The following is a 101,133-nucleotide window of genomic DNA, read 5'->3' as shown; positions in this document are numbered from 1 at the left end:
AAAGGCCACTAATAGTGAGAAAGGGAATAGAAAGCCTGTTACAGACACCACTCAGAAAGCAGAAAAAGTTGGGGTCACTGGGCAAAGGAGCAAGCAAGCTTTCCCGTCTCAGGCTCCCCTCTGACCATGATGTGGCCCTGTATGATGGCTGATAGCCATGTGCTGACTTTATCATTAACGACAGGTTAATAGCTTCAGTATATATTTAATTAGGCTGGAAACTGTGTGATACATTTGAGAAATCTTTCTACTGAAATTAGTTTAAATAAAACCTTTTGGCATGCAAAAGGAATAAGCCTCAGTTATCAGGACAAATCACAGCAGAGACACCTCATTTCCCAATCATCCTGAATAAATGAAGACTGACTATCACTGAGCCTGCCATTGTGTGGCACAGACCATATTTTCTATATTATTATAAAATTATCATAAAATGTGATTTTTTGCAATATCACACCCTTTATGGTCATTCCTAAGAAGCAAGTCAGTTAAATTTCTTTTTTATTTTTTATTTTATTTTTATTTTTTTTAATTATTATTATTATACTCTAAGTTTTAGGGTACAAGTGCACAATGTGCAGATTTGTTACATATGTATCCATGTGCCATGTTGGTGTGCTGCACCCATTAACTCGTCATTTAGCATTAGGGATATCTCCCAATGCTGTCCCTCCCCTCTCCCCCGACCCCACAACAGTCCCCAGACTGTGATGTTCCCCTTCCTGTGTCCATGTGTTCTCATTCTTCAATTCCCACCTATGAGTGGGAACATGCGGTGTTTGGTTTTTTGTCCTTGCGACAGTTTACTGAGAATGATGGTTTCCAGTTTCATCCATGTCCCTACAAAGGACATGAACTCATCATTTTTTATGGCTGCATAGTATTCCATGGTGTATATGTGCCACATTTTCTTAATCCAGTCAATCGTTGGACATCTGGGTTGGTTCCAAGTCTTTGCTATTGTGAATAATGCCGCAATAAACATACGTGTGCATGTCTTTATAACAGCATGATTTATAATCCTTTGGGTATACACCCAGTAATGGGATGGCTGCGTCAAATGGTATTTCTAGTTCTAGATCCCTGAGGAATCGCCACACTGACTTCCACAATGGTTGAACTAGTTTACAGTCCCACCAACAGTGTAAAAGTGTTCCTATTTCTCCACATCCTCTCCAGCACCTGTTGTTTCCTGACTTTTTAATAATCGCCATTCTAACTGGTGTGAGATGGTATCTCATTGGGGTTTTGATTTGCATTTCTCTGATGGCCAGTGATGATGAGCATTTTTGCATGTGTTTTTTGGCTGCATAAATGTCTTCTTTTGAGAAGTGTCTGTTCATATCCTTCACCCACTTTTTGATGGGGTTGTTGGTTTGTTTTTTTTCTTATAAATTTGTTTGAGTTCATTGTAGATTCTGGATATTAGCCCTTTGTCAGATGAGTAGGTTGCGAAAATTTTCTCCCATTTTGTAAGTTGCCTGTTCACTCTGATGGTAGTTTCTTTTGCTGTGCAGAAGCTCTTTAGTTTAATTAGATCCCATTTGTCAATTTTGGCTTTTGTTGCCATTGCTTTTGGTGTTTTAGACATGAAGTACTTGCCCATGCCTATATCCTGAATGGTATTGCCTAGGTTTTCTTCTAGAGTTTTTATGGTTTTAGGTCTAACATGTAAGTCTTTAATCCATCTTGAATTAATTTTTGTATAAGGTGTAAGGAAGGGATCCAGTTTCAGCTTTCTACATATGGCTAGCCAGTTTTCCCATCACCATTTATTAAATAGGGAATCCTTATCCCATTGCTTGTTTTTGTCAGGTTTGTCAAAGATCAGATAGTTGTAGATATGCAGCATTATTTCTGAGGGCTCTGTTCTGTTCCATTGATCTATGTCTCTGTTTTGGAACCAGTACCATGCTGTTTTGGTTACGGTAGCCTTGTAGTATAGTTTGAAGTCAGGTAGCATGATGCCTCCAGCTTTGTTCTTTTGGCTTAGGATTGACTTGGTGATGTGGGCTCTTTTTTTGCTCCATATGAACTTTAGTTTTTTCCAATTCTGTGAAGAAAGTCATTGGTAGCTTGATGGGGATGGCATTGAATCTATAAATTACCTTGGGCAGTATGGCCATTTTCACGATATTGATTCTTCCTACCCATGAGCATGGAATGTTCTTCCATTTGTTTGTATCCTCTTTTATTTCATTGAGCAGTGGTTTGTAGTTCTCCTTGAAGAGGTCCTTCACATCCCTTGTAAGTTGGATTCCTAGGTATTTTATTCAGTTTGAAGCAATTGTGAATGGGAGTTCACTCATGATTTAGCTCTCTGTTTGTCTGTGATTGGTGTACAAGAATGCTTGTGATTTTTGTACATTGATTTTGTATCCTGAGACTCTGCTGAAGTTGCTTATCAGCTTAAGGAGATTTTGGGCTGAGACGATGGGATTTTCTAGATATACAATCATGTCATCTGCAAACAGGGACAATTTGACTTCCTCTTTTCCTAATTGAATACCCTTTATTTCCTTCTCCTGCCTGATTTCCCTGGCCAGAACTTCCAACACTACATTGAATAGGAGTGGTGAGAGAGGGCATCCCTGTCTTGTGCCAGTTTTCAAAGGGAATGCTTCCAGTTTTTGCCCATTCAGTATGATATTGGCTGTGGATTTGTCATAGATAGCTCTTATTATTTTGAGATACGTCCCATCAATACCTAATTTATTGAGAGTTTTTAGCATGAAGCGTTGTTGAATTTTGTCAAAGGCCTTTTCCGCGTCTATTGAGATAATCATGTGGTTTTTGTATTTGGTTCTGTTTGTATGCTGGATTACATTTATTGATTTGCGTATGTTGAACCAGCCTTGCATCCCAGCCCACTTGATCATGGTGGATAAGCTTGTTGATGTGCTGCTGGATTCGGTTTGCCAGTATTTTATTGAGGATTTTTGCATCAATGTTCATCAAGGATATTGGTCTGAAATTCTTTTTTTTGGTTGTGTCTCTGTCAGGCTTTGGTATCAGGATGATGCTGGCTTCGTAAAATGTGTTAGGGAGGATTCCCTCTTTTTCTGTTGATTGGAATAGTTTCAGAAGGAATGGTACCAGTTCCTCCTTTTACCTCTGGTAGAATTCGGCTGTGAATCCATCAGGTCCTGGACTCTTTTTGTTGGTAAGCTATTGATTATTGCCACAATTCCAGAACCTGTTATTGGTCTATTCAGAGATTCAACTTCTTCTTGGTTTAGTCTTGGGAGGGTGTATTTGTCGAGGAATTTATCCATTTCTTCTAGATTTTCTAGTTTATTTGCATAGAGGTGTTTGTAGTATTCTCTGATGGTAGATTGTATTTCTGTGGGATTGGTGGTGATATCCCCTTTTTCATTTTTTATTGTATCTATTTGATTCTTCTCTCTTTTCTTCTTTATTAGTCTTGCTAGTGGTCTATCAATTTTGTTGATCTTTTCAAAAAACCAGCTCCTGGATCCATTAATTTTTTGAAGGGTTTTTTATGTCTCTATTTCCTTCAGTTCTGCTCTGATTTTAGTTATTTCTAGCCTTCTGCTAGCTTTTGAATGTGTTTGCTCTTGCTTTTCTAGTTCTTTTAATTGTGATGTTAGGGTGTCAATTGTGGATCTTTCCTGCTTTCTCTTGTGGGCATTTAGTGCTATAAATTTCCCTCTACACACTGCTTTGAATGTGTCCCAGAGATTCTGGTATGTTGTGTCTTTGTTCTCATTGGTTTTGAAGAACATCTTTATTTCTGCCTTCATTTCGTTATGTACCCAGTAGTCATTCAGGAGCAGGTTGTTCAGTTTCCATGTAGTTGAGCGGTTTTGAGTGAGTTTCTTAATCCTGAGTTCTAGTTTGATTGCACTGTGGTCTGAGAGACAGTTTGTTATAATTTCTGTTCTTTTACATTTGCTGAGGAGAGCTTTACTTCCTACTGTGTGCTCAGTTTTGGAATAGGTGTGGTGTGGTGCTGAAAAAAATGTATACTCTGTAGATTTGGGGTGGAGAGTTCTGTAGATGTCTATTAGGTCCGCTTGGTGCAGAGCTGAGTTCAATTCCTGGGTATCCTTGTTAACTTTCTGTCTCGTTGATCTGTCTAATGTTGACAGTGGGGTGTTAAAATCTCCCATTATTATTGTATGGTAGTCTAAGTCTCTTTGTAGGTCACTCAGGACTTGCTTTATGAATCTGGGTGCTCCTGTATTGGATGCATATATATTTAGGATGGTTAGCTCTTCTTGTTGAATTGATCCCTTTACTATTATGTAATGGCCTTCTTTGTCTCTTTTGATCTTTGTTGGTTTAAAGTCTGTTTTATCAGAGACTAGGATTGCAACCCCTGCCTTTTTTTGTTTTCCATTTGCTTGGTAGATCTTCCTCCATCCCTTTATTTTGAATCTATGTGTGTCTCTGCACGTGAGATGGGTTTCCTGAATACAGCACCCTGATGGGTCCTGACTCCTTATCCAATTTGCCTGTCTGTGTCTTTTAATTGGAGCATTTAGCCCATTTACATTTAAAGTTAATATTGTTATGTGCGAATTTTATCCTGTCATTATGATGTTAGCTGGTTATTTTGCTCATTAGTTGATGCAGTTTCTTCCTAGCCTCGATGGTCTTTACAATTTGGCATGTTTTTGCAGGGGCTGGTACCGGTTGTTCCTTTCCATGTTTAGTGCTTCCTTCAGGAGCTCTTGTAGGGCAGGCCTGGTGGTGACAAAATCTCTCAGCATTTCCTTGTCTGTAAAGTATTTTATTTCTCCTTCACTTATGAAGCTTAGTTTGGCTGGATATGAAATTCTGGGTTGAAAATTCTTTTCTTTAAGAATGTTGAATATTGGCCCCCACTCTCTTCTGGCTTGTAGAGTTTCTGCCGAGAGATCAGCTGTTAGTCTGATGGGCTTCCCTTTGTGGGTAACCCGACCTTTCTCTCTGGCAGCCCTCAACATTTTTTCCTTCATTTCAACTTTGGTGAATCTGGCAATTATGTGTCTTGGGGTTGCTCTTCTCGAGGAGTATCTTTGTGGCATTCTCTGTATTTCCTGAATCTGAATGTTGGCCTGCCTTGCTAGATTGGGGAAGTTCTCCTGGATAATATCTTGTAGAGTGTTTTGCAACTTGTTTCCATTCTCCTCATCACTTTCAGGTACACCAATCAGATGTAGGTTTGGGCTTTTCACATAGTCCCATATTTCTTGGAGGCTTTGTTCGTTTCTTTTTATTCTTTTTTCTCTAAACTTCCCTTCTCACTTCATTTTGTTCATTTCATCTTCCATCACTGATACCCTTTCTTCCAGTTGATTGCATTGGCTACTGAGGCTTCTGTATTCTTCATGTAGTTCTCGAAACTTGGCTTTCAGCTCCATTAGCTCCTTTAAGCACTTCTCTACATTGGTCATTTTAGTTATACATTTGTCTAATTTTTTTTCAAAGTTTTTAACTTCTTTGCCGTTGGTTTGAATTTCCTCCCATAGCTTGGAGTAGTTTGATTGTCTGAAGCCTTCTTCTCTCAACTCGTCAAAGTCATTCTCCATCCAGCTTTGTTCTATTGCTGGTGAGGAACTGTGTTCCTTTGGAAGAGGAGAGGCGCTCTGCTTTTTAGAGTTTCCAGTTTCTCTGCTCCGTTTTCTCCCCATCTTTGTAGTTTTTTCTACTTTTGGTCTTTGATGATAGTGATGTGCAGATGGGTTTTTGGTGTGGGTGTCCTTTCTGTTTGTTAGTTTTCCTTCTAACAGACAGGACCCTCAGCTGCAGGTCTGTTGGAGTTTGCTAGAGGTCCACTCCAGACCCTGTTTGCCTGGGTGTCAGCAGTGGTGGCTGCAGAACAGCAGATTTTTGTGAATCGCAAATTCAGCTGTCTGATCGTTCCTCTGGAAGTTTTGTCTCAGAGGAGTACCCGGCCGAGTGAGGTGTCAGTCTGTCCCTACTGGGGGGTGCCTCCCAGTTAGGCTGCTCGGGCGTCAGGGACTCACTTTAGGAGGCAGTCTGCCTGTTCTCAGATCTCCAGCTGCGTGCTGGGAGAACCTCTACTGTCTTCAAAGCTGTCAGACAGGGACATTTAAGTCTGCAGAGGTTACTGCTGACTTTTTGTTTATCTGTGCCCTGCCCCCAGAGGTGGAGCCTACAGAGGCAGGCAGGCCCCCTTGAGCTGTGGTGGGCTCCACCCAGTTCGAGCTTCCTGGCTGCTTTGTTTACCTAAGCAAGCCTGGGCAATGGTGGGCGCCCCTTCCCCAGCCTCGCTGCCGCCTTGCAGTTTGATCTCAGACTGCTGTGCTAGTAATCAGTGAGACTCCGTGGGTGTAGGACCCTCCGAGCCAGGTACAGGACACAATCTCCTGGTGTGCCATTTTCCAAGCCCGTTGGAAACGCGTGGTATTAGGGTGGGACTGACCCGATTTTCCAGGTGCCATCTGTCACCCCTTTCTTTGACTAGGAAAGGGAACTCCCTGACCCCTTTCACTTCCTGAGTGAGACAATGCCTTGCCCTGCTTTGGCTTGGCTTGCGCAGGGTGCGCTGCACCGACTGTCCTGCACCCACTGTTTGGCACTCCCTAGTGAGATGAACCCAGTACCTGAGATGGCAATGCAGAAATCACCCGTCTTCTGCATCGCTCATGCTGGGAGCTGTAGACAGGAGCTGTTCCTATTTGGCCATGTTGGCTCCACCTAAAAGACCGTTATATTTCAAACACAGTAACAGAAAGAGGTTCTAGACCAAATGCCTTATTAAATAGATAAGCTCACATGAAAGTAAGTGCACATTTCATGCAGGTCTTCTGTTTTAATATTTGAATGTAGAATTTTCCAACGTTCTGGGATAGTGCACAGCACATGGGAAAGACCATAACAGAATATCATTGCCCACACATATTTGAATTATTTTTAAAAAACTGTGTGTGTGTATCTAGATTTTTAATCAAAACAGAACCATGATAGCAACACTGATTTTGGAAAAACTAGAAAGATGGAGGGAACAGGAACTCAGGCTTAAGCCATAGCACACTTTTCTTTTATTGATTCTCCATTTGTTTTGTAGGATTTCAACAGTGAAGGAGACCTTAGAAGCCATAAAATCAATCTCTCAAATTGAAGTTGAAAAAAGCAAATCATCTCTCACACCCACCCTGATTGGTAATAATTAACTTGGGAATACTTCAGTTACTTTTTCATTAAGCAGTTCTCTAGATATCGAACTTATGTTAGTTAGCATTCAAGGTACTTTTGAAGGATATGAGGCAAACTGTTAGCATCATTTAACATTTATTGAATTATAGCATCCACATAACTTAGAGAAGACACAAGACTTAATGAGAAAAGCAAGACATTATTCCTGTTTTATAGAGAGTAACCAAGGCAAACAGGTAGAAAGACTTGCGCAAAGTCAGACAGAAAATGTTGAGAGGAGATTAGGACCCACTTAGGTTATTTTTGGTAGATTGCTCTTTTCACTTATACATAGCTCAGTTTGCCAGAAAAATAAATCTGAGGAATAAAGAAAATGTACTGAATATGAACAGCTAATTGAGATGCTTAAGCGTAAACACATGGAGGGGTGGTAGGTAAGCACTTGTGTTGACTCAGCCATCATTCCGTTTGTATGTGCCAATCAGTCTCTGCCAGCTGGTATCAGTCATTATCCAATGAGAGAAATGAGAGCTAGGAAAAGGAGAGTGAGCCCCAATTATCTTTTATAAGTATATAAATTGATGGCTATGGTAGAATTTTTCTCAATGTGGAAACTCAAAGTTCTGTGCCTAAGTTTTATTTCAAGAAACATTTTGTTTGTGTCAATAGATCCAGAGCCAATGGGTTTATTTAAAACCCTCTTTTATGATGGCAATGAATAAAAGGGGATCCTGGACCGTCAGAAGATTTTACCCTTGGAGCTCCCCCGGCTCCTAACACACACAGATAGAGCTGGCTCCGACCTCTGCTGTTTCCATGGTCGTGGCTACCTACTACTCTGTTCCTACTTGATCTTCACTGTGATTTTTGTCCATATGTCAGACTGAAGCAGACTGCTTAGGGCCTTGGGTTGAGGTAGGGGGCATCTTTTTCTGGGCTAGGCATTTCAGCTGAAGAGGAAAAAAAAGTAGGAAGAGGAAATGATAAACACCAGAGGTCAATTGATCTATTAAAAGCAAAAATGATTATTTTTGACTCCTGAGTTCTGAAAATGTATTTGAGGGTTCTTCAACACAAGCAACAAAAGAACAAAGAGAAAGGGGAAATCTTTGTTGTTTTATTGATCTGCTTTAATTGTATTCTTTCATCTTAGAAATAAGACGAGCTTGCATAGAAGCCACTGTCTGTGATTCGGTTTCTGAACTAGAAAACAAATCTTTTTAAAAATCAAAATCTGAGCATTTAAGATTAAAACATGATAGGGGCCAATACTGCTTTTTTGGTGAAAGCCTTGAATGGGGTGATCCAGTGAAAGGACCCAATGATAAATTTAAAACAAGGAGAATAACAGTTCCCGTGCCCTGGCACAGGATGGGTAGTAAGCACTTCAATCATGATTATATGAATTCCAAGTAGGATTAGTTTCATAAGAGATTGGCATATATTTACTTTGGGTTCATGATGGAAGGGGAAAATCATAATAAATGTTTGGGGAATCAAGAAGACTTCATGGAAGAGAAGGCTTTTTAGAAGCATGTAAAGAATGTTGAAGAAGGAAATAGACCCAGGCAGTCCAAATATAGAGGTAGTATGGGTAAGTGTATCTTTGGAGAAAGTTGTCTATTTGGCTGTAGGATGCACAAGAACAAGAGAAAGACAAGATAATGAGAGCCTTATTGTGGGAGATCTACAGCATTTGTACTTGAATTGGCAGTCAACAGTGGAGCCATTAAAGGTTTTTAGAAATGAATGTAATAGATTAGAAATTTAAGAAAATTAGAGTACAGACCCAAGAAAGACTGGAATGGAAGTAACATGAGCAATCAGGAGAATTTTGTAGTAGAATTAAGTGAAAAATTGTGAGACTCTAAGCTAATAAAGGGAAAACCCAGATGTCACTAGCTGCATTTTCAGGGAGCTAACAAATCTAGTGATTGCATAAGCCATAGGTCCCTTAAAAATTTAATGAAAAATCTCTGGAAGTCCCCCAGAAAAATACCACATTTACACATACTCAGAATGTTGCTTATAATTTCAGGGAGCTTATAGAACCTTGGGAACCAGGAACCCTTTAGGACCCTGTGAACTACAAGGTAAACACATTTGATTCTGACTGATTTGATTGATGGTTAAAAATAAATCAGTTATAAAAGAAAAATTACTTACTATTTTGACATAAATGTAGACCAGCATTTCCCATCTTTTTTTTCCCCCTGAATGCTGCCTTAGAAAGAAACTTCTGGAATTAAGAACCAGAAACGGAAGTGTATGGTGGTCACGTGGCAACTTGGGCAGATTTGGAGCATTTCACTTTTTTGTTTTTATAACCTAATACAGTTTATGGTCAAAAAAATTTTAAATGCTATGTACCCTGTTATCCTCTAGAAGATTAATATTCCATATCCTCATATTAAATGTTTTTCAGTAAAGAACACTGGTTCAACTGTTTTTACTCTAGGACTTCCAACCATTAATCCAGTGGTCTTCAGAGCCTATTCCTGCAGTCTTCATCCAGAAATAACTGCCGTTTTCACAATCCATATTTTAAAAATGAGGCTTAGGCTCCAGGAACATAGTTTCCTTACATCTGCCTTTACTTCTCCCAGCCCTCCTTACTCTGAACCAGGAGGTACATATTCTGGTCTTTACTGACTAGCTGTGTGGTCATGGAAAAATTATGTCTGTCAGAATTCATATCTGGAGAATGAAGTTATACATTGTGAAGATCTATGCTCTACTCAGTGGTTCTCAAACTTGAGCATTCATCAGAATCATCCTGAGGGCTTCTTGTGACACAGTTTGTTGGGTCTCATATTAAAGTTTCTTATTTCAAAAATCTGGGTGGGTCCTGAGAGTTTACATTACTGTTGAGTTCCCAAGTGATGCCAGTGCTGATGGTCCATGGACTAAACTTAAAGAACTGCTGCTCTAACATTTTTGGAATCCTGTGAACTCTTTGTAAAATTTTTATTATTTTTATGTTTCTTCTTTCCAACTTTTATTTTAGGTCCAAGGAGTACGTGAGCAGGTTTGTTTCAAGGGTAAATTGCGTGTCTTGGGGTTTTGGTGTACAGATAATTTTGTCACCCAGGTAATAAGCATAGTACTCGATAGGTAGTTTTTAAATCCTCACCCTCCTCCTACCCTCCACCCTCAAGTAGGCCCCAGTGTCTGTTGTTCCCTCCCTTGTGTACATGTGTACTCAATGTTTAGCTCCCATGTGTCTAAGTCAGAGCATGCAATACTTGGTTTTCTGTTTCTGCATTAATTCGCTTAGGATAATGACCTCCAGCACCATCCATGTTGCTGAAGAAGATATGATTACATTCTTTTTTTGTGTGTGTGGCTGCATTCTATGGTTTATATGTACCAGATTTTCTTTATTCAGTCCACCATTGATGGGCATCTAGGTTGATTCCTTGTCTTTGCTACTGTGAACAGGGCTGTGATGAACATACATGTGCATGAGTCTTTATGGTAGAAAGATTTATATTCCTTTGGGTATATACCCAATAATGGGATTGCTGGGTTGAATGGTAGCTCTATTTTACTGTGAACTCTTATTCTCTTTCCCAGTTAAGTCCTTTTCTCTCTGGAGCTGGCAGTTCACTTCCTAGCTGCTCCTGTTTTGTGTCTGATGCTCAAGTTCTTGATTCATTATTCTGAGCAATGGTTGCTATTAGTATTTTCTGAGGAAGATTACTGCATCCATCATAAACAATTTTTAAAATTTCAAATATGTAGAGTCCACGCTGCTGCCATAGTATAAATACCAACTTTCTAGGATACTAAGTATTGGATGAGCCCAGCCAATGTGCAGATAGACTTGGTGGCACAAAGGACCTATTTACATGACATTTTTACTGGGGCAGCGCTGCCCTTTAGAATGTGACTGTTAGTATGGGTGCTGCTAGAAAGGATTCTCTCTACCCAAAATGCATGTGAACAACTTCTGCAGAGTTAATGCTAGGACAGAATTGTGACATTGATAAAGTTTGACTTTGGGGTCCCTTCACTTTGTATATAATCATTTAGTAAATATTTACTCATCATTGGCATATAAGGTATTAAGCTAGATACTTCAGGGGATACAAAGATAAATCCGATCAAATCCTTGCCTGCAATGGAATTTACAGTTCAGTACAAGATATAAGATGTGTACATCCATGGAGACAGTGTGTGGGGCTCCTGCAATATCAGCTGTGCTCAAACGACAGTAAATCTAATTACTACTTATGAGAACTCAGACAGTTTATGTAATCCCTTTCAGTCTCAGTTTCATAATGGCTGATAGGTAAAATAATAACCCATAGAATCAACTATGGCTGCATTGTGAAAACTCATATAAACCCATATTATTTAAGAAAACATATTCTGGGCTTTCCATAGTACTCGGAATATAGTATATGTTCAATAAACGCAGCAGTTTTAAAACTATCATTGTCAAAGTGGAGAGTGATACATGTAATAGATAATTGTTGAGTGCTTATTATGTGTTGGATATTGGACTAAATGTTTTTCACTTATTACCTAGTTTAATCCTTACAACAAGCCTAATAAAATTGATCATATAATTTTCTCAATTTTGTAGATAAGAAAGCAGAGCTCAGGGACCTTAAGTAATTCGCTCAAGATAATGCAGCTTGCAAATAGCGGGAGCTGGTATTCAAACAAATTCTGGTTCCTGGGTTTGTATCCTTAACATTGTGTATACTGTTTCCTAATAAATACTCTAAGAAGACTAAACAAAGCATTTGGGGGAGGTCATAGGTGTGAGCAAAAACTTCTAAGGGGAGCTTCTAAGAAGATGAAGGCTTAAAATTTGAGCTGGGATTTGAAGAATGAGGAATTTTGGCTCTGTACATTCTCATCTTCCTTTTTCCTGTTTAATACATTTATTTATTTAATAAATACTTGTCCAGCACTTATTTTGTGCCAGGCATTGTAGTAGGTGCTGGCAGCATGACACAAGGTCCCTGATTCAAAGTTCATCCCTTCATGGAACTTATGATCCAGAGATGGAGATGACAATTTAACAGGAAATTAATGAGTAATTACAGAGGAGAAATTTAGGATGCTATTCAATTCAGGAACTACGATGAGCTGAGAGCTTACTCTACCCCAGACTGTGCTACATTCCACAAGGATAGACCTTACCTGGAAAGTATTGTTTGTTCTTCCTTACCTGTCTTGTTGCAGTTAAAATTTCTGTGATGCTAAGTCTGTTCATGCAAAATCATTTATGACTCCATATTTTTCACACTTGATCTTAGCCAAAAGGGTGAGAAGCAATACCTCTTATGTTTTAAGTAAATGAATGTGATAGGACAACAGCTTTTTTAAGTTATTGACCAATTTTTTTCTCCAAAATTTATCTTTTATCCCTCTCTTCCACCTTCTGCTTCCAGTCATGCAGCTAAAGTTTTTTACATACATTACCTAAGGAAATGGCTATTATAGGGCAGAAAACTGGGGGAGAAATCAACCATTTTGGCTGTGGTTTTTAAAAGCCTATCCTCTCGAAGAAAGGGTGAAGACTCTGGGCATAACCCCAATTATAGAAAAAACTTATGAGAAATTAGGGACCTAATTTCTATATTCGGTAGGAAAAGGATTCCTGGACTGGGAATGCCTCCAGTAATGTCAGGAAACATAAAATGACTGAGATTAATTTTTTGCCACCTTAGATGTAAATGAAAAATTAAAAATAAAAATTAGATTCAATGATAGAAAAATAAAGAGAATTAATACGTCTTACCAGATTGTATTTGTGGATGAATATTGGAATCCATTGTATTGATTCATGCTAAGGTTCACAGTCTTTTCCAGATAAGTTTGAATCTCAACAGTGACTTTTAATATTATGTTAATTCATTCCACAAATATTTGTTGAACATCCATGATGTGCTAGGTAAATGGCAGAGGGTAGTATCACAGTGTCAAGCAAGAATAAACACAGTTCTTGCTTACTAAACTTTATTTTCAAGACAGAAAGTCAATAATCAAATAATTACACAAATGCTTGTGAAATTACAAGTGTGAAAACTGTCACCGAGGAAAGATACATGAATTTAGGTGGCAAGGGGATCATCTGGGGGATCTGAGAAGTCTCCCTGAGAAGTGGCATTTAAACTGAGACCTGAAAATGAACAGGAGCTAAGTACGTAAAACAGAAGGGAAAGAACAAGCATTCTAGGCCAACAGACTCAGGATTTTAGCCCTTCATGTGGTGGCAGAGATACTAGATAAAAATTTAGGTTGGAGGGAGTGTGGAGAGAGACTTTTGCTCACAGCATGAGGGCAGCTTTTGCCATAAAAGGCATTCCTGAGCATGAAGGCATGTTCTGCACGTGGATGTGGCTTTTGCACGTCTTTTGTTATCTTTGTGCCTATCTCCCTGAGGCCTCAAAGGCTGAACTCTTCACCTTTCCCCAACTCTACTCCTGCTTCTGCATGTCCCATCTCAACAAATGATAGCTTCGTCTTTGCATTCTGTGCAAGCTAAACCCCTCCACATCATCCTTTCTGCTTCCTTCTTCCTCATCTGATCTATGTCCAATCCATCTCCAAGCTGTGTCAATTCTGTCTCATTAATATCTCTCACATCTAAATCACTTCCCTCCATTCCCAATGCCACTCCCTTAGCTCAGAGTCCACACCACCCACCCTGACTTTATACATATATATATGGAGCTGCTTTAAATTGTTTTAAGAAGCTGCACCTTTCTCCCTCTTGAGGTTTTTATGCATATTTTCCCCTCTGTTCAAAATCGTCTTTCTCTCTATCCTCAACTAGGGAATTCCTGTTCTTCATGCTGGATGCCTTTCTATAAAAACTCTCCCTGACCACCAGCCATAACCGCCATGGATATAAGGTTGGCTTTTCCTCCTTCATGTTCACTCTAAATACTTCATGTTTATCCCTACCAATTGTGCATCTGTTTAGACCTGAGCTGTGTAACATGGTGGCCACTAACCACTGTGGTGGCTACTGAGCAGTTGAAATGTGACTGAGATGAATTGAATGGTGCTGTACATGTAAAACAAACATCAGATTTCAAAAACCTAGTATGTTGCCTAGTAATTTTTAAGTACTTGTTTACATGTACTTGTTTACGTGTACTTGTTGTTTTTTTTTTGAGACGGAGTCTCGCTCTGTCGCCCAGGCTGGAGTGCAGTGGTGCGATCTCTGCTCACTGCAAGCTCCGCCTCCCAGGTTCACGCCATTCTCCTGCCTCAGCCTCTCCGAGTAGCTGGGACTACAGGCGCCCGCCACCACGCCCGGCTAATTTTTTTGTATTTTTAGTAGAGACGGGGTTTCACCGTGGTCTCGATCTCCTGACCTCGTGATCCGCCCACCTCGGCCTCCCAAAGTGCTGGGATTACAAGCGTGAGCCACCACGCCCGGCCTATGTGTACTTGTTTACGTGATAATATTTGGGATATACCCAGTCAAATAAAACATCTTATTAAAATTAACCCCACTCATTGCTTTTTACTTTTCAAAGTGTGTCTAACTGAAAGTTTAAAAGTATATCTATGGCTCACATTTATGCCTTGCATTGTGTTCTTATTAGATGGTACTGCTCTAGACTCTAGGCAATTACAGCAGGGGTTGGAAAACTATGATGGATGGGCCACATCTAGTCTTGCCACCTGCTTTTTGAAATAAAGTTTTATTGGGACATAACCAGGCACATTTGTTTATATTCCTATGGCTACTTTCCCGTTACAATGGCACAGTTGCATAGCTGTGATAGAAACAATATGGTCCACAAGCCTAAAAGATTTACTACTTGGCTCTTTGCAGAAAAGTTAGTTGACCTCTTTTCTAGAGGGTTGATGTTGTATTTTGTTTTTCATTGTGTCTCCAAATCATGGCACAGAACCTGACACCTAATAAGCACACAATAAATATTTACAATATTGGCTGACGGAATAAATTTCTAATTGATATATGTTATTGAGTAAATATAAACTGAGAAAGATATTGCCAGGACCATCACTAAAATCAGTTTATGACCCACAGCTATGGTGACCATGGGATCAAAATTAAAAATTGAAGTACAACCTGACAAGTAGGTATATACTTGGATAATCTTCCTACACAACATTTAAAATGGAGACCATCCAAGCCAGAATGGGTGGTTCTCATTCTCATCACCATGGAATATCTTGATTTTGGAATAAAGAAAGATATTTTAATTATGCTTGAAACAGGATAGAGTGTTGTATGAATTAGGAAACTTATCTCGTAGGTTGGATATTTGGAGTAAGGGTTTATGTCATAATAACCTCCACCATCTTTCATGGTAGTAAATCCCATGGAAGTCTGGATCTGGTTGGTGTACATGAGAATGAATTCTTATATGTTAAAAATGGGGCTGAGAATGAGTGTTGGAATGGAATTAAGCACATCTTCACACTCTGATCCAAATATACTCCTGTCATTTGCTCTCTGCTCACAAATCTGCAGCTGTTAGAAGACACGAAATAATTTTCTTTTGCTTTTCTCTGTCAAATTGTTGATGAACATGATTTCACATAATTGAAACAGCCAGAGTTACCATAGATGAGAATTGAATTTCAGGTCTTGGTTATGCAACATTATCTTCTCTCATAAGAAGCAGTCATTTAAAAAAATATATAACATATCTCAGTATTGCATGGGATCTTTTCTTTTTTTAGTAATTAAAGCTGTAGAAGCAGCTAGATGTCCTTATTTCAACAGGTAGATTCCACAGGGCTTTTCTGAAGAAACCATGTGAGGCAGAGCGTTTTCCTTTATTGAAGTCAATCTGGGAAGCAAACAAGAAAAGGAAAAAAGTAATATTCATATGTGATCAATATAGAAAGAGAACAATTAAGTATCTGGTGATTTTTGCTTTAGGCTGGTTCAAAGAAATGGAGGATTATAAAGTTGATAAGATCACAGAGTGAGTGATCACCCACCCATCCACTGTCTATCCATTTCCCAACGGTTACTTATTAAATTTGTTAAATTACATTTCTTAAATTACTATTTGTCCAGCTCTGTGGTAGATGTTGTGAAAGACACAAGGGAAACAAAAGATAATCTTTACTCTTGAAGATTCACATAACGTTAAAACTGAAGGTAGTTTAAAAAATGATATTATTGTAATTCTATGTTCTCTTTTCAAGACACAGTGTTAGGTACTTTACTTAAGGTAATATTTAAAAATTTATATGGTGGGCCACAGGGCTCTAATTCCTAGTCCAATAAGTTTTCTACTACATTTATTGGGTAAGTCAGATATATTTGTCTGCCTAAAAGTTTGGAAAATAATTAATCCCAAGGTATTATGTAAGCAAGTGTGGGATCATCCTGTATGCCTGATCTGTGGGACATCCAAGAATATTCACCATTGAGCAAGAGAATTCAAGGAAGGTTTAAGGGCAGAGGTGAGCCTGGAGCTGTACTTTAAGGAAATACGGAGCCTGAGGTCGTAAATGCTGGAAAGAAGACATTTTAGTTGTGGCAAACAAAATAAATAAATGCAGGGCAACAGAACTAAGCAGACATTAGAGATACAGAAAAAGAGATACAATCAGGCTAAAAAAAAATCAACAAAAGTAGTGAAGATGGCCCTGAGTTGCACAGAGAGCCTCTGTGGAAGAGGTGGAGGAACTAGGTTGGGTCAGTAAGGTGAGAGCAGTTGATGTAAGAAAGCTGAATGCCTGCTGGAAATTTTTTTCTATGAGTAAGAGACTAAGTGTAAGCCAAGCTTTTGGAAGATTTATACATTGCACTCCCACTCTAGAGAAAGACAAAACATTCCTCAAGGACCCAGAAAGAAACCCAAAAGGAAAGAAAATCATCCTGGCAAATTAAATAGGGCAGTAAGTCTATCAGATTTCCTTTTCCATCTCTATATTGCACACCACTTCACAGTGTTTGACCAAAATTTACAAGTTTGGTGGGAAAATCTAAGTGGGAATATTTGGAGAAAACCCACAGAGAACTGATAATATTAAGGATATACACACACTTACTTTCAGAGATAGTCAATTTCGATTCCACTGGGGTTTGGATTTTTTTAAGGTTTTGATATATAGCTTAAATTATTGCTTATATAGGATGAAGTACATGCTTAAATGCTATGTTGTCACTGTAATATCTACAAATCACTCAGCACACCATCACTGACAGTAAATATTTTATATCTTATTGAAAAATAATAATATCCTTATAAAATATCAAAATCATAATCCTTTTAGGCTCTTCCCCAAATCCTCCCTTGAGAGGCTTAAAAAGTAATCATCCTTAATGCTTCGTCATACAAACTTGCCAGTGAAATTTCAGTGAATAGTTGTTTTGAGTTTGAATTTTAAGTTCCTTGAATTTGGGGTATGAAATTCTGTTCTCCACATCACCATTGCTGTGCATGTGGAATTAGTGTGAAAAAAGAATCTATAGACATCTACTTTCATTTATTTTGGTTTTTCTTATAATGTAAGTAGGAAACTTATATCTACATAAACGGTGCCAAATTACAGCTGTTTCTCTAACTCCATTTTTCTGCAAAAGATTACTGGTTTCTGCGACCAGGCTCTTTCAACTGCACAACAGTTGCTGCCTTTATTTGCATAATTAACTTGCCTGGTGGTGGAGGGAGATGATGTGAGCAGAGGCGAGTACAGGCACTCACTGTTTGTTGCAACTGACACAGTGAAACTGCAAGGTGTAAGCAGGGTTGTGATTCATCCCCTATCTCCTGCAGCTTGGCTTGAGTAACTGACAGCCTTAACACCTCTTTAAGCATTCTTCCTTGTTCTTTTTCAAGGACCTGATAGTCTATTGAGAAAAAGAGATGCAAACAAAGGGTACAGTGGAAGAAATGCTACAAAGTAGACAAAGTCATGCAGGATTTGCCCCTTTTCCCAAGTTGATAGAGAAGGTTGACTGCTCATTGTGGTTTGTGTTGTGCACTCTTCTGAGAATAAACAAATATCTTTTGGTTGGCCTGTGGTTGTGGGGTTACTATCATTCTTGTCATCTTCAAATATAGGTAAGACATTCTGGACAGATGATGTTATGGCTAACAAGAGAGACAATTTTTACATGCTCATAAGTAACGTGGCCAACAGTGTGGGAACGTGGGCATTCGCTTTTTTGGTAGTAGGGTGTATTAGAGGACATCAGTAGACTCTGAAAACAACTTGGAAATATGCTCTGTGAAGGCTTTGTACATCTTATTCATTACTATCCCTAATGCCTAGAATGAAACCTGAATAAATGAATAAATGTCAAATCTTTAAAATTTTGCATATGCTTAGATGCACAAATCCTAAGTATTGGAAGTCATCATGAATCTACTATTAAAATTTAGCTGTGGGAATACACATTATATTATTATTTATAGTACAAAATGCTTGAAATGTCTCATTTAGTTTTATCAATGTGGGATTGAGTAAAAATTATATAACATCTCTACTGTGGATTATTAGGCAGCCATGAATGCTGATGTTGCATAAAAATATATAAAGAATACAGAAAGATGCACGCGACTATTTTTATGAGTAGGTTGTAAAACAGTGCACAGAGTATTAATCCATTGTTATAAAATGATAAAATAAAAAATTTTTCAAAGGTTGTCAAAGAAGGAACTTTACCAGAGACTCAGGCACAGTCTCAAAGAACAAAAACTCTGAAATTTTAGTGACTTAAAATAACAATACTTGTGCTATATGGCTATTGTGAATCAGCAGGGAATCTTTGCTCATCAGTCGCTCAGGATCCCAGGCCGAACATAGTGTTGAAACAAATGGTGTTCACAATGTCATATAGAAAGGAGCCCTGGAAGGTTTCACACTGGGAATTAATGGCTCTTACCTGGAAGTAAAACGTTGCTTCTGCTCAAACTCATTGGTCAGATCCAGTCACATGGCCCATCCATGCAAAAGAGACCAAGACATTATAATCCTCCATGTAAGTGAGTATGAGAGAATTAGAAATATTTTGTGAGCAGTACTAAGGATACCACTTACGGTCATTGGTATTTAGCTCTCTCAGTGTGCGTCCCTATGGAAACAACCGAAAGTCTTATCCAGTCTTACAGAATAAACTTATCCAGTTTTATGGCATAAAACTCTTATGTCTGTGGTTTCTGGGTGGTAACCAAATGATCTCTTTATCAGGTCTGGATGTGGCTCCTTTTGGTTATAGAATCAACTGAAAAAAAAAAAAAAAAAAAGATTATCTCTTTCCCCTGACACTACAAAATAGCAGAATGGGGAGAAGTGTCTATAATATTGCCAAGGCTGGTTCGTATAAATTCTGATATTTTACTGCCAATCCCCATTCCCTGGGATGAGGAAAGCTCTTAATTAGGTTCTGATTTGGCTCCTGGGGAGGGGTTCTCCAGTCCATGGCCCTTAATTTTGTTCTTTGGAGGTTCTTCCTTTTCTATTGTTGCCTTGGCTACATCTGCAGAGTGCGTTATAGAATGTACACTCCTTCAAGGATGAGAAGCTTTCTTAGTCTGATACTTGCTCATAGAAGTTCACATACTTAACCATGTTAATGTTTTTGTCTTTGCACAAAAGTTTTAGAAGGTTCATTATTTCTTTGCTGTACAAGTTTCTCAAAAAAGTAATCAGCTTCTTTTTATAGTTGATTATGGTCAACTTTTTGTGCCAATAGCCCCATACACAGCTTTTTTGATACATGCTTCTATGTGTTTTCTCTGAACTGTAGATATCTTAAGCCAACGAAGCTTCAGTAGAAGAGCCACAGCTTCAGTCTTTACAAAAAAATTGGGTCATTTTGTCCATATGAAAGACTAACTGGGTTGTTATGTTAACCCATTCAGAAGTTTAAAAACTTGTGTGGAAACCATACCCTTGATTTATTCCTTGATGCAAGACTGTGTTCTTATCAGTCTGTCTCTAATTAGTGATAAGAAACAATTGCCTTGTCCAATTCTCCAAGTCTTCAAATTTTCTTGACCATCTCTGTTATCTTTCATACTTACTTGCTTGTTAATTCTGTTTTTAGCTCATTGTTTTATTGTAGTATTTTGTCAAATGAAGCCAACAGTGATTGACACTTGCTAGAAGTTCTATTTTTCAATCATTTCGCCTATAGCTACAAGTTCACAAAGGACATTACCTTCCTTTTAAGTTTTCACAGGTGACAATTTTACAAAATAGCTCATTTGTGCATAACATAGATTGCCGTCATTCCAGCTGAAACCGAAGATTCGTTGCTGCCCGCCACCTGATCACTGAGCCAATGCCACAGACTTTATGTTTTTAATATTGATGTATTACTCCAATTCTTTTTTTAAAAAGATGCTTTAAAAAATTGACCAGAATAAGAGAAATCTAGTTTTCAGTTTTGTAGACCCCTGAAACTTGATTGTTATGAAGTGATTTTGTCCCAGGCAACTGGAATACACATTCAAACTTCTAAGAGATTACAGAAAAAAGTGCTGATTTGTTTATTTAAAATTGAAAGTCCACCTAAATGACTAGAATATCTGTATTTTCTAACTAGAACACATTTCGTGGGTCAATGGATTCCAGAAACCAGTGTTTTAATCTGAATGTTTCTTCTTTTTGTTTTCTTATTTTTTCTTTTTGGAGATACAGTCTTGCTCTGTAACCTAGGCTGGAGTGCAGTGGTACAATAATGGCTTACTGAGACTGGAACTCCTGGGTTAAAGCAAATCTTCAGACTCAGCCTCCCAAGTAGCTAGGACTACAGGCATGCACCACCATGCCTAGCTAATTTTCTAATTTTTGTAAAGATGGAGTCTGACCAAGTTGCCCAGGCTGGTCTTGAATTCCTGGCCTGAAGCAATCCTCTTACCTCGGCCTCCCAAAGTGCTGGGATTTCAGATGTGAGTCACTGAACCCAGCCTGACTCCTTCTTGATGACTTTTAATGAATTCCTTGATCATGAGTGGATACTATTGTGGGATAATTCACTTAATCTTTGTAGAATCTTGACCTCCCTTTCGGTACCATAGAGCTCAGCTTTCATTGACCAGGAGACTTTTTTTTTTTTTTTTTTTTTGAGATGGAGTTTTGCTCTGACTCCCAGGCTGGAGGGCAGTGGCAGGATCTCGGCTCACTGCAACCTCTGCCTCCCGGGTTTAAGTGATTCTGTTGCCTCAGCCTTCTGAGAAGCTGGGACTACAGGTGCGTGCCACCACGCCCAGCTAATTTTTTGTATTTTTAGTAGAGATGGGGTTTCACCGTGTTAGCCAGCATAGTCTTGAACTCCTGACCTCGGGATCTGCCCACCTCGGCCTCCCAAAGTGTAAGACTTTCTTTTGGATAGGGTTGTCTTTTTGCATCTCATTTTCTAGGGGGGCAGAGAAAGATAACAAATGATGAACATGAAGAAATGCTTTTTGGGCTGGGTGCAGTGGTTTACACCTGTAATCCCAGCACTTGGGGAGGCTGAGGCAGGCGGATTACTTGAGGCCAGGAGTTTGAGGCCAGCGTAGGCAACATGGCGGAACCCAGTCTCTAGTAAAAATACAAAACTTAGCGAGGCATGATGGCGCATGCCTGTAGTTTCAGCTACTAGAAAAGCTGAGGCATGGGAATTGCTTGAATCTGAGAGGTGGAGGTTGCAGTGAGCCGAGATTGCACTACTGTGCTCCAGCCTGGATGACAGAGCAAGACGGTCTCAATTAAAAATAAAAAATGACAGTTTTCATATAATGTGTTTTTACAATAATAAAACTGGGTAATGGTATATAGTGAAAATTGGAGGAGAGAATGGAAGAAAATGTTTTTGCTGGAATGGCCAGTAAAACCATTCTAAGGTGGGGACCATTTGAGCTGAGACTCACAAGAGGGGAAGAGGCAATCATAGAAGATCTGAGGAAAGAGCATTCTATGCAGAAGGAACAGCAGGTGAAAAAGGCCAGAGATGTGAAGGAGCTCAGTGTATTGGAAGGCTAGAAAGAAGGCCAGGGAGTTGGGAGAATGGTAAGGAGAGAAGTATGTGGTCATGTCTGAGAGGCTGGCAAGGAGTACATTGTGTACAGTTTTGCTGCTCATGTTGGGAAGTTTCTGTTTTACTCGAAACCCAGTGGAACTATTGAAAGCTTTTAAGCAACGGATCAATTTGATCTGTTTTATTCTTTCAAAAGATCACTCTGGCTGGCTACTGCATGGAGAATGAATTCTGGCAGGGGAAGTGTGGAAGCAGCCCATTGCAGCCCAGCTGTGAGATACTAGTCATTTGGATCGGGGTTGTAGCAATAGAGATGGTGATAAGTGGTGGGATCGTGAATGTATTTTGGAAATAAGAGTAGACAAAATTTGCAGATAGATTAGATGAGAGATGTGAAGAAAAGTGAGAAAATAAGGGTTATTGCTAGTGTTTTGGCGCAAGAAACTTGATTGGTGGTAATACCAGCAACTGAGAGATGGGGAAGACGGCTGTGGGTAAATCAAGAATTTTATTTTGGAAACACTAAATTAGAGATGTCTATCAGACAGCTCAGAGGTGATGTCAAGTAGGCAGTTGGGTATATAAATCTCGAGCCCAGGGGAGTGGTAAGAGCTGGAGATAGAGATTTATGAGTCATCAGTACAAAAATGTTATTTTAAGCCATAGAAGACGATGAGATCACCTAGAGAAGGAATTTGGAGAGAAAAGAGGGTGGAGGACAGAGTTAAGGGTTAGCAGAGGAGGAGGAACCAGAAATGGAGTCCAAGAAGGCACAAGTTTCAGGTTAGAAGAAAATCAGGTGTGAGTAGTGTTGTGAACACCAAATGGAGATATTTTTGCAAGAAGAAAGCCATATGCTGTAAACTGACTAATGCTCTATCCCATTTCTGCTTTATATTTCTCCCAAACACCCACAATACCATGCCCCTCTCCTTAGCATTTGATTCTGCTGGAAAGGAGGTTAATTACAGAACAATAATTGTTTCTATTTTTTTTTTCTTTTTCGGTCTGCTATTTTAGGAAGTGGATAAAATGGCATTTTGACAGATCTGGAGGGTCTTGGATCTGCCTTTCAACATTGGCATTACTGATATTAGAGTACTACCACTCACTAGCTGTGGGGATGTAGGAAGATTACTTAACCACTCAGAACCTTGGTTTCCTCATTTGTTATGTGAAGATGACAATATCAGATGACAGATTTATTGTGGGGATTCATTAATATAATGCATACAAAGTGGTAGCTCAGTGTGTGGCAGAAGGTAAGTAGATCACAAATGGTAGCTTTTATTATTTTTTTCCCAGATGATGATTGGCTAACTATGGAAATGGATCGCTATCAAGTAATCCTGGAAAGATGAGTAGGCAAGATTTGCAGATAGATTGGATGAGCGATGTGAGGAAAAGCGAGAAAATAAGGGTTATTCCTAGTGTTTTGGCCCTAAACATAGTTAATTGTTTAGAACTATGTTGGAGAGATAATATCTACATATTATTGCTGCAGGATGGAAGTCAAACAATCTATAAACAAAACCCTGCTATTGCCCCTGTGCCCTCTCACAAACACCCTATATCTTTTCTCTTTCAGAGACAGGATGTGTGAAACTCAGATCAGTGATGTTTTAAAGATGGAGCATCAGTGATAGAAACATACTTCTGTGCTTCTCTGGTGAGGAATGATCCAGGCCTGTCTTTGAAACTGAAGTTTCAGGCTGCCAGTGAGCAGATATAGTGAAGATAGAAATCCTTGCACAGCTGAAATGGGTGATGACTGCTGTAAAAATAAGCAGGAATTTCCCCACCTTGGGGCAGCTCACAAGCCTATCTTTCCCTCTGAAGCACAAGAGAGTGGGTCAGGGATGTAATTGAGCAAGTATCTCGGACTCATTTTCCAGGAAATGAAGCCGTTAGCCCTAGCTGCTCTGTGAGAGTTCTTTCTTAAACATGATGAGTCCTCTGAAAACGTTACAGTTCTGCTATGGTGCCTCTGTGCCAGCCACTTCTTTGTCTGTGGAGGGAGTTGGGTGGCTGTGGCTGCTCTGGAGTAAGGTAGGGGGTCATTGATGATGGAAATATATCAATCCCCTTCCTTCAAGCTAATACCTCCATCTCTTCAAAGGCATCCATAAGGGTTTGGAAATTATACCCATATAACATCCCTCACCAAACACACATACCTATTTTTCAGTTTCAATGGAACCTTTAATTTAATTTTCCCTCGAGGAGAGTTATCGCTTTGGCCTAATTATCCAAAAAAAAAGTAGCAGATTGCATTATTGAATCCTGAATCTTGACTGCATTATTTACGATCTCTGTGCAATTGATAAAGTTGGTTTATCTCTCTAATCCTCAGTTTCCTCATCTATAAAATGGAACTAATAACTGTTGCATAGCATACTGTATAGACTAGTACATTAATTCATACAAAGGACTACTTAGCATTATCGACTTAGTACCATTAGCTCCTTAGTAAATATTTGTATTAGGGTTCTCTAGAGGGACAGAACTAATGGAATATATATATATATATATATAAACTCATATATATTTATATGAGTTTATTAAGTATTAACTCATATGATCACAAGCCCCACTATAGGCTATCTGAAGGCTGAGGAGCAAGGACAGCCAGCCCGAGTACCAAAACTGAAGAACTTCGAGTCTGGTCTTTGAGGGCAGGAAGAATCCAGCATAGGAGAAAGATGTAGGCTGGGAAGCTAGGCCAGTCTCTCTTTTCACATTTTTCTGCCTGCTTTTTATTCTAGATTCTATGGCAGGTGATTAGGTGGTGCCTGCCATTAAGGGTGGGTCTGCCCTTCCCAGCCCACTGACTCAAATGTTAATCTCCTTTGGCAACAGTCTCACAGACACACCCAGGAACAATATTTTGTATCCTTCAATCCAATCAAGTTGACACTCAGTGTTAACCATCACAATATTGTTGGATTGTTTGAGCTGAGGAGTTCGAGGTTGCAGCAAGCCATGGTTGTCCCACTGCACTCTAGCCTGGGAAACAGAGCAAGATCCTGAATCTAAAATAAACAAACAAGCAATAAGTAAGTAAATAAATAAAAGTTGAAATATTTTATCTGTTATGCAAGAACACAAAGAAGCTCATTTTTAGGAGGCATTTTCATATTGTTGTTTTCACCAGTGTTATTTTATAGATCATTGGTGGTTTTAAAACTCTATTCCATCCTCTCTGATGTTTTAAAAAAAGAAATACCATGTTAGGAGGATCTAGCAATCTAGCTGTATGATATAATAGAGGATAATGACACCTCCTCTAGTTTTATATTTATGAGAACATCTAACACATCAAACAAAGTGTCAACACAGAGCTGGAGTCATTTAACTGAGTATGTTTATCTTTAGGGTGTTTTCGGCTCTGTGTAATAGGAAACAGTGACAGAAACTGGCTTAAATAATAAGAAATTGTATCGCAGAACGCTCAAAGTCCAGAGGTAGGATTGCTCAGCCATATTCCAAAGTGCCCGTTGTTTCTTCATCTACACCATCCCTTCCTCAGAGGCTTGTCCTTGACTTTAGTCTTCTCCCTCTAGTCGCAAAATGAATATTAGAGCCCCAGGCATCATGTTCAGACATGATTTTATCTAGAGAAAGAAGAAGGGCCATGTTTTCCTTAGGTCTCTTTCCTATAGGAGCCTACTGATGACCAGAAGAAATTGCTGGCATTTGTCAACCTTCTGAACAATTCCTACAATTTTCATTCATAGGGCAGCTTCCTTAGGATGTAAATGGTCTCAAGGCTTCAGCACACAATCGTTTAACAACATGTCAGCCCAGCACACTGAGGCCCTCTCTCTCCTTTGTCCCTACTTTTTCCATATAGGTAATTAGACATTTCAAAATGTGTTACTTGCAGAACTTATCCCTGCTTCCATTTTTCTTTAATCAATTTTAGTGATCTGTCACAAGAAACAGAAAACAACTCTGGCTGATTTAAACAAGATATACATTTATTTCAAATGTACTAAACTAGTTCCAGAATGATCTTGAATTTTCTTCTGCTAGACAAGACATTATTGGGACAATTGGCAAATTCAGAATAAGGTCTGCAGATCAGATCATAGTGTTGTATGTAATCTGATTTTGAAAAGTAGGCTGTGATTGTGTAAGATAATTACTTTTTGGTAAAAACACAATGCCATTTTAGGGAAAAAGCATCATGTCTGCAATTTACTATTAAACAGTTTAGAAAAACTACACAGAGAGAAAGAGAGGGAGAGAGGAGAGGGAGAAGGAGGGGGAGAGGGAAGAAAGAGGAGGACAAGGAGGAGGTCAGTGTAGAAAAATATTAACATTAGAAATCTGGCCAAAGAGATATCCAGGAATTCTTTGAATTAGTCTTGCAACTTTTGTATAAGTTTAACTTATGTCCAAATTAAAAAAAAAGTTTAGTGATACAAGAAGATGAAAAGTAAGATTGCAGTGAGGCAAAAACTTGCTTTAACACACCTTTAATACACCTCTAAAGACAATGAGGAGGATACTTAGTGAACAGCTTAAGAGCAGACTAGATTGCAAGAGATCCTGGCTGAAAGATTCCAGAACAGGAAACCATGTTCCAATTCACACCACAGAGCTGAACTCCATGGGTAATACTGCCACCACTATGATGTGCCACACATTGCAGCTTACCCTGCTGCTGTAGCTGGCACTCCACACTTTATACCACCACCAGCACAGTTGCTGTGCCTGCTCTGGATGATTCATCTTTTTATAACCACCACCCATGCCATAGACTTATCTCTAGGACCTCTGCTTTTTAGATTCACATTAAATTCAAGGTCCAGGTGCAGAAATCAGATTGATAGAACCCAAGTTGTGGGGCTACCTCGAGGTGCAAGGGAAGGCTAGTAAAATGACTATCAGACATTTTCAGTCTCCACAGGGACACACAAACTGTGCTTTGCCCACAAAGGGAGGGATTCTCCAAGGAGGAATAGGTTTCAGATATTATGTAAGAATGACACATGAATGACAAGAATGACACAAGAATGACAAATGTTCGTTACAGCATAGTGTTTGCAGTTCTCTCCCTCAGGATGTCATAATACACTCTAGGCCTTGCTCTGTTGAAGGCAGAAGTGAAGGAAAATGCATTTCCCTCAATCTGAGAGGAATAAAGTATTTACAGATGTTGGGTCTTACTCTTACATATACTCATAGTGGGGTTAATGGAAGAAATTATTCCTGATGAGGTTTAACCACTTCTGACATTACATGGAAAATGGGAACCCTTTGTTTTCAATTGGATTAATTTTATTCAGAATATCCCTTATTCTGGACATTGATATCTTGTTTTGTTTTCTCCCACACTTTTAAAGGATTTTTCCTCTTGTATTTCTTTTTGTAAAAACCATTATTTTACATGAGGTTGACGTTTTTTGTTTCGGAAGATTTTCAACTCTTATTTTTCAAAAAGAAAACCCAGCCCTCAGCTCTGGTACAGTACCTAGTGCATAGCAGGGACTCACAAACTTTTGCTTTTTATTCAAATCTTATTTTGTTATATAATGTAAATATAATTATTTAACATTGAGGTCCTACTCTGGCCCAAAAGTAAAAATGCTGTTTGTGGTTAGGCATTAAGAATACTTTTTTTTTTTTTTTGCCCTTGGTATCTCATCAAAAAAGGAAGGCTCATACTTCAGCTAAGGAAAAAGCATCTGTGTCATAATTCTTAAGAACATAGTATTTTATTTTTATTAATGTTTGCCATAAAAATGATTAGAGGAAAAAAGCGAGGTATGAAAAATTGTATTCTGAAAGTATTTGACATCTGGTTGGAATTGTTATATTATTTGATTGTCAGAAGTTTCTTCTGAGAGGTTGAGGGAATTTTAACATTTCATTTGACAGTGAGATCTGAGATGAATTTAACTGCCTTCAGTAGTGCTGGCCTGCTCCTGAGAGAGAGATGATTGAGAGGGAGGAAGTAGAGAGGAGGAATAAGCCTTTACTCCCACTCCTTGAGGACTGATTCAGGTGGACAGCCTGAATTATGGGATTTATTGGCAGCAAGTAAGTATTGTCTGAGTGGATTACTGCAAAATACTCTAGCTGGGGATGGCTTTGAAAACCACTCATTAATTACAGATGGTACCCAGTATAGCAGCAGGAGTACCCTTGTGGGCTTTTGTCTAGGAGAAACCTGTTATCTCCGACCTCTTCCTTCATGGGTGACCCTTCTTACCCAAAGACCTCAACTGTTCATCAAAAACCTGCCACTCAGAACTGCATATCAATTATTAAACAATGTCCAATGCAGGACAGTGACTTTAAATTATCTTGGAAATGATAAAGACCAACATTCGTCTTTGTTAACATGCTGAGTGACTCTGTAGTCTCTAGTCACAGGTGAAAGGATCAGATTTGAGATTTCTAGACACCAGAATCACATTAGGGTTAAGCAAAACTCCATATTTTCCCAGAGAAAACTTAGCCAGAAATGTTGCTTATTTGAGATGAGAAGTAAGATGAAGTGTTCTAACATGGCGGAACTTGATAGGCAAATGAGCCCATCTAGGGACAGTGGGGATTGGTAATGTGGGTCTGTGGATGCCTGGAAGGCTCACAGAAAGACTTCAGGAATTCCTGAGTCTCTTCAAAGTGTAAGCAAAATTTTGTGTGTATTTTCTTATTTGCATGATATGGCTTGGCTGTGTCCCCACCCACATCTCATCTCGGATTGTAACTCTCACAATTCCCACATGTCGTGGAAGGAACCTAGTGGGAGGTGATCCGTTATGGGGGCAGGTCTTTCCAGTGCTGTTCTCATGATAGTGAATGAGTCTCACAATATCTGATGTTTTTAAAAGCAGGAGTTTCTTTGCACAAGCTCTCTTTTTACCTGCTGCCTCCATGTAAGATGTGACTTGTTCCTCCTTGGCTTCCACCATGATTGTGAGGCCTCCCCAGCTACATGGAACTGCGAGGCCAATTGAACTTCTTTCTTTTGTAAATTGTCCAGTCTCAGGTATGTCTTTATCAGCAGTGTGAAAATGGGCTAATACAGTGCATTTTTTTTTTTTTTTTGAAGCATGTCCATACTTTCCATTGGATTCTCAAAGGGATTCAGGACCTGGAAACTTTTTGAAATACTGCTCCTTAGTAAATGGCACAAATCTCTCTGAATCAAGGATGTCTCTAGCCTTAGGCAAAGCTAGGTTAAAGGACAGAACACAGAGTCAGCCTCTGGAGTGCCCTCTGTAAGGAAAAAGAAAACATTACTAGAGTAAGTTGATAAAGTATAAATTCATCTCACTCCTACTGGACATTGCCCTTGAGTGAAATTAAAAACTGAAAAATTTTTGACATATCTTTTGAGCATTTTTGTAAAATACCCATGTAGCTATGGCCAAAGTTCTGGAATAAAATGGGACATATAGCCTTAGGTATCTTGAAGACCTCATTGGCTCTGTTTCTTAAAGGAGTCATATTTACAGAATTGCCGTTGGCCAGGTGCAGTGGCTCACGCCTTTAATCCAAACAATTTGGGAGGCCCAAGCAGGTGGATCACTTGAAGTCAGGAGTTTGAGACCAGCCTGGTCAACATGGTGAAACCCTGTCTCTAGTAAAAAATACAAAAAAAAAAAAAAAAATAGCTGGGCATGGTGGCAGGCACCAGTAATCCCAGCTACTTGGGAGGCTGAGGCAGGACAATCGCTTGAACCCTGGAGGCAGAGGTTGGGAGGTTGCAGTGAGCCTAGATAGCACCATTGCACTCCAGCCTGTATGACAGAGCGAGATTCCATCTCAAAAAAAAAAAAAAAAATTACAGTTGATTAGCCACAAATAATTTCTAAAATGTTTTTGCCCACATCTCTCATAAAAGTAAAAGAATATCCATGTCCTATCTTATTTCTTGTACCTGCCAGTACACCCGCCAGTTTCCTCTTACAACTGTTTCATCCAGAATCCTTCATGTGGTTACACTTCACGTTGTTACCCTTCACTTTCTCTATTCCAGTCCAGGTTGCTTATTTTCTTTTCTCTGGCCTTCTCCCTGTTGCTTTGCTCTTTATCGTGTAGATTGATTTAGTTGTTTTGGCTCAGTCCTTCCTTCTGTCTTCTGTTTCTGGATCTACCCCTCTCCTCTTATTTTCCAGAGGCTGCATCACAATATTCTAGTGACAAAGACCGCCTTTAAGAAGCAGAAGAGGTGAAGAAACCAGGGAAACAGGAAACACACAATCCCAAATCTTGTTTTGGGGCTGGGTGTGGTGGTTTATGCCTGTAATCCCAACATTTTGGGAGATGGAGGCAGGTGGATCACCTGAGGTCAGGAGTTCGAGACCAGTCTGGCCAACATGGCCAAACGCCATCTCTTCTAAAAATACAAAAATTAGCCGGTGTGATGTACGTGCCTGTAGTCCCAGGTACTGCAGTGGCTGAGGGAGGAGAATCGCTTGAACCTGAAAGGCGGAGGTTGCAGTGGGCTGAGATGGCACCACTGCACTCCAGCCTGGCGACAGAGCAAGTTTCCATCTCAAAAAAAAGTGATTTATTTTATTTCTTAATTTTTAAACATATAATATGCCTTCTAGGTAGTTTTGTGATTTGGAAAACCACAAAAGAAAACTGAAATGTTTGATGCCTCCCAGAATTTTTTAGAAAAAGAATTCTGCTTCAAATAGTGGAAATACATTTATAAGTGAATCAGACTTTGGGTAGTTTTCATTAATAAAAAGTCAGTCTCCTCCCAGCTCCACTCACAGATGATAGGCTCGTATGAATCTTTCTACGTGCATCAGATAGTATGCTAGATGATGGTGAAATGGAGATGAAAAGGCTCATCCCAGCTCTCAGGAACTGACTGTCTAGTGGACAGAGAGGTAAACAGATGATTACAGTATGTGAAGATAAATGCACCGTGGTAGGTATGTATATTGGGCAATGGGAACTCATAGAAGTGTTAAATCAAGTTTAGCCTAAAGCTGCCTCCATATATATTTAAGTTCAGCCTAGTGGTTTTACTGTACATCGTGACCCATAACCAGTGGAAGTATAAACAGACCGTAGCCTACACTTGTGCCAGTCATGGAGTTTTGGCCAATCAAATGTAGCCAACTGTTCAAACCGTGTTCAAATAAGGCAAGTGCTGAGCTGTAACCAATCCAGCTGTTTCTGTACCTCATTTCCGTTTTCTGTATGTCACCTTCCTTTTTCTGTCCATATGTCTTCTTCCATCACGTGGCTGCGCTGAAGTCTCTGAGCCTGTTCTGGCTCAGAAGGCTGCCCAATTTGCAAATCGTTTATTGCTCAATTAAACTCCTTTAAATTTAATTCAGCTGAAGTTTTTCTTTTATGAGAAGGAAGCATCCACATTTGCCTACAGGAGATGAGCCTTAAGCTAACTCAGAAAATGAATAAGCCTTGGGCAAAGGTGAGAGCACAAGTCACACAGAGGTCACACAGAGGTCACACAGTGCACAAAAAAATAAAGGCATGAGATAGTATGAGAAGGTATGAAACATGGAGATGGGGAGGTGGGAATTAAAACGAAATGTGACTGGCTAGGTAGTTGGAGTTTACACAGTAAGGGATCTTTGTTTTCCCATGAGGTGTTCTGAAACTTGGAATCACTCTTCTATTGCTACTACTGCTGTGGTTCTCAGTATGTCATGGTGACTAACTGTGTAGGCTCAGAGGTCAGACTGCCTGAGTTCAAATCTTTCTCTTCTTGCTACTAGAGTGCCATTGCACAGTTTGTTTACCTGGCTTCTCCCTTCATCAATTTCTTCTATAAAATGGGGATAGGCCGCCCTTTATCAATTTTCTCTTCTATATAATGGGGATAGGCAGGGCTAGGTGGCTCGTGCCTGTAATCGTAGCATTTTGGGAGGCCGGGGGGTGGCAGACTGGATCACTTGAGGTCAGGAGTTAGAGATTAGCCTGGCCAATATGGTGAAACCCCATCTCTACTAAAAACACAAAAATTAGCTGGGCATGGTGGTGCATGCCTGTGGTCCCAGATACTCTGGAGGCTGAGGCAGGAAAATCGCTTGAATCTGGGAGGCAGAGGTTGCAGTGAGCCGAGATCGCATCACTGTACTCCAGCCTAGGTGCAAGAGTGAGACTCCATCTCAAAAAAAAAAAAAAGGTGTCGAGGGGGATAATATCGTACCCTTCACAGGATTGCAGTGAAGATTTAACCCATGTAAGACATTTAGAATTGTACCTGACATAGGTATTACAGTGCAAAAACTATTAACTCTTATATGTGTCCCTTTCAAACATCAATAAAATGAATGTTCTGCTACATTTCAACTTTGATCTTCTAGCAACGTTGGCCTTGGGTGAAGATTAGTGGATCAGACACATTTCTACATGTTGTAGGATGAATAGTGTCAAGGTTTCTTTATTCTACCATATTTCCTTACTTGAAAAAGTCATGATACTCAGTATTTACATGTTATTAGTATCTGAAGATTGTTGATAATTAAACTATTATCAAGCACAAACATCTTGGCATAAATGAAAGTATCAAAGCTGGGAGGACTGACCCAAAAACTGAGTCACAAACCTGGTAAGGTAAAAGCACAAAATGGAAAATGAAAGAACAAAAATTAAATTGGCCTGCAATACAATATATGGTTTAAACTTTGGTCACAATATAAATAATATGTTTATTGCTTATAAAAACACTTTCACGTGATAGAGGTACAGATGGAGTATCTTTTATTGTTAAGCTTAAATCCAAGATAAGGAAACCAAGGTACAGATTAAGACAAATGTGACAACTTTTGTTTTATTGTCCCTCCCATGCCATCCTCCACACCCAGCTCTGTAATGTTGTTATTGAGAAGGAAAGAAAAGTCTGAAATCCACTTTGGGGAGTTGCATAACTTTTAGGAGAGCACTTGCTATATTCCTCAAGAAGTTACAGTCACTGGTAGTATCATTCACTGGCAGCGCCTGCTATCCAGGGTGGGGAGTTTGCTTGAGATATATGTATTATTCATAGTTACAGGCTAGCCTGTTATAACAAGACTTTAGAGTTGCTACCTCATGTTTATAGACACATAGCAACAACAAGGGACAGAGAAATGGACTTGGAATTTATTCAGTGAATATTTTTATAGCCTATACTCTGTGTAGAGTCACCATGGAGTGACTCAAAGAGCTTACAGACAAATTGGGGGAGGTGAGAACTGCACATAGAAAAGGTTAAATAAAAACAAAACGAAGAGGAGAAGAAATAAGATATATGAAAATATATTTTGGTACCATGATTGACTATCAAATAAGTGGAAATGACTGGCTGATAGAACATCTCGTAACCTCAATTCCCACTTGAAAATATGCACCCTGAATTCATGAGCCTGCCAATCCCTCCTGACTCAGCAAAGCCCTTATGAATAAGCATGTGGAAGGAAAAGAGAAAATGAAGACAGAACCAGGTAGAAACACCAGAGCAGAAGTTGTATGTGACCTGGGACAGAACCTGAATTATTTGCTGAATCCCTAAAGCTTAGTATAATTCATTACTATGTGTTCAATAAATATTTTCTCAGCTAATGCATGAGTGGATGCATAGATGAAGGCCAGAGACTATCCTAGGACTGGAAAAGCACGTTATAACATGCTCCGAGGTGGTTGCAGCATCTTTTTTGTATGCTTGGCCTATGGTACGTAATAGGTGTTCAGTAAATGCGGAAGGAAACAAGGAAGGAAGGAAGGAGGGAGGGAGTGAGGGAGAGAGGGAAGGAGGGAGGGAGGGAAGAAGGAAGGAAGAAAGGAAGGAAAGGAGGGAGGGAGAGAGGGAGGAAGGAAGGAAGGAAGGAAGCAAGGAAGGAAGGAAGGGAAGGAAGGAAGAGGAGGAGGGAGAGAGGGAAGGAGGAAGGAAGGAAAGAAGGAAGGAAAGGGAAGGGAAGAGAAGGAAGGAAGAGAGGGAGGGAGGAGGGAGGGAAGGGAGGGAGGAAGAAAGGAAGGAAGGAAGGAAAGAAGGAAGGAAGGAAAGAAGGAAGGAAGAGAAAGAGGGAGGAAGGAAGGAAGAGAGGGAGGGAGGAAAGAAAGGAGGAAGGAAGGGAGGGAGGGAACGAGGGAGGGAGAGAAGGAAGGAAGAGAGCGAAGGAGGAGGGAGGGAGGGGGGAAGGAGGAAGGAAGGAAAGAAGAAAGGAAGGAAAGAAGAAATGAAGGAAAGAAGGAAGGAAGGGAAGGAAGGAAGAGAGGGAGGGAGAGAGGGAGAAGGGAGGGAAAGGAGGAAGGGAGGGAGGAAGAAAGTAAGGAAGGAAGGGAAGAAGGAAGGAAGAGAGGGAGGGAGGAAGGAAGGAAGAGAGGGAGGGAGGAATGAAAGAAGGAAGGAAGGAAGGAAGGAAGGAGGGGGAGGGGAGGGAGGGAAGAGGAAGGAAGGAAAGAAGGAAGGATGAAGGAAGGAAGGGAAGGAAGGAAGAGAGGGAGGGAGGGAGGGAGGGAAGGAGGAAGGAAGGAAAGAAGGAAGGAATGAAGGAAGGAAAGGGAAGGGAAGGAAGGAAGAGAGGGAGGGAGGAGGAGGGAAGGGAGGGAGGAAGAAAGGAAGGAAGGAAAGAAGGAAGGAAGGAAGGAAAGAAGGAAGGAATAGAAAGAGGGAGGAAGGAAGGAAGAGAGGGAGGGAGGAATGAAAGGAGGAAGGAAGGAAGGGAGGGAGGGAAGGAGGAAGGGAGAGAAGGAAGGAAGAGAGGGAGGGAGAGAGGGAGGAGGGAGGGAAAGGAGGAAGGGAGGGAGGAAGAAAGTAAGGAAGGAAGGAAGGGAAGAAGGAAGGAAGAGAGGGAGGGAGGAAGGAAGGAAGAGAGGGAGGGAGGAATGAAAGGAGGAAGGAAGGAGGGAAGGAAGGAGGGAAGGAAGGAAGGAAGGAAGGAAGGAAGGAAGGAAGGAAGGAAGGAATTAGTTAATATCATAGGATCATAGGTCTGAAAGAAAATTTGCGAGGTTATCAGTCATTCCCTTAATCCACAAGGAAAAGGTGTTAGTGAGTCTAATAGACAGAAGCAAAGGGCTAGAGTTTAAGGGTTCTGAACTGGAATCAGTTTAAATCCTGGCTTTGCCAATTTCTCCTTCTGTGACTTTGTACAAGCTGTTCTACTAGTTAGGCCTCAGTTTTCTCATCTCTTCAAGGGGAGTAAGAAATTATTATGCTACAGAATTTTTATAAAGATTAAATAAGATAGTATATTAAAGCATGCACAATACCTCATAAATGCTTTTATAAAGAAAGAAATTCCAGCTAAGCATGGTAGCTCAGGCCCATAATCCTAGCTATTTGGGAAGCTGAAGTGGGAATATTCCTTGAGGACAGGAGTTGGAGCCAGCCTGGGCAACACAGTGAGACCTCATCTTTTTTTTTTTTTTTTTAAAAAGAATGAATGAATAAAATTCCTAAAATATGTTGAGCTGTTAAATGTTAATAACTCTGCAAAGGAAAGATTTTTCTCTGGAATATTTTAGAAGGAGAAATGCTAACCAAAATTATAAGTATCTTTTCTTAAAATTTAATTTATGGAAAACCCTAGTGATTTTGGTCAGTTGCATGTCTTAGAGGATTTTGCATACTAGGGCAAGTGCTTTAAATATAATGTAACATGATCGGGTAAATGATTTGGCAATAGGCTGTCATGTTGTGCCACAAAAATTCTTCAATATTTAATTAAAAACTCAAACAACTTAAAATTCAAGACATGTTAAGAACATTAATTGGGGGTATAGACTAGCTGTTGAAGGGCTATGGCTGTCAACTCCAAAGCCTGGTTCATATTACTGGGAAGGGTTTAAACAAGTGGATCCAATTGCTGTAATAGACATCTATGGTTGCAGCAGAAAGTGCAGACATTAGTGTCCATTTTTAATATGCTGCCTCTTTCTGAGCTCCAGGATGGATCTTTTGGAGAGTCAGAATTGGAAGGAAATAAGAAGCTTGTCAGAGCTAACAGACCAAGACTCTCTGGGAAGTGCATGAAGGGTGGCTTGCAAGCCTACAGGGGTTATAGCTGTGCAGAATGATATCTAAAGTTTTAGAAATACTAAATAAAATAAACTAGTCCTTTTGGTTTCTTATCCTATGTACAGTGCTAGCTCTGAGCTCAGGGACAAATCCACGGACAAGTGTTTAATATAAAGAAGAAAAAAACCACTGAAATCCAGAGACATACAAAATTCTTCTTCTGCCTGTGTTTGGTCAAGAGTCACTTGGATAAGACACAGTCACTTGGATAAGACATGGCAATTGGGTCAAGTGTGGTCATGGCAAAAGTTGAGTTCCAGTTTATCTTATTCACCGGTGTGCTCTGTCATTTAAGGAATCCAGGAGGGAAGGGTGATTTGTTTTCTCAGATGCTGTCATTGTGAGCTAGGAATGGCAATTTCTTCCTCTCTCCTCATTAATGCAATTTGGTCAAGTCGCACACAAAAATACCTGGCTGACTTATCTCCAGGTCTCCCTCCATCTATTCTGATCATAAGTAACTCCAGCACTTAACTCTTAACAAAAATCAGAAAAATAGAAACAAAAAAAATTACAGCTGGCACAGTTCTTTACAATGATCCAATCATCAACCCCCACACCTAATTTTACAGAGGAAAAAGAGGAGGACTATAGAGAGGGTGTAATCACATGATTGGCTTAAGAAGAGAACCCAAACTAGAACTCTAAACTTGACCACCAGGCCAAAGCACTTTCCAGCCTCCATAGCTTGAGAGGTAGGAGGCTCTGAATATGACAGGCTGAGTAGCAGGAAATAAAGGAGACTAGGAAAAGCCTACATAGAAAAAGCCTGAACAAGGGACATTTTCATAAAGAGCAAAATTCTAAGACAGCAAATAAATTTGATGTGCATGAGTATAATGTGAAAATGAAAGGGTTCTGTAAATGTTGAAATGATATTAAAAGGAGAGAGCAGTGATGGCTCTCAAAGAAGATGAATGGACCATAGATTTGTCTTGATATTTCTTGTCCCAGAAAATTGATACGGTTTGGCTGTCCCCGCCGACACCCAAATCTCGCCTTGAATTGTAATACTTCCCACATGTCAAGGGCAAGGCCAGGTGGAGATCATTGAATCACAGGGGCAGTTTCCCCCATACTGTTCTCGTGGTAGTGAATAAGTCTCACGAGATCTGATGGTTTTATAAACGGGAGTCTCCCTGCACAAGCATTCGTGCCAGCCGTCATGTAAGATGTGCCTTTGCCACTCCTTCACCTTCCGCCGTGATTGTGAGACTTCCCAGCCATGTGAAATTGTGAGTCCATTAAACCTCTTTTTCTTTATAAATTACCCAGCCTCAGGTATGTCTTTATTAGCAGCATGAGAACAGACTAATACAAAAATCTAACACAACTAGTTAGGGAGAAAAAAAGAGTTAAGGAGGGACATTTGAATGTCTGTGGGGTCCTCCCCTCTCCATGAACTAGGTTCATTAGGAAACAGGCACCACTCTAGGGAGCAGTTAAGCTGGATCCAAAAATTCTGTTCTGCCTGCATAGGCTTCTCAGATAGAAAGGGGAAAAAAAATCAGTGGAACTGAAAAGAAAATGACTATTTCAGTTTGTGCTTGTGAAGAATTGCTGAAGATTTCAACTATATGATAATAGTTTTGAATCCTCTGGGGCAGGCTGATCAGTTGCTACACCTGAAGCCTTCTGGTTGTCTATGAAACCTATCAAATCAAATAGCAAACAGGTCAGTCACCCTCTTAATGGGTCAATTCAATCCAAATGTTAACTGATGGAACATGATGAATATAGGCATTGTATTGCCTCGTCCTCAAATTCAGGGCAATGCCATCTTCTCCTCATGGATGAATATCCCTATGAATTATGGCATTTGGATGCGCTGATTCATGTTGTACATCCACCCAATGACTTTTTTTTTTTTAGATAAAGACTAAAATTCTGCAGCAAGCCAGTACTGAATGAGGAAGACCATTGGACTAAGTGGGTCCTAGACTAGACAAATTGTGGAAAAATGTACTTTGGAGTAGCTGAGCATGGTGGGGTGTGCTTGTAATCTCAGCTCCTTGGAAGGTTGAGGCAACAGGATTGCTTAAGGCCAGGAGTTTGAGACCAGCCTGGTCAACAAGGTGAGACTCTGTCTCAAAAATACAAAGTATTTAAGGAGAGTGCCTAAGATCACAGGCTCCAGATGCAGACTAGTAGTTCAAATCGTGCCGCCGCCTTTTACTTGGTCCATGAACAAGTTATGGAGCTTTTTGCTGTATCAGTTTCCTCATCTGTAAAATAATAATTCCTCTCTTATTGGAATACTGTGAAGATTAAATTAGGAAATATTTATGAAGGTCCTAGAAAAGGGCATAGCACAAAGTAAGTGCTCTAAATATTGATATTATGAATCTCATTAATATTAGTTCATAATACTTAATATTATGATGTATATAGAGGCCTGTTAACATAAGAACATGATGGATGGACATGTATACTTTCAACACATATACAGGAACATATAAATATAAGATTGTTAACAGTAATAGTAATAGAGGCAGTGATAGAGGAAATACAAATAAGCAACTCTTGTGTGTGATTTAATCTCCCTAAAACACCAGGTAACAATCAGCTGGAAACGATACATCATCTAGCTTTTATCTTGGGGCTTAGGAAGAGGGTTGTTGCCTTGCTGGCTCAGTAGGGCACAACAAAGCAGCTACAAATATCACTGAACCCCTACCCTAAGCTCAGAGATGAATGAAATATAGATAAAATATGATTCATGTCATCAAGACCTATATAGAATAATGGGGGAAAGAACATATAAACCACTAGCTGCAATCTGAAGAATAAGAGCCGTATTGTTTTCTTACAGAAACCTGCCCTTGGTTCTTTTATGTCCCCTCCCTACCTTCTCTGTCCTCTCTCCTCTCTCTCCACCTAGCTTAGGAATCCTGAAAACTCCATGTTCTTATCTTTCGTAGCCTTTATCACCACTGTAATTTAAAAACCATGTTTGCAGTTTTGAGTTTAATACCTGTCCCACTTGTAATTTCCTGATACTCAAGACAGTGTCTGTACTTCTTACTGCTAAATCCTCAATGCTTAGCACAGTGCCAAGCACAGAAGTACTTTACAACTATTTTAGAAAGATGTAAGTAGAGGATGATGTCTGGTAGAACTGGGAGAAGGCATGTGTAGGAGTAACCAGCTTTTGAAGGGTATACAGGAGTTCAGTGGTGGAAATGCACATTTGAACATTTAAAACAAAGGGAACACTCCCAAATAGCTAACCTGCCTGATTTGTTCCTAACAAATGGTCCTATTGTTTACCTGAAATATGTAATTATTCTGACATTTTGGAGAGATGTTGACTAAACAAGATCAGCTGAGTTCTAGAACAGGGTCAAACACCTGAGTTCAACTTCTATTTCTGCCAATTAGGAGCTTCGCATGAATCGCTTAACTCACCTGGGCCTCAGCTTCCACATCTATATAGTGGAAGTGGTAACATTCACCCCAACTGAGCTGTTGTGAGAATAGAGCCAGTCCATGAGGAGGAAACCTTTCGTAAATTGCAAGCATTATAGGAGGGCTGCTTATTAGTATACTTGGCTACAACTGTATTTGCAAAAGTAATAACCACAATGCTAATGATTTTTAAAAAACTAGCACATGCCACAGCTGGTCCTAAAAGAAGCCCCCCCACCCCCCCGCCGGAAGACCCCTGAAGCAGCAGGTCAATGTGTTTTGCAAACCCAGATTCTCTGCTAAATAGCACATCAACAAGACAGAAACTTGTCAGCTTTCCCTCCCTCTGAATCTGGGCCAGTTTTGTTGCCCAAATTTTATGTTAAATAATAAAAGCACTGACATTAAATGCATTGCCACGAATCAACAACCTATTCAGGGTAACATATTATGGCACAGCGGTCCCCAAGCAATGTGTGTTTTTAAAAATATGCTTAAAACTGCAAGTGCTTTGTGTGGCTGCTTTGCAAAATCACTAGAGCTGAAGTATTTGTATTTTAATGTTTATCCCCAAACTGGCCTGCTGTTTTTAAATTGCCCAGGAAACGAAATGTTGAAAATGGAAGGAAACCAGCACCAGCTAGGTTTAGAAATGCAGCATTAGTAAAGCAAGCTGTGGGGTTCTGATACCTTAACAGCACCATAAAATGCTCATAATTAAATAACTGTTCTTCTTAACACAACTATTCCTATTTTTCCCTCAGCCACTTTTGTGAAAGCATTTAATGTTCGTTCTTTCATTACCAACTAGAGACTCTTGTAAAGAGGTAACTGGTTCCAGAAATTGTTTAAAAATGTCTTAATAATGGTGTCCTTTACAAAGGGGAAAATGTATTAGAAAACAAAATCAGGGTTTAGATATTTCCTGTGGTTATTTTTATTGGCAGTTGGCCCATAAATAATGATTTATGCAGAGGAATGTCCTGCCATGGAGCTGCTGCATGAACAACAGTGGCAAAAGCAATGACAAAATGCATTGTGATTATCAAGATCCCAGACACAATGGCAAAGCACGAGGCTACCAGCAGCTAAAAAGAAAGAGACAAGTTTGCTGGAGAACCATGAAATGGAGCAGCCAGGCTTCCAAATAATTAAATGAAAGGAAGGAGAGGAATAGTACTATAAAGCTAGCTAGGATTTACAGTGCTCCTACCACGTACCAGCATGATTTAAACACTATTTTGAAAGCCTCACACCAGCTGTGTGAGAGGACTGTGTAACTGAGGCTGAGGCAGCTTAAGGAACTATCTTAAGGTAGCACAGGTAGAAGATGGCAGATCTAGCGTCATGTTTCCTATCTGTGATTCTCATTCCTGTTTGTTCCCTACTATTCAATGAACAATATTACGATAGTAATTTAAGCTATCAAAGACAAAAGGAAATGAGGAAGTGTTCTGAGACTGGCAAAATAAAAGAAAAGGGAAAAAAGCTGTAGAATGGTATTTTTCTCAAGTATGATCCTAAGACACCTACCTCAGAATCAGCTCAAAAGCTTGTTAAAACTGGGGGAAAAAAAAACTCAACTCATCCCACTTTAGACTACTGAATCGGAGTCTCTTGGTGTGAATCTCAAGGATATAAGCATATGCATTTTCCCCTAAGAAACTAAAGTAATTCTTATACATACCTAGTGACCGTCCATGATCATCAATGTGTTATACTTTGTTTTCTGAGCTTAACTGTACGGGAGTGTTGCCCAGAGAGGTACCTCTCATGGCACTTTGTTTGGTGAAATATATTTTGAAAAATGTTGGTTTATATGTACGCAATTTTATTCCTCTCTAACTCATCCATTGTGTGAATAGATGAGCCCTAGGAACACGAGTTTAAGGTCATTGTAAATTTCTTTTCTATGGTATGATGAACACTTACAAGGGGCGTTCAGTCAGCGTTCATGTTTCTGTACCCAATGGTAAATCTATTTTCAGCTCACACTCTAATCAGAAAGTAATTTTTCCCATAGGAGTAGTGTATTAATTATCTATTGCCATGTAACAAATCACTACAAAAACTTAATGGCTTAAAACAAAAAACAGATGGATATGAAGGGAACTATGCTGAATGAAAAAGTCAACCTCAAAAGGTCGTATGCTGTATGATTCCATTCATATAACATTCTTGAAATTACAAAATTATGGAGCTGGAGAACAGATTAGCGGTTACCAAGAATGAGGGATGGTATACTGGAGGGATATGGCTACAAAGGGGTAGTGCAAGTAAGATCTTTGTGGTAATGGAAAAATTTTGCATCTTGATTGCTGTGTTTTTCATGAATCTATATACTGGGTAAAATGGCATGGACCTCTGCACAAATATGGTACCTGGTTTTATTCATAGGTTTGATTTTTTACTACAGTTATGTAAGGTGTAACCATTGGGAGAAACTGGGTGAAGTGTATGTGAGACCCATCTGTACTATTGCTAAAATTCCCTGTGAATCTATAATTATTTTAAAATAAAAAACTTGACAATTATTATCTCATTGTCAAGCTTCATTGATCAGAAATGCAATAATGGGTGCCTCTGGCTCAAGGTCACTCATGAGATTTTAGTGAAGCTGTGGGCTAGTGCTGTGGTTTCATCCAAAGGCTCAATTGGAAGTTAATCTGCTTGTAAACTTACTCTTGGAAGGATTCAGCTCCTCATGAGTTGTTAGACTGAGAACCTCAGATCCTCACTGGTTGTTGACTGGAGTTCTCCCTCAGTTGCCACTGGAGCCTCCTCAAAAGTCAGCTCACAACTTGACATCTGGCTTTTCTTAAAACAAGTAAGAGACAGAAGGCAAGCACCCAAATGGCAGCCACAGTCTTTTAGAATCAACTTGGAGATGACATTTCATTATTTCTGTTATATTCTTCTTATTACAAGTGAGGCAAAAAGCTTAGCCAACATTCAAGGGGAGAGGATCACACAAAGGCATAAACATCAGGAAGCAGGGATTGCTGGGCCCCATCTTAGAGGCTGTATATCACAAGAGCATGTTAAAAATATCTTTCTTTATGTCACAGTAAAGAGAAATGATAGAACACATAGAGTGATCATATTAGGGGAAGACTCTGATAGCTTTAGCATTGAGTTAAAATTCTGATGTTAGTAACTGAGGCAATCAATTGGTATTTTTCAGTCTATTAAAAGAAGCCAGTCCCCAGAGAAATAACAATGTCAAAGACTATACAAAGAGGGCACCAGCAAACTCATAAGCAAATACCAAAGATTTCTTGCAAATAGTAGTAAAGGCCTTGATATAAGGAGTAGATATTATGGATATCTATTTCAGGATATGCCTAATTGTGCCTTTCCACATTAGGGAGGCTAGGACCAGGGTGGGGATACCAAACATGAGTACATCTCTATGCTTTGTTTGCTGGGATTGACCTCATGGGTACTGGTATCCACCACAGGAAGTGTGGCGGTTTTCTACTTTATCAAAGTGAGAAACATCTAAGGTCTCACAGTCTTTCAGGCAAGAACCTTCTCCTCTAGGTTCCAATGAGATGAAAAATAACCTTTGCTATGGTCAGCATTGAACTCAAGTTGAGAACTGGAAAAGCTATCCTGAGACTGGTGGGCTAGATGGACCTCTCGTAGTTATGTGCCACACCCATGGGCTGCTAATAGAGTATTTGGGCTGTCCCTACAAGCCAGCCTCACAATGTGAGTAGTCCATGGGTAAAGCTCTGTACAACTCTTTATCCTACAAGGTGCCAAATGAACAATGTGATAGCCTCAGCTTGTTTTGTGAACCCAGAGCATAACCTAACTGAATAGCTTGCTTTGGAGTATTACACATTGAGGAATAGCTAGGGGATTTCTACAGAAATGAATGTTGCCTGAAGTACTGGATTTATTATAGTGATCTTGGTGGAAAGAAGCCAGAAGTATCATGGTGGTGATGATAAATTGTATGCTTAAATGTGTGTGTGTATGTGAGAACATGTACATACCTGATATCAGCCATTGTCCACCATCCCAGGTGGTGATGGGTGGGGTACAAACAACCCCTATTTATCTCTCCAAGCACATCAACCGCTCCTCCCCTACCCTTGTACATTATGTTCCAACTCCTCTCACTTAGTTTCTCAGACATGCCATGCTGTTTCCAATCTGAGTTGGAACATCTCATATGATATTCCATCATTTGTTTCTCTCATAGTCTTTATCACTACTTGCAATGTTTTTATTCAAGTGCTTTTTTGTGGGGGAGGGAGGAAGGAGTTCTTTCTTCATAGGCTGTAAACTCTGTGTGGGAAGGACCATAAGCATTTTGCTCATCATTGTATTGTGGCATATGTTAAGCATTCAACAAATAAACTAAGTACATTCTTAAGAGTTTCGCACAATTTCCATTCTTCCAACATGAAAGGGCCGAAGAGTCAGGGACGGGTGGATAACCAACAAGTGAGTTGTCTATCCCAGTATAGAGGCACAATGAAATGGGTAGAATGTATAAAACCAAAGAGAAACAGATGGGGGGAACCAGTGAAAGATGAGGCTAGACATCCATTGTTTAAGATATTTCCTGAGCCAAAATGAAGGGCTCTGGCCTTGACTTCCCATGGTGGCAGGCATGATTGCGATAAGTTCATGCAGAGGGAAAGTGGGAGAAAAACAAATGACAATTCAGTTAAATTAGATTGTCCCCAAGCAGCAGAAACTGGTTTTGTATCAAGCTACGTTGAAACAGGCGTTAGGAATAGCTGGGGCACTTTCAAGTGTTGGCAGTTGTCAAGTGTGTTTAGCAATACTTTAACTACTATAATCAGTGGCACAAAAAATCTAATGCACTGTAAAAACTCAAAAGCCTAAAAAGTTAACCTGTAGTATTGTTTCTAAAGTGGTATTTGTTAGAAACTCCTACTGCTGAGATCCATTTGTCTCAGAAAGAGGTGGTGAACCAGCATTTACCAGTGGCATTGCCACGCTAAAGAGCATACAGTTGTGTATCTTAGAGAAGGAGATTCAATTTCATTAGAGGCTCTTCCCATAAGGATCTATTTGAATGTCCTAGGAAGTGCTAAACAGCATAACACTTAAGTGGAAATTTCACAATGGCAGAGAGAGAGAGAGAGAGAGAGAGAGAGAGAGAGCTGGTGCTCATTAGTATCTTGTTTCTCTCTTTCTTCCCAGAAACTGTACTGAATGATATTTCCCAAAACCTTCTCATTTAGGTAGAGACATGTGCCATAGTGTGGGCAGAAGGGAGGGTGACCTCTTCCTGGACTGGCCCATAGAATCAAAGACTGGCCTATGGAAGACCATGCACAATAGATCCTTCATTTGCTTGTGATGTGAATGAGAAGCAAACTGTTATCAGGCTAATCCATGGAGATTTGGGAATAATATTTGCAGTAGTTAACCTCCTCTAACTAATATAGCCATTGTTCTACAAGACAAGGTCTGAAATCAAGGATGTTCCAAAATATCTGATGGCTCTGAGGACATGCTTCATTGCCTTGAACACAAGAACTCACTGCAGGATGACCTCCAGGTTGTATTTACAAACAGAAAATAGCTTAACCTGAGAGTGAAAAGAGGCAATTCACACTTTAACACTATCAGCAGGTAACTCATGGTTTTGTGTGTGTGTGTGTGTGTGTGTGTGCGTGTGCGCGCGCGTGCACGTGCGTAGGTGTGTGTGTGAGAGAGAGTGAGAAAGAGGCCAAACTACTAGTGTGGTTAAAATGCATACATTTTACAATATTTGGTCACAGGCTAATCAGTCATAATATTTCATACCCCTGTTTATATGAAAAATTAGAGTTGCATTGAATCTGAGATTCAGGGATAGCTTTACACTTACACAAGTCTTCCATTCAGTGCAGAAGGGTCAGTGCTAAGATAGGGGGAAACAGGCTGATAAAAGAGCCTGCTTGGAACAGATTTAACTCATCTTGCACAGGAGGGAAGGGCTAATGTCAAGGAAGTCTTAGCAGTGGATGTTCTTGATGAGTGGTAATAATGAGCAATGGATGTTCTTGATGAGTGGTCAGGTTCCTTGAAAGCTGAGTCTGAGATAGGGATTCTTGTGCAAGTAAGTTATTGAAGCTGTTCTCCCCAAGAAATCTGTGGGGAACTGGAAGAAGCAAGGTAAGGCATAGGAAGAAGTAAAGGAAAGATATGGTTTTGAGGGAAGTCTAGCTACATCCTGATCTCATGTAGAGCTCTGAGGCATGAATGGTACCACAGGGTTGTCTCACCTTGAGGCATCAGTCTGTCATTTGCTGTAGATTGTTGTCTGACATGGAGTGTATAATTCCTAGACATTTCTGTGCAAGGCAATTCCCATGGACCAATGGCAATTCTCCAGAGAAGGATAAAGCTAGGAATTATTAGTTGCCAAAACTCACTATGTCTTGGAGGTGGGTGCAGTGCCCCTGTAAAGGAGAGGTGGATGGGGCCCCGATCCTCTGCTCCAGTCTCCTGCTTGCATTGCTCATATCTGCTTGCTTTTCATAGTATGTTTAGCCCATTCATGCAAAGCTTCTCTAGGATTCTAATTGATTACAGTGTCTGGGGAAACTTAATGCTGGGCATTAGTGAAACTTATATCCCAAGGCTGTAATTGGTACCCATCATCCCCCTCCTTCACCACCCCTTCTGAGTCCCCTTTCCTCTAGGCTAGCAGCTCTGCTGGGCAAGATGGTTTGCCTGGTAGGATCACCCAGACCTTCATCCTTGAGGAGTTGAAGCCCCTGGCTCCCAGGTCCTTATCAAGCAGCGGTTTCTGTCCTTGCCTGTGTACAACTAAAACTGAGGATAGGAGTACCAAGGGGGTACCTAGTGAATTCCTGAGTTCTAAACGTATTTTTCACTGTCCTTATTCTATAGCAGAAGCTCCATATCCTCATGATAATCCAAGTCAGTTACTTTTGTCCACATGTTAACCCCTTTCTGTTGCTGTTGGTCTACTCATACAAGGAGCCCAAAGTGATCTGGCAGAAGCAATAGTCTTAAGTTTAGTGGGAGTCTTAGTGAATCCCTGATGGAAACATTAACTCTGGGAACAACAAACTCTGTAGCCACACAAGCTATTACAGAGATGAGAAGCACAAATTCCCATCTAGGTCCCTGAAAGTGATGGAGAGCATGACCATTTCTACTTCACCCCTTGGTTCCTGGACCTGTGTATATGCTACTTCTTGAGCACATAGGACCATGCCACTCTGTACCTTTGCCCTGGAATTTGATATTGCTTTTTAATTACTGTCTTGGCCAAGAGGGTTCTGCCTACTTCTAAACATGCCCATTCTAATGATACATTTGTGAACTGAGCAAACACTCAGTTCCAGGCTTCCTGTCAGACACACTGAGATTACCCTGAACCAGGAGTTTACTCATTATTGGTTCCCCATGAAACTTTAATCTTCCATGTAGGCCATGATGGCATTTTGGTTCTCCAGGTTGAATATTAAAACCAGTACACAACAACCCTCAAAAGATCTGGATATTTCCATTTCCCCAGCATATTGTTACTCAAGGAAACATCTATAGGCATTCTGGGGAAGGGCTGCATATATTTGCTGTGGTGTTATAGAATCCTTCTTCTCCTTCAACTGATGGGTTCTAGATTTGAGAATCAGCTCAGCTATAGAAAATAGGCAAATGATCATGAGTTTCCTCTGGGGCAGCTGACCTCAGCATTCTTTTTATCCATCCTTGATTCCTTTTGATTATCTACATTAAGGAATACCTTTGTTGGTTGCCAATCTATTTTGCTCTTTAAAATACCATTATCTGTTAGCCATATCTATAAATCCCCATGGTTTAAGGCCATGTGGAAGCAATTTCAACCTGGATGCCAGTAAGGTAGTTGTGCCCATCTTCTTCCTGGTGGTTGAATGATGCCACCTGGCTTCTGCCACTCTGGACCATCATCACCCACATTGCTGGCAGAAAGGCCAGTTTTATAACAGCATTGCCCATTGTCAGTCCTGATTTGCAGAGGATAGACACAAATGAGCTTTTCAACAATGCTGCTGTCACCAACACCAGAACCCTGAAAAAACAAGTTGTTCGTTCGGCCATCTAAAGGAGCAAAGGCAGATGATGATGGGTTCTGGTCATACCCAGTTTTGCATGCTTACTTCTCTGAGCCTTTTGATTCTTTTCTCCATACTCTGTGCCTAAAATTCTGGAAACTCTACTGCATTTAACATGACCATTATTTTTTCCAGTCTTTCAAAACCACCTCAGCAGGGTATCAGGTACAGTTCTTGGGCCCTTACCAAGACGTAAAGTCCTGTGTTAGGGAAGGTGTTGCCATATCCATAAATTATTCCTTTCCAGCTTTTTATCCCTGACAATACCCTCAAGATCCTCTCCCAGGCTTAAATTTTCTCCCACTGATGCCCTGATTTTGCACGAAGAGTCTTGTCAAAACTGAGAATCGCATCCCCTCCTGAAGTTTTCCAACTCTTACAATTATGCTCTGGGTTTCATATTCAGCATAACTGTCTCTCCAGCCACAGAAGGTGAAGGTCTTTTTAAACAGCATCAAGGAGGCTTTCTGAAATTCACATCTTGTGTCACACTGGTGATCAATCTACCTAAGTCTGCATTTTCTCTCTTCATAAAGTAGCTACCCAATTATATAGTCCTTATAATTACCACTTCCTCAATACTTCTCAAAGTCCAGGGATAATGCACAGAAGCCAGTGTATGCCCTTCCACCTGTATTCTGACCCATTTCATTCTAGGTGAAAAATTCAGGTGCAGCTACACATGCCAGGGACTCTCAATAATCCATCTGCCTCTGGGGATGGGGCTTTCATTATCATACAGAGCTGACGATGGGGACTCCTGTGCAATTAATTTATTAAGAAAGTGCTCTCAGGAGAAACCTTTAAAGAAGTGAGGATGCAGGATATGATGGGGGAAGAAATTAAGCAAAGACAACACTAGCTGAAATCTAGTCTACTCCTGTTCACACAGGGAGCTCTGGTCACTGACAACACAGAATTGCTCCACTTTGAGCCAAGGGGTCCAGACTTTTGTATGTTTGGATCATTACGTCATTGGTTATTGGCTACCCAAAAGGAGGGGTTATGTAACCTTCCAGAAATCCACAGGTGAGGTAGCTCCTGGGAGCTAGGGCAATTTTCAAGAGAATGGTACAGCCATGTGCCCTTAGAAGTTAACACTTACTAAAGCCAGAGGATGAGCGCACCAGCCTTACAAAGAGATCTGGGCAAGGTGCCACTAGTTCTATTATAACAAAATAGGTCTCTATAGGCTGAATGGTCAAGAAAAAGCTTCCATAATTTTGGAGAGCTTTAAATGCTGCCTGAGAAGAGTGAGTGCTATGACCGTGGTCTTTGGTGTGTCAATTAGTTTGTTGATGTATTAGTTTATGCATTTATTCAGCAAATATGTTTTGCATGCCTATTATATACCAGACATTGCCCTTCTAGGCACTGTGTAGACAGCAACGAAACATGAAGACATGGTTCCTGATCTTAAAAGGCTTACAGCCTAGTGAGGGAAATAATTGCAGCACCAATGGTGTTTCACTGTGTATGTTTTAACAATTGCCAATTAAATAATATGCACTCAGAAACAAAAAAATTTAACTATTTAAGTGGAGTGAGCTCTTTTGTCCTACGTCAACTCAGTGAATACATTCTCTGAATGCAGTAGGAAATGGGAGATGTGAAATAGCTGTTTTCTCAATCTGAACCTAACCTAATCAGAACCTAACCAGTTCAGTAGATGTAATTCTACTGAAATAATTTTTTTAGCTTAATTGTTAAAGTTGGCTTATTGTAACTACTGTTTCTAAAAAATAAGAATATAGACAGTGAATGGAGGGGTACTCAGTTCTAGAAGCTTTTGAGTATATACAATGTGTATAGTTTGGTGTAAAATGTCAGCTGGATCTGGATTTCCATAATTTACCTACTTTTTATGGATGCCTGCAAGCCCCAGAATATTATTTCATTAACCTGCATTTTTTGTTAAGAATAGCTTATGTGAAGCAATTTGAGCCCTGAAGTAGGCAGACTTTGAGTAGGGGAAATGCTAGTTTCTTTAAGAGACAGCATACAAATAACCCTTCTTAGGTTTATCCAAGCCCAGACTGATTTGCTGATTCTGGGTCCTTGGCTTCTATTTTCCTCTGGAGGAAGAGAGCTCAGTCTTTATATTGATTGGTTAAGGATGAGCTTGAGTCAGCTGATATGCAGCAATGGCAGTATTGAGTTGTTGAGTTGTATTTGTGGCTTGCCTAGAAATGAAAGCTTTTTATTGTATTATTGTGAGAATGGGTAATGAAAGCAAGTAGTCATCGAAGTTATTGATGGCTTTGTGTTTTGAATCAGTTACTAGGGTACACAGGGTTAGTTGATTTGCTAGATTTAGCCATAAAGTATAAATAAGAATTAATTGGTGAAATGCTTGTTAATAGATCATAATAATGCATTCTTTCCTTGTCTGTTGGAGAACATTTCAGCCTTTGAAAAGGAATTTAGGAAGATCAATATTCTGTTTGAAGCGTATTTTTACAAAAAAGCCATCGGAGTCAGAGAAACTATGGAGTTACATGACATCTACTGACGGTAGAGAATATCACAATTCAGGCTGCACTGAGAGATTATCTCCCCCACCTATAAATATTTGTAACAAATATCTGCATGTGGAAATATTGTGGCTCTGGTCTGTGAAACTGGAAACCTAGTGCCTGAAGTTCCCTAGTCAGCTCTTTCTCTTGCTGGGGATTGGATGGGAAGTGGTTGGGCCCAGGAGCTAGTGTTCAATTTAACTTCTTTCATGCTGAATGATGATGCTAGCAGCCTGCCTCCAGCCCTGCCAGAGAGCAGCCTGCAAGAGATTTGTGGGCTGTATTGTACACAGGAGCAAAACATATCACTGTCTTTCTACTAGAGGGGTGCTGCTTGCTCTCACAAGGCAGAAATCTAGCATAACTCAGAAAAAGCTCTAGATCCATTATAGCTAGGCAGAGAAAATGAAATTCCCAAGATAGGGAAGGGATTAAGATTCTTGCTATATCCCTTATCCATTGCCATGATAATGCTGTATAAAAACAACCACAAACCTCAGTGGCGTATATTAATAAACACTTAGTTTGGCTCATGCATCTATGGGTTGGTGAGGTGCTGTTGCTAATCTGGGTCAGGCCTAGCTGACCTCATCTAGGCTCACTCATGTGTTTGTGGTCAGCTGTCAGATCAGCTGGGGCCTGGATGTCTATGATGGCCTTGGCCGAGATACTTTGGCTTTGTTTCATGAGGCCTCTCATCCTCCAGCAAACTAATCTAGGATTGTCCACATAGTGAGGTCAGGCTCTAAGAGCATCCAAGGCCTGTTGAGGCCTAGGCTTGGAACTTACAGGGCTTCACTTGCCCTGCATTCTATCAGCTGAAGCAAACCGCAAGGGCAACCTAGGTTCAAGGTTGTAGGAAGAGCTTCAAAATCGCATATAGGCCAGGTGCAGTGTCTCACGCCTGTAATCCCAGCACTTGGGGAGGCTGAGGCGGGCGAATCACTTGAAGTCAGGAGTTGGAGACCAGCCTGGCCAATATGGCGAAACCTTGTCTCTACTAAAAATACAAAAATTAGCCAGGCATGGTGGTTCGTGCCTGTAGTCCCAGCTACTTGGGAGGCTGAGGCAGAAGAATCTTTTGAACCTGGGAGGCAGAGGTTGCAACGAGCTGAAATCGTGCCACTGCACTCTGGCCTTGGTGACAGAGCGAGACGCCATCAAAAAAAAAAAAAAAAAATTACATATAAGGGGCACAAATTCAAGAAGGAGTGGAGTAGAGCCATTTTTGCAATCAATTTACCATACCCAATTGTGCATAAAAGTTCCAGGTTAAAGGACAATTTATCGCTGAATGGTTCATGATGAACCTTCAAAGCTAGACTAGACCTATGTGAGAGGAATCAGTATTTCTGTGTCAGTCCTTCCTGAACTGATTTTATAGAGTGGCCACCCTCTGACACAGTCAGAATTTGTCTTTGGTATCCTGGTTACTCCTCTTTGATCCATCCTTCAGTTATTTTCCACTTTTCATACCTGCTCTCCAGCTGTTTTTAGGAAAGAAGCTTATAAGTTATTTCCCACTGGGGTATAAATGATGGATAAAGACAAAGTGCATTGAGTCTCACTGTGCTTTTTCATAGTGTGGACCAAAAGGAATTGAGTGACAGGGGTAGAGTTTTAGGCATTGGACAATAAGCTGGTGCTGGGCAGGAAGTGTCCTTCTTCTGGAATTGCCTCCCTATAGAAGAGCAGGTCTGTGCTGCCAGAGATCTGAGCTCAAATAAGGCTAAACTGCTCAGTAGATACATAGGTTTTGGCAATTTACTCAACCTCTCTGAGTCACTATCAATAAAGTAGGAATAATAATATATGCATTAAGTCTTCATGTAAAATTCAATGCTCTTTGCTGTGTCTGGAAAAAAGCAGATTGATAGCAAAGTTCATTCCTATATCACCCCATCTTATATGATCCTCTTATCTTTGGCTCATTGTGAAGGACTGACTCCACTGCTCTAGCTGAGGGTAAGAGAGGTAAGCCAGGGTAAGAGAGAGCAGCAAACCTAAACTGGGTATCTCCCAACTGGCAGACACTGTGTTTATTGGTCACTGAGGATATAAATATGTCTATGGAATGGTCCCTGCCAGGAAGGAATTTATGATCTAGTGGTACTTAGCAGTGAGACCAGGAACTTGCTCCTCTGGCTAATGAACCCAGTGCTCCATCCCTACTCTCTGACTTTTTCATGGCCTTCTCTAAGAACCTGATTGCCTAGAGAAGAAAATATCCCACACTAAGAACTGGCTGAGCCAATTCACGGGTTCAGGAACGGGCAGGACCGCAGAGGTGGAACAGGAGATCTGTCAGAGGAACATGAGTTAACAGGGTAAAGTTTCTAACAAGGTGCCTAGGACACAGTACGTCTTCAAAACACTAGCTCTCTTTTTTCTTGTCGTGGCTTCAGCTGAGGCCCAGGAATGTCAACTTTATTATTGACATTCCAATATAATAATTCAAAGTTAAAAAGTACCCAATTACTCAAATAATTTTGAATTCCTTGAGGGCAAAAACTTTAATTTTTCTCGTGAGTGTCATTAACATCTGTTTCACATATATACACAGATATTTTTTAAAAGATATATTATTCTAAAGAGTATGAGAAAGTTCCTTTGTGGTGATGGAATGATTTTTTATCTTGATTTTGGTTGTGGTTACACAAACCTGTACATGTGACAAAACAATACAGAAGCACACACACATATCCAGGCAAGTATGTAAAAACTGGTACAGTCTGAGCAAGTTCTGTAGATGGTACTAACATCAGTGTCCTGGCTTTGATATTTCACCATAGTTATGTAAGATATTCCCATTGGGGGATGCTGAGGAAAGGGTACACCAATTTCTCTGTATTATTTTTGAAATTTCCTTTGAGTCTATAACTATTTTATTTTATTTTACTGCTGTTACCAATTCAGTATCCTTAACCCACTATTTGTGTATCTTTCTCTCTTGAGGAATCCGGGTTTGCTTACCATTATGTCTCCAGGTCTAGTCTGGCATTCAGCAAATGGTTTTCAAATTATTTAATGAACACTTGCGTGAACAGCTACACAAATAAATAAATAGACAAATCTGTTTTTGAGCAATCTAAGGCTTGGCTTAATTAAGGCCAATTAATTAAAATTAATTAAGGCCACTTGCCTAAGTTCACACAGTTGGTGGTGGCTGCAGAATTTGCTGGTACCCCCTGCTCCCTAGGAGATGACTACATTAGGAAGGCAGATCAGTTACCCAATGTCTAATGACTTTGTATTAAACTGAAATGACTGCCCACTCAGACTGTTCTCCATGGGACAACATTTATCTGAGATTAAAGTGAAGCAAATGAAGCCTCTCTCACGCTGTAGATTTTCTCTTCCCCCTAGAATGGTGTGTGCTTATCTATGGCAGCAGGACCAGCTGCCCTGATATGGGGAAAACACCCCAGAGGGAAAGCTTGCCCTGAGGTTTCATCAACTGCCACTGCCCATGCATGGTCATTTTAATAATATTTCCCATTTAACTTTCCATCCACAAAACACTTCACCGCCATTAACTAATTACTCTATTCTGCTCAGAGTCGATAGCTGTCCAGTGTGCTGCCTTTAAATATTTAACTGTGTTCAGAAAAGGACAAAAAGAAAACCCACTAATTGTCCAGGCGAGTGCATGACATCATCAAATACCAGGCAGCACTTTCCATTTTCCTTTAACCACGATTGTGTTGCTTTGCAGAGCAAAGCCCAGGGACGACAGGAGATGCTATAGGAAGCAGAGAAAGGTGACCACATGGCCATTGTATTCCCAGCTTAAAACCACTCAGTGGTGTTCCTTTGCTTCTAAAAAGTGTACCTTTCTCACCAAAGCTTGCAAGATTTTAAGTTACCTGGTCTCTGCCTCCTGTGCCCCACTTTTCCTGTGCTGAGCACCCCATTGTTTTCTATACTCTGGTCATGTTGGTCTTTTCTGGCTTCCCACATTCTCCTTGTCCTTTCCCACATACAGGCCCTTTCCCAGGCATGTCCTTCCTTGTCCTTCCCTTCTTACCACCTTCTCAGATTCCAGCTATAATACCAAGTTGTCAGAAAATACTTTCCTGATCCATCCTGGGCTAAATTAGGAGACCCTATTTTACAGCCTCAGAGTACTTGATAATTCTTTTCTAGCCATTATCATAAATGTATTTAAACAAAATGAATTATATAATTCACCGTTTATTGTCCATCTTCTTCTCTATTCTGTAGGCTCCACAAAATTCCATGGCACTAGTACAAATGAATATTTGCTGAAAAAATGAATCAGTGAATGAACCAATGAGTTAATATCATGGATTAAGAAAGAGGGTGGGAAGAGGTGAGTAATGACCTCCAAAGCAATACCTCATGCCTCCTCTTAAGCTATGGAGTCAGCTACCCACAGAGAAGTTAAAAGACTTCCCCAGAATCTTTACCATCGATAAAGGCCATGAAAACAGTAGATGCCTTGTGCTATTATAGATTGCTGGAGATGAAGTTAACCTAAAATTTTAAGGGAGAATGAAGAAAAGGAAAATGCAAGCTATCATTTTAAGCCACCGCTTCATGATTCCAGAGCTCCTAGCCTGAGTTAAATGGGGTGACCAATATTCTCACTTTTAATTCCCTACTCAGTAAAAGAAAAATCTCAGGTGTAGGAATATAACTTTTTGATGTGAGTTTAATAGAGTTATTTGCACTTTGATTGAAAAAATATAATGCTTATCATATATACAATATAAAGTATATTTTTCTTGAACTGGCACTTCCATAAAAAAATTATTCACTAAACTCCATAGCCTGACATTTTCATTTCTTCCTGATGTCACTTGCCTTCTTTCAAGCCTCATTTTGCATCTTAGAAAGCCTGCACTGAGTTCTGTACAAGGTCACCTGTGTCACAGAGGGCCTTGTTCTTTTTTTAAAAAACTTCTAGGTGTTTTATCTTCCCAAGTCTCAAAAATCCAGTTTTTCTCCCACAGAGGATTTTTCTGAAAAGAGTAGGTTCTGTCTCATGTTTATGCCAGCTTTTCTTTCTGAATGCCTCATATGAAGTGTAAAAATATAAATAGAAGCATGAATAATAATATTAACATATATGAATGTCTTAGCCTGTTCAGGCTACCATAACAAAATGCCATAGACTGGGTGGCTAAAAGAACAGAAATTTATTTTCTCACAGTGCCAGAGGCTGGAAGTCCAAGATCAGGGTGTCAGCATGGTCAGGTTCTGGTGAACACTCTCTTCCTGGCTTCCAGACATTCACCTTCTCGCTGTGTGCTCACTCAGCGTTTCCCTGGTGTGTGTGTGTGTGCGCGCGCGCGTGCGTGTGCGCTCACGTGTAAACATAGCAAGAAATCTCTCTCTCCTTCTAAGGCTACCACCCCATCAGGTTAGGACTTCTCCCTTATGACATTATTTAACCTCCTAATTAACTTCCTAAAAGCCCTATCTGCAAATACAGTCACAGTGAGTCAGGACTTTAACATATGAATTTGGAGGTGGGGACAAATTTGATCCATAGCAATGGATAAGCATTTGAAGTTTAATAACAAATTCTCATTCCATTCTATTTTTATTTGTTTGAGATGGAGTCTTACTCTGTCACCCAGGCTGGAGTGCAGTGACGCCATCTTGCTCACCGCAAGCTCTGCTGCCCAGACTCAAGCAATTCTCCTGCCTCAGCCTCTCAAGTAGCTGGGATTACAGGCGCCAGCCACCACGCCTGGCTAATTTTTGTATTTTTAGTAGAGATAGGGTTTCGCCATATTGGCCAAGCTGGTGTTGAAATCTTGACCTCAAGTGATCTGCCTGTCTCGACCTCCCAAAGTATTGGGATTATAGTCATGAGCCACTTTGCCTGGCCTCACTACATTCTTTATGTGGTTTTACTCCATTATATATTTCCAAAGGATTCAAATACACTATTTTATTTGATTAGAGATTGATGTTTATGCATTTCAGATTTCAGAACACTTAGAATTAAAAGAGATAAAGTGACTTTTCAACGTCATAAGGCAAAGAAGTTGCAAGGCAGGGACTTGTATTAGTCCGTTTTCACACTGCTGTGAAGACATACCTGAGACTGGGTAATTTATAAAGAAAAGTTTAATTGGCTCACAGTTCCACATGGCTGGGGAGGCCTCAGGAAACTTACAATCATGGCAAAAGGTGAGAGAGAAGCAAAGGCATGTCTTACATGGTGGCAGGTGAGAGAGAGTGAATGAGCAAAGGGGGACAAGCCCCTTGTAAAACCATCAGATCTCATGAGAACTCACTCCATATCGAGAACAGCATGGGGGAAGCCACCCCCATGATCCAATCACCTCCCACCATAATCCCCTCAGTACGTGGGGATTATGGGGATTACAATTTGAGATGAGATTTGGGTGGGGACACAGGCAAACTATGTCAGGACTAGAGCTCTGATTTCCTGATTCCCTATCCAGAGCTCTTTTCAGGGAGACTCTGATTCCCAATCTTATTTGACCATTGTACCACTTTTCTCAGAATACCAATGCTTTTAGGAATACCTTTAGGATAATCTATATCTAATTTCATAGCTGTGAGACTTGTGGGAAGAAGCTAAACTGGAATTCCCTCAGGAAACTGAACAAGAAACAGTGAGAATCATTGGTGGTTCAGGGAGCCCTGTTGTGTTTATGAGAAATAGGCAAAGCTGTTTTTAAGATCTCATGTTGTATATTAGGGTTGGCATTACTAGTAGGAATGTGTGATTTGTGGCACTGAGAAGGCCTTTCTTTGTTCAAAACTGTCTTCATTTTATCTAGCCATGCTTCCAGATAGTCTACCAGTAAAAAAGATTCTGTTCCATTCCAGACCTTTATACACAAGGGTCCCTACTTTAATCTCTTCTCATTCAGTAAGAACCTGTATCCTTTTCCTGAAATTCTGCTGCTTCCCTTTATTACTCCCCCTCTTAACCAAGGCTCCTGATCACCTACCACATCTGCCTTAATGGCCTTCTACAGATGGATGCACTATTTCTTTCCAACTTTAATTTTTGCCATTTCTCAGCACATCCAGAGAAAATTCTCAGTTGCATAGCTTTGCCCAGGGCAGAGATGTGCCTTTGACTAGCACTTGGTAATTTCATTGATATCTAAACCTCCCTCTCCTTCCAGTACATCATCCCCACCTCAACAGCTTTTGTCACCCCCTCCCCTCCTATGCCACATGCATTGCTCAGTGCTCAGAAAATGATGCCTTTTGTCATTTCAATGGGCATTGGTTGACTTGACCCAGTAAATTCCTTCCTACAGTCAGAATGAGACCACAGTAGAGTCCTGGCAATCCAAGCAACACTCATCTGATAAGTGGTGGCATTGAATTCAGCTTTCTCTGCATATAGGTATGAGGTTCTATAAACTGAATTTACCTATTCATGAAAAAATTACTGAGTACAACTATGCCCCAGGCATGTTGACTTTCATTTGGGATATAAAGAAAAATAAAACACAGTCCCTGTGCTCATAGAGCCTGTGGGCCTAGTGGGAGAGACAGACGTTTAGATAGCTAATTACAATTCTTACGATTCACTATGCTGTGCGCAGAATTAGGGTTCTTCCTTTATAAATGAGTGTTGTTGATGGTGCAAGCTGGCCAGTACCTGTTTCATCCATTTAACAAATGCATAATGGGCATGTGTTTTATGCCAGGTATTCGGTTAGACCATAAGAATACAGAGACAAGTAGAATGAGGGCTCCATCTTTGCAGCTCAGTGTCTTTTTTGAGGCGTGGATGAGCCTTGGTTACATGGCACATGAATCTCTGAATGCAAAAATTTCTAATCTAGAGACTTGAGTTATGAATGCGAAAGGAACAGATTTGGTATAGTTTTCAGATCTTGCCCAAAGATGCAATGTTATTTATATAACTCACAGGAGAACATAATGGTAAAGATCACAAACTCTGCAGTCAGACTGTCTTGAGTACCAAGCCTGGCTCTGATTTTGACTGCTGTGTGACCTCAGTCATGTTATATAACCTCTCTGTGCCTCAGTATCTTCATCTATAAAATGAAGACAACAATAGCACCTACTTCACAGCATTGTTGTGAGTGTCAAGTGAATTAATTTATATTAAGTGCTTAGAACAATTCCTGGCCTAAAGAAAGTTCTCAGTAAATTGTAGCTATTGTTATTAGTATCAAATTATGCTTGCACAAAGTTTCCCATTACATAATGGCTCTCCAGTGGAACAGGGGAGATGCCAAAAGCATTATTAGAGCCTTATTCAGACTTGGTATTCACTGGTATTCTTTTCCTTTCCCAATCCCAAAGTGTGTGTGAAATTGGCTGTTAAATTTTGTACTCGTTTGAATATTGGCTTCTTACAAAAGGATTGAGCTCTGAATTCTAGTTTGGTTTTCTCTGAATCTTCTATATCCTGAGACTCTTTAGTTAACCTCTACTAGCCTCAGTTTCCTAAAACGGAGATAAAACAGCTAGCCTTCCTGTGAAACCCAAATAATACTGGACACGAAGGTGTATCCACCTGCTTCTGAATCCCTGTCCAGCCTCTGCTTCTTCCTGCTAGGGAGCCAGAGGTGCAGAGAAAGTCCAGTTGGCCTCACGTGGGTGATAGCCTTTCAGGCTCCATATAGGAAGGGCCCATGCTCATTTGTCCTATCTCAGTTCCTTGAACTGGAAGTGTCCACAAGAGACTGAAAAAGGTGAAAAAATAAAATAAAATAAAAACTATTTACAAATAATGTACTTCCTCCTATAAATTACAGACTTCCCAGATTGCTAAATAGTTAAATTAACCATTATGACCGTTACCAGCAGGCTGCCAATCCCTCCTCACCAGGTCAGGGTCTTAGCCTTGTTCCTGTGACTTCTTGATCTTGAGTTTCTTTTCTCTTCTTTTTTCTCCACATGTATAAAGAAGATACTTCTTATCTCCTTCTGGGTTTATCCAGTATGCAGATTTTGCTCTCCTAATTGCCTGTCTTCAGGCGTTTGCTTTCCTTTTACCTGTGTGCTTTCTTATCCCTCCTGTCATTGGCCTTCCCCAGCCTTTTTGTCTCTCCAGCCCCTACACGCCCTGTGTGTTGCCTTCTTGGTTCAGCTTTGCTTTGCTGCCTTTGATTTCATTTGCCTCCTCATTTCCTTCTGGTCTGCTTTGTGATTCTAGGCTTGATCCCTATGACACAGCTTATTTTCCAACCTTCTCTGAGGTCCTACTTGGCACAAAGACTGTCTCTTCAGTGGTCATTTGTCCCCCAAGGACAAGACACATATCACTGGCTTCATAGCTAAACCGTGCCCTGGTAACCAAGTCCTTGGGTAACTTCTGTTTGCTGTACTCCTTTGTCTTAACAGGATGGGGTTATTTTTTGGGATGAATAAACTAGTTTCCTAGAAATAGTTTCCCAAGTAAACCCTTACCAAACCAAAGCACATACTTTACCTGAGTTGCCCATGACAGCCTTACAATGACTCCTTGAAAAAGGCTGACAGATCATTAAAAAGTCAGGAAACAACAGGTGCTGGAGAGGATGTGGAGAAATAGGAACACTTTTACACTGTTGGTGGGACTGTAAACTAGTTCAACCATTGTGGAAGTCAGTGTGGCGATTCCTCAGGGATCTCGAACTAGAAATACCATTTGACCCAACCATCCCATTACTGGGTATATACCCAAAGGACTATAAATCATGCTGCTATAAAGACACACATGCACACGTATGTTTATTGTGGCACTATTCACAATAGCAAAGAGTTGGAACCAACCCAAATGTCCAACGATAGACTGGATTAAGAAAATGTGGCACATACACACCATGAAATACTATGCAGCCATAAAAAAGGATGAGTTCATGTCCTTTGTATTGACATGGATGAAACTGGAAACCATCATTCTCAGTAAACTATCACAAGGACAAAAATCCAAACACTGCATGTTCTCACTCATAGGTGGGAATTGAACAATGAGAACACATGGACACAGGAAGGGGAACACCACACTCTGGGGACTGTTGTGGGGTGGGGGGAGGGGGGAGGGATAGCATTAGGAGATATACCTAATGCTAAATGACGAGTTAATGAGTGCAGCACACCAACATGCAACATGGATACATATGTAACAAACCTGCACATTGTGCACATGTACCCTAAAACTTAAAGTATAATAATAATAATAATAAAAAAAGGAAAAAACAAAAAAAAGAAAAAGGCTGACAGAAATCAAAGAATGCAGGCAGACCAGAAGCAGCAAGAGCATAAAGCCCTCCATACTTATAATCCTTTCTTATCCATTCTGTATGGTTTATGAAACACATTTTGGACACAAAAAGGGATATCTGAGTATGGTTGTTTTGTCCACAGAGAACCATATTTTTTTCCCAAGAGTACACCTGGCATAAGAGGAAGAAACAGAGGTACAGAAAATATTTGAAAGGAAAAATGCAAGCATCCTCCATTTGACTCTTGCTCAAAAAATGGAATTTCTCAGCTTTGGAGAAAGTACCCAGTGTTTTGACTTTACATACTTTCAAATAAGAGAAATATATACATACTCTATATTGACTTAAGCCTAGTATTAACCAAAGAAAGCAAGTGAATTGTAATAAAACCTAATAATATATTGAACATGTATTTTGTACCTGGTACTCACCCCAAATCTATTTATCTATTTATATGGTAATCTAATTTAATATTCACAGAAATTAGAATGAGGGTTAGGGACCTTTATTATTTTTACTTTCAGATGAGGTAGCTGAGGCACAAAGAGGTAAATTAAACACACTTAAGTGGACAGTGGTCATGGGTGATGCAGCGAAGATTCGAATCCAAACATTTGACTTCCAGAACGTGTCTAACTCTCTGGAAGGCTTGACAGTGTTCCTAGGCTTACACTTTCTGATGTAAGCTTGCATTTTACTTAAAAGACTGTTGTCACTCTAGCTGTAAATTCAAATCCTCTCAACTGGCCTTGGCTGGGCAGTAAGGCTTATGGGTACTCGCTCTGAAGAGATCTGACAGTGTGCCAGCAGGCAGAGCTTCTCTGCTCAGCTTTGCTTACTTAAAGTTGAAGAAGGGGCTGACTGGGCTGGCCTATGTTATTTTTATTTTGTCTTGTCATGTTGGGGTACCATATCCCACAGTGTGATGCTGTGATGTGGGAATAGACAACCAGTCCCAAGGTCCCCATGTGGAGGTTGCCCAACACACCATCTTCAAGACGTCAGTGAAGAGGAAGTGACTCCGTGGTCTGGAGAGACTCCTCTTTGTGTCCTGAGATTGCCACCAATCCAAAGACAGCTGTAGACAGCTATCCTGAACTTGATGCAAATGTGAATCACAGTCTGTCAAGCCTTCTCTGAGTGTGATTGACATATTTACTGTTGACAACACAAGGTGAATCTTGCCATCCTCTTAGATATGTGGTCTTTTGCCTGAAGACAATGTTCAGGCTGAGAATGGAATGTGGGATTGCCTTCCAGATGCACATCTGCCTGAGTATTTTTTTTAAAAACCCTCTTGAGAATTCCCCAGGCTTCTCTTGACTGACAGCTAGCACTGAAGTCTTGTCATCTAAACATGTAAATTTTCTGGCAACGGCATATGCATTGTTTATCGAAGGGGCTTAAGATCTTGAATGTGATGGCTCTTAATATTTGTTGGTTCCTTATACCACCATGTGCTTTTTTTGTAAGTTTGGGTTCTTTGACTGATGGATGTTTTCTGACTGGAGCTGATGAGAAGGGCACCAACTAGAAGTCACATTCCTGAAGTTATGGTAACAAAGTCTGCTCTGGAGAAGTTTTTTTTTTTTTTTCCTACCTTGGTAAGGCCCAATATTCTGGCCAATCTAGAAGTTTCCAAAGTTGTATTCTTCAAGACATTTGGCTTGCAGAATGTTAAGAGGTGCAGAGCAAACAACCTCCATAGTCAAATAAACCTGGAGTGTTCTTTTGACCACAGTGCCTCACTCTTGGAGTTTCTTGGTATATAATAAGCATTCTGAGAAGCTCTTCAGCCAGGATGCTCGAATAACTTCAGCCACATCACCTCAAGTAATTAATTGTGGGATACTTTCCAATAGCGTCTATTCATATCTATTAATACCTATTGTGGTTATAAAGTTAATTATACAATTTGGGTCATTTTTGTCATACCTAACTAAATCATACTTGAAGGGCTGGGGGAAAAGCAGTTGGAGCACATAGCACCAGCTCCACACATTTTTCCACAAGCTCAACTTCTATAACCCTAAAACCAGATTTACCTGGTAACTGCTGCGTCAACCTGCTGTGACTCAAAGACTAGTTTTATCTACCACTATCCTCACCAATCAGAGCTTGTTAGCTCCCAAAAGCTTTCTTTACTGTGCCAATGAGTTTTGTTTCCAAACAATATGTAAAGTTTCCCTTTCTAATAAAAATGCCAACCTTCTCTTTGTTCTTTGGACTTAGCCTAGACCAACCCTGTTTACGCCTTGAATTGCAATTCCGTGATTCCCAAATAAGATGTTTAATATAGAGATTTGTCTCCACATATTATTTTGACTTTGTCACTATTCACCTGGTGCAGAACACACTTTGAAAAAAATTAGCATAGGGAAAAGGCCTTCATTCCCTGAAACATAATTTTTCCGACTGTGACCCAGTAATTTTAATTGTGGAAAGAGAGGAGACAGATGGGTTGCTGAAAAACGCAGGCAGGGCCTTGTGAGCCAGTGAAAGAATAGTCAGTGTTTGAAAGGTCGTGCATCCAGTTTGCAAGGCTCAGCTCAGAGTCTTCCTGACAATTATATCTTCTCTAGTGGCCCCACCACAGAGAACTTCTGCTTCCTGCCCATGCCACTTACTGGCTACATGACTACACTACACTGAATTCTACAATTGTGATGGGTAAGTATTGAAGTGACCTTGAAAAACACAAAATTGGCTGGGCGTGGTGGCTCACGCCTGTAATCCTAGCACCTTGGGAGGCCAAGACAGGTGGATTGCTTGAGGCCAGGAGTTCAAAACCAGCTTGGCCAACATGGTGAAACCCCATCTCTACTAAAAATACAAAATTAGCCAGGCCTGGTGGTGGGTGTGTAATCCCAGCTACTTGGGAGGCTGAGGCAGGAGAATCATTTGAACCCAGGAGGCAGAGGTTGCAATGAGCTGAGATGGCCCCACTGCACTCCAGCCTGGGCAACAAGGGCGAAATTCTGTCTCCAAAAAAAAAAAAAAAAAAAGAAAGAAAGGAAGGAAGAAAGACACAAAATCCAGCCCCTGTAGTTGAGAACCAGAGTATGTATTTTAAGTTACCTTTTTACATGCATCTATCACTTCACAACTATATTTTTGTCCATATATGGAATTACTAGGTAAACGGGTATGGGTTTTATGAAGAATTTTGATAACTATTACCCAAATAACCTTTCATAAAAGTTTTATCAATTTATGCTTAACTGGCTGTGTTTGAAAGTGACTCTCAGTGGATGGAGCGTACCCTTACCTATATTATACTTACTATTATTTTATACTCACTATATGATCATTAGTTCCTGAGAACAAGTAGGTCCTTAACACACACTAGAAGCTTCCACTTCCCAACCCTCAGGTAACTCTGGGGCTTTCAGTGCTGTGGGGCTGTTTGCAATGACAGGATGTCGTCAGCTGGCTTGGGAATAACCCAGTGTAGCATCCAAAAGCTTCTGGCACTTCCAGAAAACTGTTTTCCTGGCCAATTCCTGCCTTTACACTTTAACCACGTCTGTGCAGGGCAGCTTAACAATAGCCTGACATGTACACATGCAATCACCTCACCTCGCAATTGCAGGGCATATTATCACAAGAAAAGCATAGCCAACAGCCAGATCTGTCTGATCCTTTCATGGAAGTGAGCAGCCCATTTGTCACAGTCATGCAAGTCTTACTTCTGAAATAGGACTGGGAAGAGGGTTTGAACAGACTCCAGTATCTGCGGATTCTAGATAGTATTAGACATCTTGGTACCCCCAAACCCTGTCATGCCAACACTAAAAAAACACAAGGATAATAGCTAACATTTATTGAGGCCATACCATATCCCCACCCCATGCTAAGCACGTTATATGCATCATTGAACAGCCTGAAGGATCCTGTTAAAGTATAAATCATGTCACCTTTTTCCTGAAGAGCTTCAATAGCTGCCTGTATCACTGAAAGTAACAGGCAAAGTCCTTATTCTGAACGTCAAAGGACCTACATGACCTTCATCTCTCACCAGCCCTAGCCCCAACCCCACTGTAACTTATATGGACTTATCTCTTACTCTGCTCCAGCCACACTCCTGCCCCAGGACCTTTGCATGTGTTTCTTCCTTTGCCTGGAATGTTTTGACAACAGATTTTTATCATTACACACCCAAAAGTCTTTACTCACAAGTCACTTTCTCAGTGAGATCTTCTCTGGCCAATATCAACCTGTTGCTTTCAATCTTCCTTCCCTGATTTATTTTTTCTTCATAGCATTCATCATGATCATGAAGCTTAATTTATCTAGTGTCCCATCTGTCTCCTCCATTAGAATGTAACCCCCCTAACAAGTTTGCCTTTTTTCATCACAGCTGTATTGTCAATACTTGGAAGAGTGCCTGGAAAATAATAGGTGCTCAATAAATACTTGTGCATAAATAAATAAACTTACCTAACTTGCATCAGACCCAGGAGGAAAGAGCTATTGTTTATTTTTCAGATGAGGCAACTTAAGCTTGGGAGGGATTAAATAATCATCCCAGGAAGCAAGGGGCTAGGGTTTGAGCCCCTGCTCTTAGCCACTCTGCTCTATCCCTCTGAGAGGGCTGTGAGATAACAAACCCTCTGTGCACACCTTGTGAGGTTCAGTCTTTGTAGCCAAACATCTAAGTCCACTGTGAGCTGGCCACAACCTAACTCTCCAACTGCACCCTCAGCTATCACACCTTGGCCATACCCAAACAGACAATGATGTTTCCACCTCTGTAATTTTGCTTATATTCTTTCCTTCCTGTTGGATTTGTTCAAATTCGTTCTATATTTCTTTTCTTCTTTCTTTCTTTCTTTCTTTCTTTCTTTCTTTCTTTCTTTCTTTCTTTCTTTCTTTCTTTCTTTCTTTCTTTCTTTCTTTCTTTCTCTCTCTTTCCCTTTCTCTCTCTCCCTTTCTCTCTCTCTCTTTCTTTCTCTCTCTTTCTCTTTCTCTCTCTCTTTCTCTCTTTCTCTTTCTCTTTCTCTCTCTCTCACTCTCTCTCTTTCTCTCTCTCTCTTTCTTGATGGCGTCTTGCTCTGTTGCCCAGGCTGGAGTGCAGCAGTGCAATCTCAGCTCACTGCAATCTCTGCCTCTCAGGTTCAAGCGATTCTCCTGCCTTAGCCTCCCAAATAGCTGAGATTACAGGCACCCACCAACACTCTTGGCTAGTTTTGTATTTTTAGTAGAGACAGGGTTTCATCATGTTGGCCATGCTGGTCTCGAACTCCTAACCTCAAGTGATCCACCTACCTTGGCCTCCCAAAGTCTTGGGATTACAGGCATGAGCCACTGTGCCTGGCCCCTTATTATATTTCTAATCTCAAGTCAAATGCCACATCTCCATGAAGCCCTCTTTCTTGGTCCTTACTTCTGCTGTTAATGATAGTTGCACATAAGGATCATCCTCCTTTCTAGAATTCTTAAGGTGCAGGCCATGTCTGTTTGACTTTGTTCTTTTTCACAATGCTATGTAGAGGCTCTACTAAAAATCAAACAAACAAAAAGCTGCCTAATGAACACATAGATGCCACTTAATACAATGGAGTGACATTTCCAACTAAAATATTTCATAATGTGGACATCTTAATAATCAGTGATAATGGGGTTTGATGCTGAACACAAAGCTACTTTTAGGAAAAGGAAGGATTAAGTTGCACGTTTGTTACATGAAAACCACCAGTCTACTCAATCAGCACAATTTAGAAAATCAATCAAACCAGGTGTTTGGTTGTTTGACATTTGTAGACAAAACAAGTAGATTGAATTTCTTCTGCTTTATATGGTGGTTTTTATTTATTTTTTTTGCTGTTACCTAAAATGCCCTTAGACATTGCAGATACTCTATAGGCATTAATTATTTCAGAAATACACAATCACTTGACAGTTTGAGATGGGGGATGAGGAGCAAGAGAAAAGGAGGACATATTTAAAGAAGATATTCATCTAACAATATTTCATATACTAGCAAATAAGAATGTGGTCACAAGCCAAGTGTACATCTTTAATTCTCATGTGACAACAGAATTCAATATACTGGGTACGAAGAAATAATTGGGAGGCCCAATTATTCCTGGTGATTCTTTTTGTAACCTGGGGTGATTGACTCATTGTGCAAGCTTTGTGATCTCATTGGTCAAATGAGGGTGCTAACATCCTTATTCAATGGCACAGGCATCTTTTTAGAATATAAGTAATTTTACATATGTATATCTATGTATAAAGCACATATAAAACATTTAAAGTTTTTAGCATCAGAAATATCTTAAGAATCCAAATGTAGTATTTTCCCCTTGGAGGTATTGCTTGGCACCTTTAATTAATTAATTTAATTAAGTGATTTAATGACTCTCCTGGGTGAGGTACTTGAAACTGGGAAGCAAGTGGAGAGCAGCATAGGAGCTTTAATCCACCCCTCCTGAGTTGTTTCCACTTGTCCTTCAGTGCCTTCGTTTTCCTGCCTTCCCAGTTTTGGCCTGTTGCCTCCTTGCCTCTCTGTCAAAGCCAGGATCACAGACTAAGGAGGATAGCAAATGGGGTGGAGGAGGTGCTAGTTTGGCTGGGAGGTAGGGAGCACCTAAGTTAGACTTAGGCTTACAGGAAACCCACTCCAGATTCTGTCTAGGTGACAGAATAAAATCAATGATATGAACTTTCATGAACTCTATTACTATTTGCATTTTCACTGCTATTAAAATATTGTCTAATCAAGATGTGCATTTAAAAATATCTTAGCAAAATCCTGGACTTTAGACCAGAAAACCATGATGACCAGTCATTTTCCCATCCTGAAACACTTCTGAATAAAGCCAAGGGAATTAATTAAACAAATAGAATCTTATCTTAAGTATAAACACATACACACACCATTAATACATACTAAAAATTGTCTTTCCTCAGCTCTGGACATAAAGGAAGGTCTAGCGTTTGTCTCTGAAGCTAGATCCACACTTAGTTCCCCAAGCTGCTGGCTTTGTAGACTGTTAACAGAGGTCTATGAAGAAAAGTTTCCTTTTCTTTTTTTTTTCTTTTTTTCTTTTTTTTTTTTTTGAGAAAGAGTTTCACTCTTGTTGCCCAGGCTGGAGAGCAATGGCACAATCTCGGCTCACCGCAAACTCCGCCTCCTAGGTTCAAGTGATTCTCCTGCCTCAGCCTCGTGAGTAGCTGGGATTACAGGCATGTGCCACCACGCCTGGCTAATTTTGTATTTTTAGTAGAGATGGGGTTTCTCCTTTAGACAAATTGATTCTTTAAATACTGGATGAAAGACAGTTAAACAGGTTTTTTGTTTTGTTTTATTTTCATTTAAAAAATGTTTTATTTCCATAGGTTTTTAGGGGAACAGGTGGTGTTTTGTTACATGAATACGCTCTTTAGTGGTGACTTATGAGATTTTGGTGCACCCATCACCCAAGCAGTATACACTGTACCCAATTTGTAGTCTTTTATCCCTCACCCCACTTCCGCCCTTTCCCCTGAGTTCCCAAAGTCCATTATATTATTCTTACACCTTTGCATCCTCATAGCTTAGCTTCCACTTATGAGTGACAACATCCAATGTTTGGTTTTCCATTCCTGAGTTACTTCACTTGGAATAATAGTCTCCAATTCCATCCAGGTTCCTACAAATGTTATTATTTCATTTCTTGTTTATGGCTGAGTAATATTCCATGGTATATCTACCACAATTTCTTTATTTTTTAGTAATTAGAGATATGTACATTTATTTTTTTTTAATTTTTATTTTTATTTTAAGTTCTGGGGTACATGTGTAGGATGTGCAACTTTGTTGCATAGAGAACTCAGAATTAAGACCACACGTCTATAATCATCTGATCTTAAACAAACCTGACAAACACAAGCAACGAGGAAAGGATTGCCTATTTAATAAATGATGCTGGGAGAACTGGTTAGCCATATGCAGAAAATTGAAACTAGACCCTTTCCTTACACCTCATACAAAAATTAACTCAAGATGGATTAAAAACCTAAATGTAAAACCCCAAACTATAAAAACCCTAGAATAAAATGTTTTGTTTTCTACATAACTTCTCAGAGTCTTTTGCATGCAATGTCATGCATTGTGAATCTCAGATGGGAGAATGTCACATCTGATGATCTGATGTTTCCCAAACTTATTTTACCATGGAGCATCCTCCTTTTTTTGGGTGGGGGGGGGACCTGTAAGACTAGTTTTCTATGATCACATTTTGGAAAACACTAAAGAGAGGTATACATTAATATAGATTGCATCTGTGTGAGAAACATGCACATTAAACATGACTTTTGTATGGGAGTAAATCTATGAATAAAAGCTTAAATTTACCCAAGATCTTTAGGAGACAGATGTGCAATGTGAGCCAAGAGAAAGCCAAGTTAAGAAATCCTGATTTTTCTTACAAACTGCAAGAGAGAAGATAGCCTATCATGTTCAATTTGTTAATTGGATCATAATTAATGTCGAGTTGGAAAGATTTGACCATGATAAAGAGAAGACATTTGTACTGTTTATACAAGATAGGGATGAAAGTAAGCCTTTCAATTTTAATCTTTCTGGCAGAAATTGTTTAACTACCACTCACTTTCTGTTGAAATTCAACTTCATGACAGCTAAAGGACATACAACTTCAGTGTCTACTTAGATACAGTTGTTGTTGAGGCAGGTGCCATATGGTCATCTTTTTGTGTGTGTGCCTCTAGTTGCAAATGGTGACAGCGACTGGTCGGGTGACTGTCTGTTCTGAGTGGCTGCCAGCTTCCTCCATGACAGCTCAGCCAAGTGGGAGATAAGCTCTGATCTACAGCCCGTCCATTCCTAAACCAGTGATTTTATACCTTTAAATTCCCTATAAGTAACTGAACTAATTACTTAAACAGTCTTTTTTGAACATACGTTCATTTATTGGCTTAATGGCTTAGAATGCATTCTTTGCAAATTCAGCCCTGAGGGTCCAATCGGAAGACGAAATACGTCTGGCTTGGCCACGGCAGGAATTGATTAAAGGAGGCTCTTGCATGCTTCCTGGTGCTCTGCCGAACAGGAATTAAAATACAAACAAGATGCTGTCCTTACCTTCAGTGATTCGGACTGAGAGGTTTTCCTCCCACTAAAGTGCAAGTGGCTGAGGGTAGTTCAAAAGGAGAACCTTAGTTAAAAAAAATTAATTAAATTAAAACCTTTTCACAAGGGTGTAACTATGAAACAGATGTGTGTTTCCAATATATCAACTTTTCAGGGAATGAAATAAAAATTTTAATGTGTGAAGACTTCCAGACCGGGTAAACTTGGGAGCTCTGGGTTCTTCTTTCTCCAATCCTCTATAGTCCGAGTAGGATCGGATTATCTAGAAAGCATCCTGGCCGCAAGAACTGTGGTAGAAACCATAGGGAGTGAGAGTCCCCCCGCCCACTGCTTGAGGTTTCTATTAGGACAGGAAAAGGTGGAGTCTCTTGACTCCATCTAAAGCAGGGCTCTGGGGAATCTCACTTGTCTCTTCTATATCCTATCCTATCTCCATCTCCCTTGGGATTGTGGCCGCTGCTTCTCGATTTAATCTAACCTATAGTTGTTTGAGTAAACCCAAGTACAGGGACAGTAAAGTCAAGACTCTGTGAGTCACAAGTTACAGAAACCCTACTCAAATGGATTTAAAAAGAACAATAATAACAATAAAAAATGACAACACAGAGAGGAAGAGATTGATTTTATTGCTTCCTTTACCTAGTAGGATCAAGAGTATGTTTCCTTCAGGCACAGCTGCAACCAGGTGCTCAAATGTCTTCAGGAACCTATCTTTTTTCTCTTGGCTCTTTTGTCCTCTGGTTTGGCTTCATTCTCAAACAGGCGCCCCTTTCATGAGAGTAAAATAAATGGCTGTCAGTAGCTTAAGGCTTTTATTCTATCAGTTGGGCAAGCCCAGTGGAAAGGAAATTTTTTTTCTTAAGTCCCAAATTCATTGGACATTCTTCAAACAGGTGGCAGGAAACAGAGCAGAGAGCAAAGCAGGTGAAGGCTCTGCCCTTTTAAATTGGCATTTCATGGGAGTAACTTAGTTTAAGTGTCTATCACTGAATTAACTGTTGGCTTTAGAAGACTAGGGAATGTTATACTGCCCTGCCTAAGCCTGGAGTGTCTACTGTTGCCATTCAGTGAAGCTGATATTTTGGAGGAAACTCTCCATCATCCCCAGTATCTCACTACCTAAATAATGCTTTCTTTTTTTTATCGTCATCACCTCTTCTCCAGCTTGAGCAACAATTGTAATAACAATGATAGCAAGTGCTCATTGAATGACTTTGCATACATTGACTCATGGAATCCACACTAAAACCCATACCCCTTGACTATCAGGTCATCAGTTTAAAAGGCTGTTTTCTAGGTAGTTAGAATTCAAGAGTTAGGTTACGTACTACTTATGCTGCCCATTTTAAGGATGAACAAACTGAGCTACAGAGAGGTAAAGAATATTGCCATAGTACCCAGGCTGTAAGGAGCTGTGAGGCTAGAACTTATTGAGAACAACTTGGCAGTTATTACTCGTTTCCCCATCCGATTCCTTTCTCAAAGCAATGAGAGAAGGCGACCTAGAAAGAGTTTAGGGGAAAGAGAAGGTCATCCCCTTCTAAGCAGCAACTTAACAAGATGCATTTCACTTCATGTAATACCTGTGTTTCTGAAATATGTTTGAACATCTTCCCTGTTCAAATCAGCTCCTCTTTTCACTTTGTAGTCTTTGATGAAACACCCAGTGAGGCCTCTGTTCTGTTCCATTGGTCTATATATCTGTTTTGGTACCAGTATCATGCTGTTTTGGTTACTGTAGCCTTGTAGTATAGTTTGAAGTCAGGTAGTGTGATGCCTCCAGCTTTGTTCTTTTTGCGTAGGATTGTCTTGGCTATATAGGCTCTTTTTTGGTTACATATGAAATTTAAAATACTTTTTTCTAGTTCTATGAAGAAAGTCAATGGTAGCTTGATGGGGATAGCATTGAATCTATAAATTACTTTGGGCATTGTGGCCATTTTTACAATATTGATTCTTCCTATCCATGATCATGGAATGTTTTTCCATTCGTTTGTGTCCTCTTTTTTTCCTTGAGCTGTGGTTTGTAATTCTCCTTGAAGAGGTCCTTCACATCCTTTGCAAGTTGTATTTCTAGGTATTTTATTTCCTTTGAAGTAATTGTGAATGGGAGTTCACTCACGATTTGGCTTTCTTTGTCTATTATTAGTGTATAGGAATGTTTGTGATTTTTGCACATTGATTTTGTATACTCAGACTTTGCTAAAGTTGCTTATCAGCTTAAGGAGATTTGGGGCTGAGGCGATAGGGTTATAACACCACACATCTACAGCCATCTGATCTTTGACAAACCTGACAAAAACAAGCAATGGGGAAAGGATTCCCTATTTAATAAATGGTGCTGGGAAAACTAGCTAGCCATATGCAGAAAACTGAAATTGGACCCCTTCCTTACTCCTTATACAAAAATTAAGTCAAAATGTATTAAAGACTTAAACATAAGACCTAAAACCATAAAAATCCTAGAAGAAAACCTAGGCAATACTATTCAGGACATAGGCATGGGCAAAGACTTCATGGCTAAAACACCGAAAGCAATGGCAACAAAAGCCAAAATTGACAAATGGGATCTAATTAAACTAAAGAGCTTCTGCACAGCAAAAGAAACTACCATCAGTGTGAACATGCAACCTATAGAATGTAAGAAAATTTTTGCAATCTATCCATCTGACAAAGGGCTAATATCCAGAATCTACAAAGAACTGAAACTAATTTATAAGAAAAAAACAAACAGCCCCATCAAAAAGTGGATGAAGGATATGAACAGACACTTTTCCAAAGAAGACATTTACATGGCCAACAAACATGAAAAAAAGCTCACCATCACTGGTCATTAGAGAAATGCAAATCAAAACCACAATGAGATACCATCTCACACAAGTTAGAATGGCTATCATTAAAAAGTCAGAAAACAACAGATGCTGGAGAGGATGTGGAGAAATAGGAATGCCTTTACACTGTTGGTGAGAGTGTAAATTAGTTCAACCATTGTGGAAGACAGTGTGGTGATTCCTCAAGGATCTAGAACCAGAAATACCATTTACCCAGCAATCCCATTACTAGGTATATACCCAAAGGAATATAAATCATTCTGTTTTAAGGACACATGCACATGTATGTTTATTGCAGCACTATTCACAATAGCAAAGACTTGGAACCAACCCAAATGCCCATCAATGCTAGACTGGATAAAGAAAATGTGGCACAAATACACTGTGGAATACTATGCAGCCTTAAAAAAGGTTAAGTTCATGTCCTTTGCAGGGACATAGTTGAAGCTGGAAACCATCATTCTCAGCAAACTGACACAGGAACAGAAAACCAAACACTGCATATTCTCACTCATAAGTGGGAGTTGAACAATGAGAACACATGGACACAGGGAGGGGAACATCACACACTGGAGCCTCCAGGAGGGTGAGGGGGTAGGGAAGGGATATCATTAGGAGAAATACCTAATGTAGATGACGGGTTGATGGGTTCAGCAAACCACCATGACACGTGTATACCTATGTAACAAACCTGCATGTTCTGCACATGTATCCCGAAACTTAAAGTATAATTAAAAAAAGAAACCCTCAGTGGGTTTCATAGGCTCTTTCACTGTCTTGAAATTTTCTTTAATGGATGATGACTTAAAATAATTGGACATAAGTTGGAGCTTGGGACTCTTTTTATGAGATGGTGAGTTCTGTTTTGATGGATGCTTGTTAAAATGGATTATCACCTATAAGCCCTCTAACTCATTCTAATTGAGAAGTTGACACCATCTTGTATCACTACCGTGCTTGTGTTCTTACAGAATCAGCTGCTCTCTAATTTACTCTGAAGGAAGAATATTGCTTTGCAGCATTTTTTGGTGGATTTTAAAATCATTTTCATTAGCTGGGAAATATTCTGATTTTCTTCCTAGCCTATTTGTAAGGGTCACTTATATTCCTGTGATGCTTTTACTGGAATGAGCTTGAACTGAAGATTGATCAATGTAACGCTATTTCTGAGTAGGTTTTGTGAACTCAGGTGACACCTTTGTCTTGAAGTGGCCAATTACTGAGCCTCTCTACCAGTTAACAATGGAAAAGTGAGGAGAAATAGATTGTTAGATACCCATTAGCTTTGACCCATTCTTTGAAATAATGCTTATAGAAACTGATTTTCATATGGCTATTAATACAATCTACCATTTGGATGTGCAATAAGCCAATCATCACATGTAATGTTCTAATCTAAACAAGTAATCACATTGTAATGAGTATGTTAAAGTAATTTTGTCCCTCCTAAGACTTTCAGAGGAAGTAGGCAAAAGGGTTGCAGGAAGAACTTAACATTTGTCAGTTGGTTAAAAGAATGGAAGATGTATCTGCTCTTCGTTTAATACAGTTGATGTTTCTCAGAGCTCTGGAAACAGAAGACAAAATGCCCTTGACTATCAGGTCATCAATTTAAGAGACTATTGTTTTCTGGGTAGTTAGAGTTCAAGATTTGTTATGTTTGATGGTCATTTGTAGCTTCCTTCGGAGTAGAATAGATTTTCAAATCACAAACCACAAGGCGAGCATCAAACTGAATGTGAAAATCAATGACCCGTCATAGTTACAAGCATGTAGATAGCCATGCCATGATTAGTAGACCATTGCAGGGAAGGACATGCCTGATGAAGAACAGGCAAGGGCAGCTTGATTTAGCCACTTATTCTCTCTGCTTTCTGCTCCCACCACCCCAATTTGCCACTGAAATGTGTCTGTAAATTTAAGTCAAGTAATAATCTATGACTAATCTATATGCAGCTCTAAGCTATTTCCCCCATTTCAATTTAGCAGAGGCTTCTGCATTCAACAACTTTCCTCCCTTCACTGAGATCCCACCTGCTATCCTTGTTAACACAGAACATGCCTTACATCCTCATGCCTCAGCTTCTTGTAACCCTGAAGCTCTGTTGGCAAGAAAACAAAATGCTGTTCTTTAAGATCTTCTACTGGGAGCTGGGAGCTGCACAATAGGAAAATCCAAATTTCCTTTATTATTATTTATAATAACCGCTACCATTTCTGTGAACACTTCCTATTTGCAGGCATTGTGGTAGCATTTTTGAACCTTATTTCATATGATTCTCTGGAGGTAGCTGTGAGATTGACATCATTACTCCCATTTTACAGATAAGGAGGCAGAGCCTCAGAGAAATTACCTAACTGTCCCAAAGTGATTTAAGACCAGATCTGTACTCTTAGCTACTGCACAAAAATTAGAGACTAACAAATAATTTTCAACTGGATTCAACAAGTTTAACCTGGATTCCAATGTCCCCATCAGAAGCAAACTGGAAAATCCTTCTCAATGTGATCTTTTTGAGAAATTTGTTTTTAAAACAAGATTTTAAAAAATTAGCATAGTTTTAGATTTAAAGAAAAGTTGCAAAGAGTACAGAGTTCCCATATACTCTGAACCCAGTTTCCCCTATTGTTAATATTTTACATTAGTATGATACACTTATCACAATTAATGAAATATTGCTATATTATTACTCACTAAATTTCCATAATTTATTTAGTTTTTGCCTAATGCTTTTTTAATGTCCCAGGATCCCATCGAGAATATTACATTTCATTGAGTTATCATATCTCCTTAGCATCTGATATGGTTTGGATTTGTGTTCCCACCCAAATCTCATACTGAAGTGTAATCCCCAATGCTGGAAGTGGAGCTTGGTGGGAGGTGATTATATCATGGGAGTGGTTTCTAATGGTTTAGTACCATCCCCCTAATGCTGTTCCCATGATAGAGTTCTCGTGAGATCTGGTTGTTTAAAAGTGCATAGCACCTCCTCTCTCTCTTTCTCCTGCTTCGACCTTGTGAAGATGCCTGCTCTGGCTTTGCCTTCCACCATTAGTGAAAGCTCCCTGAGGCCTCCCCAGCCATGCTTCCTGTACAGCCTGTGGAAATGTGAGCCAATAAAAAGTCTTTTCTTTACCAATTACCCAGTCTCAGGTATTTCTTTATAGCAATGCAAGAACAAACCAATACAGCCTCCTCTAGACTGTGACAGTTTCTCAGACTTTCCTCGGTTTTGATGACCTTGAAAGTTTTGAGGAGTAATAATCAGATAATTTATAGCATAATCTTCAATGTGGGTCTCTCAGATGGTGTTCTCTGGGATCTATTTTGACTATTAAACAAATGCATGATGCTTCATCAGGAGAATATCTAGAATAAGCTTTGTATTGCCAGAGCCTAGGCATGCAGATGAGAAGAGCAATTCCTCCATGCTACTCCAGGGTCAGTATTAAATGAGTTACTTAGGAAAAGTGTACATATGTACATAAAGGACAGATATGCTCTTTTGAATGAATGAATAAAAGAACACATTTCTTTAGAAATCCTTCACCACAGAAATATCACAGACACACTCCCCCACTGATCATTATAAGAAAGTTAGAAATTTTCAGAATAATATAGTAGATGAAGCCATGATTTCAGTTAATGATAAAATTGTCATTGTGAATAGCATGTTTGTGGCCAACAAAAACAGATGTCCATATAACCATTTGGAGCCATCTAATGCCTAAAGCAATTTGTAGATAATCTCCTAAACAGATATAGTATCAAAATGTATTCATTGCCAATTAGAGGTACATCCAGGCTGTATGTCTAATTGACCAGTTAATTTCCAGGCTGTCTCAGGAGCTACTAAAATGGAGCCCTTGGTACTGCACCTCGGAATGACCTAATGTTGATAAACAAAAGAACAGATTCCTCCGCCTCTGCAAGGAACAGAGAGTTCAATGTGTTGTGTTCTTTATGCAAAATCAGGTGCCCCATCAAGCTGTTGTTGACTCAGTCTGAATTGTTAATGTGATGGTGTAAGAATGTATCATCTCCATTGAAAAGACTGACAGCTAAAATTATTATTTAAAAAAGGATATCTTTCACCAAAATGTGATATTAGAGACATGAACATGAGGCTAAATAACCAATCATATCAGAGAAAAAAAAATTATCTGATTGGAAAGCTCTTTACATAAAGAGAGGAAGCTCTTTATGACGGTTGTTCTGTAAAACACACCTATGTTTTGGACATTTGGGAGAGTGAAAATATCTCTTTCTAGCTTCTTCCCGAGCTCCTGGTTCCCAGGAAATTCTGTCTCAACTCTGGTGTCCACTTGAATGCTGCTTTCAACCTCACCACTAGGTCATGCTCATCATCCTCTGCTTTGATAACTACAAAAAAAATCACTAATTTCTTTTCACAGGAGGAAAGAATACTCATTAGAATAAATAGGCAAGATTCATTGTAACAGGAAGGTGCTACTTGTAAGCAGCAGTCAAGGTGATCTTCCTAAACATCCTGTGGATAGTCCTGGGCTGCTTTGTGCATTTCTCTGCCACGCTGTCTAGCTGCCCTTGGCTCCAGGTATATCCGTAATCCTGGAATAGAGCCAGAGAAGGAATCAGAAGAGGTGAGGGTTTCTGATGGTTGAGCAACATGAAGTCTTTATTCTCAGCTAGGGCTTTCACTTTTCTTTATGGGACTCGAATTTTGAAGACCCTCATCATCTGGAAGCTTGCACTACATCAGAAGTTGGAAGCAGACTGTTATTGATTGCAGCTGCATCCTTGTTTGGCAGAGGAAGATGGGTGTAGAAAGCAAATGTAGTCCCATTTGGCAAGGACACATTCCAGGTGAACAACAGTTAGGAAAGATGCCTAGAGGCAAGGTTACCAGCCATGGAGACAGAACTGGCAGTCCTAGGATTGATAATAAGTGTCTTGTCTTTTAAAAAAGAACCTCCCTCTCTCATACATAATGGAAACTAACAACTTCCTTGTGCACCCAGCTACCCTTTACTTATTGGGACCTAAGGCAAATGTGTGCATTCGTGTGTGTGTGTGTGTGTGTGTGTGTGTGTGGTGTGTTATGTATTGCAAGCCCTCTATAAGCTTCCCAGGGCTTCTCCACATCTAAAGTGGGCCTTTAGAATGGTTTGGGATATTAAACCTGGAGATATTTACCAGTCACACAACCCCTAAAAGTTCCTGATGTTATGATCTGTCTTTTTGCTGAGGCACGAATTTAAATTTTTTCCTGCAAGGTTTGAGCTATTTATATATGGAGTGAACTTTATTGCTAACTCAGCAAGCACATTGCAGTGAAGTTTTGTTACAGAAGAATAACAACTCTTAAGAGAATAATGATTTTATTTCTTTGTTAAAAAATATCCTGGAATGGGTGCCATTTCAGGATGCTGGATTGAGAAGGATAATGTAAAGATAAACTACTGGATGCATTTGACCACATGGAGAATACTGTCAGCACGGAGGTGGTAGTGGTGATGGTGGAATAGTGTAGATCTGCCAGAGGTGTAGGCAAAAGTCAGTGATTGGACACAAAAAAATTAATCAACTGAAAAAAAAACAAGACACTGTAAACTCTAGGAAAAACAAAAATTTCTATAAGAAAAGATGTTTTACTCAGCAGAGTATAATATTCCTATAGTCATAACATATAAACAAACAGTACTATTTAACCAGAAGTGAGAATAGTAATACTCTTAAAGGATAGTTATATGGATGAGAGTATGTGTGTCAGTGTATGTGAGGAGGAAAGCTAACCTTTATCTAACAAAGTATAAGTGGTCAATGCTATTAAACCAACACATAAAAAAATATAAGAATAAATACATTATAAAATTATGGAGATACATTCTGAAAGAAACAACTAAGAGAGCCAAAAGTTGTTGATAGTGGGAAACATAACCGCTGTTTTCTACTATAAACCTTTTACCGCTATTTGATTTTTCAACAACTTTGTGCATTACTTTGATAAAAATCAAAATTGGTTTAAAAAATAAGGAGCATGGATAAATATTTTTAAAAAGATATTGAATAGATCTGTGCAACTGATGACTGGTTCTTATCCAGAAAATAGAAGTCTGGGACAAATTAAAAAGTGAACTATGCTGTATTAAAATAAAAAGCATCTGAAGATATTGTGTGAATATTCAATTATACTTATTGAATTTTAGGGGGAGAAGAGAATATGTTATCATTATCTTTGTACATTTGGAAATTCTTAAAGATCTTTGATTACATTACTATGAACATCAAAGATTTATTAAACTAGATACTGACAAAGCAACTAAATTTTGAAGCTATTTCTGACATCGGAAGAAGTCCATACTTCGCTGAGATGTTTTGGAGGATTCCTTTGGATAGAAGCTTCCTCTGGTCCATTTAAGTGTTTGTAGACATCAACTTCTAGTGAAAGATATCAGGAATATCAAGAGACAAGGTACCAAAGCCAAAGAGCTAGGTGTTGCTGCTGTGTCTTGAGGATTTCTTTTTTTTTGTTTTATTTTTAATTGACACATAATAATTGTACATATTTATGGGGTACAGTTTGATGTTTTGATATGTGCATAAAATGATCAAATTAGGGTAATTATCTTCTTGATAATTTCTAAGACGATCAGATAAAGAAGTTCAGGCACTGCAGCGTGAATTAACAGGAAGACTTCCTTCATCAAATATTTCCATCTATGCTACTTTTTCTTTTTTTGAGACAGGGCCTTACTCTGTTGCTCACGCTGGAGTGCAGTGGTGCAATCTCAGCTCACGGCAACCTCTACCTCCTAGATTCAAGTGATTCTCATGCCTCACCCTCCTGAGTAGCTGGGATTACAGGCATGAACCATCACACCCGGCTAGTTTTGGTATGTTTAGTAGAGATGGGGTTTTACCATGTTGCCCAGGCTGGTCTCGACCTCCTGGCCTCAAGTGATCCGCCCACCTCAGCCTCCCAAATTGCTGGGATTATAGACGTGAGCCACTGTGCCCAGCCTATAAATATAAGTGGTCAATGCTATTAAACCAATACATAAAAAATATAAGAATAAATACATTATAAAATTATGGAGGTATATTCTGAAAGAAGTAACTAAGAGAGCCAAAAGTTGTTGATAGTGGGAAATATAACTGCTGTTTTCTACTATAAACATTTTACTGCTATTTGTATTAAAATAAAAAGCATCTGAAGATATTGCCTAAATATTCAATTATACTTATTTAATTTTGGGGGGGAGAAGAGAATATGTTATCATTATCTTTTTACATTTGGAAATGTAAAACGTAAAATGCTACTTTTGAGGAGCATAACCACTGTGTTGTTAAGCAAGGTGCATATTTACAACTGCTTAGTGGAGTGACCAAATTCGCAAACTCTTTCAGCATAAGTTGGAAACTGCTAAAATTAAAAAAACTTCCAAACTACCTAAACATTTAACATTTTTTAAAGAAAGAAAAAAATCAATTTCCTTGAACAAAGTTAAAGGTGAATTTGTGTCACTTTTGAAAAATGTTGACTCTTTTGTTGCAAAAATAATGTAACTGCAACTGTTGCCTTTACTGGCAGGAAAGCAGCAACACACGTTCAATCTTGAAGGAGTAAAGATAAACGGCAGGTCATCCTGCATCCTCGTTAGGCAAAGCTTGCTGACAGTGTCTTCATGGCTCTTTAAATAGATGGTGACATGCCATGGCCCCTTCTCTATCACTCGAACCTGTAATTCACCCCCAAGTTATAAAATGACAGAGCTGGTCAAAGAGCAAGGCTGATGGCAGCTCCCGTTTGGTGCATTTTATCGTCTTTGCTGACTTCCAGAAAGCCACCTCCTCCACCTTCAGTACCTCTACTTTCTCTGAATGACTACTCAGGGTAGCCTCTGTAAGGTGAGATCAGCTGCATCACACTCTCCAGAGTGTTAACAAAAAAGGACAAGGAAATCGAAGCAGCAGTCTCTTTTGTTGACATTTCCAAACAGGGACATTTCAGTCTCCAAGGCATCTCACTGGGGAGAGAAGATACCAGTGCAACAGGACAGAGGTTGACAATGTTCTCCAGTTCCCGGATTTATACAGGACTGGTGAGGAACAGCTGCTGCCAGTGCTGAAATGACACATGAGCCCTGAGCACCAGCTGGAGAGCATCTTCTTGCAGGGAACCTAGGGAAGGGCCTTTCTGCCTCTCCTTCGTTGTGAACTTAGGCAGGCCCTGCTTCCCCCTTGTTTACTCCAGAGGCCCTGGCGAATGCCTTAGGCTGCTGTGAAACTTCAGAAGAGAAGAGCTCAAATAATTTAGGATGCTGATTCCTTCTTTATTGACTGATGGGTATTGTTTTGTCTGTTTGTTTGTTTGTTTTTGAGATGGAGTCTTGCTCTGTTGCCCAGGCTGGAGTGCAGTGGCACAATCTCAGCTCACTGCAACCTCCGCCCCCTGGGTTCAAGTGATTCTCCCACCTCAGCCTCCTGAGTAGCTGGGATTACAGGTGCCCACCACTGCGCCCAGCTAATTTTTTGTATTTTTAGTAGAGACGGGGTTTCACTATGTTGGTCGGGCTGGTCTTGAACTCCTGACCTCATGATTTGCCTGCCTTGGCCTCCCAGAGTGCTGGGATTACAGGCGTAAGCCACCACGCCTAGCTGACTGATGGGTATTAATACTAGTAACTACTTCATGGTATTGTTATGAAGATTAAATTATTAATTAATCATAACAATTAATTAAGTTATTAATTAAATGTAAGATGATTAGAAGAATCTGTGATACAACAAATATTAGCTATCATTATTAGCAATAGTTGTGGCAGGTTGTAAGAAATGAACTCATAGTTCTCCCAAGGAGGCAGCTGGGTGACTGGACTACTTTGTATTATCTGGTTATATAAAGCATCACAGATCCTCTGAATAAGGATTTCTGTGCTGGGGAAAATGGATCAATGTGCACAGAGCCCTGCAAATGAAGCCTGGAGAGGTTATGGAAACCAAAACTATTAGAAGTTGGATATTGGCTACAGAATCACTGGATGTTGGAGAATAAATGTAATTCATTATTCATTCATTAATATTTTTGAGTCTTTGGTTCAAGCCTTTCTTTTATAGTTGAGAAAGTTGAGTGGCCAGGAGGTTAAATCGACTTCTCAAAAGATGTGCAGATAGTGGGGGTCACCAAGAAAGCCTTTGTCCATTATAACACACCGTCTCCTACTATGAAAGGAGGATCTCTGAAATGGAAGACCTGCTCTTCCTGAGGTTGTACCCAGTTTTGAGCCTTTCCAGGTATACCAACAGGACAAGTCTGAATCACTTGAGAAGGGGAGCAGGTGGCCCTGGGCACATGGATCAGGGTTTCCATGTCATATCACAAATGATAACTAATCATAGTAGTGATGATGCAGTGAAGTGGTAATGAGCTAGGGCTCTAGTTCAAATCCTTGCTTATCTAACTCTTGAATTTTTTTTTGAGATAGTCTCATTCCATCAACCAGGCTGGAGTGCAGTGATGTGATCTCAGCTCACTGCAACCTCTGCCTCCCGGGTTCAAGAGGTTCTTGTGCCTCCACCTCCTGAGTAGCTGAAATTACAGGTGTGCACCACCACTCCCAGCTAATTTTTGTAATTTTATTAGAGATGGGGTTTCACCATATTGGCCAGGCTATTTTCAAACTCTGGACCTCAAGTGATCCTCCTGCCTCAGCCTCCCAAAGTCCTGGAATTACAGGCCTGAGCCACCACGCCTGGCCTGATTTTTTAAAAATGTGTAAAACCCGGTTAATTATGGTATCTACCTTATAGAATTCTGAGGATTAAGACAGAGTGTAGAAGGTGCTTGACCCAGATCTAGGTAACTGTTCAGTAAGTGTTATCTCCTAAGAGGGCTTCCTTCCAGTGTCTGAGAAACATGGATAATAATTGTCAGAGCCATCATTTGAACACAAGTTTCTCGGGAACCAACTAAAGCCTTCTGACATGTATACTTACTTCAGGCAACTGCAGGGCAAAGCAGAACTGAGGTAGAAAGAAAGGGAAACATTTGTAGCCTTGTGTCTCAGGTACTGCTCAAAGGCTCACGTTAGACTCCAAACTTAAGAAAGTAAATTTAATTCTATACTTGGCACTATGGTTGGAATGAGACAAAATATGCTGCCGAGTCTCTTGGTCCCCATATGGACAGGTCCCCTTAATTGCCAGAATTCTCTTGCTCTGTGCACATGGGAGCCCAAGGGAGAAGCTAAGAGTGAGACTTGGCCCAGGCACCTAGGGCAGTGGAAAGCAAGAACTGGACCCTTACTTTTAATGATGATGCCTCAGGCAGTCACTTAGCATTGTGAGAGGCAAGGTCTGCTTGGCCAATGTCTTCCTTGGGGAGGATGAGTGGGAGCAACCTCTCTGGAAAGAGGTCAGCTGAAGAATAGAAGGGAAAACAAGGTCCAGTAATAGTCATTGCTGCAGAACTAGGGCGCTGAACAGGTAAACAGAGCTCCCATAAGCAATCAAGCAATTTATATCTTAGGAAAAAAGTTAGATCCAGAAACTTGTAATATGTGATTCTGGAGATCTGGTACCTTTCCCACCAGTGCATAGCCCCCTCTCTCACCATAGCTCAGCCTTTGTTCATTCAACAGGGGGGAGGGATAGCATTAGGAGATATACCTAATGCTAAATGACGAGTTAATGGGTGCAGCACACCAACATAGAACATGTATACATATGTAACAAACCTGCACGTTGTGCACATGTACCCTAAAACTTAAAGTATAATAATAATATAAACAAACAAACAAAACAAATGCTACTACCGGCCAAGTGCTGTTCTAGGTGCTGAGGATGTGATAGTGTTGATGTTGTTGTGGCTGCTGCTGCTGTTGTTTTCTGTTTTGTTTTTGTTTAAAATGTGAACATAGCTTATAGATCTTACATTTTAATGGGGAAGACAGACAACAAACAAGTAAAGAAATATATAACAAAGTGCTGAGCTGTGATGTGAAAAAAATAAGCAGGGTAAAAAATAGAAAATGTTTGGGGTTAGCTATTATAAACTGAGCTGGCAGAGAAGGGCTTTCTGATGGATGACATCTGAGCAGAGAATAATGAGAATGAACAGGCAGCTATTTGGGGAAAGAGAATTTCAGGCAGAGGCAGAGAGAGGGAATGGCAAGTTCAAAAGGTCTGAGGCACATACGTGTGTCTGGTCACAAAAGGGATGCAGCAAGAAAATGGGGTGGAGTCAGGGCAGAGAGTACAAGAGGCAAGTGTAGGGGAGGAAGTCAGATGAGTAGCAGGAAGCGGAGCATGCAGGGTCTTCATGGCAGAGAAGCATGATTTGCATTCTGAAATGGGAAGTGTCACTTTTCATTCATGTTTTAATAGGATTATTTCATCTAAGACAAAGGCCAAAATGTTTGGCTCCTAAGTGTTGTCCAAAGAAGAATCTGTCAGTTTTGAAAAGGAAAAACTAAAGTGGAGGGTACCTTGCAAGGAAGGAGAGGTTGTATTAACATTCCTTCAAATTTTAAATGAACATAATTCCTGCACTTGTAGAGTCTGCTTTAAAGCACAGTGGGATAACCATCTATCAATCCCTCTCTTCTGTGGGATGGAGGAAAAGAGCAGGGGGTTGTGATGTAGAAAATTCGAAAATAAGCAGGGATTCATTTAAAGAACATCTGAGAAAACCATTTGGAAGCAATGAATATAGAAATTAATTTGTGTTATGGCCTGGCAATGGTAAAAGGAGGCAAGAGCCCAGGGGTTGGCATGTAAAAGCCATCTTAGTATTTGAAACTTTCCAGAAATGGTTTCCAAAGTGAATAACCCACATGTAACAGGTGACTGAAACACAATAGCAAGACAGCATTTAAGATGGAAGAAACTCCACAACTCACAAAGTGATTTTAAAAAGAACCCAAATGCCCATCAGTGATGGACTGGATAAAGAAAATGTGACACACACACACCATGGAATACTATGCAGCCATAAAAAAGAATGAGATCATGTCCTTTGCAGGGACATGGGTGAGCTGGAAACCATCATTCTCAGCAAACTAACACAGGAACAGAAAACCAAACACCTCATGTTCTCACTCTTAAGTGGGAGTTGAACAATGAGAACACATTGACACAGGGAGGGGAACATCACACACTGGGGCCTATTGGGGGGTGGGGGGAAAGGGGAGGTAGAGCATTAGGACAAATATCTAATGCATGCGGAGCTTAAAACCTAGATGATGGGTTGATAGGTGCAGCAAACCACAATGGCACATGTATACCAATGTAACAAACCTACATGTTCAGCACATGTATCCCAGAACTTAAAGTAAAATTTAAAAAAATTAGCTTAAGCCTCCTCAAAGAGACAAGAGTCTAGAAAACTATCAATATAATGATCTTAAGAAGACAAACACAGCAGTGCTTCAGCCTTTCCTTCCCCATCACTTCACCTGTTATAAAAGCATATCCTCTGGATTGTTGATATAAAACACTTGTCTTTAACACCTCAGAATCCTCTCCCATGCTATGTCCTTGATATGGGAATTGCTGGCTTTGTGACATCCTCGGCCCTTTGAATCATGGAACCACCAATATGTGTAATCCCCAAACATGGGCGCTACCGTAATAATTCCCAACCCTGAAAGCTGGGCACTGCGCCTATTCCCAGAATATTATGATAGTATTAGGTTGGTGCAAAGGTAATTGTGGCACTGCGCCCAGCTTTGGTCAGCAGTCTATAGAGCTCAGACTCTGCAATCAGATTCCCCAGGCATTGAATCCTGGCTTCCTATTTGCTCACTGGCCTTAAATGTCCCTAGATTTCCACATTTGTAAAATAAGGGGAAATAATATAGTACTCATGAGGCCTTAATGTAACACACACACACACACAGTAGTACAGGATAAAAGAGTTCCTCAGTCAATGTCAGTTATTAGTATTGCTAGCAATATTGGTGTATAGTTCTTTTATTTTTCTTTCTTTTCTTCCTTCTTTTCCTTCTTCCCCTTAAGATTTCTTTTTTCTTGTTTCTTTTTTTCTCATCATCATTACTTTTAATGGCGAAAACCACAATTACCTTTGCACCAACCTAATATTATCATAATATTCTGGGAATAGGCTGTAGACCCATGCGATTTTGGTAAATAATGTGGCATGGTGGTGAGTAGGATCCAGGCTGTCAATGTCCATACTTTATGAGACTGAACACCCCTTCTTACAACTCTTGTCTTAGAAGGCAGGTAGGTGGCGAAAGGGGCAATAGGGAGGGTCTTGGGAACAAAGGAGAAAAGAGGGGGAAGATGGAAAGAGATATGGATAAAAAGGAGCCCCAGAGAATCCTCAGGGTGACATGCCCACAGTGTAGAGTATGAACAGGAAGTTACCTCCTTGAGCGCTTTACCATCTTAGGATGGGGAGAACGTATCTTCAATCATAACCACTACTGTGATTGATAACACCAAACGTAACTCTGTGTTTTGGGAAGGCCTGCTTTTGTATGAATAAAATTCTTGTAGGGCACTGGAAAGGATAGGAAGATATAAAAATGCAGTGGAAAAGGAGACCTAGAGAGAAACAGAAGCCTTTAGGGAAATGAGATGAGCACATATTGATGCAGTGTTAGCAAATGGGCTGTCTGCGAAGCAGATTAAAAAGAGCGTAACTCACTTGAGGAAAGTCAGAAAAGGCTCTCTCTGTGGGGAGCAGCCACGTCATGCTCCCCATGACAACTTACCATCTGGCTGGCTGGCAGTTTTTCTTCAAGTGCTAGATGGTATTGAGAAGAAAGAAAATCCTTATTTTTTGCTTTTCAGATGATACCAGGAACTGCAGAGAGAGGTTTTCATTTGGAACCCAGAAAGGAAAAAGTTGAGCCATTACCCGGAACTGAAGGAATGAGCTGATTGGCTGGGGAGGCTTAGGGGCATGGACAACCAGCTTGGAGTCTGAGTCGTTATTCCACTGAGCCATCAGTCTCAGGACAAGAGCGAGTGCCTTCACCTCATTCCCTTAAAGCCTGTAGTCTGACCCACAACAGAAAGAGAGTTTCTGTTCTGCCGCATCTCACTATGTGTACTCAGGCAATTTACTTATCCCCTCAAGGACTTAGTTTCCTAATCTGCAAAATGGGTGACAGAAGAATGATCAGGTTGTTGGTGTCCACTGGAAGTCACTCAAGCACAAACAGATGAACGGACTGGGAGCATGGGAAAGAGCTGCGTTTTTGCTTTCCCTGCGTCCACCCACTGCTTCATCCAGAACATTTCTGTTTCCTATGTGGATTATGTGTCTGCATCCCAGGGTGATATTAGGTCTGAACAAAGGACTTCAAAGCTAAGATGGAAATCCCACTGGCTTTGGCAATCTCTAGGGTTGCTTCTACTTATTTTCTGTTTCTGTTTGTCAGGAACTCACATGAGAGAATATTGTGCTTAAGACCTGATGGGATTAGTTACTGTAGCCTTGTAGTATAGTTTGAAGTCAGGTAGCATGATGCCTCCAGCTTTGTTCTTTTGGCTTAGGATTGACTTGGCGATGCGGGCTCTTTTTTGGTTCCATATGAACTTGAACGTAGTTTTTTCCAATTCTGTGAAGAAAGTCATTGGTAGCTTGATGGGGATGGCATTGAATCTATAAATTACCTTGGGCAGTATGGCTATTTTCACAATATTGATTCTTCCAACCCATGAGCATGGAATGTTCTTCCATTTGTTTGTATCCTCTTTTATTTCATTGAGCAGTGGTTTGTAGTTCTCCTTGAAGAAGTCCTTCACATCCCTTGTAAGTTGGATTCCTAGGTATTTTATTCTCTTTGAAGCAATTGTGAATGGGAATTCACTCATGATTTGGCTCTCTGTTTGTCTGTGATTGGTGTACAAGAATGCTTGTGATTTTTGTACATTGATTTTGTATCCTGAGACTTTGCTGAAGTTGCTAATCAGCTTAAGGAGATTTTGGGCTGAGACAATGGGGTTTTCTAGATATACAATCATGTCATCTGCAAACAGGGACAGTTTGACTTCCTCTTTTCCTAGTTGAATACCCTTTATTTCCTTCTCCTGCCTGATTGCTCTGGCCAGAACTTCCAGCACTATGTTGAATAGGAGTGGTGAGAGAGGGCATCCCTATCTTGTGCCAGTTTTCAAAGGGAATGCTTCCAGTTTTTGCCCATTCAGTATGATATTGGCTGTGGGTTTGTCATAGGTAGCTCTTACTATTTTGAGATACGTCCCATCAATACCTAATTTATTGAGAGTTTTTAGCATGAAGGGTTGTTGAATTTTGTCAAAGGCCTTTTCTGCATCTATTGAGATAATCATGTGGTTTTTGTCTTTGTTTCTGTTTATATGCTGGATTACATTTATTGATTTGCGTATGTTGAACCAGCCTTGCATCCCAGGGATGAAGCCCACTTGATTATGGTGGATAAGCTTTTTGATGTGCTGCTGGATTCGGTTTGCCAGTATTTTATTGATGATTTTTGCATCAATGTTCATCAAGGATATTGGTTTGAAATTCTCTTTTTTGGTTATGTCTCTGCCAGGCTTTGGTATCAGGACGATGCTGGCTTCATAAAATGTGTTAGGGAGGATTCCCTCTTTTTCTATCGATTGGAATAGTTTCAGAAGGAATGGTACCAGTTCCTCCTTGTACCTCTGGTAGAATTCGGCTGTGAATCCATCAGGTCCTGGACTCTTTTTGTTGGTAAGCTATTGATTATTGCCACAATTTTAGAACCTGTTACTGGTCTATTCAGAGATTCAACTTCTTCCTGATTTAGTCTTGGGAGGGTGTATTTGTCGAGGAATTTATCCATTTCTTCTAGATTTTCTAGTTTATTTGCATAGAGGTGTTTGTAGTATTCTCTGATGGTAGACTGTATTTCTGTGGGATCGGTGGTGATATCCCCTTTTTCATTTTTTATTGCATCTATTTGATTCTTCTCTCTTTTCTTCTTTATTAGTCTTGTTAGTGATCTATCAATTTTGTTGATCTTTTCAAAAAACCAGCTCCTGGATTCATTAATTTTTTGAAGGGTTTTTTGTGTCTCTATTTCCTTCAGTTCTGCTCTGATTTTAGTTATTTCTAGCCTGCTGCTAGCTTTTGAATGTGTTTGCTCTTGCTTTTCTAGTTCTTTTAATTGTGATGTTAGGGTGTCAATTTTGGATCTTTCCTGCTTTCTCTTGTGGGCATTTAGTGCTATAAATTTCACTCTACACACTGCTTTGAACATGTCCCAGAGATTCTGGTATGTTGTGTCTTTGTTCTCATTGGTTTCAAAGAACATCTTTATTTCTGCTTTAATTTCATTATGTACCCAATAGTCATTCAGGAGCAGGTTGTTCAGTTTCCATGTAGTTGAGCGGTTTTGAGTGAGTTTCTTAATCCTGAGTTCTAGTTTGATTGCACTGTGGTCTGAGAGACAGTTTGTTATAATTTCTGTTCTTTTACATTTGCTGAGGAGAGCTTTACTTCCAATTATGTGGTCAATTTTGGAATAGGTGTGGTGTGGTGCTGAAAAAAATGTATATTCTGTTGATTTGGGGTGGAGAGTTCTGTAGATGTCTATTAGGTCCACTTTGTGCAGAGCTGAGTTCAATTCCTGGATATCCTTGTTAACTTTCTGTCTCGTTGATCTGTCTAATGTTGACAGTGGGGTGTTAAAATCTACCATTATTATTGTGTGGGAGTTTAAGTCCCTTTGTAGGTCACTGAGGACTTGCTTTATGAATCTGGGTGCTCCTGTGTTGGGTGCATATATATTTAGGATAGTTAGCTCTTCTTGTTGAATTGATCCCTTTACCATTATGTAATGGCCTTCTTTGTCTCTTTTGATCTTTGTTGGTTTAAAGTCTGTTTTATCAGAGACTAGGATTGCAACCCCTGCCTTTTTTTGTTTTCCATTTGCTTGATAGATCTTCCTCCATCCCTTTATTTTGAGTCTATGTGTGTCTCTGCATGTGAGATGGGTTTCCTGAATACAGCACACTGATGGGTCCTGACCCCTTATCTCCAGTTTGCCAGTCTGTGTCTTTTAATTGGAGCATTTAGCCCATTTACATTTAACGTTAATATTGTTATGTGTGAATCTGATCCTGTCATTATGATGTTAGTTGGTTATTTTGCTTGTTAGTTGCTGTAGTTTCTTCCTAGCCTCGATGGTCTTTACAATTTGGCGTGTTTTTGCGGTGGCTGGTACTGGTTGTTCCTTTCCATGTTTAGTGCTTCCTTCAGGAGCTCTTTTAGGGCAGGCCTGGTGGTGACCAAGGCTACAGTAACCAAAACAGCATGGTACTGGTACCACAACAGAGACATAGATCAATGGAACAGAACAGAGCCCTCGGAAATGATGCCGCATATCTACAACTATCTGATCTTTGACAAACCTGACAAAAACAAGAAATGGGGAAAGGATTCCCTATTTAATAAATGGTGCTGGGAAAACTGGCTAGCCATATGTAGAAAGCTGAAACTGGATCCCTTCCTTACACCTTATACAAAAATTAATTCAAGATGGATTAAAGACTTAAATGTTAGACCTAAAACCATTAAAATCCTACAAGAAAACCTAGGCAATACCATTCAGGACATAGGCGTGGGCAAGGACTTCATGTCTAAAACAGCAAAAGCAATGGCAACAAAAGCCAAAATTGACAAATGGGATCTAATTAAACTAAAGAGCTTCTGCACAGCAAAAGAAACTACCATCAGAGTGAACAGGCAACTTACAGAATGGGAGAAAATTTTTGCAACCTACTCATCTGACAAAGGGCTAATATCCAGAATCTACAATGAACTCAAACAAATTTACAAGAAAAAAACAAACAACCCCATCAAAAAGTGGGCAAAGGACATGAACAGACACTTCTCAAAAGAAGACATTTATGCAGCCAAAAAACACATGAAGAAATGCTCATCATCACTGGCCATCAGAGAAATGCAAATCAAAACCACAATGAGATACCATCTCACACTAGTTAGAATGGCCATCATTAAAAAGTCAGGAAACAACAGGTGCTGGGGAGGATGTGGAGAAATAGGAACACTTTTACACTGTTGGTGGGACTGTAAACTAGATCAACCATTGTGGAAGTCAGTGTGGCGATTCCTCAGGGATCTAGAACTCGAAATACCATTTGACCGAGCCATCCCATTACTGAGTATATACCCAAAGGACTATAAATCATGCTGCTATAAAGACACATGCACACGTATGTTTATTGCGGCACTATTCACAATAGCAAAGACTTGGAACCAACCCAAATGTCCAACAACGATAGACTGGATTAAGAAAATGTGGCACATATACACCATGGAATACTATGCAACCATAAAAAATGATGAGTTCATGTCCTTTGTAGGGACATGGATGAAACTGGAAAACATCATTCTCAGTAAACTATCGCAAGGACAAAAAACCAAACACTGCATGTTCTCACTCATAGGTGGGAATTGAACAATGAGAACTCATGGACACAGGAAGGGGAACATCACACTCTGGGGACTGTTGTGGGGTGGGGGGAGGGGGGAGGGACAGCATTAGGAGATATACCTAATGCTAAGTGACAAGTTAATGGGTACAGGAAATCAACATGGCACATGGATACATATGTAACAAACCTGCACATTGTGCACATGTACCCTAAAACCTAAATTATAATTAAAAAAAAAAAAAAAAAGACCTGATGGGAAAGGGGCCCAGATAGAAATTAATCTAAAAAACGAGTGTGCCAAGAATAGAAGGGTTTTGGGTGAGGGGACCCCCAGGTCTTGCTTAGAAGGTGGTAGTGGAAAATTCCACACCTCACTGGAAGGGGCTGTTTCTTCCTGCCTTCTTCACAATGGTCTCTCTCAAATGTAAAACTGATCCTTCCCGCCTCAGAATTGGGCCAAATCTGGTTTGAAGCATCCATTTCTTGCGAAGAGTCTGTCCTGTGGTGTGTAATTTAATTTAACATATATTATCAAAGACAGTATAATAAAAATAGGTGCTGCTGGTTGCCCTAATTGGGATACACGTTACAGGAAATGGTTCACAGAGTTTAATCAAAGAGCCACACTGCAAGGAAAGTTACTACAAGCATCTAGCTGTCTTTATCTACAATTGACCCCAGAAGTTTAGACATTAGCATGTTTTTATAAATGGGTTTACATTGATAAAATTGCTGGTATTCAAAATATGTGGCTTGGCTAGAACTATGATAAATGTTATAGAAACCCTTCTGCACTTGTTTAAGGCAAAATAATCCAGGGAACTCAGTAGTCCATATTCTTCGCAGTGGTACCAAAGCTTGATTCTGAAACTGTCCTTTGCCTAGCAACTGATTCTGAGATTGCTGGATTCATCCTCAAAGATTAACAGAGGCTCCCGCCTGTAATCCCAGCACTTTGGGAGGCTGACGCGGGTGGATTACCTGAGGTCAGGAGTTTGAAACCAGCCTGGCCAACATGGTGAAACCCTATTTCTACCAAAAATACAAAAATTACCTGGGTGTGGTGGTGGGTGCCTGTAATCCCAGCTACTTGGGAGGCTGAGGCATGAGAATCGCTTGAACCCGGGAGACGGCCCTTACAGTGAGCCGAGATTGTGCCACTGAACTCCAGCCTGGGTGATAGGGTGAGACTCGGTCTCAAAAAAAAAGAAAGAAAGAAAAGAAACAGATTAACAGAATCCCTGCTTCCAGAACACTGTTACTTTTGCTTTATGCAAAGACATGGTCAGGATAATTAAGAGGGCAAAGATTTGAGATTTATCCAGTTTATAAGGCAGATTGTATGCCTTTTAAAAATTCTATTGCTAATAAACACTTGTATGAGTGGCAAACTTTGTTTTGCTTCCTGCTTCTGATAGAACCTGGGAACAAAGTTTTAGAGGCAGAAACTTACGCCTTTTTTACTCAATGGATGGTGCATGCAACCATCAGCAGGGCCACTCTAGATCTACTGAATTAACAAATGTATACTAACAGGATCCCAGGCAATTCATAGCCAAGTTAAAGTTTGAGGAGTTCTGTTACAGACTTCAACTACTAACTCTAGATAGTTATTGTTTTCTATCTAATAATCCAATAATCATCAAACACAAGATTGGCTTACACTAATTTGCAACAGATAGCAAGAAGAGCTTCCCAGGATTTTATGTTGTGAGCCTTCTGAAGGGAACTTGGAAGGAGGGTAAAAGAAAATCAAGAAAGAAAACAAAGCTTAGCAGGGGCTGCAAACTCAGATAACTACACAGACAAGGCCAGTTAGGAAAACAAAGTGAGGATGACGGAAACTACCGCAACTGGAGAATTCATGCCTCTTCCATAAACAGCTACCATTACTCAGCTCTGGATTGGTGCCACACAGAATGTGGGCCTAGTGATGCCTGAACTTATGATTTTGTTTCAGAAGCCCAGAATATACATTTTAATGAAAAATTCCCTTTTATTCAATGAGGCCCAATAGAGTAAGTCTAATTCTATTATCTAAAAACAACTGAACAAACTCCCTCACCAAGTTCTTCAAAGGGCCCACAGCAAGTCACTTCTTTCTGTATTTCTATTTGTATATTCCTTTCATGGGCTATTATTAGAGAACATGTAATTTTCCAAATTCATTAGAATAATAATGATATGCTTGGGAGACCTGAGCCAAAGACTCTGAGCCTGCATTGCTGATTTCAATTGGAGATGATATCCTTGGACAGCTGGCAACCTGCAGCTTGCCAATGGGGCTTCAATTTTTTGACAGGAAATCTGAGAGCTTGAAGACCACACTACTTCATGGCTATCTGAATGGGTAGCTACTATAAGTTTTGCAAGTTGGCAATATGCAATTGAGTTCAGAGTTAGTGTGTTTGATTAGTAGAGTGTTATTTCTCTGGGGAGACACAGAGCATTGGGTGGTGGAAGCTCTTAGAACCCCCAGGTAAATGTAACGAGCTGCTTCCCTGTCAATATGCCCGACACTTGAATTTTTTTCAATGCATTATCTAAAGACTACCAGCATTAGAATTTCTTTATCTTGTAAAATGCAGAATCGCAGGTCTGAATGCAAATCTACTAAATAAAAATCCTGGGAGTAAATTTACAAAAGAGCATTTTAACAGACACCCCAGACGGTTGTTATGTATATTAAAATTGTTGAGCTATGGCATTTCCATGAGATGATATTTGGTAGTAGCCAATTGATCCCCGTTGCTACCAAGGATAGAATGAAAAGAAATGCACTTTCTCTGTTGTGAGAATTAGAGTGTGGAGGAAGTGATAATAGTATTAGAATGCTCCTGTGATGTTATTATGCCAGGGAGCCAACACCCCTGATTTATGTCAGGTATGTCTGGGCTATAAGCCAGTTCTTTATGGGGAAAGAGTGTTCTGACTTGTTGTATTTTCCTATTTCAGTGGTGTACATACTCCTGCCATGGTCAATTTCATGTTACCAACATGATGTTTCTGAGCACAAAGTTGGGAAGGGATGGGCAGAATGGGCTCTCAAGAGCCTGTGCCAGTTCATTCCAGCTCATCACAGAGGAGGCCCTTGCAAAGCAGACCCAGAAATAGATCTAAGTTCAGGGAACAACGGCAATGTTACAAAAAAGGAATGATTTTAAACAACTGGAAATTTGTATCAAATACCAGTGTCGTGTTTCAGATGGCTAGGTTGAAATAGGCAGAAACTTCATTTACTTAAATGAAGTTAGTTTATAGATCTGGGATGGATTTCTCGAAACTGAGTGTCTGAATCTCCTGTGGATCTTGTTAAAATGCAACTTCTGGTTTAGTAGGCTCTGAGGGGTGACCTGAGATTTTGTATTTCTAAGAAGCTTCCAGGTGAGGCTGATGATGCTGGTCCATGGTCCATATTTGGAGAACCTCAGCCTAGACTCAAAGTGACTCACTGTGCCTTTTCCCTGGAATCCTAACCAAAGCCTCAAAAGTTACCACTCTAAGGGGCTAAAAAGCTGTACCCTACCTAATTAGCTTGGGAAGAAATGGAAACAGAGAGCTCTAAACACTAGAAAAACAGTCCTGGCATTTGGCTGATCAGTTTAACAGTGGTCTTCCCCAAGGATGTAGTAACTGGAATAGGAGGAAAGACTTTGGCGTAGAGACGAAAATAAAGGGCAATTCCCTATCTGTGTGAGTGACTGAAAATGGGGATCATGAAAAAAGCTGACTGTGAAATCTGCTTTACTAGAGATGATTATAGATATGATAAAATGATTTACTAGAGATGACTGTAGACATGATAAATCAATTGCCCATACAGGCATGATAAATCAATTGCCTGTAGCTGCCACACTGGACATGGGAGCTCTAGGAACATCCACTGAAATTAGGGCTTCTGCCTGATGTCACTCTAGATGTACCACTTTAGAGCTCCTAAAACATTTCTGAAGAGTTTTGAAGAGTTGAGAGCCAAGAAATCCAAATGTGTTAGTGACATAATAAATCTCTCCTCTTTTTGTCTGAACAATACAGTGTTGGTGAGTGTTTATGGGTAATGCTAAGCATTGTGCTAGATGTTTCATTTACATTTCCTCTAAATTCCCCACAAATTGTGAGGAGTGAGTATTACTGTCCCCATTCTCAGAGGAGAAATGGAGTCTCAGTGAAATGACATAATGTGCCTAACGCCAAGGTACAAGTGACAGAGCCAGGATTCCAACCCAAGTCTGCTTCTGAATTTTTTTTTTTTTTTTGCTTCTTCTTGTATATAAAACTTTTGAGACTATGGATTATGGCTTCTCTCTTCTTTATTTCACCATTGACTACCCAGGGATGGGTGTGTGCGTGTGTGCATGCGTGTGTGTGTGTACATGCATGTGTGTGCATGTGTTTATATATACAAAAAGTGTATACTCAACTTTGTTTATCAGGCTCTCAGAAAATAACTTTGCAAGTGGAAATAAAAGTTTTAAATCCATATTACATACATATTTATATTATTTATATGTTTAGGTGAATGTGATGTAAATAATTCCAATATTGTTTTATAATTTTTTTTTTGAGATGGAGTCTCACTCTGTCGCCAGGTTGGAGTGCAGTGGCGCAATCTCGGCTCACTGCAACCTCTGCCTCCCACGTTCAAGTGATTCTCCTGCCTCAGCCTCCCAAGTAGCTGGGACTATAGTCGCCCACCACCACGCCCAGCTAATTTTTGTATTTTTAGTAGAGACAGGGTTTCACCATGTTGGCCAGGCTGGTCTCAATCTCTTGACCTCATAATCCGCCAGCCTCGGCCACCCAAAGTGCTGGGATTACAGGCACGAGCCACTGTGCCTGGCCATTTTATAATTTTTGCATATAATTTTCAATATGCAACTGTTAGAATCTATTAACGATGCACAAGAAAATGTATATGTGGTATGGTATGAGAATGCATCTGGACCACTCAGAGAGAAATCAACAAACCAACAGAAGAATGGAGTTGGAGATGTTTTGTACATTCAATTGGCACAGGACTGAAGGACATTTAAAGACTTGACAAATGTCTTGACTCAGTGGCAAGTTTGAGTCAAGCTAGGTATAAGAAGCCCTCCTCAGACTCCAGGAGTTTGAGTTCAGTCCACTCAAAATCTGGATGACTTTCTATTCCCCAAAGGGAAGTCAGCTCGGCTCCCTGGAGACCTCAAACTCAAGGACACTCAGGGAAGGGTGTCAGATTCCCCATGCATTAAAGGGAGCATCTCAGCTCTATCATCACCAACCGTCCCCCTGATAACCTTTCAGCAGCCCCTTCAAGGTCATGACACTGATATTAAAAGTTGTGGGCTGTAACTACCTGAGAAAGGATTTCCCTACCTCCTTTGCTTGGCGTGGGGTATAAAGTATGTGGCTTTTTGTTTTGTCTTACTTAAAAATATTTATTCAATTTTAATTGACAAAAATTGTACATATTTATGGTGTGCAACATGTTTTGAGATATACACACATTTTGAAATTATTAAATCAAGTTAATTAACATATCCATCACCTCACATATGGAGATTTAAGATCTACTGTCAGCAATTTTCAAGTGTACATTCGATTATTATTAACTACAGTCACCATGCTGTACAATAGACGTCTAGAAGTTATTTGTCTTGTCTAACGGAAGCTTTATACCCTTTCACCAACATCTCCCCACATTCCTTTCCTCTTCTCAATGCCTTGTAACCACTATTCTATTCTCTGCTTTTATGAGTTTGTTTTATGTTCCACATATAAGTGAGATCATGCAGTATTTATCTTTCTGCAACTGCCTTATTTCACTTAGCATAATGTCCTCCAGGTTCATCCATGTTATCATAAATGACAGGATTTTCTTCATTTTTTATGGCTGAATAGTATTCTCATTGTGTTTATAAAGCATATTTTTTCATTCATATATCCACTGATGGACATCTAGGTTGATTCCGTATATGGGCTATTGTGAATAATGCTGCAGTGAATATAGGGGTGCAAATATCTTCTCAACAAGCTAATTGCATTTCCTGTGGATATAGACCCAGAAGTGGGATTTCTAATAGATCTATTTTTAAGTTTTTGACAAACTTCTGTATTGTTTTGAAAAATGGCTGTACTCATCGACAATCCCATTAATAGTGTGCAAGGGTTGGTTACCTTTTCTCCACATTCTCACCAACACGTGTTATGTTTTGTCTTTTTGATAATGGCCATTCTAACAAGTGAGGTAATATCTCACTGAAATTTTGATTTGCAATTCCCTGATGATTAGCAATGTTGATCACCTTTTCATATACCTGTTTGGCCATTTGTATATCTTCTTTTGAGAAATTATTTAGGTCATTTGCACATTTTTAAATCAGGTTATTTGTTTTTTTGCTATGAAGTTGTTTGTGTTGGTACATGCTTTTTGAAAAGAGACTCAGTTCTAGCTATATCAACTTCTAACTTTGATAATATGCCAGACACTGTTGGTGTTGGTTCAGTTACCACTTCTCTCCCATCCCTCCCTTTCTCTCCTCTTCCTCCCTTTCTTCCTCTATTCCTTCCTTCCTTCCTGACAAAACCATCCTCCAGTAATGGTGAAAATGCTATATACTCGCTTCCCCATCATCCCTTACAGCTAAAGATGGCCATGTGATCCATTTTGCCAAATTAGATTTAAGGAGAAATCTGTTAGGGGGCCCTGGGTAAATTTTCTGTTATGATGGAAAGGATGTTGCAGGAAGAGAAGCCTTTGCACCCTTTTATTTGGCCTGTGGTCTTAGCTGTGTAAACAAGTAATGTCTGGAGCTGCTGCAGCCATCATATAACTATAAGACTAGAAGCTTGCAAACTAAAAGCTAACACACCAAGAAAGGATGCATGGAAGTATGGATAGAGCCAGGGTCCTTGGTGTTATCATTAACCTGCTGATTCAGCCCTGAGACCAAGACTTTCAAACTCTTCGTTATGGGGCATAACTTGAAATGAATTTTGTTTAAGCCATTGTTAGGTATGGTTACCTGTGGTTTAAAGCACCCTCAGTGATACCCAAGTTACATAATCTCTCTGAGCCTAAACTTCCTCATCTAAAAAGTGAGGCTAACATCACCCAGGAGAGTTACTGGTAATTAGTGAATTTGGTCTACATAGGGTCACCTGATGTATTGTGTGCACTCAATGCAGGTATTCAGTACATTTTAGATAAATGTGAAGAAAAATTCATAGTATTAAGCAGTTCTTTTGGTTGATATGAATATTGCTACAGCTACTTGATGAACCTTCTGATGTAGAGCATGAATAGACAGTACAATGATTTATTTGCTTTATGCTGCTTTATATTATTACTTTTTATATAAATGCCATGTGTACAGCAATATTCATACCTACATTTAAGTATTTTTTTCAACCATACTTTTCAGTGCTTTGTTAGGGAGCTATTTTTCCCTTCTCTGAGAAAGCAGGTTTATCACAATAGAGTTTAAAGGCTCAGAAAATAGTCTGTTTACTCACATTATCTATCCATTTAAAAGATCTCTCTACATATGTCTAGGCTAGTTTAAGCCTCATGATATCAGATTTTCCTGGTAACATTTCCCAAGTTTTTATTAGCTTCAGCAGGCCATAGACCTTACCAGACCTTGGATAGGATGTTCATTGCTCTAATATGAAAATATTGTGAAACTCATTTTCCTCCCAGATAAGGGAAATGAGCTTGCTGGCAAAGCTGCCTTCTTCTGTCCCTTCAGAAGTGGCTGTTCTCACAGACTCTTGGGTAGTTGCTGCATTCAGCTTTATTTTTCTGCTTCTTAGAAAGCAATCAACTTGTCTATGAAAATCATCTTCCATTGTCAGGCCAACAATGGCCCTTACAGTCTCCTCTCTGTCTTGAGTGGAATTGAAAAGGCATTGGTCTCTTCCAATTCCAAAGGGGAAGAAAGAGCCAAGGCTCTGCTCCTGAAGTGCCTGAGTAAAGTACTCCTGTGCCTTCCTTCCTTTTCCGCAAAGTGTACAAAATTGCCCTCTCTCACTGGATAGTTTTCAAGAGGGGCAGAATTGACAACTTCTTATATAATATTTTCCTCTTATCTATTTTTTGCAGTACACCACACTTCAAGATGCAGAGACCTACTTCTATGGTAAAAGTGGCTGTGGCAGCTGGTTTGGCATCAGCTGGTGCTGAATTGACAAGCTACTGGGGAAGGGAGCCGGCACACACATCCACACTGGTCATATAGGTTAAGGTCATATGATCGTGGCATCTCGCTGAATTCAGATCCGAAATATTAGTCAAAATACAGCTTTCATAAGTCTTATTAACATCTGGAGGCAGAGATTCAATACTTTTAGAACATTCTGGAACATACCTAGTCAAGCAAGCCACTTCTTCAAGAGTGAAACATAGTACCTATGAGCATAGATTTAACAATAAGAGTGATCTGAATTTCTTTTACTGTGCAGAAGCTCTTTAGTTTAATTAGATCCCATTTGTCAATTTTGTCTTTTGTTGCCATTGCTTTTGCTGTTTTAGACATGAAGTCCTTGCCCACGCCTATGTCCTGAATGGTATTGCCTAGGCTTTCTTCTAGGGTTTTTATGGTTTTAGGTCTAACATGTAAGTCTTTAATCCATCTTGAATTAATTTTTGTATAAGGTGTAAGGAAGGGATCCAGTTTCAGCTTTCTACATATGGCTAGCCAGTTTTCCCAGCACCATTTATTAAATAGGGAATCCTTTCCCCATTTCTTGTTTTGTCAGGTTTGTCAAAGATCAGATAGTTGTAGATAGGCGGCATCATTTCTGAGGGCTCTGTTCTGTTCCATTGATCTATGTCTCTGTTGTGGTACCAGTACCATGCTGTTTTGGTTACTGTAGCCTTGTAGTATAGTTTGAAGTCAGGTAGCGTGATGCCTCCAGCTTTGTTCTTTTGGCTTAGGATTGACTTGGTGATGCGGGCTCTTTTTTGGTTCCATATGAACTTTAAAGTAGTTTTTTCCAATTCTGTGAAGAAAGTCATTGGTAGCTTGATGGGGATGGCATTGAATCTATAAATTACCTTGGGCAGTATGGCCATTTTCACGATATTGATTCTTCCAACCCGTGAAACTACCATCAGAGTGAACAGGCAACCTACAGAATGGGAGAAAATTTTTGCAACCTACTCATCTGACAAAGGGCTAATATCCAGAATCTACAATGAACTCAAACAAATTTACAAGAAAAAAACAAACAACCCCATCAAAAGGTGGGCAAAGGACATGAACAGACACTTCTCAAAAGAAGACATTTATGCAGCCAAAAAACACATGAAGAAATGCTCATCATCACTGGCCATCAGAGAAATGCAAATCAAAACCACAGTGAGATACCATCTCACACCAGTTAGAATGGCCATCATTAAAAAATCAGGAAACAACAGGTGCTGGAGAGGATGTGGAGAAATAGGAACACTTTTACACTGTTGGTGGGACTGTAAACTAGTTCAACCATTGTGGAAGTCAGTGTGGCGATTCCTCAGGGATCTAGAACTAGAAATACCATTTGACCCAGCCATCCCATTACTGGGTATATACCCAAAGGACTATAAATCATGCTGCTACAAAGACATATGCACACGTTATGTTTATTGCGGCACTATTCACAATAGCAAAGAGTTGGAACCAACCCAAATGTCCAACAACGATAGACTGGATTAAGAAAATGTGGCACATATACACCATGGAATACTATGCAGCCATAAAAAATGATGAGTTCATGTCCTTTGTAGGGACATGGATGAAACTGGAAACCATCATTCTCAGTAAACTATCACAAGTACAAAAAACCAAACACCGCATGTTCTCACTCATAGGTGGGAATTGAACAATGAGAACTCATGGACACAGGAAGGGGAACATCACACTCCGGGGACTGTTGTGGGGTTGGGGGAGGGGGGAGGGACAGCATTAGGAGATATACCTAATGCTAAATGACAAGTTAATGGGTGCAGGAAATCAACATGGCACATGGATACATATGTAACAAACCTGCACATTGTGCACATGTACCCTAAAACCTAAAGTATAATAAAAAAAAAGAAATATAAGCATCCCATCTGAAAGCATTTTGAAATAATTCAGAAACATATAATAAATGTACATAAAACTTGCTAAAGAAAAAAAAGAGTGATCTGAATTTGAATCTTGCTTCTGTCACTTACTAGTTATGTGTCCTGAAGGCAAATTTTTTAACCTCAGTTTCCTCATTTGTACCACAAGGGTTTTCATAAAATCTGCCTGTATACCCAAATCCCCAAGTATACAAGAATCTGCATGTACCCAAGTCCTGAAGTGGGCCCTGCAGACACATGAGTTTCATATCCCGTGACTGCTCTATTTTTAATCTGTGTTTTGTCGAGAGAAATCCACATATAAGTGGACCTGTAGAGTTCAAATCTGCATTGTTCAAGGGTCAGTATTTATTTTTATAAATACTTCATATTCTCCTATGGATCACTCATTTATA

At 39.9% G+C, this 101,133-nt stretch overlaps 1 long non-coding RNA gene across 1 annotated transcript; it reads right to left on the bottom strand.

The window, feature by feature from the left end:
- Positions 1-14,544: 14,544 nt before the first annotated feature.
- On the bottom strand, positions 14,545-86,549 carry LOC115830670. The gene is made up of 3 exons (XR_004026225.1): positions 85,947-86,549; positions 18,983-19,321; positions 14,545-15,926 (listed from the first exon to the last, which is right to left on the bottom strand). It is a non-coding gene; the product is annotated as an uncharacterized LOC115830670 (long non-coding RNA).
- Positions 86,550-101,133: the final 14,584 nt, after the last annotated feature.

Source organism: Nomascus leucogenys, chromosome 16 (genome assembly GCF_006542625.1).
Source record: "Nomascus leucogenys isolate Asia chromosome 16, Asia_NLE_v1, whole genome shotgun sequence".
NCBI lineage: Eukaryota > Metazoa > Chordata > Mammalia > Primates > Hylobatidae > Nomascus > Nomascus leucogenys.
The sequence above is the reverse complement of the archived record's forward strand: the minus strand, read 5'-3'. Positions and strand labels throughout refer to the sequence as shown.